Consider the following 144,179-nt stretch of genomic DNA (forward strand, 5'->3'; position numbering starts at 1 on the left):
ACTCCTGCCATTAAGATTAGATATGGGTCTCCCCTCTATTGCTGAGGAGCTTGTGTCAAAGCCAGTGTAGTTTTGGCACAGGCTTTGGTCCACAAACGAATTACATCATTATAGGCAGGACCTTATCCATGTCATGAGCCTGAATCGAAGTAATAAAATCCCCTGGCTTGTTTTCGTAAAAAATGAACTGCTCACCATGAACTTATCTGAACTATGGGAAGATCCCGTGCAAGGCTGCTGGTTTTTTTCAGTGAATTTCTAAGGTTTTTTAAATGCTAATTCCTAACTTTAACGTGGCTGAAACCTATGGTTTTTTCAGTGAAAAAATAAAAATATATATGTATATATTCACAAAAAAATCTATAGATTTCAGGGATGTTATAGTTAGAATTTAGCATTTAAAAAACCCTAGATATTCACTGAACATAACCACAGGTTTCAGGGACATTATATTTAATTGGACATTTCACTCATACAAAATGAGAAAAATTCGGCAGTTATAGTTGGTAGAGATAACTATAACTTGGGTCCCTGCAATGCACTGCTGATGATGTCACATATTACATCACTCATGACATGGTCAGTGACATCGCTGATGACATCACTGATGACAGCTCAAATGACATCACTGATCTGCCTCCTCCCTGGACCACTCTGCTAACATGCTCCATTGTGCTTTGTAAGTTGGGGGAATAAGTCCCCTTGAATCCTAAGGGTCCCTGGGGGCCAACTATCCTGGTAGCGGGGTTTTACCATCCTTTAATAGTTCATCGTTCATTCTGAATGACATCTCCATATTTAAAAATGCATAGATGTGGTGATGACTGGTCCAGGCAGAGGTAGGCATCTGGAGCCTATTCTGGCTGATGGCTTTCGATATGAAGTGACTTGAGGGGAGTTTGTACAGGGTTCCCTTTACTGGTGTGCAGCTGATTGCTGGTGTATGTGCCTCACTGTGTGGGTGAGTGGTTTTAAGACTGGAAACCTACAGACATGGAGAAAACGTACATCCTGGCCTTCATGCGGTAAACCAATACGGGTGTAGGAAGATGGCATGGTAGTCTGACCTTACCTGCAAAGGCCAACACTCTTTCCTGCTGGGTATCCTTGGGCTTTGTCAAGGAGATGGGAAGCACTGTTTTATATTAAGTGGAGGTGTGCATGGTGAATAATCATAAAACATAAAGGACTTCATGTTCAAATCAAATATATGTAAAAAGAAAAAGATTAAATAAACATCCTGGAGCACAACCAATCAAATACATTGAATCATTATCCAAATCACAACCCAAATGAAGTCGACTCCACAACCAGGGCACTGAAGAAGAGAAGGCCTATAAGTGAAGAGCAAGGGAAGCTGATGCAAGACTGAAATCAGCCACAGATTACATTGACCCGAGTTGAACTGAATCCAAGTGTTGAAGTGCTTGTAGAGCAGGCATGCCCTTAGGGGCTGTGGATGTGAACTTGGGCACGTCCCACCAGAAGGACACCGGGTAGTCTTCTGCAGTCAGTATTGTCTTAACCCTCATAAGTAACTCACAAGACATCATGAGCAATAAGGTTGAACAGGTCTGGTGATAATTTGATGCCCAGGCCTTATTGAGTAGTGAAGAAATCTCCGTCTGTGATACCATTCATACACACATTTTTCCAGTATTCTTCGGATAAGTCAGTGGGAGACCCTAGTCTTGAAGGTGGACTGAATGTACCATCAACAGCACTGTAGCATGGTGCAAGAGACAATTGTGACAATAGTTTCCTTTTAGTTCTCAGAGGGTGATTGGACTGCAATAAAATGTAGTGATCAAATGATAGAAATCCCTTTTGTTTGGACCTGTGGCAATGAAATCACCTTTACAATGCACCACATTCTGGAAACCCCTACACAATTGACATCCTCTTCATAGCCGGCCTTAGTACTGAGATTGCCCAACAGATGGCCACATTACTAAAGTTGCCTTTACAGTGGCACGCATTCCTGAAATCACCTTCGTACTGGACCACGTCACTGAAATCACCCTTAAAATGTATGTCTTCATTGCAGTGGCCTTGTAAAGGTGCCATGGGCCTGGTGTAGATAAGGTGGGTATTCCCTAACACTCCAGCCTTCAGGGGGTAGTAAAGTACAGCCATGATAGGGGCGAGGTTGTGTGTCCCTCGCATACCAGGGCCCCTGTGTCACTGGACCTGGCACACTAGTGGTAGCTGCGCCACTGAAAAATCCATACTATGAAATCAGTCTTACAAACGCACACTCACTCAAATCGCTTTCACAGTGGGGTGTATCACCTACGATGGGCTACATCATTAAAATCGCCTTCATAGTGAACCACGCCCCTGAGATCATGCTCGCATTGAGCCACATCACTGAATCACCATCATATTGAGCAAAGTGCCGCATCAGTGATATCACTTTCACAGTGAGCCACGTCACTTTCTAGTGAGACACAGCCCTGAAATCTACATCACGGGGCCACGTCATTAAAACAGCCTTCACAATGAAAACATCACTGAAGTCTTGCTCACCGTGAGCCACATCATTGAAATCACAATCATAGTGGACTACTTCACTTTAATTGGCTTTAAAGTGTGCAGCATCAGTGATATCACCTTCACAGTGGGCCAGGTCACTGTTTCTAGTGAGACACAGTGCAAAATCTCCATCACAGATGGCTATGTCATTAAAACCGCCTTCACAGTGAACAGGTCACAGAAATCATGCTCACAGTGAGCCACATTACTGAAACAAAACTCACTGTGGGTCACGTCCTGAAATCACCTTCGAAGCGAATCACATGACTCGAATTACTTTCACCACAAGTCACATCACTCAAATCAAGTTCATATTGAGCTATGTGACTATGTCACTTGCCTTTATGAAATCACTTTTACAACCTTTTACAAATGCTTGGGAAGCCATGTAGGGGGCCCGGGTGCTATCTCAAGGAGATTGTTTTCATTTCTCCTTGTTTTTTACTCTTTCCATGTGTGCTGCATTCTTCAGCACACATAGAGAGAGGAAACCCCCTCTCAGGATTATTTTTGTGCTGGAAGATGCCCCTTCCTGCACAAAAACTATCCTGCCAATGTTGGCGCTAGGCAGCAATTTGTGCGCCAATGCATAGGGAAAGGACAGGAATTCCTGCCCTTTCATATTGGCGTAGGGCAGTGCAGGAAGAGGACTAGCAGCACTGCCCTACGCAAATGCACATAAATAAGGCACGATGTTTAAGCCACAACTTTGACAATCCCCTCACCCTCACTGACCTTTGATTTGCTAAACATTGTTTAAGTTATTTCCCCAAAGTAAAAGTATTTGCTGTGGGAATTGGGGGCATTAATGGTTGTCGATATTTGCAGCAGCGCTTGCTCGGGTAAGCACGGTGGAAGGGGGAAGTTGACAGAATAGGTGTAATTAAATAAATATTACCTATACCGTCGGCTTCAGTATGTGCAACACCCTACCCCACCTCACTGCGCTTACTTGAACCAGCCGCCGCTGGATAATTGGCAATGATGAGGAGGAGCAAGTTCTATAAATTTTTGTCAGGAGGGAGTCCTTATGCCTAAAATTTTTGACAGGGGGTTCTCGCCATCAAAACGTTTGAAGACCTCTGCTGTAGCCTTTGTTTTTTTCAGTGAAATTCCAAGGTTTTTGTTATTCTGTTTCCTAACCATCATTTCCTTATAAAAGTTGCTTTTCTTTGTGAATTTCTACAGTTTATTTTTTAACTATAATGTCTGTGACGTGTTTTTTGTAGTGATTTTCTAGTTTTTAAGTTCTATTTTGGCACTTTTCACATTCCTACAACCTTTCATGTTTTCAGTAAACATCCTAAGATTTTTTAAGGTTAATGTCCCAATATTCCTTTGTTTTCTCAGTGACAAAATACTATTATGCTGCTGATGTACTCAAGGATATATCTCTTGGTACCAGCAATTAGTGAGGAGTACCAATCTGTGGATATAAGGTCATCATTGTAATAGACCTTTATGTTCTAGAATATGAACCCCTTCTCCAGATCCCCACTAATTTCATGTATTAATTACTATTTAAAATAGTTGTAGGGTCTATGTTGGTACATATGAAATTTTCTTCCATTTGCTATTCCTCTGTTTCTCTCCTACAGAAACCCAAGAACAGTAAGATTACTATACGATTTAAATGCCTACGAAGGAGACGAAGAAGGACATTCCTTTCACTTACCCTTACCCTCTTTGTTTGATTTTAGTCAGTCACAGATGGTTTATAGTTTTATTTCAAATTACAGCTTTATAATTATAAGTCCATGTTCACAATGGCACCGGTCAACACAATGACGTAGTTGTCTACGAATACGCTGGTAAGCGTAAACATCATATGACTTGGAAATGAAGAGATCTGATTGGAGTAGTCAGTTTTCATTAAAATTGAAAGGAAGTTCCTACCTCATTCTTCCTTCTTGAGTTCTCATATGCTTGAATTGGAACACTTTTAGAGCTCCCGTGAGTATATTGGAAAAAAGAGTATTTTTTTATCTTTACTAAAGTAAGATGCCATCAGGGTGAACTGCATCTGCCCAGCCAATCATAAAAGCAAGAGGTACCAGCAGGAGAGATAGGTCCTGATGAAGTAGAGCCACCAACCAAGATACAGAGTGTGTCTTGGGATTTTTTACAGTCCCTTCGGGTGAGAGCAAGATTTGCAAAATTAGTAAAATGCAAGAAAACTCTTTCAAGTGGTATTGCCAAAAACTACTCTTGAAGTACTAACTCAATGATATACAACTTAAGAATAAACCACAAATGACAACTGAAACTGGCACAAAAGGAGAGAAAGACAAGCAACGCCCATCTATAGCAGCAGTACTGGCAACAGTAACTAGAGTGCCATCTATGGTGCAGACATGCCAGCCTGATATCTCTCTTCAATTACGCCGTGTGGGTACATACTGTTTGGATAGCAATGCCACCCTAACTGCTGGAGAGCAGTCTGGTGACATCATTTTGGACATTGCCGAGAAACACAGATGTGATTTTTTTATTATTTTCACTAGATTTTTAACCGCTGTTCTGTTTTTTTTCCCCTTGCTGCTATTTTTTAAAACCAAAAATAAAAATACAATATGTTTAAAAATAATACAAAATATTTAAAACAGAGTTCCAAAAAGAAAGGAATTAGGCTTATTTTAGAGCTGCCTTTCTAGGATAAAAAAGATAAATTGTATGTATGTGTGCATTTAATGCATAAGAGGTGCATGGGTGATTGATTGATTGCATAAGTTGTGAATGGATGAATGAATAAGTGCATAAATGGTGAGAGGTGCATGGATTAGTGCATGAGTGGTATATAGATGATATAGTGAGTGCATCAGTGTTGATTGAATATTAGATTGAGTGCAGGAGTGGTGTTTGGGTGTTACTATGAGTGCATGCCATGTGTGTGGATTATTGCATGATTGTGTGAGTGGTGTATGGATGATTGAATGAGTACATGAGTGGTACGGGGATGTTTTAATGAATGCAAGAGTTGTAAATAGGTCATTGAATTTAGGTCATTGAATCAAGCATGATTTGTGCATGGATGTTTGAGAGAGTGCATGGGTAGTACATGGATGATAGAATGAGTGTATCATTGGGGTATGGATGATTGAAAGAGTGCATTAATGGGGCATGGATGACTGAATGAGTGTATGAGTGGGGCATGGATGACTGAATAGGAGCATGAGTGGGGCCTGGATAATTAAATGATTGCATGAGTGGTGTATGGATGATTGAATGAGTACATGAGAAGTACATGGATGATTAAATGAGTGCCTCAGTAGGATATGGATGATTGAATGAGTGCATGAGAGGGACATTGATGATTGAATATGGGGATGAGTGGTTAATGGATAATTAAATGAGTACATCTGTGGTGTATAGATGTTTGAATAAAAGCATGAGTGCTGCATGGATGATTGAATGAGTGTTTGAGTGAATAAGTAGTGCATGGATTATTGAATGCATGCATGAGTGGGGTATGATTAATTGAATGAGTATATGAGTGGGGCATGGATATTTGAATTAGTGCATGAGTGGGGCATGGGTGATTCAAAGAGTGCATGAGTGGGCCATGGATGATTGAAGGAGTTGTTGAGTGGTTCATGGTTGATTGAATGAGTGGTATATGAATAATTGAATCTGTGAATGAATGCTGCATGGATGATTGAATGAGTGGTGCATGCATAATTGAATGATTGGATGAGTGAGGCATGGGTATTAGTATGAGTACATGAGTGCTACATGAATGTGTGAATGAGTGCATGAGTAGTACATGCATCTTTGAAGGAGAGCATAGGTGCTGCATGAAAGATTGAATACATGCATGAGTGGTGGATGCATGTTTGAGAGAGTGCATGATTGATGCATTGATGTTAGAAATAATTCATAAGTGGTGCATGGGTGATTGAATGAGTGCTTGAGTGGTGAATGGATGAGTGCATGATTGTATAAGTGGTATATGGCTGATTGAATGAGTATATGAGTGGTGAATGGATGATTTATCACATGCATGAGGGGTGTATAGATGAGTGAATGAGTGCATGAGTAGTGAAGGGGTGAATTAATGTGTACACAAGAGGCACATAGATGATTGAACGAGTGACTGAGTGGAGCATGGATGATTAAATGACTGTATAAGTGGTACACAGATGATTGAATCAGTGCATGAGTGGTGCATGGATGATTGAAATAGTGCATTATTGAATGAATGAGTTCATCAGTGGGGTATGGATGATTTGAATGAGTGCATGAGTGGGACCTGGATGATTGAATGAGTGCATGAGTGGGGCATGGATGATTGAATGAGTTGGACATGAACGATTGAAGGAGTGGATGAGTGGTTCATCGATAATCAAATGAGTGCATGAGTGGTATATGGATAATTGAAAGAGTGTATGAGTGCTGCATAGTTGATTGAATGACTGCATGAGTGGTACAAGGATGATCAGGATATGTATGTTAATATGAGTGCATGAGCGGTGCTTGGGCATTACTATGAATGCATGATAAGTGAATGGATAATTACATGACTGTGTGAGTGGTGTATAGATGATTGCATGAGTGGTGCATGGCTGTTTGAATGAATGTATGCATTGTAAATGGGTGATTAAATGAGTGCATGAGGAATGCATGGATGATTGAATCAGTGCATGAGTGGTACATGGATGATTGAGAGAGTGTATGAGTGGGATATGTAGAATTGAATGAGTGAATGAGTGCTGCATGGATGATTGAATGAGTGCATGAATATTACCAGGATGACTGAATAAGTGTATGATTGCAGCATGTATGTTAGTATGAGTGCTGCATGGATGCTTGAATGAATGCATGAGTGCTGCATGGATCCTTGAAAGAGAATGAGCGCATGAATGCTGCATGGATGATGGAATGAGTGTTTGAGTGAATACGTAGTGCATGGATTATTGAATGCATGCATGAGTGGGGTATGATTAATTGAATGAGTATATGAGTGGGGCATGGATATTTGAATTAGTGCATGAGTGGGGCATGGGTGATTCAAAGAGTGCATGAGTGGGCCATGGGTGATTGAAGGAGTTGATGAGTGGTTCATGGCTGATTGAATGAGTGGTATATGAATAATTGAATGTGTGAATGAATGCTGCATGGATGATTGAATGAGTGGTGCATGGATAATTGAATTATTGGATGAGTGGGGCATGGATGTTAGTATGAGTACATGAGTAGTTCATGGATAATCAAATGAGTGCATGAGTGGTATATGGATAATTGAATGTGTATGAGTGCTGCATAGTTGATTGAATGACTGCATGAGTGGTACAAGGATGATCAGGATATGTATGTTAATATGAGTGCATGAGCGGTGCTTGGGCATTACTATGAATGCATAATAAGTGCATGGATAATTACATGACTGTGTGAGTTGTGTATAGATGATTGCATGAGTGGTGCATGGCTGTTTGAATAAATGCATGCATTGTAAATGATTCAAAGAGTGCATGAGTAGGGTATTGATGATTGAATAAGGGGATGAGTAGTGCATGGATGTTACTATAAGTGTATGAGTGCTACAGGGATTCTTGAATGAGTGCGTTAGTAGTGCATGATCCTTGAAAGATAGCATGGGTGTTGCACAGAAGATTAAATGAGTATATGAGTGATGGATGGATGATTGAAAAAATGCTTTAGTGATGCATGGATATTAGAATTAATTCAAAAGAAATGCATTGATCATTGAATATGTGCTTGAATGGTGCATGGATGATTGTATGACTGTATAAATGGATGAATAAACACATGCATGATTGGTGAATGGATTATTGAAGGACTGCATGAGAGGTGCATGGGTGATTGAATGAGTGCATGAGTGGGGCATGGATGTTAAAATGTGTACATGGGTGGTACGTGGATGTTTGAATGAATCCATGAGTTGTAAATGGGTGATTGAATGGGTACATGAGTGGTGCATGGATGATAGAATTGGTACATGAGTGATGCATTGATGACTGAATGAGTGCATGAGAAGGGGCTTGTATTATTGAATGATTACATGAGTAGGGAATGAATGAATGAGTGAGTACATGAGTGGTGCATGGATGTTAGAATGAGTTTCTTTGGATGACTTCATGTGTGCATGAGTGGGGTTTGGGTGATTGGATGAGTACATGAGTGGCATATGGATGATTGAATGTATGCATGAGTGGTGCATAGATGACTGAATGAGTGCATGATTGGAGCATTAATAATTGTATGACTGTATATGTGGTATATGGATCATTGAATGAGTGCAAGAGTTGTGGTGATGTTAGAATAATTTTGCAAGTGATGTATGGACGATTGAATGAGTTCATGAGTGGTGAATGAATGATTGAATGAGTGCACAAGAGCTGCAGAGATAACTGAATTAGTGCATGGATAATTGTATGACTGTATAAGTGGTATATGAATCATTGAATGAGTGCTTGAGGTGTGTATGGGTATTAGAATGAGTGCATTAATATGGCATAGATGATTAAAGGAGTTTGTGTTTAGGGCTTGGAAGAAGTAGATGAGTGGATCATGGATGATTGAGTGAGTAGTATATGGATGATTGAATGACAGTATGAGTGCTGAATGAATGATTGAATGAGTGCATGAGTGGTGCATGAATGATTGAATGATTGCATGAGTGGTGTATGGATGTGTTAGAACCGGGGTCTCTAGTTGGCGGGGTACGTACCCTAGTCCAAGACGGGAACACTGCTTCCGACAGGGTAGCCTGGCGCAGAGCGGGAAGGGTTGACTTCAGAGGCAATGTGTTAAGTGTTTGTGCAACACTCAGCAGCAGTGACACCACACCAATTTTATATAAAAATAAGAATCTATTTATCTAAAAATCATGCAGGATTCAAAAGCAGGTAAATCCAGCTCCAGGCAAAATCGATAATGGAAAGGCATCCAGTTTCCAGGCAAGATCAATACTACAATTAGTCCAGTTTCAAAACAAGACCCACAATCAGGCAAATCCAGTGACGTATAAATAGAATAAAGTTATCCTCATCTAGAAATTGTGCAGGGTTCAAAACTAATAAGACTCTCCATGTAGAAAATCCCAGGTATCAGTCAAATGTCTTGGGGACGGCTGTCCCTCAGGTGTAAAACATTAGGGCCAGAACAAGTCCCCCGGCACAGGTGGTGACGTGCCCAAATGAAGGGTAAAGAGTGCCAGTCCCTTCCACCCTGATCGTCCCGATGGTCGGATGCGTTGGACTATGGGGGGCAAAAGGATGTGCCGTTAGGGGGCATACCGGCATGTCCCCAGGAGCGGTGCTCACAGTCACCAGAATGTCCCTTTTGTTCGCTTGCAGAAGGGCACAATTAATCCCCTTATCGGTTTGCCCAGTCTCCGGCTCACAGAGAGGTTGTTACTGTTCAGCCACTACCGGCGGTACTTTTAAAATGCCCCCAAAGCCAGTCACATTTGCCTGCGAGTCTCACCTCCACGGCGGGGATCCGCTTGCAAGACGATCCTCTCGGCCGATGCTCCCTGTTGCTGGACAACTGCTCGGCTCTCCCGGTGATGCTGCAGACTCTGGGCGGCTGGGACCAATCGCAGCGCGACCCCCCTATGAAGCTGAGGGAATCCCTGGGAGCCGGAGCCAATCCCAGCCCGCCACGGCAGTGACGTCAGCGGCCTTGGCGGCGGTGATCCCGGGGGTCAGTTTCAAAGGCAACCAGCGGGAAGAAGCAGGCAACAGCTTTCTGAGGCGGGGGATTCAGAAGTGATTCTGGTGCACGTTCCCTCAGGCCCACGGCGGTGAAGTGGGGGCCACCTTTTTAAGGCACGATTCACACCAGTCCCAGCGTCTTCTCTTCACCGCGCTCGGGTTAGGGGCACACAGCGCTTCTTGACTGCAGCGCTTCTCAGGGCAGTCCTGTCCCGGGCGGCGGCGGCAGTTTCACACAGCACTCCTTTTGGCATAGAGCGCCACAGTGCCTTCATGTCACAGGATGGACACAGTCCCATGCACCCCACGCAGTAAAGTTGTTAATCCTCAAGTCCTTCTTTGGCCAAGCAGGCCTTTAAGGGAGGCGCAGTTCCAGGCGGTCAGTAATGCAGAAGCAGTCCTGGAGGCACGTGGTTGTTTCAGTGCCACAGGGGTAGTTTTAACAGCTCTGTATTCCCGATGAGGCAGTATAAAAGCGCAGGGGCAGTTTGACGGATGTTGGTGTCCCCAAAGAAAAAGGCTGTTTTCATGTATGTTGTGGAGACACTCTGAAGGTGTTTCTTCAGTCTCCTCTTGCATGGCAGGATCAACAGGCAGTGAGACAGCTCAGTAGATGGGGCAGCTGTTCCTTGGAGCAGTCAGCCTCCTTCAGTCTGGCAATCCTTCCTGGCCCAGCAGTCCTTACTCCCGCAGGGATTCTTCTTAGTCCAGGGTGTAACAAGAATGTGAGGCCAGGACCCTCCCATATATATTCTACAGTCCAGGGGCCTAGAAAGTGGTGGAAGTCTCTGGAAGGGTCTGGGGGCAGGGGCTTCTGGAAGAGTCCAGGGAGTGCTGGTATGTTCCCTGCCTTCCCTGACCTAGCGGTCACAGTGACGAGAGACAGGCCGTTAAGGCTACAGTGGGCAGCCCATCACAGCTCATCCCAGGGAAGAAGTGTAAATCACCACTCCCACCTCCCAACCCAGGCAATCTATCGGTATGCAGAGGGGAGGGGGGAGTCTGCAGAGCCTAATCTAAGTGTAGGCAGGAAAAGGTCCACTTTATAAAAGTGGGATCCCTAGCGTAGTAATACCCAAACCCTATATATCATTGGAAAGGGTTCCCCGCCCCGAGTCCAACAAGACCAAACATGACAGACTTATTAGGTCCCTGTCAGAAGTTATCCCATAATGGTAACCAGGTGAAGCTCTGGGAACCTGACCAGATACTGAGCCTCTCCTTGATTAACTGTAGATCGTTGAGAAAGCACAGAATAGATATCCACAACCATCTGTTAGACGGTAAAGTAGATGTACTCTTCCTCCCAGAGACGTGGCTAAATGAGGGCTTAGCCCTGGAAATCCTTGAAGCCCTCCCAAATGGCTACGGTATCACTAGGATAGACAGACACACTGGGAGGGGAGGAGGGAGTGCAATAATTTATAAACACACCATTCAATGTACTCTTGAGTCGATGGATATCATGGACAGTGAAGCTGGTTTCTTTTCTATTCATACTTCTAATAAATATATTATTAAGGGGCTCTTGGTGTATAGACCCCCAGGATCCCCCACTAGGTTCGCCCCTAGTTTCATTGAAGGTCTCATCCAGCCAGCACTCAGGTATGAGAAATTGCTGTTACTAGGGGACTTGAATCTCCAGTTTGAAGATGCTTCCAACACCGGGGCTCAGGAGATTTGCCTAGAATTGGCAGCACTAAAGTTGACACTAAAATCGCAGCTCCCCACTCATCAGATGGGCCATTTATTGGACCCAATTGTTATTGGGAAACACTTGAAATAGAGACTCCACTCCAGGTCGTATGGTCAGACCACTTTCTGATTCCTTTTAAAATTAGAATTCCTCTAAAGAAAGAACAGAAATTGGTTTTGAATAAAGAGAAGCGTAGGAGGTGGGCGGGTTTCTCGTCAGAGAATTTCAACACGGCCCTTACACAGGGTGGACCCCCGGGCGGGCAGGATGTTGAGTCTGCATGTGGCGCATTAGATAATCGCTTTACAGAGGCTCTTGACAGTAATGCACCCTTGTCCTCTAAGGGGCTAGGGAGTCAAACGAAATCTGCCCCCTGCTTTGGGGCTAAACTAAGAAGGGAGAAGGCAGCGTGCAAGCGCCTCAAAAGATGCTGGAGAAAACACTTCTTGACCATGGACAGGAGTGAATATAAAGCCAGTCTAAAGGGATATCATGCCCTAATTAGAAAGCCACAGGTTCTATATTATATATATTATAAGGAGAGAATAGAGACAGACGAGTACTCAGTCAAGGAGTTATTCAACAGCTTTAAAGAGATATCATCTCTGTTAATATCGCTGCACCTGTGGTGGGCTCAGTGGAATCTTGTAATCGAGTGGCTGACTTTTTCGCAGAAATGGTGGAAAAGATATACTCCACCTTCCCAGCCTCGGCTCGAGACGGGAGTATGGATACTAACATGCCAAGTAACATACTGGGATCAGAATGCCTGGACATTTTTACAGTTTCAGCCCAGGACACCCTAAATAGGTTAGCCACTAACATTAGATCTGGCTCACCCAAAGATCCTGCATCACCTAAGGTGTTGAGAGGGAGTATTGAGACATTAGAGGCCTATATTAGACATCTTTTAGAGCTCTCTTTTAGCTCAGGCAGTGTCCCACAGAAATGGAAGGAGCCTGTGGTTATACCTCTAAAGAAGAAACCTAATGTCAGCAAGGACGAATTGGATAATTTGCGTCATATATCGCTACTGCCCTATTTTGGAAAAATTGCAGAGAAGGTAGTAAATATCCAATTGACGGCACATATTAGCAAACACAATCTTCTCCACCGACTCAATCAGGCTTTCGAGCATCCTACTGGACTGAATCTGCACTTCTCCTGTCAACTGAGACAATCCGACAACATGTGGATGAGGGACATACTGCGGCCTAGATTCTTTTAGATTTGAGTGCCACATTCGACACTGTGGCCCATCACACACTGCTGCAGTGTCTCAGAAAGGGAGAAGTGGTAGGTAAAGCCTGGGAGTGGATGGAATCTTCTCTGCAAGATTGTAGTTTCCAGGTAGCAATAGGACCCCGCCGGTCAAAAGACATTAAGTTGGAACAGGGGGTCCCACAGGGGTTCACCCTGAGTATGACCTTATTTAATCTGTATGTCACACCGGTGGCTGAGATCTCCGAAACATTTGGGGTGAAAATCATGTCTTATGCTGATGACTAGCAACTGGTTGTATCACTTACACAGCCAGATGAGAAGGCAGCCAGCATTTTTAACTTATGTCTCCAGGAATTGGCATCATGGATGGCTAGCAACTGCCTCAAGTTGAACGGAAACAAAACAGAGGTGCTGATCATAGGCAGAGTACCTTCGGAGTGGACATCGTCATGGTGGCCACCGACACTGGGCCCTATACTGTCGCCCAGTGAACAGGTCAAGAATTTAGGGATGTGGCTCGACACCAAGTTCTCTTTTGAACATCACAGAAGACGGGTAGCAGGCACCTGTTTTGGAGTCCTGCGAGGAATCAGGAAGACCTTGGACCTGCTTCCAACAACTTCTAGGAAAACCGTGGTCCATGCCTTGGTGACTTCGAGGCTGGACTATGGGAATGTCCTTTACCTGGGTGTGAATGCCAAATGCATCCAGAGGCTGCAAGGCTTCCAGAATGTGGCAGCACGTCTGGTTCTGATGCTACCCAAGAGAGCCCCTTCCAAGAAGGCTCTGGCCACCCTGCATTGGCTCCCAGTTAAGGAACGAATTCTGTTCAAAGTGCTCCTTACATACCCACCCTTCAGATGAGATTCTGCGGGAAAGGGCGAGTCAGTATACCTATCATCAGGAGAGCAAGGATGGGAGGTCGCTCCTTCCATTTTGTAGCGGCACAACAATGGAACAAACTCCCGTGGGGGCTCAGGACAGAGGTGTCAGAGAGGACCTTCCATAAGGAGCTGAAATCCCACCTTTTACCCTTAGAGTAGATCTGTGGGAGTCTCACTTGAACTAGACTCATTCCTACCGGAAAACAATGATCATGTAGACACACTAGCCTAGTGTAACCAGGCACTTTACAAATTAGCTTATAATAGTGTATGGATGTTAGAATGTGTGCATGAGTGATGTATGGATGATTGTGAGAGCATGGATGGTGCATGGATGTTAGAATGAGTACGTGAGTGATACGTAGATTATTGTATGAGTGCATGTTTGGTGTGTGGATGTTTAAAAGAGTGTTTGCGTAGGAAATGGATAATAGTAGGAGTGATTGAGTGGGGCATGGAATATTGAATGAGTCCATGGTTAGGACATGGATGATTGAATGAGTGTATGAGAGGTGCATCAAAGTTAGAATAAGTGCATGTGTTTATCATAGATGATTAAATGAGTGCATGATTGAATCATGGATGATTGAATGAGACCATGAGTGGGGAATGGATCATTGAATGAGTGCATGAGTGGTAGATAGATGATTGAATGAGTGCACAAGTTGAGTATTGATGATTGAATAAGTGATGAGTTGCTTGGATGATTGAGTAAGTGTATAGCTGGTGCATGGATGATATTTTGAGTGTATGATTGGTCGTGGATATTACAATGATTGCATGAGCGGTGTATGAATGATTCAGTGATTATAAATTAGAAAGAAATATGTCTGAAGTAGAAGAAGTTTTAAAGGTACCTAATGATATTGAATTGCAGCCACTATTGAAAAAGAAAAAAGAAGATAAAGATATGCTAGTACTTAATCTTCAAAATTACACATGCACATTAATACACATTGCTTATTGTGTAAGACTTTATCACAATATAATACATATTCAATTTTCCCTTTTTTACTGTTCCCGGCTTTCATACTTCTTCACCCTAAGTAATGATTTATATAAAGCATCGGTCTCAAAAAATGGGGGAAAAACAATTAATGGATTGTCAACAAAAAACAAAGCTGCACAGTAAATCACTTCATATAAGTGATACTATACATTTCACTCACTACAAGTCATGAATGAGTGGCTTTTACTACATTTACTATAGTAATATGACAAAACATATCTTATAGTTTTTTTCTCATATTATCATATCTGGTACAATATCAAAATTAAATGTGAAGTAGTCTTTTCTTTTGGAGATCCTCTTGAAGATATAACCCCTTGTATGCCAAATGATACATAAACCAGTAATGTCGACAAAATCCCATGCAGTAGTTTTTTGCTGCAAATAGGACATTCAAATAAGATTAGAGAAGCAAAAGAGTACAATGTTTTACTTTTGAAGGCAGTATTTGATTTCGTCTGAAGTCTACAGTACCAGCAGTATGTTCATCCACTTTTAGATTTTAAATACAGTGTTGAGTTCAGTTTTTATATATACTATAGTCTCCAATAATAAAAGACTACTGATTATTGAAGATGTTTTTGAAAATATTACCCGCAGTAGCCAGAATAATCCCACATAGTAGTATGTAGAAGTTGTTGTTTGGAAAGAAAAAAGGGTAATTTTTTAATATTCATAAAAACCTGTTTCATTTGAACCCTCCGTTGAAGGAAAAATACATTTTACATTTAGAACATCTTTTTGAACACATTACCTCCAAAATGTCTAATAAACTCCTAGGCAGTGTTGGTTTGAATTTTAGATTAATGTTATTACATTCCGTCCATTCAGACTGGAATCTTAAATAGACAGTGTATTTTCCTGACTTTGTAATAACTTCTTTATGAAAGATGATAGCTAAAGTAGGATAAGTCCTACCTCAAATTAATATTTGTCCAGCTACAAAGTTTGTAAATTCAGTCTCTAATTTTGAGCCATCTGTTCTGCATGGTTGTAACATTAATATAATATATTTCATGCTTGCCTATAGGAACAATGCAGACATGACATCTGATCTGCAGTTTGGGCATCTCATATTTTGGTTGGCCTTTTTCAACAATTTGTCAAAACGTACAGTATGTTTTACTATTTGGTATTGCCAAGTAGAGGAGTTGGTTAGAATTCATTACAGTGCTGGACAAGAATCCATACTCTTCGCACTCTGGTGATGAAATGTTGTAGTCCGGAGTTCCAAACCAGCGAGTCTGGTGTTGCGTGCTTATCTAGGTTCCTGATCGATACTGTGACCTTATGCCCCTATTCGGCTATAAATTCATTTATTCCCTATATTGGCATAACCGTTCAAGTGCGATTTTCTGAAAAGTCATCTCTGGCCTCACACGAACAGAGCCACATTCCAGCATGACTCTCTGCTACTTCCTTTGCGACCAATTAGTGCAATGACAGAGCAGCAGTCACTATCTGATATTCCTAGATAACACTCCGAGTTCTTCAACAAGATAAAAACTTAGCAAACCTGGAAATCCCCGCTTGCTATGTTTTGATTAGTAATGGAACTCTAATGAGCAACTGATAACTGTCACTTCCTAGTGACATCTTTAATTGAGGTCTTATGTCCAGCAAACTTGCGTCAAACCCGGCACCTGTCAGGTATAAATATTACCAACGTTGCCTTAAGCAATGTGAGATACGAGCTGTGAGTTCGTTGCCTGTTGCTGATGCCAGCTGCCTGCATGACCCTGTGTTGGTAAAAACTAGCACTCTGTCGCTGCAGCCTGCTATCCTGTGGTGGTGAAGCTGTTGATTACCATTATCGCCGCTACAGCGTGAACTATGGTACAGTACGCTTGAGGAGCCGAGCAGCCGTCCTCTGCGAAGACATACAGCCGATTCCAGCTGCCCGCGGACGCTGTCACCCCTCCTTCCTCGACGCGCTGAGAGAAGCCGCTGCCTTTCTCGTGCAGAGAAATCCAGTCCCGGCGCTTCCGGTTTACCCTCGCGGGTGACTGGGATATCGAGAGAGACCCCTGAAGGAGATACCAATCCTCCATCATTCTATTCAGAGGTATGGTGTTGACTAAACCCTTAGACGAGAATTCTTGAAACAAACCTTGGCAAAACCAACTTAACTTAAGCTACTTACTTACTCCCCTTTCACGTGTTAGGCTTAGGTCAGGCACACTGGGGTAGGCTTAGTTAGAAGCACCAGTTGAGTATGTTAGCCTAATGTATATATGACTGTATATATGTTTTATTACTTTTAAACCATTGTATGGCTAAGAAACCATATCAATGCTTTTACAGTTCTATTTCGCAATACTTATCTTACTGTACGTACTTTTTACAATAACAGTTATTGCAATTGTGGCAATACATTTCTCTTGTACGAGAAGAAAGACTGTTCAATAAATGTTAACCTTTATTGATACACGCCCGTCTCTCTATTCTCTACATCTCGTGAAAGTAAACTGCACTAGACTGACTGAGTGAAATCTGTGTCTATTGTTTCACACAACCCTAGAGATTGACTCTTGATCTGAGGAGCAAAGTTGTCATGTTGCACGGTTGTTGGAAAACTGAATCCCTTCTTGTCTGTGCCAAGGAAGCTGATCACTTCCTATGCAGAGAAGAAAGTTTCCAGTGACCTCTGAGCTAGTTGGTAACACAACCCAATTAAGTTTAGCATAGTCAGTGGAGGCCTGGAATATCCGCAGTTCCACGTCGATACTACTGTTTATGTTATTCCAATGCGCAGGGCCTAGTGGGAAACTAGGAACTACACTACACTGGGTAAAGTCAGCAAACACGGAAGTCTTTCCAGGGGCCGCGCTGGTAGTACAAGTAAGCATCGTGGCTATTTATGTATTTTAATGTCATGCAAACAGTGTCTGTTTCTTGAATCAGGAAGAATCCAAGTTACACAAGCACCCTCTAAGAAGTCAATTGCCAGGGAAATTTCCGTAGAGCATTAGTTTTTTCAAGGTTTTTACACCAATATCAACCATGAGTTCATTTGGAGTTAAGGAGCTTCAAAGTATGGATCCAAAACAGTTGTTGTACTTCAAAATCTTTATTTTCAAACACATTAAAAGTTTTCCAGCTTTGCACTGCCGACACGTGTTTCGCCCACTCAGAGGCTTTTTCAAGGCAATCTTGGTCAATCTTGACAGGTCTGGCGGTCGGGAAGATCTTATGAGTCAAAAGATGCAAGTATAATGTGTCAATATTGGGAATCCTATTAGTTATGGTGATCACGGCGAGCTGTTCAAGGTGTTGGTTCCACCTTTATAGATTCAAGATATTGAGCCCCACGTTGAGTTTGGTTATAATAAGGACCCCTGGTTAGTGCCCAGCAGTGGAGATCCGGCCCCTATGCAAACGACTAGAAGACTTATCAAGGTCCTCAGGACTCTAGACTATATGAATAAAAGACTTATCTCCATGCAGCGACTCGTGCTACCCGATTAAGACATACTTCCATGACTGTCCTTATTATAAAACTTTTAATGTGTTTTAAAATAAAGATTTTGAAGTACAACAACTGTTTTGGATCCATACTTTGAAGCTCCTTAACTCCAAATGAACTCATGGTTGATATTGGTGTAAAAACCTTGAAAAAACTAATGCTCTACGGAAATTTCCCTGACAATTGACTTCTTAGAGGGTGCTTGTGTAACTTGGTTTCTTCCTGATTCTTGATACTAGCATTAAGTTGCTTTGTTTAACACCCCTGGTGGTGGGTGTCTTATCAGGTTCCCAGTGCACCTCTTTTTGATACTTCACGTACAACTTGCCCAGTGAGAATAGTCATTAACAGAAGGTGCGGACGTTTTCCCTCCCTGAGAAACACTACCACCAATATTGCTGTGTAATAGTGTCTGTTTCTTGGTGGGTGAGTGCGCTAAGCCGGTTGGAAGCTGGCGATGTTGTGAATTCGGCCGCTTGTGTATAACGTGAAGAAGGAACCGTTATAAATGTAGTGGTTTCTAATTCTTCCTGTTTAGACCCAACGGACGACGGTACAAATAAAGTTTGGTGTCTTCAGATACTATGGTGTTTTCAAATGAAGCGTGTTTTATTGTTACACGCTCTTAACGGCTGACGGAACTAATAAAGTTTGGTGGCTTCAGATATTATGGTGGTTTCAAATGAAGTGTGTTTAATTGTTACACGCTGTTGCACCAATTAGGTGCTAGTACTGGGAACAGGAAACACCTGGCTCAAACCAAAAGGTTCAGAGATAAAAGCGCGCCGCCTAGACCTGTCTTTGTCTCCCCCTTGATTCAGTAAACGCCGGAGGTAACGACAGACAGGTAGGCTTTGCGTGACCTGCAAAGTTTTGTGAAAGGTTTCAGCCTTAGTGGGGGGGACGCTATAAGTTTGGAGGTCCATATCTGTGCTTTTATAGCATGATCCCAGGTTCTAGCGGCACTCTTAATATATTTTGTTACCTGAACTTGTCATATATTAAGTTGCAGAAGGAAGTTTTTAGAGAATATGGGCTTTTTTAGAGAATGTGGGCACTTCAAGATTGAAAGAGAGAGGGGTTGAGAAGCAGACCACTCTTGTCCCCGTTGTACTATCAAACTTCATACAATTTAGATGTCATCTACAGATAGTCCTCACATGAGGATGTATCTTTATTTATGTTTCTTACCAATAACATTTTAGAAATGCTAGTGAGCAAAGTTGATGTGAGGTGATCTCTTTGCAAGGCTTTTTTGAGTATTTCAGTATTATTTCAAGCCAGAAAAGAATTATGATATAGGTGTTGGGTTTAAGGTGGGAGTGTACAAACTATGAGTGTTTTACATTATTCCCCTTTTCACCTTGTCGTTTTCTTTTCTAGAGCGGACCTCTTAATCCTGAGCTACGTCCAGGTGAGGTGAGGTAGAGTACCCGGTCAAGACGGGTGAGGCATTCATGTTTGCACTATTCATTGAGATGATGCATACTACGCTATTTACGGCTTTTTGTAGCACACTATGGAGTTTCATTGTAAGAGTGAACTAACTAGGAATGTGTTTATTATGTTTTTTAAAGATGCCATCTGCATCCCTTGAAGCAGAGGATATGTTGAAGAAGGTTGTATTAATTCCAACCTTTTATGTTATTTTCTATTTCACCTTTTTCACTTTATTTTGAGAGTGATTGAAGCAGTTGCAATTGTTCAGAATAGAGATCCGGACGAAAGCCTAGGGCACTCTTACCCTATTGGCTGAAACATGTTGGCCATGATAATCTGGCAGTTGTTTGTTAATACTGTTCCTTGCACTGTTCTGTTTTTAGACTAGAGGGTGAGGTGATAACTCTAATACGTGCTGTACTTTCTCCTCCCAACTCTATTTTAACATCACATACTTTTGTGTTGGTTTGCACTGCTTTTTGATTTCCAAGTGGTCACAGACTGAAAATCCTGCATAGTCTGTTTCACTTTTCTCTGGGGTCCCTATTCCGATTCCATTGAGTGAATCCCTTTGTTGGAAGTCTGTCTCCATGATCAGGAGACATATCATCCATATGGGTGGATAACCGGATGATAAGATTGATCACTCCGATAATTGATGGGAATCCAAGCTCTGCTAAAATGATTTCTGGTTCCTTTAACATTCCTGTTATCTTCACTTTTCTAATTCTGTTTGTATCAACCTAAAGCACTTGGCGGCTTGATATGTATTAGACCGCCAGTTCAGTTGGTTAGTGTTATTGTGTAAATTGGGGATTGCAACTGTGGTTGGTCGGTAAAATATCCCTTTGACCCTAAATTTCCCTGTTGTATTTTTTGTGGTCATGGATATTACAATGAGTGCATGAGTGGTGTAGGAATGATTCAGTAACTATATATTAGTAAGAAATATGTCTGAAGTAGAAGAACTTTTTTAAGGAATATAATGATGTTGAATTGCAGCCACTATTTAAAAAGAAAAAGAAGATAAAAATATGCTAGTACTTAATCTTCAAAATTACACATGCATATTAATACACATTGCTTATTGTGTAAGACTATATCACAATATAATACAAATTCAATTGTGTATTTTTTACTGTTCCCGGCTTTCATACTTCTTCACCCTGAGCAATGATTTATATGAAGCATCAGTCTCAAAAAGTGGGGAAAAAACAATCAATGGATTGCCAACAAAAACCAAAGCTGCACAGTAAATCACTTCATATAATTGATACTATGCATTTCACTCACTACAAGTCATGAATTAGTGGCTTTTACTACATTTACTATAGTAATGTGACAAAACATATCTTATAATTATTTCTCATATTATCATAACTGGTACAATATCAAAATTAAAAGTGAAGTAGTCTTTTCTTTTGGAGATCCTCTTGAAGACATAACCCCTGGTATGTCAATTGATACATAAACCAGTAATGATCCATGTCGACAAAATCCCATGCAGTAGTTATGTGCTGCAAATAGGACATCCAAATAAGATTAGAGAAGCAAAAGAGTACAATATTTTACTTTTGAATGCAGTATTTGGTATCATCTGAGGTCTGCAGTACCTGCAGTATGTCCATCCACTTTTAGATGTTTAATACAGTGTTGAGTTTAGTTGTTATAATTACTCTGTTCTCCAAAAATAAAAGACTGCTGATTATTAAAGATGTTTTTTGAAAATATTACCCTCAGTAGCCTGAATAATCCCACACAGTAGTATGTAGAAGTTGGTATTTGGAGGGAAAAGGGGTAATTTTTTAAAATTTAAAAAACCTGTTTAGTTTGAACCCAGGGTTGCAGTAATTCTGAAGTAAAATCTGTTTTTAACTGTAATTAGAGAATGTAGTTTTTAGATGTTATATAAAATGCTTTGTTGAAGGTAAAATAAATCTTGCATTTAGAACATCTTTTTGAACATATTACCTCCAAAATGTCTAATAAACTCCTAGGTAGTGTTGGTTTGAATGTTAGATTAATGTTATTGCATTCTGTCCACTCAGACTGGAATCTTAAATAGACAGTGTTGTTTCCAGACGTTGTAGCAACTTCTTTGTGAAAGATGATAGCTAAAGTAGGAAAAGTCCTACCTCAAATTGATATTTGTCCAGCTACACCGTTTGTAATTTCAGTCTCTAATTTTGAGTCATCTGCTTTGCATGGTTGTAACATTAATATAATATATTTCACGCTTGCTTGTAGGAACAATGCGGACATGACATTGGATCTTCAATTTGGGCAGCTAATATTTTGGTTAGCAGTTTTCAACAATTTGTCAAAACTTACAGTATGTTTTACTATCTGGTAATGCCAAGTAGAGGAATTGTTTAGAATTCATTACAGTGCTGGACGTGAATCCATACTGTTCACAGTCATGATTCCATTTATAACTCAATCCATGTAATTAATTAACATTTACTGCTTCTTCCTCTAATATTCCCAGCATTATCACAATGTATTTTATTGCATCGTGTTGAATATTTAGAGAACACACCTTTGATCCAGTGGAAAATCTATAAGATCTTGCATTCCTGAAATGAAATGTATTACTGTTCTGTTAGTCAATAAACTTTGGAGCAAACTATAAAGTGCGGAACATATTCTCATAACTCTTTTGTGTTCAATTTGGTTTACTACATGTGGCACAAGGAACAATACATTCGGAACAATATTGCATAGCAGTTGACTTCTTTAATGAGAAACTACAACTTGTCCATCATTTAGAAGTGTTCTCTTCTTTGATGCTTGAGGATTCTCTAGCTTTCCTTCCTTTTCTTGAGCATCTACACACTGTTTTGTAATCTTCCGCTTGGGACAGATTAACCATTTCTTTTAAACAGGATACTAGCCAAAATTAGGAGCATATACACTTCTTAACCTATTATATTTCCTTAACAGCTTGCACCAGAACTAACTTTCATCGCATCGAGGTCAATGATAAACAAACTGGACAATATTCAAATTCACGACAATGCCACTTGTAAAATTCTTTCTCTGAATACAGTACTTCCAAAAGGAAAAAATGCTGTATCCACACTTAAACCTTTAGATTTGTGGATGAATACAGCACATGCTACAGACAGTGGAAACTGGTTTTGCTGGACATATAAATCTTTCATAAGCAAAAAATGTTCAACACATCAACCAATCTGCTTGACACGATCAGCCTCACCACATTTTATGACCAATTATTACACCTCATCTCTTGTTGGGTGATTAATGAAATGTATAAATGTACCCAGTTTTTGTCTCACACTCTAATAATTCATGACTGCTACATTGAAATTTTCCTCCTGGTCATGTCTGATCATAACCCTCTAGTTTTAGTAATCAAGAAGGGTGGGCCCCATAAAAGGGCAGTCAATGGAGTTTCAATCTGGCAATACTGGTAAACAATTAATATCTAACCCACATGAGGATTTGGATAGCAACATTCCTTAGAGAAAACCTTGGTAGCACTACCCTGGAAATTGTCTGGGATATATTGAAAATAGGGATTTTGGAGGAAACCCTGCAGTTTATGCTATCTAGGTTAAGGAAGAAAAAGCAACAAATGTGGGAGCTATATGCCACACTAGCTCTGGAAGAAAAGAAATTAATAAATGTTACACAACAGGGGGTGATAGTCAAGAGGCACAGGTGGGGTTTATGATTGCTAAAGGAGCTATACATTACAGCACAATAGCAAAGACAGCAGCCACAGTCTTAGTTTGTAGGGAACAAGCCTAGGAATATGGAGAACAAGTTGGTCATACACTTGTTATAAGGACTAGACATAAGAGTAGCCAGAATGAAGTTAGGGAGATAAGGGATCCATTTCAGGGCCTGATCTCTGATCCAGCAGGTATATCGTCAGCGTTTAAAAGATTCTATTAGACACTGTATCTGGAAACCAGAAAGGGACAGCATGATGATATGCACAACTTTCTAGATCTAACTGTAATTCCTAAATTTGATGAAGAAGAACAGGCAGGTTTGGGAAGAGGTCGTAAGAGCTATCTTATCTTTGACAACATGGAAGGCTGCTGGTGAAGATGGTAAAGACGGCATTCCGTCTGAATTTTATAGAACATTTGCCCTGGAACTTAAAGACTGCCTAATAAGATTATTTGTGCATGTATTTAAAGGTAACAGACCTCCACCTTCAAGGTCGCAAGCAAAGATCGAGGTTTTCCCTTAAAAGAACATACCCATAACGGAGCTTGGGTCCAATTACGCTAATTAATGGGGACTCTAAAATATATTCTAATCTCTTAGCTTCCTGTCTGTCCCCTATCATCAGTAAGGTAGTAACTAGGCGGCGACATGAGTGTATACCTGGGAAAGGCACCGCACACCATATCAGATGGGTAATCACATTGTTCGATGCTGCCCAGGTAGCAGTAGACCCTATGGTTTTGATTCTGCTAGATGCCGAGTAGGCTTTAAGAGGATCTCCTGGGACTACCTGTGGAATGTGCTTGAAAAGGCAAACATAGGTCCCAAATTCTGGCAAGCACTTAAGGCATTATACGTTAAACCAGTGGTGGCTGGGGTGTTTGTTGCAGGGGTACTCTCTGAGTCATTTACAATCTTAAGAGGTACCAGGCAGGGTTGTCACTGCTCCCCACTACTGTTTTCACTATATATTGACCCTTTTATTCGTAGGCTAGAGTCTATTGTGAAGATTTCCCCTATGGTATATAACGGCTGAGATATCAAAAAGCTGCCTACGCTGATGACATCGCCTCAGTCACACCCGAACCTTCTATAGCAATTGCTGAGATCGAGAAAGAAGCAGCGGAATTCAGATGTATTTTGGACTATTCTCTAAATAGGGATAAAACTGTAATGCTAGTAAATATTAAGCTATCTTTTCAAGATTGACAGGTAGCCACAAGTGCAACATACTTGGGAGTTGCTATCACTCCCCAGTTGGATTGTATATGGCTGAGATACCCGCCACCCCCTCTCAACACAATCCCCAAAAGGAGGGAAACCGGAAACAGTTCTTGAAGTTTTTGGAAGTGGGAGGGAGTGACCCTCCCGCGGCCGTATTTATTAAAACAAAAAACATTAAACGTTTCATGTTATGTACAATTTCATTACCACATTGCGATGTTTGGCTAACCTTAACATATTCTCTAATACAGAGGTTCTCCTAGCCGAACTAGCATCCTACAAGACATTCTCTAGAAATACTGAAATTGTACATCCTAACGTTTAAGGGCCAACGGCAAGGTCATAACCGGTGTCAAGATCCCTAACCAGACTTACCCCTCCCACTTGGGAGGGGCGACAGCACAGAGGCTTACCTCAAGTGCAACTACTAACAATTTCCCTTGACTTGACGGGGGCACTTAAGACTCGACGCCGTTTAAAGGTCGTTCGAAGACTCGTGTGAGGTATCTAGAAGGTATCGTGGACCTCCCCCCACCCCACACAACTTACAGCATCTGCCGTCGCAGATGACACTGGCCCCGGGAAATTCACCAGGAGGGGGCTGTAACCCCTCCTACAAAGGAAGGGGCCTTGACCGCCTTTCCTTTACTTCCGGCGACCCATCCTTTGACGGGACCGCCTCCCCATTGAGGGGCCAATGGCCACCTCTCCCGAGCGCTCCCATCCGTGTTGGGTGACGCCCACTCATAGGGATCTTCCAATTAGTGCTCACCGATCATGACCTTACCGCCTACCAAAATAAATACGACAATTCTACTCAAACCTATGAAAAACATTGGTCGCTACGACCGAAAGAGCATGCTTTTTAAAAAATGCAACACTGTATCAATCACTTTAATCGTAAAACCTAGACAACAGACATCATTCTTTATTGTGATCAACATCAAACTGATACCATCTCAACCAGTAAACGAACGGAAAACATATTTATAAATCCACTTTATTATAAAACAACTGGCTATCCTCAGGGGCTGGTGGGTGGGTCAAAATTGGCTCTTCGTTCTGTCCCGAGCTCACGTGTAGCGAGGAGGTGCAGCTTCGGAGCACAAGAACAAGAGGACGTCTTCTGGTCTTGCGTCCCTTTTTATCCGTCTTCCGGGCGGGCGTAAACCCGCCCCTGCCTGCCCCGAGGGCGTGGCTGGCTACGTCGGTGTCTAGGCCAGCCCACTCTAGGGCGGGAAAAAGCGCGCCCCGGCTACGCCGCTTCGGGCATACCAGCCGAGACGCGCCTCCCGCCCAAAAATGGCTTCCCGGGGGGATCGAGGCACTCCGCCATACGTGCGGGGGGACCGAGTGGTCGCCCCTTTCCATATGGCTGAGATACCCGCCACCCCCTCTCAACACAATCCCCAAAAGGAGGGAAACCGGAAACAGTTCTTGAAGTTTTTGGAAGTGGGAGGGAGTGACCCTCCCGCGGCCGTATTTATTAAAACAAAAAACATTAAACGTTTCATGTTATGTACAATTTCATTACCACATTGCGATGTTTGGCTAACCTTAACATATTCTCTAATACAGAGGTTCTCCTAGCCAAACTAGCATCCTACAAGACATTCTCTAGAAATACTGAAATTGTACATCCTAACGTTTAAGGGCCAACGGCAAGGTCATAACCGGTGTCAAGATCCCTAACCAGACTTACCCCTCCCACTTGGGAGGGGCGACAGCACAGAGGCTTACCTCAAGTGCAACTACTAACAATTTCCCTTGACTTGACGGGGGCACTTAAGACTCGACGCCGTTTAAAGGTCGTTCGAAGACTCGTGTGAGGTATCTAGAAGGTATCGTGGACCTCCCCCCACCCCACACAACTTACAGCATCTGCCGTCGCAGATGACACTGGCCCCGGGAAATTCACCAGGAGGGGGCTGTAACCCCTCCTACAAAGGAAGGGGCCTTGACCGCCTTTCCTTTACTTCCGGCGACCCATCCTTAGACGGGACCGCCTCCCCATTGAGGGGCCAATGGCCACCTCTCCCGAGCGCTCCCATCCGTGTTGGGTGACGCCCACTCATAGGGATCTTCCAATTAGTGCTCACCGATCATGACCTTACCGCCACAGGTCCGGATAGTTGACCGGCTATCCGGACCCCCCACAAAACTCCTACCTAAAGGTCATGTTTTAACGTTTTTAACCAAGCCAAGAAGTCTCCTATGAGTAACTCATTCCCCACCTTCGACAAATGCACACCATCCCCCAAATACATACTGTCGTCGTTAATACACCTATGCGAGATAGAATGCAATGTTTTGGAACGGAACAACCTACTCACTTTGTTATTCAGTTTTCTAACAGAATGATTCAAAGCAGGGATAAGGAAAAAATGCTGTATCCACACTTAAACCTTTAGATTTGTGGATGAATACAGCACATGCTACAGACAGTGGAAACTGGTTTTGCTGGACATATAAATCTTTCATAAGCAAAAAATGTTCAACACATCAACCAATCTGCTTGACACGATCAGCCTCACCACATTTTATGACCAATTATTACACCTCATCTCTTGTTGGGTGATTAATGAAATGTATAAATGTACCCAGTTTTTGTCTCACACTCTAATAATTCATAACTGCTACATTGAAATTTTCCTCCTGGTCATGTCTGATCATAACCCTCTAGTTTTAGTAATCAAGAAGGGTGGGCCCCATAAAAGGGCAGTCAATGGAGTTTCAATCTGGCAATACTGGTAAACAATTAATATCTAACCCACATGAGGATTTGGATAGCAACATTCCTTAGAGAAAACCTTGGTAGCACTACCCTGGAAATTGTCTGGGATATATTGAAAATAGGGATTTTGGAGGAAACCCTGCAGTTTATGCTATCTAGGTTAAGGAAGAAAAAGCAACAAATGTGGGAGCTATATGCCACACTAGCTCTGGAAGAAAAGAAATTAATAAATGTTACACAACAGGGGGTGATAGTCAAGAGGCACAGGTGGGGTTTATGATTGCTAAAGGAGCTATACATTACAGCACAATAGCAAAGACAGCAGCCACAGTCTTAGTTTGTAGGGAACAAGCCTAGGAATATGGAGAACAAGTTGGTCATACACTTGTTATAAGGACTAGACATAAGAGTAGCCAGAATGAAGTTAGGGAGATAAGGGATCCATTTCAGGGCCTGATCTCTGATCCAGCAGGTATATCGTCAGCGTTTAAAAGATTCTATTAGACACTGTATCTGGAAACCAGAAAGGGACAGCATGATGATATGCACAACTTTCTAGATCTAACTGTAATTCCTAAATTTGATGAAGAAGAACAGGCAGGTTTGGGAAGAGGTCGTAAGAGCTATCTTATCTTTGACAACATGGAAGGCTGCTGGTGAAGATGGTAAAGACGGCATTCCGTCTGAATTTTATAGAACATTTGCCCTGGAACTTAAAGACTGCCTAATAAGATTATTTGTGCATGTATTTAAAGGTAACAGACCTCCACCTTCAAGGTCGCAAGCAAAGATCGAGGTTTTCCCTTAAAAGAACATACCCATAACGGAGCTTGGGTCCAATTACGCTAATTAATGGGGACTCTAAAATATATTCTAATCTCTTAGCTTCCTGTCTGTCCCCTATCATCAGTAAGGTAGTAACTAGGCGGCGACATGAGTGTATACCTGGGAAAGGCACCGCACACCATATCAGATGGGTAATCACATTGTTCGATGCTGCCCAGGTAGCAGTAGACCCTATGGTTTTGATTCTGCTAGATGCCGAGTAGGCTTTAAGAGGATCTCCTGGGACTACCTGTGGAATGTGCTTGAAAAGGCAAACATAGGTCCCAAATTCTGGCAAGCACTTAAGGCATTATACGTTAAACCAGTGGTGGCTAGGGTGTTTGTTGCAGGGGTACTCTCTGAGTCATTTACAATCTTAAGAGGTACCAGGCAGGGTTGTCACTGCTCCCCACTACTGTTTTCACTATATATTGACCCTTTTATTCGTAGGCTAGAGTCTATTGTGAAGATTTCCCCTATGGTATATAACGGCTGAGATATCAAAAAGCTGCCTACGCTGATGACATCGCCTCAGTCACACCCGAACCTTCTATAGCAATTGCTGAGATCGAGAAAGAAGCAGCGGAATTCAGATGTATTTTGGACTATTCTCTAAATAGGGATAAAACTGTAATGCTAGTAAATATTAAGCTATCTTTTCAAGATTGACAGGTAGCCACAAGTGCAACATACTTGGGAGTTGCTATCACTCCCCAGTTGGATTGTATTATTGGGGATAATCTTGAGCCTTTGCTTGAAAAATCCAAGAAAGTCCTGCAAAGGCTGAAAAATCTGCACCTATCACTGGTAGGTCGATGCAATGTTATAAAAATTATTTTTTTCCCCAAAAGTTCTTCCTTTGTGGATAGGGAATTTTTGCTTTAAAAAACTAGACGAAATGATTTCTCGATCTGTGTGGTCCTATGCAAAACCAAGATGAGCCCTGAAATTTCTGACCCTCCCTAAACACCATGGAGGGTGGGGACTCCAACATTTAAAATTGTACTGGGCTACTATTTTACAGAATTTTGGGCCCCTATTACAAGAAAAAACACCCCTGCAGAGAGGAGCTAATTATTTCCCTCCCTGATATGAATTACTGGCAGGTGAAGGGGTATAGGGGAAACTATGGAAGCAAATTGCGCTAAACTACTTCAAGCGTGTTTGCTTTAAGACCTTACTGAACTCCTTTGAAATTTGGTCTACAGTCCATACATTAATGGGTCTTGGTCGACTTAATTTATATACTCCTTTAAATGATAACATATACCTCCCAGGAATCTTTTGGGACCAACATATTCTACGCTGGGTCAAAACTAGCTTAAACAAGGTGGGCCTTTCCTTTTCCACCATAGGCTTAAAATCATTTCAAGAGATCAGGGGTGTATTAGATCTTAGCCATAAGTATTTCTTTAAGTTTTTACAAGTTAGGGACTTTCTTTTTCGCAAGGCCGGATAGGCGATTGGATTCCAACAGTGGGATTTGGTTGACAGCCTGTTAGCTGGACACAAACCCTCAATTGGTTTTATCTACTCCCTCCTTAACAAACACATGAAGGATGACATTGACAAACATTCTGTGAGATGGCAAGAACAACTGGACATCTCAGATGCCTGCTTTCGGGAATCCTTCTCGCTGACTCAGTCGTCATTTATATCTTCTAAATTAAACTTACAATATTACGAAACGTGTGTTCATTTATACTATACTCATAGTAAGAATATTAAATGGGGGGACGGTAAAGGCACTCAATGCCTTAGATGTCAACTGAGGGGGGCTGATATAGTATATATTTTTGCCATTTGTCCATCCTTATCTCTCATTAAGACTCAGATACAGATTTCTTTTCTACAAAATTAAATATTCAGGTATCCCTATCGCCTGCTGTGAATCTCCAGGGAGTATATGAAATTGAGAGATCGGCAAGAGGAAGAGGGTTGGTCTTTATTGCCATGACCATTAACTGTTTTTGTCTTGCCATGGCTTGGCTAGACAGTAATCCACCAGGGTTCCAACAATGGCTAGCTAGGGTGCTGGAAACTTGTAATTCAGAAAAGGCAATCTTCCTAAGAAAGGGGACTCGCAGTAAAAGGAAGGACCTGAGTAGATGGGGTCCGCTATTGGACTGGATGGATAGAATTAAGGAGTTGTTGCTGCTAGATAGGATGCATTTTAATCTGGTGTATATAAAGGACCCATGCATTTTGTTTGTCCCTAATGGACTTGCTTACATTTTGTTTTTTGTCTCTTTTTGTATTAACCTGTATGGACCCAAATGAATTTGTCATGAAATAGGCACCTTACAAATGATTGAAATTCTGTTATTTAACTGTTTAGATGAGGTGGGTGGGGTGCACATTTTTTATTGGGGTAAAATGATGGTCTTTACTTTAGATCACGTATTATGTGTTTGCCATTGACAATAAACATATATATATAGTGCCAAATGGTTGCGACAGATCGAGGGGACCCGAGGGGGGAACACTTTGTGACATTGGATTCAGCACGAGTGAGCCCGTTTGAAGTCTAATTTTCGCTCCATTAATTGACAATTTCTTATCTCCGTCATCACCAACCAGAATGTGTATTCCACAGCATTCTGGGAGTTGTAGGAAATATTGGACTGCAGCTAATTAACAGGTGTTGGATTTTCCAGCGAGGAAGGAGCGACACACCTCTTTTTAACCTGTGAAGGTGAGCGGGGCTGACATTCATTCTAGCTGTGAAGGGCGCTGATGAGGGCACATTCATTCGCCCAAAATGCATACGCCGCCACTGTTTCTTGCTGTGCCCGTGAAATAAAGCTTACCTTTGGATTCCCCTCTGGGCCCCTGCCTGCTTCTTTGGGAGTAGGGTGTTCTGCGATGGATTTTGCGCTGGCCAGTAGCGCAATGCTGGGTGCCACTGCCGCACAAGAGGCCCGGATTTTGCTGGCTTTGCTTCGCGGCAATTTCACGAGTCGAGGGATCGACTACTCCGGTGTCCAACACGACGCTTTGGAGGGACCGACTAGGTCCAAGGTAATCACCCCGGGAGGCTCGCGTGCATTGCACAAATGGCCCCTGTCAAGTTTTCTCCAGTGCCAAATGGTTGCGATAGACCGAGGGGACCCGAGGAAACACTTTGTGACATTGGATTCAGCACGAGTAAGCCCGTTTGAAGTCTAATTTTCGCTCCATCAATTGACAATTTCTTATCTCCGTCATCACCAAACAGAATGTGTATTCCACAGCATTCTGGGAGTTGTAGGGAATATTGGACTGCAGCTAATTAACAGGTGTTGGATATTCCGGCGGGGAAAGAGCGACACACCTCTTTTTAACCTGTGAAGGGGAGCGGGGCAGACAAGCATTCTAGCTGTGAAGGGCGCTGATGAGGGCACATTCATTTGCCTGAAATGCATATGCCGCCACTGTTTCTTGCTGTGCCTGTGAAATAAAGCTTACCTTTGGATTCCCCTCTCGGCCCCTGCCTGCTTCTTTGGGAGTAGGGTGTTCTGCGATGGATTTTGCGCTGGCCAGTAGCGCAATGCTGGGTGCCTCTGCCGCACAAGAGGCCCGGATTTTGCTGGCTTTGCTTTGCGGCAATTTCACGAGTCAAGGGACCGACTACTCCGGTTTCCACCACAACGCTTTGTAGGGACTGACTAGGTCGGAGGTCTTCACCCCGGGAGGCTCGCGTGCATTGTACAAATGGCCCCTGTCAAGTTTTCTCCAGTGCCAAATGGTTGCGACAGACCGAGGGGACCTGAGGGAATACTTTGTGACATTGGATTCAGAACGAGTGAGCCCGTTTGAAGTCTAATTTTCGCTCCATTAATTGACAATTTCTTATCTCCGTCATCACCAACCAGAATGTGTATTCCATAGCATTCTGGGAGTTGTAGGAAATATTGGACTGCAGCTAATTAACAGGTGTTGGATATTCCGGTGGGGAAGGAGTGACACACCTCTTTTTAACTTGTGAAGGGGAGCGGGGCTGACAAGCATTCTAGCTGTGAAGGGCGCTGATGAGGGCACATTCATTCGCCCGAAATGCATACGCCGCCACTGTTTCTTGCTGTGCCTGTGAGATAAAGCTTACCTTTGCATTCCCATCTGGGCCCCTGCCTGCTTCTTTGGGAGTAGGGTGCTCTGCGATATATGTATATATATATATATATATATATATATATATATATATATATATATATATATATATATATTCACTGAAAAAACCATAGGTTTCACACCAGTTATAGTTAGCTGGAAATTGTACTGACATAAAACCAATGAAATTCCACGTTATTGTTAGTTGGACTCACTATAACTTGCGCGTGTAATGCACTGCTGATGACATCACATATTACATCACTCATGACATGGTCAGTGACATCACTCATGACATCACTGATGACACCATCCTTGTGACAGAGTGACAGACCTCCTTTCACTGTAAAGTAACCCTTGAAACACATATTCAAAAATAGAAACTAACATTTTCAAAAAGTGGATATACCCTACCAGTTACAACAACCAATTCAGTAATTCCACCATCTATGTACACATTCACATATTCACCAACAGTTTTATATAGTCACTCATACATATACTCACTCATCATATGTAGTGATACCCCTATACATCCTGTTACACACCGACAGTCATCAAAAAGTTACTCACACACACACTCACACATGCAAATAAACTAATAAACATCCATTTATTTGCATATACACATATACACACACTACCACCTTACTTCTAAGGAAACTTACACATATTTACTCTCTTAAACAATCACTTATAGAAACACATACTTATTTAAACAGGAACTCTTACAATCTCTCACTCTCACATATACTGACTTATATACAGCAATACTCACATATACTAGATTAAAATATGTCTTGTTACTGATTAAGACACTAGTGAGACAGGCATTCAATCACTAATACACACATATACACATTCATCCACTCATACAGTCCTGCACATATGCTGTTTTCAAAACACATACAAACAGTGAGTCAGTCATTGATGCATCTATGTGCTAAGTAATACCCTCACCAAACCATACAGACACTCTGAGACTAAATAAAACATATATTAACCCATATACACACACATGTAGCTACTCACCAACCCATGCGGCCACTTATACACAAAGTGAAACACTGATACATATATTTAAATATTTAAACATTTAAACATTACTCGCTAATGTATGTATTCACTAAGATACACTTAATAAGCCAGTTAACCAATCAATTTTTTTTAAAAAAAACATCCATTTACACACTTATTTAAACATTTATTCTTCCATCGACCTTTACATATACATATATAAAACATATTTATTTTTCAGAAGGACACACATTCACTGGATGGTGTCATCAGTGATGTCATGAGTGATGTCACTGACCATGTCCTGGGTGATGTAATATGTGATGTCATCAGCAGTGCATTACACGCGCAAGTTATAGTGAGTCCAACTAACTATAACGTGGGAATTTCAATGGTTTTATGTCAGTAAAATTTCCAGGTAACTATAACTGGTGTGAAACCTATGGTTTTTTCAGTAAATTTCATAGGTTTTTTAAATGCTAATTCCTAACTATAACCGGTGTGAAACCTATGGTTTTTTCAGTGAATTTCATAGGTTTTTTAAATGCTAATTCCTAACTATAACTGGTGTGAAACCTATGGTTTTTTCAGTGAATTTCATAGGTTTTGTTAATGCTAATTCCTAACTATAAGTTTCACTTTATAAATAAGACTGTTAGCACTCTAGTTGTTCTTTTTAACACTCTGGTACATTCTGTCATTGGGCTACAGTTGGGCTACATCTAGTTGAAATTTGGGCTACATTTACAATTTTTGGTCTCTGGTGGCCATCTTTGGGCTACATTGGGCTACTTTGGGCTACATTTGGGCTACATTTTGGCTCTAACATATATTAAGCCCAATGTAGCACAATACATATTTTTATAAAGTTAATTTTTTTACAAACCACTTCAGAATAGGGCTATCTGTCCCTACAATTTTCCCATTTTTTTTTTTTAATTTTTGGGGGGAGCGCTCCCAGAGCGCGCCCCGAAAAGCGTATTTCTGAAAAGCGCCCCCTGGCGCGCTCCGGGGAGCGTCCCGTGAGCGCCAATATAGCAAACGAAAACATGATTGTGACGTTCGCGTAGCCGCGACCGCGTGATACGCACGGCGTAAGCGCACCCGGAAGTACTCGCGCGAATACGATCGTGCAACGTAGGCGTCTGACACGCTTACGCAGCGCGCCTCTGGCCGCGCCCCGCGGCGCGTCGCGTAAGCGCGTCGGGTCATGTGACCAGAAAATAACACTTTTCATTGGTTCATAACAGTTTTGGTTTCATAATGATGAAGCCCATGGTCATGTGACCTGTAAATAACACTTTTCATTGGTTCAATAATTATTTTTTTCTAAATTTAGAGAAACCCACCCATTTCTCTCACTATTGATTTTCACTTGGAGAGAGCAAGAGGTGTTTTGTGAATTCTCTACTCATTAATTTTCCTGATCTACAGCAATGGCTGCAAGGGAGTCCTCCAGCAGTGATTCAGATGGATTTGTGCAAGAGGACCCTCCTAACCAGAAAACAAAGAACCACTTCATCTGGAAATTTTATGACATCCCTGAAGGACAAAAAAAAGTTAATGCAAGTAAAGTAACTTGTAAAATATGTGGAAGTATTTTATCCAGAGGCAATCCTCTAAAAAAATACAGCTTTGGAAATGCCAATTTAATTAGGCATGTCAAAAGAAGACACCCCAACAATTACTCCAGGGAGAGTGTCAGGGAGCTGGCAGAGAAGGCACGAAGAGATGGCAGCAGCACCTCCACTGGTGGAGCAACACCTTCAGGTTCAACACGTGCAAGAATGGTCCCTAACATCCAGCCGGTATTTGCAGGAATAAAATGTTTATGCACGAACTGTGACGAACTACTCTGTTACGGGGAGCAGAGCGTTGAACTCATTGCAATAAAGAAACAGGAACACCAATGCTCTCCCCGTCCCTAAAGTTTCTCATTTTTTTGCTCCTGTTGAGCATTTTCTGAATCCCTGTTTTTGTTTTTCCCCTGAAAAAAAACCAAAAAAAATATAAAATCGTTTCAAAAAGTATAAAAAAATATAAAACAACAAAAACAAAAAAAAAGTTCTTTTCAGAACTACCTCCAATTTATAAAAAAATGCTATTTTTTTTTTTTTAAAAGTGCCATTCTTTTTCTCAATCGTACGCTCACCGGTGCGCGTACCAGGCGCTCCCTCGGCGCAAATTAATATAAAAAAATTTTTGGGGGCCCCGTACGGCTTTTTTATGACCCCCACATCAAACCAAGGGGGTCAGGGGGGGTGTACCCTGCCCCCTTTTGCTCATTTCCCCCTTTGATTTTTATCACCTCAATCCTACCGAGGTACAAGATGGCGGCCGCTGCGGACTGTTTCGAATGTTTACAGACACCCGAGAGCCAATCAGCTTTCCATGCGCACCTCGCGTGTCGCGCCTGGAGCGCACTCCGGTGCGCGCACCTGTGCGCTGCTATAGATATATATATTTTTTGGGACCTAAATTACTCAAAATCCACTGGAGCACATATCTTGAGACATAGCAAAGGCACATCGGGCTACCAGTCCCTACAATTTTGCCAAATTTGGTGGAAATACATTCAGCCGTTCGGGCTAAAAGTGACATCGACCGCCCTATGGAAATTAACATGGGGAAAACGCGTTTTGGGACCCCCCTTTTATCTCGGCCCCCGCTTGACGAATCCCCCCCAAACTTTCAGGGAAGGACCGGAAAACCGCGAGGCCATTTTGAGGAAATTTTGAGGCAGATTCGTCAACCGGCGCCAAAGTTATTCCAAATAGAATTTTGAGATTTAACATTGAAAAAAATCCTAACTATAACTACCTACTGGCGACCGCCAGTAGGTAATATATATATATATATATATATATATATATATATATATATATATATATATATATATATATTGTTCCAGAGACTTTCTTTGCAGAAAGAACCAGGTCCACACAGGTCCACAGGAAAAACTTCATTTATTCACAGCAGCTCAGGATCGGCAGACCGGTTTCGGCTAGTGTGCCTTTTTCAATGCCTTTCTCCCTCGCATTAACCTGCTGTCCACTTTTAAAAGCACAGTGCCCTGCTACGATTGGTGTAGGCACTGCGAAGGTAGGGAAAGTCTCCTGAACTCGGTGCTCCCAGCCTCGGTGCTCCAAGTTCTCTCGCTGCAGGTACATTCACGTAAGTACTGCCCCCAGTGGGTCGTGCCTGCAGCTACACTTTTCCTTCCCCGATGTTTTCGTGTTGAAAATGTTAGCTTTTCTGTGTCCTTCATCCAGCCAACAAGTCCCACAAAGCACCTTGGCGCACTTCCTAACCGTAAGTACTTAGAAGCGCTGTTTGTGAAGTCACTGTTTGACAGCATGCGCCAGTTCATGTTATGCTGTCTGCAAGGTTACAGATTAACACAGCTTGTGCCTTGTAGCAAATGGTGGCGGTTCGGCGTTGTTCCCAAGCACATTGAGAGTCATCCACGAAGTTTTGCCACTGAAAACGCCGAACTTACTTCAGGAAGGGGACTTTACGGTGTGCGTGGCCCGCACCTTTATATTGTTCCAGAGACTTTCTTTGCAGAAAGAACCAGGTCCACACAGGTCCACAGGAAAAACTTCATTTATTCACAGCAGCTCAGGATCGGCAGACCGGTTTCGGCTAGTGTGCCTTTTTCAATGCCTTTCTCCCTCGCATTAACCTGCTGTCCACTTTTAAAAGCACAGTGCCCTGCTACGATTGGTGTAGGCACTGCGAAGGTAGGGAAAGTCTCCTGAACTCGGTGCTCCCAGCCTCGGTGCTCCAAGTTCTCTCTGGAAATTAACATGGGGAAAACGCGTTTTGGGACCCCCCTTTTATCTCGGCCCCCGCTTGACGAATCCCCCCCAAACTTTCAGGGAAGGACCGGAACGCCGCGAGGCCATTTTGAGGAAATTTTGAGGCAGATTCGTCAACCGGCGCCAAAGGTATTCCAAATAGAATTTTGAGATTTAACATTGAAAAAAATCCTAACTATAACTACCTACTGGCGACCGCCAGTAGGTAATATATATATATATATATATATATATATATATATATATTACCTACTGGCGATAGCCAGTAGGTATATATAGTTAGGATTTTTTCTCTATGGGACTTTTGAAAATTCTATGCCTAATAACTTTGGCGTTTGTGGACGGAATCGGCTGAAATTTTCAGGAAAATGGCACATTTTGTTTCTGAGCAGCTCCTGGAAATTTGGGGGGGGTTCGTCAAGGGGGGGCTGAGAAAAAAGGGGGGTCCCAAAACGCGATTTTCCCATGTTAATTTCCATAGGGCGGTTGGACTCACTTTTAGCCCGAACGGCTGAATGGATTTACACGAAACTTGGCAAAATTGTAGGGACTGTTAGCCCGATGTGCCTTTGCTAGGTCTCAATATATGTGCTTCAGTGGATTTTGAGAAATTAACGTTTAAATCAAGATATATATCTGTAACAGCGCTCCGGGCAGCGATCCGGTTCGCGAACTTTTCGCGTATCGGAACTTTGCGATGCGAAGCTGATTGGCTCTCCGGTGTCTGTCAACATTCTAAACAGTCCGTAGCGGCCGCCATCTTGTCTCTCGGTAGGATCGAGAGACAAGAGGAGGCCAAAACAAAGGGGGAAATGTAGGAAAGGGGGCAATGTAGACCCCTTCTGACCCCCTAGGATTGATGAGGGGGATATTATAGAGCCACGCGGGGCAAAAAAAAAAAATCCGATTTTTTCGCCGTAAAGACGCGTCTTGGTTCGCGAACCGGGCAGCTAACCGGGCAGCTAACCGGGCAGCTAACCGGCAGCGTAACGTGAGTCGGAGGAGTAGCTGATTGGCTGTCAACATTGTAAACAGTCCGGAGCGGCTGCCATCTTGTCTCTCGAGAGACAAGATGTGGTGAAAAACGAAGGGGGAAATGAAGGAAAGGGGGCAAGGTAGACCCCTCCTGACCCCCTAGGATTGATGAGGGGGATATTATAGAGCCACGCGGGGCAAAAAAAAAAAAATCGATTTTTTTTCGCCGTAGAGACGCGTCTTGGTACGCGAACCGGGCAGCTAACCGGGCAGCTAACCGGGCAGCTAACCGGGCAGCTAACCAGGCAGCTAACCGGCAGCTAAGCTAAAAAAAAAAAAAAAAAAGATTCGATTTTTTCGCCGTAGAGACGCGTCTTGGTACGCGAACCGGGCAGCTAACCGGGCAGCTAACCAGGCAGCTAACCGGCAGCTAACCGGGCAGCTATATCTGTAACAGCGCTCCGGGTAGCGCTCCGGTTCGCGAACTTTTCGCGTATCGGAACTTTGCGAAGCGGAGCTGATTGGCTCTCCGGTGTCTGTCAACATTCTAAACAGTCCAGAGCGGTAGGGATTGTTTGTTTGATGTGCCTTTGCAAGGCCTCAAGATATGTGCATGTGTGGATTTTGTCTAATTAAGGTTAAAAAAATATATATATCTGTAAGCGTGCTCCGGCGCGCTTACGTTACGGGTTTGGTTTGCGCTGCAGAGGCGACGCGTCATGAGGCGTCTCACGTGGCTACGTGATACGTCACGTAATAAAGAGTATATTTTACAGCTACAGATATTAGCTTTTAAAAAACCAATGAAATTCAATGAAAAAACCACAGGTTATAGACTATATATAGTTAGGAATTAGCATTTACAAAACCTTGAAAATTCACTGAAAAAACCATAGGTTATAGACCATATATAGTTAGGAATTAGCATTTACAAAACCTTATTTTACTCGCACAAAACCATTGAAATTCCATATATAGTTAGTTGCACTAACTATATATCGCGCACCCGCAATCCACTGCTGATGATGTCACATATTACATCATTCATGACATGGTCAGTGACATCACTGATGACATCACTGATGACATCTCAAATGACATCACTGATGACATCACTGATGACAACATCCAGTGACTGTATGTTTCTGTAAAGTTAAAATATGTCTTATATTTTGAAGAATGAGTGGATGTATAAGTGTCTGGATGAAGGATTTAGTAGGTGCATGACTGACTGATTGAGTGAGTGATTAAATGTGTCTCACTGAGTGCATGGGTTAGTGACTAAACTGTTTTAATTTGTGCATCATTATATCTGTTGTTCTACAAACTGCTGCATATGTTGATCAGTAGCTATATGAGTAACTGTATGGGTTGATTGGTTGTCCAAGTATTTGTATGGGAAACTGAGTGTGTGTGTATGGGTGGCTGGAAGGTGTGTGACTCTGTACATAGATGTGTGAGTAGTTGATTCACTATATGTATAGATTCAAAAGTGCATGTGCAAACAGCTGTATGGGCGGTTGACTGTGCATGAGTGTATTAGTGAGTGAATGGATATCTCAGTGCTACATGTCAAAATAAGTACATATGTAAAACACAGTACATGTGAGAGTTGACATCTATAAATAACTGTGCATAAGAGCCAGTGAATGTGTGAGTGGCTGTATGGATCATTGTGAACATGTATCAGAGATTGTATAAGAGAGTAAAGTAAATATGTGTTAGTATATGTTTGAATAAGTAAGGTGTGTATAACTGTATAGTTGAGAAAATGGAGGTGTGATTGATTTTTGGCATAACTGACTAGGTGTGTGAGTAACTCCATGGATGAGTGACAGTCTGTGACTGTCTGTTTACACTGATTGTATCTAAGGTTATATTAGAGTCTGAAGAGGTTCATGGTATTATCACATGAATGATATCATCAGTGATGTTATCAGTCATGTCAAATGAGATGTTTTCAGTGATGTCATCAGTGATGTCATTTGAGATGTCATCAGTGATGTCATCAGTGATGTCACTGACCATGTCATGAATGATGTAATATGTGACATCATCAGCAGTGGATTGCGGGTGCGCGATATATAGTTAGTGCAACTAACTATATATGGAATTTCAATGGTTTTGTGCGAGTAAAATAAGGTTTTGTAAATGCTAATTCCTAACTATATATGGTCTATAACCTATGGTTTTTTCAGTGAATATATATATATATATATATATATATATATATATATATATATATATATATATATATATATATATATATATATATATATATATATATATATTCACTGAAAAAACATAGGTTATAGACCATATATAGTTAGGAATTAGCACTTACAAAACCTTAATTTACTCGCACAAAACCATAGAAATTCAAATATATAGTTAGTTGCAATAACTATATATCGCGCACCCGCAATCCACTGCTGATGATGTCACATATTACATCATTCATGACATGGTCAGTGACATCACTGATAACATCACTGATGACATCATCCAGTGACTGTATGTTTCTGTAAAGTTAAAATATGTCTTACATATTGAAGAATGAGTGGATGTATAAGTGTTTGGATGAAGGATTTAGTAGGTGCATGACTGACTGTATGAGAGAATGATTAAATGTGTCTCACTGAGTGCATGGGTTAGTGACTAAACTGTCTTAATTTGTGCATCATTATTTCTGTAGTTCTGCAAACTGCTGCATGTGTTGATCAGTAGCTATATGAGTAACTATATGGGTTATTGATTGGTTGCCCAAATATTTGTATGGGAGAGTGAGTGTGTGTGTGGGGGTGGCTGGGAGGTATGTGACTCTGTACATAGATGTGTGAGCAGTTGATTTAGTAGATGTATGGGTTCAAAAGTGCATGTATAAACAGCTGTATGGGCGGACGACTGTCTGCATGAGTGTATTGGTGAGTGATTGGATTTCTCAGTGCTACATGTCAAAGTAAGTACATATGTAAAACTCAGTACATGTAAGAGTTGACATATATAAATAACTGTGCATAAGAGCAAGTGAATGTGTGAGTGGCTGTATGGATCATTGTGAACTTGTATCAGTGATTGTATAAGAGAGTAAATATGTGTTAGTATATGTTTGATTAAGTAAGGTGTGTATAACTGTATAGTTGAGGAAATGGAGGTGTGATTGATTCTTTGCATGACTGACTAGGTGTGTGAGTAACTCCATGGATGAGTGACAGTCTGTGAGTGTCTGTTTACACTGATTGTATCTAAGGTTATATTAGAGTCTGAAGAGGTTCATCATATTATCACATGAATGATATCATCAGTGATGTGATCAGTAATGTCAAATGAGATGTTATCAGTGATGTCATCAGTGATGTCATTTGAGATGTCATCAGTGATGTCATCAGTGATGTCATTTGAGATGTCATCAGTGATGTCATCAGTGATGTCACTGACCATGTCATGAATGATGTAATATGTGACATCATCAGCAGTGGATTGCGGGTGCGCGATATATAGCTATTGCAACTAACTATATATTCGAATTTCTATGGTTTTGTGCGAGTAAATTAAGGTTTTGTAAATGCTAATTCCTAACTATATATGGTCTATAACCTATGGTTTTTTCAGTGAATTTTCTAGGTTTTGTAAATGCTAATTCCTAACTATATATGGTCTATAACCTATGGTTTTTTCAGTGAATTTCAACGGTTTTTTAATAGCAAATATCAAAAGCTGTCAAATGTCAAGTACGTGATAGGTAAAAACATTTTCGTGTTTATGCACGCTGATGTGCTTTGAACGCTGCCCCCCCCCCGCTTTTCTCTTAGGAGTACTCTCTCTTTGCAGATAGTGAAGGGTAGTTAACGCAGGCCTTTGCCCCCGTTGTAATCCGTCGTGCCTGCTTCTCTCTCCATTTGATTGATTGTTATCCAAGCATTTACTGTTTTAGAATTGGTTCTCTTTGGTTCATTCTCTATTTACAAACAAGCACAGAGTCGCAATACTCTGTTTAGTCTTTGCAGATAGTGAAAAATCGTTTAAAAAAACAAAAGGAATCGAGCAAAATCAGTAGGCCACTAATGGGATCTCTTTTTGACCTCGCTAAAATAGAAACATTAAGAACAACCCCTCATGAGAAATACGAAACTAGTGAGATGAACTGAGCTCCAAACGATGATGGCTGCAAGACAGCTCGGCTCCGCCACCCACCCCACCCAAAATAATGGAAAGGGGCGACCACTCGGTCCCCCCGAACGTATGGCGGAGTACCACGATCCCCCCGGGAAGCCATCTTGGGCGGGAGGCGAGTCTCGGCTGGTATGCCCGAAGCGGCGTAGCCGGGGCGCGCCTTTTCCCGCCCTAGAGTGGGTTGGCCTAGACACTGACGCGGCTGGCCACGCCCTTGGGGCAGGCAGGGGCGGGTTTACGCCCGCCCTGAAGACGGATAAAAGGAGAAGCAAGATCAGAAGGCATCCTCTTGTTCCTGTGCTCTGAAGCTGCACCTCCTCGCTGCACGTGAGCTCGAGACGGAACGAAGAGCCAATTTTGAGCGTTGTAATCGTTCTTGTTTGTTTTTCAGATACTCTGTTGGAGAATGCCGAAGAAGGCGGGAAAGCGCATGACTACTGACCAGATGCTGCGCGTTCTCATGAAAGAGATGACTGAACTAAAGAGGCGAATGGATGAAAACGAGGAAGGGGGACCGAAACGTCCTTTGGCGGGAGCAGCCCCGGGAGGGAAAAACAAGAGGCCCAGGAGAGGAACAGCTGGGGAAGACATCCCGGGTCCCAGTACCCCGCTCGAGGCACCCACTCCCGTGCCGGAGGAGGGGAATCCGATTCCCGTTGTGGTCACCCCCGTGTCCGGGGAAGATATGCCGCCCGAGCTGGCAGCACAATTAGCAGCGTGGTTGAGTAAAGGTAGCGAGGGCGCCACGGCTGTCGACGCACAGGTGCTGATGAAGCAACTGCGTGAGTCACGGGAAGCAGCGAAGGTGTCCACGCCGGCTGCAGCTGTAGAGAAGCCACAGGGGACGGGTTCAGTAGCAGAGGCAGCGTCCGGTTCAGGTAAGCGGCCATTGCCGATTGCGAGGGATGAGTCAGCACCCTCTCGTAGGGAAAAGTTGGGTCAGCATGTTCCTTTGGCTATTAAAGAGAAGATATGGGCAGGGGAGTACGTAAACATCTTCTCGTTGCTTACTGATCACTATGAGATGGAGCATGTTAAGGGCCAGAAGGATCTCATGCATCCGAGTGTTTGGCGCGCAAAAATGGCCGCCTTTAAGGTAAATGAAAACATTGGCAATTGGGGCAAAGCGTGGGGGGTTTTTACATCGATCTTGGGGGAACGAAGGCCCGATCTGTTACCCGAATTGCCGATTTATCAGTCACGAATCATGGGGTACTCGGTATCACACGAGGGTAATCATTGGTTCTGCTATGATAACCTGTTTAGGAAGGCTAAAGAACATGATAAAAACTTAACGTGGGATTGTTATGATTCTGTGTCATGGTCCAAAATGGAGGATACTGGTATGTTAAAATTGCCATTAGTAGGGAGTAACGTTGGCGAATCCTCCCGCCAGTATGCGGGGACGCCCTTTCGATCAGGTGCGGGTACCGACAATTACTCGAGGCCTGCCGGCAATACAGGAAAAAGGGGGGTTTGTTGGAACTTCAACAGGGGTAAATGTACTAGGCCCCAGGGATCGTGCAAATTTAGACACGAATGTAGTGGGTGTGGGCAATCATCCCATCCTGAGTCCACGTGCAGAGCCAAAACGGGTGATAACGGGGGTAGAGGAGGCGCCAAACAGGTCTAACATAGTCCGAGGGGCGCCTTTACCTACCCCGATTGATACCTTGGCAATGATTCCTTGGCTCAGTGAATACCCGGATCGTACTTCTGCTGGGGTGTTGCGGAACGGGTTTTCTTATGGTTTCCGCATCCCAGTGGGGGACTTTCAAGGTGTAGAGAAATGTAAAAATCAGCTATCGGTCTTCCAGCATACGACCGTGGTACAGGATAAGATCAGGAAGGAGGTTACTCGAGGTCGAGTCGCCGGTCCGTTTAGTGTACCACCGGTTCTTAACTTTGTTTGTTCCCCTTTAGGTGTGGTCCCAAAGAAGGACCCGGGTGAGTTTCGGCTGATACATAATTTATTAGCCCCACATGGTCTTTCCGTAAACGAAGCGATAGACCCGGAAGTGTGTTCGGTGCGGTACGCATCCTTCGATGAGGCCGTAGCCATTTTGAATCGCCTGGGGCCCGGGGCGCTGATGGCAAAATCTGATATCGAGTCAGCGTTCCGGTTGCTCCCGGTACATCCAGACGATCAGCGTCTCCTAGGTTTCATGTTTCAGGGTCATTATTACATGGATAGGTGTATGCCGATGGGGTGCTCTATATCTTGTGCCTATTTCGAAAAATTCAGTAGTTTTCTACAATGGGTCTTCACAAGGAAGACGGGTTTCCAACATGTGATGCATTACCTTGATGATTTTTTGTTCCTGGGGGCAGCCGGGGATCCGGAATGTGGGCAGGCTTTGGCGCAGTTTTGTGTCTTGATGAATCAGTTTGGCGTGCCATTGGCACCAGGTAAGACTGTGGGGCCTTCCACTTGCCTCGAGTTTCTGGGGATCGAGTTAGACTCCGGAGAAGGTTGTTTTCGTTTACCAGCTGACAAAGTGTCAAAGTTCAGGACATCCCTGCAAATGTGTATAAGTGGACCTAAGGTTAAGCTGCATCAATTACAGCAGTTAGTTGGCCAGTTGAATTTTGCCCTGAGGGTTATACCAATGGCCCGCCCCTTTTCCCGTTCGATTGCTCAAGCCATGGTCGGCCTGAAGGAGGGCCATCATCGCACAAGGCTCTCGGCAGAGGTCCGCCAGGACATGCGCATTTGGTTGGCATTTCTGGCGGATTTCAATGGTCTAGTCGTCTGGAATAAACCGGCCGTGTCCTCTGAGGAGCTGGGGCTGTGGACAGATTCGGCAGGGAGCATAGGTTTCGGTGCCATCTTAGGCACAAGATGGTCTGCACAAAAGTGGCCGACATGGTGGCATGACAGTGGACTGACAAGTAACATTGCTTTCCTGGAACTTTTTCCCATTTTAGTGGCCCTGAGAACTTGGCCCGAGGGGTTCAAAGATCACTCTGTGGTATTTTGGTCTGACAATATGACCGTGGTCGAGTGTATCAATAGTCAGGCAGCACGATGCAAATGGATTTTGAGACTGCTCAAGGAAATTGTTTTACTGTGTATGCAATTGAATGTGCTATTCAGAGCAAGACATGTCCCAGGGGTAATGAACCAGGCGGCTGATGCACTGTCTCGTTTTCGTATGCAGGCTTTCTGGGGTTTTCTTCCCACAGCGGACCCGGAGCCGGCACCCTTTCCCGAAGCTCTCTGGTCTCTCGGTGCCCCGAACTTCGTAACCTCGTGGGAGAGAGCTTAGCACCCAGGACGAGGAAGGCATATGAAGGGGCGTTCCGGTCCTATTTAGCCTTTTTGGGGACTGATAGAGAGGAGCTTTGGGGCCAGGAGGAGTGGGTGGTAAATTTTCTGATGTCCTTACATTTGGTCGGGAAATCGGTGGCCACGGCTCAGAGGCATCGGGCTGCCATTTCCTTTGTTGCTAGGGCTCATGGTATCCATGACCCGACAGCGTCTTTCGTTGTACAGAAAGCGCTACGGGGGTGGCAACGCCTTGAGGGTCGCACAGTAGACGAGAGGCGCCCGATAGGTTTGGATAGGCTGGCCCAGTTATTATCCAGACTCCCTGCTACGTGTTCATCTCAGTTTGAGACAGTGTTATTCCGAGCCGCTTTTACGCTGGCATTCCATGGGGCTATGCGGGTAAGCGAACTAGTGGCGAGGAACAAGCAGGATGTAACAGGAGGATTGTGCCAGGAGCACGTCCAGATCAGAGGGGGGACAATGACGGTCTCATTTGTCAGGTCCAAGACCGATCAAAGTAGGATGGGTGACTGCGTGATCATACGCAGGATTCCCGGGTCCTCCACGTGCCCGGTAAAGTGTTTAGAAGATTATTTAGCACGAAGGGTGGCATCATGGGGGGGGACCTTGTTGAGACACGCTGACGCCACCCCACTGACAAAATTTCAGTTTCAGCGGGTGCTTGCGATGTCGATTGCCGCTGCGGGCTTGAACCCGGGCGAGTTTGGGACCCATTCCTTTCGGATAGGGGCTGCTACAGAAGCTACAGCCAGGGGTCTGAATGTGGAACAAGTTAAACGGGTGGGGCGTTGGTCCTCCAATTGTTATAAAAGGTATGTGCGGTTGCACATGTTGTGAAGCTGTAACAATGTACTCACGCTTCTTGTTTTTGTTTGGTTTTCAGTTGCGCAAGCCTACGAGGCGGGGCGGACTTTGCAGTCGACCCAACACCGGGCCAGCGGTCAGACATCACCGGCTGTGAAAAAGGAGGTGTGGGTCGTGGGCCACTCATACGTGAGACGTGCCGCAGACGTATTCAAGGCAGGTGACATGATTCACGTAGCTGGGGAATACGGGTACAGTGTGTCCTTCTACGGAAGAGGCGGTCTCTGTATTGACCAGTTTCAATCATTTTTTGAGGGTTTGCTAGGGCGGACGAGGTCACCGCCGTCTGTAGTCATAGTACATCTTGGGGGTAATGATTTGGTCACCACTGGTAGACGACTTCTTCTTGAGGCGATGCTTTCCACTGTAAGTTGGTTAGCGAGGAGAGTTCCAGGGTGCACAATTGCGTGGTCCCATATGATCCCACGAAAAGTGTGGCGGGGGGCTATTTCGGTTCCTGCTTTAAATCATTCTGTTAGAAAGCTTAATAACAAAGTGAGTAGGTTGTTCCGTTCCAAGACACTGCATTCTATTTCGCATGGGTGTATTAATGATGACAGTATGTATTTGGGGGATGGAGTGCATTTGTCTCGGGTGGGGAATGAGTTACTCATAGGAGACTTCTTAGCATGGCTAAAAACGTTATACCATGACCTTTAGGTAGGAGTGTTGTGGGGGGTCCGGATAGCCGGTCAACTATCCGGCCTGTGGCGGTAAGGTCATGATCGGTGAGCACTAATTGGTAGATCCCTATGAGTGGGCGTCACCCAGCACGGATGGGAGCGCTCGGGGGAGGTGGCCATTGGCCCCTCAACGGGGAGGCGGTCCCTTCTAAGGATGGGTCGCCGAAAGAAAAGGAAAGGCGGTCAAGGCCCCTTCCTGGGTAGGAGGGGTTACAGCCCCCTCCTGGGGAATTTCCCGGGGCCAGGACGTCTGCGACGGCAGATGTGGTAAGTTGTGTGGGGTTTGGGGGGGGTCTACGCTACCTTCTAGATACCTCACACGAGTCCTCGTACGACCTCTAAGTGGCGTCGAGTTTTATTGGGGCCCCCGTCAAGTCAAGGGAAATTGGTAATTGCACTTGAGGTACGCCTCTGGGCCGCCCCTCACAAGTGAGGGCGATATTTCTGGGTTAGGGATCTTGACACCGGTTACGACCTTGCCGTTGGCCCTTAAACGTTAGGATGTACAATTTCAAAATTTCAAGTAAATGTTTTGTAGGATGTTAGTTCGGCTAGGAGAACCTTTGTATTAGAGAATCTGTTAAGGTTAGCCAAACATCGCAATGTGGTAATGAAATTGTACATAATATGAAACTGTTTATTTAATGTTTTAATTTTGTTTCATATTTTAATAAATACGGCCGGGAGGGTTACTCCCTCCCGTCTTCCAAAAACTTCAGAACTGTTTCCGGTTTCCCATCCTTGGGGATTGTGTTGAGAGGGGGTGGCGGGTATCTCAGCCATATGGAAAGGGGCGACCACTCGGTCCCCCCGAACGTATGGCGGAGTACCACGATCCCCCCGGGAAGCCATCTTGGGCGGGAGGCGAGTCTCGGCTGGTATGCCCGAAGCGGCGTAGCCGGGGCGCGCCTTTTCCCGCCCTAGAGTGGGTTGGCCTAGACACTGACGCGGCTGGCCACGCCCTTGGGGCAGGCAGGGGCGGGTTTACGCCCGCCCTGAAGACGGATAAAAGGAGAAGCAAGATCAGAAGGCATCCTCTTGTTCCTGTGCTCTGAAGCTGCACCTCCTCGCTGCACGTGAGCTCGAGACGGAACGAAGAGCCAATTTTGACCCACCCACCAGCCCCTGAGGACAGCAAGTGGTTTTTTGAATAAAGTTGATGGATAACTCTGATTTTCGTTTACAGGTTGTGGTATTATCGTGATGATTTTGAGTATGTAATAAAGAATGGTCGATTTGTGTTAAGTTTCGCAAATAAAGAAATTCTGCTTTAGCGTTCCTTGGTAAGCATGCTTTTAATAAAATTGTAGTTGCTACTGTCTTTTTAGTTTAGTCATTTAGTTAGCATTGTCGTATTTATTTTGGTCGGGCGGTAAGGTCATGATCGGTGAGCACTAATTGGTAGATCCCTATGAGTGGGCGTCACCCAGCATGGATGGGAGCGCTCGGGGGAGGTGGCCATTGGCCCCTCAACGGGGAGGCGGTCCCTTCTAAGGATGGGTCGCCGAAAGAAAAGGAAAGGCGGTCAAGGCCCCTTCCTGGGTAGGAGGGGTTACAGCCCCCTCCTGGGGAATTTCCCGGGGCCAGGACGTCTGCGACGGCAGATGTGGTAAGTTGTGTGGGGTTTGGGGGGGTCTACGCTACCTTCTAGATACCTCACACGAGTCCTCGTACGACCTCTAAGTGGCGTCGAGTTTTATTGGGGCCCCCGTCAAGTCAAGGGAAATTGGTAATTGCACTTGAGGTACGCCTCTGGGCCGCCCCTCACAAGTGAGGGCGATATTTCTGGGTTAGGGATCTTGACACCGGTTACGACCTTGCCGTTGGCCCTTAAACGTTAGGATGTACAATTTCAAAATTTCAAGTAAATGTTTTGTAGGATGTTAGTTCGGCTAGGAGAACCTTTGTATTAGAGAATCTGTTAAGGTTAGCCAAACATCGCAATGTGGTAATGAAATTGTACATAATATGAAACTGTTTATTTAATGTTTTAATTTTGTTTCATATTTTAATAAATACGGCCGGGAGGGTTACTCCCTCCCGTCTTCCAAAAACTTCAGAACTGTTTCCGGTTTCCCATCCTTGGGGATTGTGTTGAGAGGGGGTGGCGGGTATCTCAGCCATATGACAAACCCTATGCAAATATTATAAATATATACAACACACCAGCAAAGTAACAGGGTAAAACATTTTATTAAATAACTATTTACATAACTATTTTATACTTTTAGTTGCCCGATCCGGCTAGCTCAATCGATCGAGCATGAGACTCATGCACTCTGATCTCCTTGGCCTCAGTCAAGCATCAATAGTAAGATTTTCATACATGAGTGTACGTTCATGGTTTTGGTCCCTGAGTTGCTTCGATGTCACTGCCTTGCACAAATGGCATAAGTCCTGAATGTTGGGTGCCATAGTTCAGAGTTCTGAGCAGCGCTTGTAACACTGTCTAAAGCTTATTTGCACCTGCTGCAGCTTCACTATTCTCAAAGTAAGTGGGGGCCGTTTGTGGACCTGACTGCATTTGAAAACAATGTGATACGGTACCTCCCTAAACCGCTTGACGGAGGCCCCCGAGGGGCGGTGTGATGGCGCGGACTCGGAGAAGGCGCTTGGCTCCGACCCCCTCCCCAAGTCTTGTTGCCCTGGTGTGGCCTGAGATCGCACCCGACATAGGCGGCCGGCTCCCGGGGTCAAGCGGAACTTTTTGCCTTTTGGTGACTCTTCCATTCTTAACATTGTCCCACAATCCGTTTGACCTGAAACGATTACACAAATAAAACATTTGTGAGTTTTAAATTTCTGGAGAAGTATAATTCACCAATACCTTTCTCTGTAGATCTTTTTCCATTAACAATCCCAGTTCCATCTCCCGCCCAGGATATCACTACTGTTAGTTGTCATTTTTGCTTCTGTTTTAATAAAAAATGTTTTAAGGTGTTTACTGTTTTTGTTGCGATGTATATATTTATAAGTTATTAAAGTGTTATAATCCTACAAATTTTTTATCGATTATTGCTCTTTTAGATATTCCCTGTCTACAAACAGAGAAGAATAGGAATATTCTGTCTCCCTTTGCAGACAGTGAAGGATAGGTAATGCGGACTTTTGTCCCCCGTTGTAATCCGTCATGCCTGTTTTTCTCCCCACTGATTGATTGATTGTCTGGACACTTATTGTTCAAGGAATAGTTCTCTCGAGGTATTCTCTGTTTGCAAATAATGTGGAATAGAAATATTCTGTCTAGTCTTTGCAAGTAGTGAAGGGTGGGTAATGCGGACCTTTGTCCCCCGTTGTAATCTGTCATGCCCATCTACTCCCCACTGATTGAGAAACTAGCTCCACCCGGACCATTTATTAGAGGTACATCATCTGGCTCAACCGGAGAGTACCCCTAATAAAGAAGACATATGTAAAAAACAAAGTAATCACTTTATCCTGTTAAACAGAAACTTTAGCATGAAACACACTTGAAAAGGAAGGGAAAGAAATCAAACAAAATCAGTAGGCCACTGATGAGTTTTTGACTTCGCTATAAATAAGAAACATGAAAGTAGTGAAAGAAGCCAAGCTTGACGTTACGGCAACCACGAGGTAGCTAGGCTCCGCCACCCCCCCACTGCTCCAAGCATGTCTGTCCCACCGCCAGCCACGCCCATTAACGGTAACATGAAATAGATACAAATCAGCAGATACCTACCCCCATTCCGGAAACTCCCGAAGTGCAACAGGGCCACGGTTACGCCCATCCGGAAGATGAGGCCTCGACACGTGCAGGGCGGGGCCCAGCTAACCGCCATCAGCCGTGGCGTGGATGGCCTGAAATGTACTGGTCTCCCGATTCCCTTCTTCTGCCGCCTTGCAGGCCACGGGAGGGGATGTCTTGCCTCTGCCTCCGACCCCCCCCCTTCTTATCGCCTGGTCCGGACATCACGGATATCAACGCCAGGTGTCGGCGTGGGGTGTGCTGGGAGGGAGAGGCGGCGTGAACGAGCCTCTCCCACCCCCCCAGGTGGGGGCCCCTCAGCTGCACCCCCAACGCTCCACTCACCCAACAAAAGGGTTGTCGCGTAAGGTGCACCAGGAGAGGAGCTGAGGCCGACGCTATCTTCTTCTTTCTTCAATAATGGCTGCAACAACACTTGGGGGGATGTCTTGCACATGCCACCGACCCCCCCCCCCCTCTTATCGCCTGGTCCGGACATCACGGATATCAACGCCAGGTGTCGCCGTGGGGTGCGCTGGGAGGGAGAGGCGGCGCGAACGAGCCTCTCCCACCCCCCCAGGTGGGGGCCCCTCAGCTGCACCCCCAACGCTCCACTCACCCATCAAAAGGGTCGTCGCATAAGGTGCACCAGGAGAGGAGCCGAGGCCGACGGGATCTTTGGCTGCGACAACACTGGAGAGGAATGTCTTGCACATGCCACCGACCCCCCCCTCCCCTCGTATCTCCTGGTCTGGCCCCGGCTTGGTAAGAGCTCCCCGTTCGGTCCTGAAGCGGCGCCCTGCAGGCCACCGGGGGGGATGTCTTGCCTCCACCTCCGACCCCCCCCTCTTATCGCCTGGTCCGGACATCACGTATATCAATGCCAGGTGTCGGCGTGGGGTGCGCTGGGAGGGAGAGGCGGTGCGAACCCCCAACGCTCCACTCACCCAACAAAAGGTCTCGTCCACTATTGCGAGGCAATGATGCTCCGCTCACCCAGCATGGGTCTCGTCCACTGTTCCGGTGCAACGACGCTTCTGAGTTCAACTATAAAATGAGTCCTGCGTCCAGAAACGTTCTCCTCAACTTTGAAGATTCTATAAGAGCCACGGGGGCCCCCGACCCCCGCAGACACCCCGAAGGGAAATGACTGCCATGATCACCCACGGAACGACCATGACGTAACCGCGGGACGTAGGCGCGCTCATGCCGGCGCCGGCCTCAGTCTTGAAATGACCAAAATCCTGCAAGACTACCAACTTGATCAGTTCCGGTGGTACACCAGTATGACCCGGTAGGAGAGATTGTTCCCTCCCACCCCACTTTGACAGATGGTTCATGTCAGCAGTCCCCTCTGCTACTCTTCAACGAAAACTTTTGGACTGCCGAAAGAGGTCCCGGTCCAACCACGAGTTGGTGGAGACATTTTGACTATACTTGGACCTTCCTGACCTCACCCAAAATAGCGCCGGTACAAATGAAACTCTCAACTCCTTGTTGTGCCCCGATTGCTCAGCCTTGATATCATGAGATATGTATGCAGTTTTTAGCACATGAATTGATATGGAATAAGACTGATTATATGTTCGGACAATGAATTGATCCAGGATGGGTATTGATTATACGTTCGAACAATGAATTGACATGGGACGGGTACTGATTACACGTTCGAACAATGAATTGATATTAAGTTCTAATGCATCATTAATTACTGTATTTATTATTGAAGGTTCGGATTGTCAACACTTTTGGTACTTGCTCACAATGAATTATCGATATGATTTTGTTGCACTTGTCGCACTTTTTACTATGAAATCAACGACCACTGACTCTCTGTTATGTTTTCCACAAATAAATACCCCCCTCATTTACAGTTCCAGCCTGCTCCGTGGCCGGCCCACGGGGTTGTAGGCCCGTATTTGGGCACCAACATTTTTATTAAAGGTTTTTGAAAAAGCAAACGTAGTTGTAATGCGTAGATTGGTAAGTTTCGAATAAATGGCCACTGTTTCCGATTTTTTTTAATTTTTTTTAAAAAAGCAGGTGAAATGAAGCAGCTCAATTAGTTAAGGGTTAAAAAGTATAGTACGCAGAAACATTGAAAATATGAATGGTCCAGGTTTGTTGTATGTGTTTTTCATTTTTGTACAGCATAAAGCAATCGATAAAGATCCTGGTATTTAGCCTCTACTTTATATGCTACCTGTATCAGGGAAGTTGTTTTAAATGCTCCTAAGCCACCCCGAACGAATGTCACCTGGCCCCCCTAGTACGAACGAAAACGACCCCGTACCCCTGTAGGTTATCTCTCTTCCTCAAAAATGACAAAAATTACTTTCAAGGACGTTTTGGACATTGATGATTTTCATATGATCTATTTATTAAAGTAATACTCATCTCTCCGCATGAAATTAATTTTCCACATGCTACACAAGTCAATCTCATCTGCCTAAAGTTCTTTTACAGATTTGGGACCGTTTCCCTTGCCTCTGACTCACTTATTGCTAAGTCATTGGTGGATGTTTTTGCCGGTCGGGGATTATCCACCAAATCTCGAAGTTGTGCTTTAGAATAATTAAGAGGGTGCCACCTCTCCATGTGCCGATGCATGGTATGATTACCATAGCTATATTTTTTTTCGGTCCCTCTCGAGAGTTTTTATTTTGCAGATGAGGCAGGTAACGAACCTGGCATTAACTTTCTTTTCATGAGAAGGAAAAGAAAAAAATTGCCAGATAAAATTCACTTTCACATGGGACGTTCTTGGCATTTCTTTCAGAAACTTTTACATCACTGTGTCATTTCTTTGTCTATCCTGGTTAAAGCAATGTCATGTAAATAGTTCTTTAAAAAGTTTTTTTTTAACGTGTTTACTTTGTTGGAGCATTGTATATATTTATAAGTTATTAAAGTGTTATAATACTACTACTTTGTTGGAGTGCTATATATTTTTAATGTGACACATAATTGTGAAGACTTTGATGTACAAAAAGGCATCCCTGGAATCTTCCGCTTCAGGCTCGGTCCCACACACCCTTACAGTGAGAATCCCCTCCCCAATCACAATACAGGATCGTTATCAGATAGTAGGAACCCGTGTGGTGTGACGGATCTCATGAGGTGGGGGCCTTGATCTACTGTAACTCCTTTGAACAGGGGTGATTCTTTACAGTTGGGGCCATAAACTACATCCGCAGGGCTAGGTGATAGCCTGGGACCGGCCTGGACAATCTGACACAGAGGAAGAGGAGTGTCAGAGGGTGCGGTAGTGAATAGGGTGAAAGGGTGATATCGGGCGGGCACAGGGTGTGATTCTCAGGGAAGAGCAGCGCAGATGGGGGGAGGTTTATGGCCCATGCATAAGACAGAGAGCGGGGGTGACCAGTGCGTGGGGGACATGCTTGCGAGGGTGGGGAGCCATGCTGAGGATCGGCGGCGTGCAGAGAGTGGGTCTGGTCAAGGCATCTAAAATGGCTGCCGTGCACGACAGAAGTGTGGCATTGGAAAAAAAGCAAGATGGCGCAGACAATGTTTATCAATACGAATTAATTTATAACAATTATTTTTAACAATATATTTACTCGCAGTGTCAAAATGGCGGTCAACACTTCCTGATTTCCTTCGAATCGAACGTTAACAGAAGTCAAGCGGCAAAAAAAAAAAAAACGCTCACGCGCAACCGCCGGAAGACAAGTATCAACATATATGAGCCTCCTCAACCACCCTCAGAAAACATAGGGGGTCAGGATACGTCTCCCATACCCCCTTATACCCAATACTCACATTGCTTTTCCTCCATCTTGTAATTTAATTAAATCGAAACACAAAATGACAAAATTCCCGTTTCGCTACCAGTTTGCGACCCGGTTCGCGAACCGAGAAGCGCTTCTACCGCGAAAAATCTAATTTTTTTTATTTGCCCCACGGGACCCTTTAATAACCCCAACATCATTCCTAGGGGGTCAAGAGGAGTCTACCTTGCCCCCTTTCATTAAATTCCCCCTTTGTTTTTCTCCTCCTCTTGTCTCTCGATCCTACCGAGAGACAAGATGGCGGCCGCACCGGACTGTTTAGAATGTTGACAGACACCGGAGAGCCAATCAGCTTCGCTTCGCAAAGCTCCGTTACACGAAAAGTACGCGATCTGGAGCGCTATCCGGGACGCTGTCACAGATATATCTGTTTTTTTAAACGTTAATTTCTCAAAATCCACTGGAGCACATATATTGAGACCCAGCAAAGGCACATCGGGCTAACAGTCCCTACAATTTTGCCAAGTTTCGTGTAAATCCATTCAGCCGTTCGAGCTAAAAGTGAGGCCAAACGCCCTATGGAAAAATGAATGGGAAAAATGCGTTTTGGGAACCCCCTTTTTTCTCGGCCCCCCCTTGACGAAACCCCCCCAAATTTTAAGGGGCTGATCACAAACAAAATGTGCAATTTTCCTGAAAATTTCAGCCGATTCCGTCCACAAACGCCAAAGGTATTAGACATAGAATTTTCAAAAGTTCCATAGAGAAAAAATCCTAACTATATATACCTACTGGCGACTGCCAGTAGGTAACATACATATATATATATATATATATATATATATATATATATATATATATATATATATATATATATATATATATATATATATATATATATATACATATAAATTCTCACCACTTATTGTTTTTTTTCATTTTTAAAATACATATCAACATTTTGAGTTTGACTTTAGTAGTGAGTGCATCTGCAACAAATGCAAACAAAGCTTGGTATCTCTGAAGAAACACTGTTAAACGTTCTAGTCTCTTCTTTGAAATTATCAACAGCAATACCAGTCTCTTTTTCTGGTACTACTGCAGATGTCAAATCCTCATTTTCCCTACACTGCTCTTCAGGACCAAAGAAACAAAACTCAACATCATCACAAGCTTTTTGTACTTCTGCTACTGTACCATGCAAAATAGTTCAATTCATTTCTCCAAAAGATAATGCAAGACTTCAAACATAATAAAGCCTCCTAACTAGTTTTCACATTTCAGAGTGGTGAACAGCTACAATTCTAAAGTGATGAAAGGATCATTGGCACACTTTCTTTGATAGACATGCTAGCAAATGTCCCTTTAAATTAGTATACTTTCTCACTTTGCATGGATCTAATCTTTGCAACATAGCTAGTTTCAGTTTCAGACTCCTGCAGGGAAACATACAAAGAACATTTCTCAACATTTCAAGAGATTTCTGCGGAACACTACAAACACTTCTACAGTTCAATTTATATACAGGGCCTGTCTAAGCCTTTGATGTGCCCCATTAGCCATGACTTCCTCTACATTCCTAGGTACCATCAGCTCTTTTGCTATGGGACAATCATCTTTTACCTCATAATATCAGCTACATTCATCAACTGCATGCACTTAATTGTTCTCTTGCAAATAGCTTTCTTCATTTAAGAATGGCTCAGTACTGGACGCATGTGACCATTCACCACTAAAAATGTTTGAAAAGTTACTTCTATTGAAATGTATTTTATTTTGGCAATGTCTTCTAATAGACAAAAATAATTTGTCTAGTGTCTTCCTTCTGTTTAGAATCAAAATAAATAGCTTGCGCTTGATAGTAAACATTGTATTGAATACATCCTCAACACGGTCCCTTTGTTTGACTACTTCGTTTCTTCTTCTATACTTCTTGTGAGCCATTAATAAATTGCGAACTACTCCACTTCAGAATATTTTAAGTCTGATTCCTTTAAACAACCTTTATCTTCGGGTTAAAGTTTCTCCTCTGTCGCACAATGTTTTACTCTTCATATGATAGACTTTTTCTCCTTTCTTAGTCGGTTATGAAGTTTGTTTTTTAATTCCTTCATTTTCTACTTTTTCAAGCTGATGACACAGAATTTTAAGGAATGTACTTGTTTTCTTGCCAGCAGCTCTTTTTTCTTTCCCCACTTTTCAGCATTTTGCCCCTTTTGTTTCTACTTTTGAGGAGATAGTGTGTTTGCTGCTGTTTCTTCCGTCTCTGAAATTTTTATTGCATTGCAACTCTCTGTAGTAAAGTAGAAATTAATCTCTGGAGAATAAAAAAGTAGATAACCAAATTAACAGTTTAATTATGTAATATCACATTGTATTTTGCTAAGTATTTAGTTAGTAACATGAACGATTTGTTTAGTATAATATAGTTAACATTATCTCTATCAGATATCTTGATAAGTGTTGGAGTACATATTTGAGGCTATTATTGCATGTGTATATAACTTTCTTAATAAATATCTGCCTCTCTTTGTGTCGTGTATGCTTCTCGAAATGTGTCAGTAAGGGGCTGCATGTACTGCTTTCTGTAAGAGTTAGTAAGTAAAGAGTTATTCATAAAAACTCAGTCTCAGTCAGACTTAAAGTCAAAGGGTTATTAAATTGTATGTAAACTGACTCCATTAGTGCATGCTACATAGCTGTTCTGTCTGTTTGTGTGAGTGAATGTTTAGGTGCTTCTCTTACTATTTTACTGGGTGTTTTACTGTCTCTACTTTTCTAGTTAGTTATGTTAGATTAAAGTCTGGGTAGGTGGTTGTCTTGGTGGCAGGGAGGATATATAATTAGGCACATGGGTCTCTAGAAATGCACAGAGCTCACTGAAACTTCATAGTACATGTTTTACCTTTCAAGCATATAGCTGACTCTACTCTTACCTAGCTACAGCCTACATTAGTGCCTACTTATATGTTACAAGAACAGTTCACACATTGTGTAGCTGTTTAAAGTGAGAAAAGAGCACTTGCAGTAAAGTTCTATTCACAAGCACAACTATAGGAGCCCAGGAAATAACCCAAAGCCAGCTTCTCTGTATTGTAGACTTGAAAGTTTCAGTTCTTTAGCAGATATCTGAATGAGTGCCTCAGTCACTATCTGGGGCTGTGATTGCATGTATGTAAGTTTGCTGCTTAATGACGGCCTCTCTTTTTGTCATGTATGCTTTTCTAAATGTCTCTGTAAGCGGCTTCATGGATTGCCTCCTGGCTATGTTAGTCAGTATTGGGTTATGTAAGTATATGGGCAACTGCCGCATTAGCACATGGTAGATATCAGGTCTGCCTGCCTGTGTGAGTGAATTCTTTTGATGTGGTTCTGCCTTTCTACTTAGGTGTGTCAGATTAAAGTTTGGGCAGCTGGGTGGGTGTATATTTGTGCACATGAGTCTCTAGAATGCATATAGGTCACTGAAGCTTCATAGTACATGGTTTACTTTTTAAGCACATAACACCTTGCCCTATGGTCTAGCTACAGCCTACCGTAGCAGTTAATTTATGTGCTACAAAAGTTGTTGGAAAATGACTGCCTCTCTTTGTGACATGTAGGCTTCTATAAATGGCTCTGTAAGGGGCTCGGTGGCAGGGTGGATATATAATTGGGCGCATTGGTCTCTAGAAGTACATATAGTCCACTGAAACTTCACAGTACATATTTTACCTTTTAAGGAAATATCTCCCTCCACTATGGCCTAGCTACATCCTACCTTAGTTGATATTTATATGCGGTACAAGAGCAGTTTACACCCTGTGTAGGTGGTTTAAGTGAGAAGAGAGTACTAGCAGTAAAACGGCATACACAAGTTCAACTATAGTAGGCCCAAAACATAATCCAAAGGCTACTTCTCTGCATGCTAGACTTGCAAGTGTCAGTTTTTTAGCAGATACCTGAATGAGTTTCAGAGACCCTATCTAGGGCTGTGATTGCAAATGTTTGTAAGTTGTAAATGACTTCTCTTTTTGACATGTACACTTCGCTACATTTCTCTGTAAGGGTCTGCATGGATTTTCTTCTGGGTGTGTTAGTGAGTGTTGGGTCATTTAAGTGTCACTGGGTGTTTTTATGTGTGTCTGCCTTTCTACCTAGGTATGTCGGATTAAAGTCTGGGGCAGGGTGGGTGTATCATTGTGCACATGGGTCTCCATTAGTGCAAAAAGGTCACTGAGGTTTCATAGTACATGGTTTACCTTTTAGGCACATAGCACCTTGCCCTATGGTCTTGCTACAGCCTACCTTAGTGGTTACTTCTATGAGGTACAAGAGCAGTTTACACCTTGTGAAAGAGGTTTAAGTGAGAAAACAGGGCCAACAGTAAAACTCCATATGCAAGCTGAACTAACGAAGGCCCGAGACATAATCCAAGGTATACTTCTCTGCATAGTAGACTGGAAAGTGTCAGTTTCTTTGTAGATAATCGAATGAGTGTGTCAGTTCCTATTTAGGGCTGTGATTCCATGTGTATGCAAGTTTGTTGGTAAATGACTGCCTGTTTTTGTGGCACATATGTTTCTCTAAATGTGTCTGTATGGGTCTGGATTGGTGTTTGAAAACTTCTATTTCACTTACATTTGAGTGCTGTAGCATATGCAGGGGTGGATTTATGATAACTGGCGCATCCCCAGGGATGCGCCAGTTATTTTGCGCCACTGCTCCGCCACCCATGGTGCACCGCATTTACAATGCGGCGCACCATGGGGCAAAAACGGCACAGATGCGTGACGCATCTGTGCCGTAAAGGTGACGCATTGCTGGAGTTGCGTCGCAAGCGCGACGCAGCTCCAGCAAGGCTCGGGGGTGCCCCATCTTTACAATGCTGCGTCAAGACCTATGCCTGCTTCAAGCAGGTGCAGGGTTTTGACGCAGCATTGGCCTGAAAGTGACTGAGTGAAATCCTATAGATTTCACTCATCCACTTTTGCGAGGCGCACCTGCCCCGGAATGCCCGCCCTGCGCCGGAACGCCCACAAGTGGCGCAGGGCTTTTCAACGTGACGCATCTGCCTAGATGCGTCACGTTGTAAATGGGTCGTAGGGATGCTCCACGTTTACGCCGCAGTTGCGTGACGCAAACGTGGCGCATTCCCAACATAAATCTGCCCCGTAGTGCTTTCTATAACACTGTGCGCATCCATAACTAAGAGGGTCATTAGGATGGCAGATGAACAACAGTCCATCCGCCATCTGATTGTACTTGGGACCACCCACTTACAAGGCGGTGGTCCCACAGGACAATTTAGGATGCAACCACCACAGTGGCAGTCTCATTGCCCATGTTTTGTATTGCAATGGCTGCTGCACTCTGCAGCAGCCACTGCAAGACAAAACAAACACCCCACACATATCCATGAACTACATGGCAGGCACCATGTGGTGCCTACCACATGGTGTAGGAATATGTAGGGGCACCATAGGTGGCCCCCGGGACATATTTCCCTGGTCCAGGAGGCAAGGGGGCTTGCTGGGGCCTCCAAATCGGTTTCTGCCTGCCATTTTACTACGGTTTGACTGCCAGAGAACGACCAGCAGAAAGTGATATTGTAATCCTTACGGTGGTGCATGACAGGTAAAAATGCTGAAATGCGTCTGTCATATTAAATTGAAGTTCTGCAAACATAGAGTGCTCTGTGTTGCCTTTTGGGAAAGTTTGGTGAGCTATTTACTTTGTGACAGACACAGTTACAACAGGGTTTTACAAATCTCCTTGAAACTTTCCAAAACGGTGTTATGTTATTACAAGTTTGTGCATGGGAAAGTGTCTGGGTGATCTGTAAAGTGGGGGCTGAGAAAGATGGGTCTACCAAATTGAACAATACCCACGCATTTTTATAGTCTTCTCTTTTGAGAAATTAAGGGTCAAAAAATTGTACATCTGGATGGTTCGGCTGTAGGGACTCTCTCAAGAATCCCTGACACCCAGTATTAAACAAGCATTTGTAATGCAATAGATCTCGCATGTAGAGTTTCAGCTACTGGCACTGTAAAAGACAATGCCTTTTATTTACGTTTTAAAAACCAATCAAAAAATAAAAGGCATTATCAATTATAATGCCAATAGCTCAAACTTGCATAATTTCAGACCTATTGCATTGCAAATGCTTGTATTATAGAATCAACATGCCACATTTCCGCCCATTCAGACCGCCAATAAACATAGCCAGCTTTGTAGTTGGTGCTGAATGTGGCTGATTGTAGCACAACGTACTTAGCTGCCGACTTTGGCACTGGAGACTGCTGTTCGAGTCTCGGTGTCGGCTCTCCACTCCTTGATGTAACAAATCAAATGCTAATTCAAATTAAACAACATCACAAAATAAGAGGAAATGAAACAAAGCCTTATTTGTAAATAGTTGAACTTGCTGAAGCTGAGATACTCGGGTAAACATAAGCTGTTAATGAATGCTAGGTCATGAGGAAGCATAATGATGGGATGGACAATGAAAGGATGGGTTGTCTTTCCGGATGGGAGCCAGGCGGAGGGGCCATCACAAAGTGAAGGAGCATGAGGAGCTGCATGAGGAGTTGAGTTGTAAAATCGCCATGGGACGGGAACAGAGCGAGAATGGAGGGACAAACACCAATGAATGCCACATGAACCAGCCAATGACAACTCATGGATGTGCCACAAACTAACATAAGAGATAACCACAGGTCTTACAGAGAGTGGATTCTCTATCTAGGCTTAAGCCAAGAATAGAACATCCTGATTGGTCCAGAGAGCTTTTTTCCCCTGGGCCATTGCGTACTCTCATTGGCTGCAAGCAACTTGAGAATTTTTTTCGGATAGCCATTACAGTACTCTGGGACTTAGTTTCCTGGCATGTACTGAATACAAAAGGAGGCATAGTAGGGATACCCTGACCTGCTGGACCCCATGGGGGGGGCCTAGAGGGACCCCCAGAGCCAAAATTGAAAAATAGCAAATTTGTAGGATTGAAAACAAAATAAAATGGCAGCCAGTGAAACCTTCTCTAATTGAGAGTAAGGGGGCTGTGCGCCCCCTCCCTGTACAAACTCCCTGCTTAGGAGGATGGGGTGCCAAGATCCTAATAAGGCTCTGGGAGGGGTAAACACGACCCCTCCCCTTTAAAAAATATATGGCCCAGTTGTGGGGTACCTTGGGCCTAATGAGAACGGGTATGGGGCAACATGGTCCCCTTCCCACTAATATAGAAATGGACCAAGGGATGTAGTCCCCAAGGCCTAAAGGGCTTAGGGAGGATGGCTGTATGCCCCCCTCCCCTTTAACCCTTTGGATGGTCATGACAGTTCTCCTGTGCTCATGGCGGAACCATTCCGTCATGAGTAGAGGCAAAGAAGCAGACAGCAGAGGGAATTTCCATATTTTTTTTTGCCTGAGGAGGTGGGGAAGAGCTTTCCCAACCTCCCGAGGCCTGTTAGCAATTTTCATTGCAATGACAATTGTGTGCATGAAGCGCTGTTGGTTGTCATTAAAAGGAAACTATAACTTATTTTCAGTTTCTCAGTTTCTGTGCTTGTGGGGCTATCTCGGCCCCCCAAGCACTGAAACACATGGGAGGGGTATCATTGGAAAGGGGAGAATCTCCCTTTTCCAACGGTACCCTTCCCTAGAGAAATATTTCAAAACTAGACATGCAGGGGAATCCAGGATGGGGTGACTTGTCTGGCTCTCACCAGGGTCTGCTACCCAGAATCCCCTGCAAACCTGAAACTTTGTAAAAAAAAAAAAACCTTTTCCTCAGATTTATGCGGTGGAAAGTTCTGGAATCTGCTTAGATCAACAAAAATCCTAACGCCCAGCGTTCCCCCAGGTATCTTGATAAAAATGGTACCTCAATCACATTGGTGGTTCAGGTACCCTCGACAAGCAACGGCCCAAAACATATTAAGGAGAAATCATAATTACCTATCTCAAAATAAACTGGTTTTGCAAAGGTGGTACCCTGGGTTTTTGGTCCTGGGATCGTCCGCCATCCTGGGAAACCTACTAAAACCACACATTTCTGAAAACATAACACCTTTGGGAGTTCAGCAAGGTATGGCTTCCATGGACCCACCAACATTTTCCTACCCAGAATCCCCTGTAAACCTCAGATTTAGCTGAAAAATATTTATTTTCTCACATTTCAGTGTGGGACAGTTTTAGAATCCGCATGGATCTACACATTTCCTACCACTCAGCAAGCTCCAATGTCTCCTGATGAAAATGGTACCTCACTTGTGTGGGTGGGTCAAGTACCCGTGACAGGCAACGGCCCAAAACATATTGAGGAGACACCAAATTACCTATCACAAAACAACCTGGTTTTGCAAGGGTGTCACCTGGGTTTTGATCCCCTGGCTCGGCGACCATTTTGGAAAACTACCAAACCAACACATTTTTAAAAACTAGAAACCTGGTGGAGTCCATAGAGATATGACTTGCGTGGATCCCCCAAAGCTTTCCTACCTAGAACCCCCTGCAAACCCCAAATTTAGCTGAAAAAAATAAGTTCTCCACATATCTTTGTGTGGAATCACCGTGCCGGCACAAATGTCCAACCCCACATGTTCCCCTCAGTCTCCCGAGAAAAATTATACCTCACTTGTGTGGGTGTCCAATGCAGAAATGGCTATAAATATAATCTCTTTTTAAATGTGGCGCTTAGAATTCTTGGTGCTATACCCTTAATCCCTATGTTTTTGGCTCTTCCCAGTCACAGGCCCTTGCCCCACCCACACAAGTGAGGTATCATTTTACTCAGGAGACTGAGGGGAACACTGTCAGGTAGGACATTTGTGTTGGCACAGTGATTCCACAGAATAATATGTGGACAATATATATTTTTCAGCTAAATTTGAGGTTTTCAGGGGAATCTGGTAAGGAAAACGTTGGGGTATCCATGTAAACCAAACTTTGATCAGACTCGCCCGGGTGTTTAGTTTTAAGAAGTATGTGGGTTTTGTAGATTCACAATATGGCCGCCGAGCCAGGGGTCAAATACCCAGGTGAGCCCCCTTGCAAAACTAGGTTTTTTTGTGATAGGTAATTTTGATGTCTTGCCTGTCACAGGTACTTGACCCATCCATGCAAGTGAGGTATCATTTTTATTGGAAGACCTGGGGATCACTGGGTGGTAGGACCTTTGTGGATGTATGCAGGTTCCAAGACTTTCCCAAACATAGATCTAAAAAAATTAGATTCTTTTCAGCTAAATTTGAGGATTGCAGGGTGATTCTGGGTAGGAAAATGATGGGGAATCCACGCAAGCCATACTTGCTGGACACCCTTCGTTGTCTAGTTTTCAGAAATGTGTGGGTTTGGTAGGTTTCCCTAGATCTTGGTGATAGCCAGGCGAGTCACCACATCCTGAATTCCCCTGGGTGTCTCGTTTTCAGAAATGTATAGGTTGCTAGGTTTCCTTAGGTGCTGGCAGAGCTACTGTTCAAAATCTACAGCTAGTCATTTTGCAAAAAAATCAGTTTTCACAGTGAAAATATGGAGTATCCACATTGCATTTTTGGCCATTTCCTGCCACAGGCACTAGCCCTACCCAAACAAGTGAGGTAGAAATTTTCGCAGACGACTATGAGGATTGCGGGTTGTGTGAAATTTTGTGGATTCATGTAAATTACAGAACTTTACTCCACAGAAATTTTAGGATAATGTGCGTTTTTTTGACAATGTTTGAGGTTTGCAAGGGATTTTGGGTAACATTAGCTGGTGAGAGCCAAACAAGTCACCGCATTCTGGATTCCCCTGGGTGTCTAATTTTCAAAAATGTATGGGTTTAGAGCAAGGGGTCACAATCTACAGCTAGGCACTTTGCAAAACAAGGGTCAGTTTTTTCACTGTAAAAATGAAGTGTGTTCACGTTGCGTTTTGAGACTTTTCGGTTGCATACACCAGGCCTACCCACACAAGCGAGGTTTATGGGTATTAGAACCTTGTGAGAGCCAGACAAGTCACCCCATCCTGAATTCCCCTGGGTGTATAGTTTTAAAAAATGTATAGGTTTGCTAGGTTTCCCTAGGTGCTGGCAGAGCTACTGTTCAAAACTACAGCTAGGCATTTTGCAAAAAAAGAGTCCGTTTTCACAGTGAAAATGTGATGTGTCCATGTTGCGTTTTGGGCCGTTTCCTGTCATGGGGACTAGGCCTACCCACAAAGTAAGGTACCATTTTTCTCAAGAGACTGGGGAATATGGAGAGAGTGAAAATTTGTGGCTCCACGCAGACTCCAGAACGTACCACCAAAGAAATATGAGGAAAATGTTTTTTTACAAAGTTTGAGGTTTGCAAGGAATTCTGGGTAACAGAACCTGGTGAGAGCCAGACAAGTCACCCCATCCCAGATTCCCCTGCCTTTCTAGTTTGAAAAAAAGTATAGGTTTGCTAGGTTTCCCTATGTCCCGGCATAGCTACAGTTCAAAATCTACAGCTAGGCACTTTGCAAAAAAAGGGTCCAATTTCACTGTGAAAATGTACTGTGTCCATGTTGCGTTTTGGGCCATTTCTTACCGTGGGCACTAGACCTACCAACACAAGTGAGGTACTATTTTTCTAGGAAGACTTTGTGGAATGTAGGGTGAGTGGAATTGTGTGGATTCCAAGCAGATTCCATAACTTTCCACCACAGAAATGTGGGGGATTTTGTTTTGTTTTACAAAGTTTGATATTTGCAAGGGATTCTGGGTAACAGTACCTGGTGAGAGCCAGCCAAGTTACCCCATCCGGATTTTCCCTGAGTGTCTAGTTTTAAATAATGTATTGGTTTGCCAGATTTCCCTAGGTGCCGGCAGAGCTAGGGTTCAAAATCCAAAAAAAGAGTCACGGTTATCACTGTAAAAATGAAGAGTGTGCATGTTGCGTTTTGGGCCGGTTCCTATCATGGGCACTTGGCCTACCCACACAAGTGAGGGACCATTTTTCTCAGGAGACTCTAGGGAATGCAGAGAGGGTGATATTTTGTGGATCCACGCAGATTCCAGAACTTTCCACCACAGAAATATGAGGAAAATGTTTTTTTTTTACAAAGTTTGAGGTTTGCAAAGGATTCTGAGTAAAAAAACCTGGTGAGAGCCACACAAGTCACCCATCCTGGATTCTCCAGCATGTCTAGTTTTAAAAAATGTATAGATTTGCTAGGTTTCCCTAATGTGTCGGCACAGCTACATTTCAAAATTTACAGCTAGGCACTTTGCAAAAAAAGGGTCATTTTTCACTGTGAAAATGTGCTGTGTCCATGTTGCGTTTTTTATGCTGTTTCCTGGCGCAGGCACTAGGCCTACTCATAGTGAGGTACCATTTCTCTCGGAAGACTTTGTGGAATGTGGGGTGGGTGGAATTTTGTGGGTCCACGCAGATTCCAGAACTTTTCACCACAGAAATATGAAACAAATGTGTTTTATTTACATAGTTTGAGGGTTGCAAGGGATTATGCTGAACAGAACCTGGTGTGAGCCAGTAAAGTCACCCCATCCTGGATTCCCCTTGGTGTCTAGTTTTAATAGATGTATAGGTTTACTAGGTTTCCCTAGGTGCCGGAAGAGCTAGAGTTCAAATCTACAGCTAGGCACTTTGCAAAAAAAGAGTCAGTTTTCACTGTGAAAATAAGATGTGTCCATTTTGGGTTTTGGGCCATTTCCTGTCATGGGCACTAGGCCTACCAACACTAGTGAGGTACCATTTCTCTAAGGAGATTCTGGGGAATCGGGAGAGTGTGGAATTTTGTGAATTCACACAGATTCCAGAAATTTCTAGCACAGCAATGTGAGGAAAATGTTTCTTTTTTACAAAGTTTGAGGTTTGCAAGGGATTCTGGGTAACATAACCTGGTGAGAGCCAGACAAGTCACCCCATCCTGGTTTCCCCTGGGTGTATAGTTTAAAAAAATGTATAGGTTTACTAGGTTTCTCCAGGTGTCGGAAGAGCTAGGGTTCTGCAAAAAATGGGTCAGTTTTCACTGTGAAAATGTGATCTGTCCACGTTGAGTTTTAGGACGATTCTATGGAAGTGCCACAAAGTAACATTAGAGATAACAACAGGTCTAACAGACAGTGCATGCCCTGTCTAGGCTGAACCTGAGAATAGAGCATTCTGATTGGTCCAGAGAGCTTTTTTCCCTTGGGCCATCGCACTCTCACCGTAGTCAGAATTGTGTTGGAGCAAATTATCTCATTTGCTGCCAGCAACTTGAGAAAAAATGTTGTGATAGCCATTACAGTACTCTGGGACTTAGATCCCTTGCATGAATTGAATACAAAAGGAGGCATAGTGGGGATACCCTGACCCGCTAGGCCCCAGGGGGGTCCCAAATTGACCCCCAGTTCCAAAATTAAAAAATAGCAAATTTGTAGGATTGAAAAAAAAATGGCAGCCAGGGCCACCTTCTTTAATTGAGAGTAAGGGGGCTGTGTGCCCCCTCCCTGTACAAACTCCCTGTTTAGGAGGATGGGGTCCCAAGATCCTAATAAGGCTCTTGGAGGGGGGATACACAACCCCTCCCCTTTAAAAAATATATTTCCCCGGTGGTGGGGTCCCTTGGGCCTAATGAGAATGGGTATGGGGCAACATGGCCCCCCTTCCCACTAATATAGAAATGGACCAAGGGATGGAGTCCCCAAGGCCTAAAGGGCTCAGAGAGGGTGGCTGTATGGCCCCTTCCCCTTTAACCCTTTGGATGCTCATGACAGAATGGTTCTGTCATAAGCACCAGTTCTCCTGTGCTCATGGAGGAACCATTCCCTCATGAGTACAGGCAAGGAAGCATTAGCATAAGAATGGGACCCCCTCTAATGTTACTTCAATGGTCAGGGAAAGAGGGGAAGAGTAAAGCACTAACAGTAAATATGTTCCCCCTTGACCTCTAAAACTGTAACGGTATATATCCAACACTTTAATTCTACTATTTTAATACATAAGGGCAAACAACAGGAAAGGTTTTTTTTATAACTTTATCATTTTATTATTTTTTCTTTTTGGTTGTATTTCTTAGTACAAAAATAATTTTTCCATTTATCGATTTATCACATCAGCTAATATATTTTATCAAAAGACACATAGTGTAAAACATCATCAGTAAAAAAACTACTAAATGCAGGGAAAACAATATGCAAAACAATCTACACTCTCACAAGTACATACATCCCTTATTCATCATACATACTGCATTCATTCTTAGATTCTGCGTCTGAGGGATCGCAGATGGACGTGCAATTGATACGCAAGGTCGACGCGTTTCGGCAGAGAGACCGCCTTCCTCAGGACCTGTCTTGCAGAATACTCAGACACAAACAATATTTTTATGGCCCCTGCATAGTTGGATATCTTTTATTCTGGAAAAGGATTCCTGTCAGGCTTACAGCACTGGTTACAAGGTTTATTTTTGTTGTTGTAGTCCTTCCTATTTTGTCAGAAATTATCTTTTTTCGTTTTTCTAATTGTTGGTGCAAAGGCTTGTTTTTTATGGATCCAGCGTGGAGCTTATTATCACAATAACTTGGAGCATAAGGTAACTCTTTTCGTGGATAAAAACGCGAATAACTGCTGTTTTGTAGTTTTGGAATCGATGTAAGTCTTTTATCTAAGTCTGACACGTCTCTCTTGGAAAACGGTCTCTAGCGGCAGAAAGTACAGACGAAATCAGGCGGAGTTCCTCCTTTCGTGGTACAGGGTAACATTAATTTAAATAATTTCGGTTTCTCCTATGTCTGGTCCAAACGTTTTCAGTTGCACTGAACAGGCAAGGAAGCAGACAGCAGAGGGAATTTCCATTATTTTTTTGCCTTAGGAGGTGGGGAAGAGCTTTCCCAACCTCCCAAGTCCTGTTAGTGGTTTTCATTGCAATGTCAATCGTGTGCATGGCGCGCTGTTGGTCGTCACTAAAAGGAAACTATAACTTATTTTCGGTTTCTCAGTGTCAGTGCTTCTGGGGCTATCTCAGCCCCCAAGCACTGAAACACATGGGAGGGGTATCGTTGGAAAGGGGAGAATCTCCCTTTTCCAATTGTATCCTTCCCTAGTGGATTCCTGCTTGGGGATCACCCCAGGACGGCTATCCCCAAGCAGGGATCGTCCCACTACCACCAGGCAGGGGGGGTCTGCCCATTGGGCAATTACCTTTTCCTCCCCCATAGATTTTGTCAGAGACAGTCTTTCTGCCCCCCTGGAGAGCAGAATGGGACAGTAGTCCCCAATCTGCCTCTCGGGGGGAGGGGGCAGAAAGCACCCTAGATGCCAGGGATTCTTTTTTCATTTGCTACGGGTAGGGGCTGCTCAGAATGGGCATCCCAATGCCTCCACCCTACCCCTGCAATGAAGGCAAAAGAGTTTCTGCCCCCCAGGAGGCAGATCGGGCAATAGCCCCTAATCTGCCCCCCCGGGGGTCAAAAAGCAACCAGTCACCAGGGATGTTATGTTCTTTTTGTATGTAGGGGTTGGGGCTGCCCAGAAGGGGCATTCCAATCCCTCCACCCCTTAAAAATGGTACAGTCCTTATGCCCCAGATGGGGGCAGAAAGCCCACTAGGCACAAGGGATTTTTCTTTTTACAAAGTTCAGGATGTGGGCTACCCAGAATGGTCATGCCAATGCACCTACCCCCCCCCCTCCAAACAAATGCCAATTATCCCATTTTCCTCACATTTCTGTGATGGAAAGTTCTGGGATCTACATGGATTCTCAAAATTCCATCCACTGTGCATTCCCCAAAGTCTTCCGATACAATTTTACCTCACTTGTGTGGGTAGGCCTAGTGCCCGGGACAGGAAATGCTCCAAAACGCAAAGTTGCACATCACATTTTTACAGTGAAAACTGACCTTTCTTTTGCAAAGTGCTTAGCTGTAGATTTTGAACCCTTGCTCTGCCAGCACCCAGCGAAACCCAGGAAACGTATAAATATTTAAAAACTAGACATGCAGGGGAATCCAGGATGGGGTGACTTGTCTGGCTCTCACCAGGCTCTGCTACACAGAATCCCCTGCAAACCTGAAACTTTGTAATTAAAAAAACCTTTTCCTCAAATTTACGCGGTGGAAAGTTCTGGAATCTGCTTAGATCGACAAATATCCTAACGCCCAACGTTACCCCAGGTCTCTTGATAAAAATGGTACCTCAATCACATTGGTGGTTCAAGTACCCTCGACAAGCAACGGCCCAAAACGTATTAAGGATACATCATAATTACCTATCTCAAAATAACCTGGTTTTGCAAAGGTGGTACCCTGGGTTTTCGGCCCTGGGTTCGTCCGCCATCCTGGAAAACCTACTAAAACCACACATTTCTGAAAACTTAACATCCTGGGGAGTCCAGTAAGGTATGGCTTGCATGGACCCACCAACATTTACCTACCCAGAATCCCCTGCAAACCTCAGATTTAGCTGAAAAATAATTAAATTCCTACATTTCAGTGTGGGACAGTTTTGGAATCCGCATGGATCTACACATTTCCTACCTCCCAGCAAGCTCCCAGGTCTCCTGATAAAAATGGACCTCACTTGTGTGGGTGGGTCAAGTACCCGTGACAGGCAAGGGCCCAAAGCATATTGAGGAGACACCAAATTACCTAACACAAAACAACCTGGTTTCGCAAGGGTGTCACCTGGGTTTTTATCCCCAGGCTCTGCGACCATTTTGGAAAACTACCAAACCAACACATTTTTAAAAACTAGACACCTGGTGGAGTCCAGCGAGGTATGACTTGCGTGGATCCCCCAAAGCTTTCCTACCCAGAACCCCCTGCAAACTTCAAATTTTGGAAAGGGAAGAATCTCCGCTTTCCAATGGTACCCTTCCCTAGTGGATCCCTGCTTCTGGATCACCCCAGGAAGGCTATCCCCAAGAAGGGATCTACCCACTAGCACCAGGGCAATGGCCTTCTCCTCCCCCCATAGATTTTTGCCAGAGACAGTCTTTCTGTCCCCCCGGAGAGCAGATGAGGACAGTAGCTTCCAATCTGCCTCCCAGGGGGCAGAAGGCACCCTAGAAACCAGGTATTATTTTTTCATTGGCTAGGGGAGGGCCAGCCCAGAATGGGCATCCCAATGCCTCTACCCCACCCTCGCAATGAAGTCAAAAGATGTTCTGCCTCCCGAGGAGGCAGATAAGGGCAATAGCCCCTGATCTGCCCCCTGGGGGGGGGGGCAGAACGCCTACTAGGCACCAGGGATTTGTGTTCTTTTTGTAAGAAGGGGTGGGAGCTGCCCAGGATGTGCATGCCAATCCCTCCACCCATTAAAAATGGTAAGGACTTTATGCCCCACTTAGGGGGCGGATGAGGGCAGAAAGCTCACTAGGCACCAGTGATTTTTCTTTTTTCCAAAGGTCAGGATGGGGGCTTTCCAGAATAGGCATCCCAATGCAAACACTGTACCAAAAAAATTCCACTGTTTTTTTGTCCCCAAGGAGACAGATGAGGGCAGTAGCCCCAGAACTACCCTCCAGGGGTGTCAGAATGCCCACTAGGTGCCAGCGATTATGCTGGCTTTTTTATTTGTGGTGGGGGGCCTCCCAGAATGGGCATACCAATTATCCCACCCCCCAAACAAATAGCCTTAGTCTTTCTGCCCCCCCCCTTGAGGGCATATTAGGCCAAAAGCACCCTAATACCCCCCTAGGGTGGCAGAAAGACCACTAGGCACAGAATATTTAGCAATGTGCCTAACTGTGGATTTTGGGACCTAGAGCAGCCGGCACATAGGGAAACCTAGCAAAACTGTACATTTTTTAAAACTAGACTCCAATGGGAATCCAGGATGCGGTGACTTATGTGCCTATCACTAGGTTCTGTTACCCAGAATCCCTTGCAAACCTCAAACTTAGTTTAAAAAACACATTCCCCTCACATTTCTATGATGGAAAGTTCCGGGTTCTACGTGGATCCACAAAATTCCATCCACCACGCATTTCCCAAAGTCTTCCGATAAAATGGTACCTCACTTGTGTGGGTAGGTCTAGTGCCCGGGCCAGGAAATGGTCAAAAACGCAAAGTGGACACATCATATTGTTACAGTACAAAAAAAGGGTCAGTTTTCATTGTAAAAATGTGGTATTCATGTTTCATTTTGGGCCATTTCCTGTTTCGGGGACTAGGGTTACCCACACAGAAATGTGAGAAAAATGTGTTGTTTTATTTTTACAAAGTTTGAGGTTTGCAAGGTATTCTGTATAATAGAACCTGGTGAGTGCCAGACAAGTCACCCCATCCTGGATTTCCCTGAGTATCTAGTTTTAAAAAACGTATAGGTTTGATAGATTTCCCTATGTGCTGGCACAGCTACAGTTCAAAATCTACAGGTAGGCCCTTTGAAAAAAAAGGGTCAATTTTCACTGTGAAAATGTGCTGTGTGCACTTTGCGTTTTGGGCAGTTTCCAGCCACGAGCGCATGGCCGACCCCCACTGGTGTGGTACAATTTTTCTCGGAAGATTTTTTGAAAAGCGGGTGGGTGGAATTTCGTGGATCCATGCAGATTCCAGAACTTTCCACCTCAGAAATGTGAAACAAATGTGTTCTTTTTACATAGTTTGAGGTTCGCAAGGGATTATTTCATTTCATTTTATTTTCATTTCATTTCATCTCATTTCATTATGGGTAACAACCTTATGAGCGCTAGATAAGTCACCCCATCCTGGACTCCCCTGGTTGTCTAGTTTTAAAAAATTTATAGGTTTGCTAGCTTTTCCTATGTGCCGGCACAGCTACAGTTCAAAATCTACAGTTTGGCACTTTGCACAAAAAGGGTCAGTTTTCACTGTGAAAATGTTCTGTGTCCACGATGTGTTTTGGGTCATTTCCTGCCATGGGCACTAGGCCTACACACGCAAGTGAGGAATTATTTTTCTCAGGAGACTCTGGGGAATGGGAAGAGCATGGATTGTTGTGGATAAATGCAAATTTCAAAACTTTCCACCCCAGAAATGTGAGGAAAATGTTTTCTTTTTTTACAAAGTTTGAGGTTTGCAAGGGACAAGAGAATGTGGGAGCACACCGCTGACCTCTCAGGCAAGGTTCGCCCCTGGCATTCTGGGAAATGCAGTCCACCGTTCTTGTGCTCCAATATTTTCCAGTATTTCGCCAAGGTTGGCGCCGATAGTGCTGATCTCTAGACACATGTTTCTGGTTTGTTAACCATCATCAGTAGAGAATACAGTCTTGTATTTTTTGGTTTGCTGAGTAGGCTGCAAAGCATTATATCAGGTCCGGTACCTCTCACTGACAAGCAGGTGCTTCATTAAAGAGCTCCTCAGCTCAATGACTCACTGAAGTACTTTAAATAGACAACAGGGTGTGGGAGCACACCACTGACCTCTCAGGCAAGGTTCGCCCCTGACTTTCTGGGTAATGCAGTCCCCTGTTCGTGCGCTCCAATATTTTCCAGTATTTCGCCAAGGTTGGCACCGATAGTGCTGATCTCTAGACACATGTTTCTGGTTCTTTAACCATCATCAGTAGAGAATACAGTCTCATATTTTGGGGTTTGCTGAGTAGGCTGCCAAACATTATATCTGGTCCGGAACCTCTCCCTGGAACACAGGTGCTTCATCCATGAGCTTATCAGCTCAATGACTCATGGGAGTACTTTAAATAGACAACAGGATGTGTGAGCACACCGCTGACCTCTCCGCAAGGTTCGCCCCTGGCAATCCGGGAAATGCAGTCCCCTGTTCGCGCTCCAATATTTTCCAGTATTTCGCCAAGTTTGGTGCAGATAGTGCTGATGTCTAGACACGTGTTTCTGATTTGTTAACTGTCATCAGTAGAGAATACAGTCTTATATTTTGGGGTTTGCTGAGTAGGCTGCCAAACATTATATCAGGTCCGGTATCTCTCACTGGCACGCAGGTGCTTCATCCACAAACTCGTCAGCTCAATGACTCATGGGATTACTTTAAATAGACAACAGGATGTGGGAGTACACAGCTGACCTCCTAGGCAAGGTTCGCCACAGGCATTCTGGGAAAGCAGTGTGTGTCATGATCGGTCAAATGGTGCCTACCTGACTACAAATACCAGAATGCAAAGGTAGTGGGAGGATTTCTGGAGATACACCCCAGTGCAACACCAGGGCGCGCTGTATGTGATTACTTTTCCGAACCTTATTTGTTTCCTGTATGGGTTCCTCACAAAGGAACTGTTGTTTGGATTTTTGGGAGAAGGACCGCTTTTCTGGTGGCAAAGCGTTCCTGAGTTAAGGGACGCTACTTGCAAACCTCCAGAAGGAAAATACCTTTGTTCCAGTCCTTCCTGCTTGCGGCTGCAGCGGGAAAGGACTCACACGTTCTCGGCGGAGACGCGTTGCTCTGAGCTCGGTGAAGGCGGAAAGAGCTCTAGTATGTTTTTCCGCACTAGTTCCCTTCCCGCTTGCGGATGCAGCGGGGAAGGGTTTTGCCAGTACGTGTTCTCGGCTGAGACACAGCATACCGTATCCAGGTAATGGCGGACGGATTAATCTGTTGTTCTGCACTCGCTCCATTCCCGCTTGCGGCTGCAGCGGGGAAGGGATTAGTTTGGGATTCAGTGCAGTCACTAACATTGGACCTGGCATCCTGCCTGCAAAGTTTGAGTGCATCTTATTATTGGAAGCAACACGCCGGTAAGCCTCGGAGGAGGTTGGAACATGAACTTTGTTCTACCTATTTTTTAGTGTTCCGTTTAGTTGGGCCCAGCTAGGAATACTTGGTTTGTTTTCTTTTTGTTCTTATCTTGGATCGCCTGTTAGGAGTGACTTGGATTAACAGAAGCCTTGTCCTTCAGTATACTGCAGTAACTTCGATCCTTCCAGTGAAATTTCGGATACTGGGTTACTGGAGAGAGATCTTTATTGTTTCTGGGGCAGCGAGAAAAAGGGTATGTTTGTTTAGGAGTTAATGATATTCAATCCCTGAGTACCTGTGAACTGAAATTATTTCTGGGCTTGTCTTTTAGGAAGCCACCAAAAAGTAGAGAAGTATCTGCTGACTAGAGAGGAAGGGCTTACCTCCTGCTTGATGTGGTAGGTAGAGGTTCATTAGCGAGAATGTATGAGAGTAGTTAGGATTGGATGCTTTAACATTTGTTTTCTTTTGCCGTTTCAGCTATCCCTGCCATTGCTGCCCGTTTCCTTACCCTTTTCCCTCACTTGATTACCTCTACGCTTTGTGTTGTTGCACTAGTCAGAGTGTGGGGAAGTCAGGAGGTGGACCCCTTTCAGCATCACCCTGATCCCGAGGAGAAGACAACTGTGACAGTGTGCTCCCACCCATGTTCCTGTTTAAAAGTACTCCTGTGAGTCATTGAGCTGACAAGCTTGTGAAAGAAGCACCCGCGCATCAGTGAGAGGTACCTGACATGTTATAATATTCTCGCAAACAACATGAGACTGCATTTACCATAAAGCCTGGGGCAAACCTTGCTTGGGGGGTGAAGCGGTGAGCTCTCACCCAGGTTCAGGTTTTCAAGGGATTCAGGATAACAGAATATGGTGAAAACCAGACAAGTCACCTCATCCTGGTTTCACCTGGGTGTCTAGTTTTAAATAATATATAGGTTTGCTAGGTTTCCCTAGGTGCTGGCAGAGCTAATGTTCAAAATCTACAGCTAGGCAGTTTGTGAAAGAAGGGTTAGTTTTCACTGTAAAATTGATGAGGGACTCATTGAGGTTTGGGCCATTTCCTGTTGCGGGCACTAGGCCTACCCACACATATAAGGTTTGCAAGGGATTATCGGTAACAGAACCTGGTGAGAGCCAGACAAGAAACCCCCTCCTGGATTTCCCAGGGTGTCTGGTTTTTAAAAATGTATAGGTTTGCTAGGTTTCCCTAGGTGCTGGAAGAGCTAGGGTTCAAAATCTACAAGTGGTCACTTTGCAAAAAAAGGGTCAGTTTTCACTGTGAAAATGTGATGTTTCCACATTGTGTTTTGGGCCATTTCCTGTCATGGGCAATCGGCCTAGCCACACAAGTGAGGCACCATTTTTCCCTGGAGACTCTGGGGAATGTGGAGAGTGTGACATTTTTTGGGGATCCATGCAGGTTCCAGGGGGCATATTATCAAGCGACAGCACTAATTATTGCTGGCCTCGATTAACACAAATTTTCTTATGGTCGGCTATCGCTTGAATTTATCGCCATGCTAGCACTATATTAACAACGCATAGTGCAATGCCAATAAATATTCCAGCGATAGTGCGGGAAATGGGCCAACATCGCTGTTTTTCAGCGATGTTGCATGTAAAACGGCAATAACCTGTGGATTGTGGCGATACGACCCTGTGGTCGTATCGCCACAATCCACCTCCCATTTAATGCACACATACCTCATGATTTTTGAAGATGTTAGAAAGCAGCGTTAATACCGAGTTAGGGTGAATATGATTATCGCTTCAACGGACGGGGCCTAGTTGTCAATATGACGATGCCCCATTAGCGATATTATTCCATGATGTTTTATGAGGCATGTCTCCTTTGCATCTCATTAACGATGTGGTGAGAGGCGTGCCGTACATGGGCGCTAAAGTCATTGAAACACGCTAGCGTGTCTTTGTAAATAATGCGATAAAATTATCGCCCTTTTTGCCCAAAAACGGATGCTAAAGCGGCAATAATTGTATTGCCAGCCCTTGATATTATGCCCCCAGAACTTACCACCACTGAAATATGAGGAAAATGTTTGAGGTTTGTAAGGGATTCTGGGTAACATAACCTGGTGAGAGCCAAACAAGTCACACCAACCTATTTTCCCCGGGTGTCTAATTGTAAAAATGTATAGGTTTCTAGGTTTTCCTTGGTGCCGGCAGAGTTAGGGTTCAAAATCTACAGCTAGGCACTTTACAAAAAAAGGGTCAGTTTTCACAGTAAAATTGAAGTGTGTCCACATTGCGTTTTGGGCCATTTCCTGTCACGGGCACTAGGCCTCCCCACAGAAGTGAGGAACCAATTTCATTGGGAGACTTAGGGTAACACAGAATTGTAGAGCAACTGTTATATGGCTGAGATACCCGCCACCCCCTCTCACACAATCCCCGAAAGGAGGGAAACCGGAAACAGTTCTTGAAGTTTTTGGAAGTGGGAGGGAGTGACCCTCCCGGCCGTATTTAATAAAACAAAATTAAAACATTAAACGTTTCATGTTATGTACAATTTCATTACCACATTGCGATGTTTGGCTAACTTTAACATATTCTCTAATACAGAGGTCTCCTAGCCGAACTAGCATCCTACAAAACATTTTCTAGAAATATTGAAATTGTACATCCTAACGTTTAAGGGCCAACGGCAAGGTCATAACCGGTGTCAAGATCCCTAACCAGACTTACCCCTCCCACTTGGGAGGGGCGACCGCACGGAGGCTTACCTCAAGTGCAACTACTACCAATTTCCCTTGACTTGACGGGGGCACTTAAGAACTCGACGCCAGTTAAAGGTCGTTCGAATACTCGTGTGAGGTATCTAGAAGGTATCGTAGACCTCCCCCCAACCCCACACAACTTACCGCATCTGCCGTCGCAGATGTCACTGGCCCCGGGAAATTCCACAGGAGGGGGCTGTAACCCCTCCTACACAGGAAGGGGCCTTGACCGCCTTTCCTTTACTTCCGGCGACCCATCCTTAGAAGGGACCGCCTCCCCATTGAGGGGCCAATGGCCACCTCACCCGAGCGCTCCCATCCGTGTTGGGTGACGCCCACTCATAGGGATCTTCTAATTAGTGCTCACCGATCATGACCTTACCGCCTACCAACACAAATACGACAATGCTAATCAAACCTATGAAAACATTGGTCACTACGACCGAAAGAGCATGCTTAAAATTCAACACTAAATCGAATCATTTTTAATCGCAAAAAACCTACACAACATACAGCATTCTTTATTGTAATCAACATCAACATGATACTATCACAACCTGTAAACGAAACAGAAACATAATTATAAATTAACTTTATTACAAAACAACTGGCTGTCCTCAGGGGCTGGTGGGTGGGTCAAAATTGGCTCTTGGTTCTGTCCCGAGCTCACGTGTAGCGAGGAGGTGCAGCTTCAGAGCACAAGAACAAGAGGACGTCTTCTGGTCTTGCGTCCCTTTTATCCGTCTTCAGGGCGGGCGAAAACCCGCCCCTGCCTGCCCCGAGGGCGTGGCTGGCTGCGTCAGTGTCTAGGCCAGCCCACTCTAGGGCGGGAAAAAGCGCGCCCCGGCTACGCCGCTTCGGGCATACCAGCCGAGACGCGCCTCCCGCCCAAAAAATGGCTTCCCGGGGGGATCGAGGTACTCTGCCATACGTTCGGGGGGACCGAGTGGTCGCCCCTTTCCATATGGCTGAGATACCCGCCACCCCCTCTCACACAATCCCCGAAAGGAGGGAAACCGGAAACAGTTCTTGAAGTTTTTGGAAGTGGGAGGGAGTGACCCTCCCGGCCGTATTTATTAAAACAAAATTAAAACATTAAACGTTTCATGTTATGTACAATTTCATTACCACATTGCGATGTTTGGCTAACTTTAACATATTCTCTAATACAGAGGTCTCCTAGCCGAACTAGCATCCTACAAAACATTTTCTAGAAATATTGAAATTGTACATCCTAACGTTTAAGGGCCAACGGCAAGGTCATAACCGGTGTCAAGATCCCTAACCAGACTTACCCCTCCCACTTGGGAGGGGCGACCGCACGGAGGCTTACCTCAAGTGCAACTACTACCAATTTCCCTTGACTTGACGGGGGCACTTAAGAACTCGACGCCAGTTAAAGGTCGTTCGAATACTCGTGTGAGTTATCTAGAAGGTATCGTAGACCTCCCCCCAACCCCACACAACTTACCGCATCTGCCGTCGCAGATGTCACTGGCCCCGGGAAATTCCACAGGAGGGGGCTGTAACCCCTCCTACACAGGAAGGGGCCTTGACCGCCTTTCCTTTACTTCCGGCGACCCATCCTTAGAAGGGACCGCCTCCCCATTGAGGGGCCAATGGCCACCTCACCCGAGCGCTCCCATCCGTGTTGGGTGACGCCCACTCATAGGGATCTTCTAATTAGTGCTCACCGATCATGACCTTACCGCCACAGGTCCGGATAGTTGACCGGCTATCCGGACCCCCCACAAAACTCCTACCTAAAGGTCATGTTTTAACGTTTTTAACCAAGCTAAGAAGTCTCCTATGAGTAACTCATTCCCCACCCGCGACAAATGCACACCATCCCCCAAATACATACTGTCATCGTTAATACAACTATGCGAGATAGAATGCAATGTCTTGGAACGGAACAACCTACTCACTTTGTTATTAAGTTTTCTAACAGAATGATTCAAAGCAGGAATCGAAATAGCCCCCCGCCATACTTTTCGTGGGATCATATGAGACCACGCAATTATGCACCCCGGAACTTTCCTCGCTAACCAACTTACAGTGGAAAGCATTGCCTCTAGGAGAAGTCGTCTACTGGTGGTGACCAAATCATTGCCCCCTAAATGTACTATGACTATAGACGGCGGTGACCTCGTCCGCCCTAACAAACCCTCAAAGAATGCTTGAAACTGGTCAATACAGAGACCGCCTCTTCCGTAGAAGGACACTCTGTACCCGTATTCCCCAGGTACGTGAATCATGTCACCTGCTTCGAATACGTCTGCGGCACGCCTCACGTATGAGTGGCCCACGACCCACACCTCCTTTCTCACAGCCGGTGATGTCTGACCGCTGGCCTGGTGTTGGGTCGACTGCATAGTCCGCCCTGCCTCGTAGGCTTGCGCAACTGAAAACCAAACAAAAGACAAGAAGCGTGAGTACATTATTACAGCCTCACAACATGTGCATTCGCACATATCTCTTATAACAATTGGAGGACCAACGCCCCACTCGTTTTACTTGTTCAACATTAAGACCCCTGGCTGTAGCTTCAGTGGCAGCCCCTATTCGAAAGGAATGGGTCCCGAATTCGCCCGGGTCCAAGCCCGCTGCGGTAATGGACATCGCAAGCACCCGCTGAAACTGAAACTTCGTCAGTGGGGTGGCGTCTGCGTGTCTCAACAATGCCCCCCCCCATGATGCCACCCTTCGTGCTAGGTAATCTTCTAAACACTGTACCGGACACATGGAGGACCCGGGGATCCTGCGAATGATCGTGCAGTCTCCCATCCCATCTTGATCGGTCTTGGACCTGACAAAGGAGACAATCATCGCTTCACCCCTGATCTGAACGTGTTCCCGGCACAAACCCCCCACCACATCCTGTTTATTCCTTGCAACCAGCTCACTTATCCTCATCGCCCCGTGAAATGCCAGCGTGAAAGCAGCTCGGAACAAACACGTCTCGAACTGAGACGAGCATGTGGTAAGGAGTGTGGCCAGCAACTGGGACAATCTATCCAGACCTATCGGGCGCCTTTCATCTACTTTGCGACCCTCAAGGCGTTGCCACCCACGCAGCGCCTTCTGTACCACAAAAGACGCTGTGGGGTCCTGGATATTATGGGCCCTGGCAACGAAGGAAATGGCAGCACGATGCCTCTGGGCCGTCGCCACCGACTTCCCAGCCCTACGCAAGGACATCAGAAAATGTACTACCCATTCCTCCTGACCCCAAAGCCCCTCTCTCTCAAACCCCAAAAAGGCTAAATAGGCCCGGAACGCCCCTTCATATGCCTTCCTCGTCCTTGGCGCTAGACTCTCTCCCACGAGGTGACGAAGTTCGGGGCACCGAGAGACCAGAGAGCTTCGGGGAAGGGTGCCGGCTCTAGGTCGGCAGAGGGAAGGAAACCCCAGAAAGCCTGCATTTGAAAACGAGACAGTGCATCAGCCGCCTGATTCATCACCCCTGGGACATGTTTTGCTCTGAATATTACGTTCAGTTGCATACACAGTAAGACAATTTCTTTGAGCAGCCTTAAAATCAGTTTACAACGTGCTGCCTGACTATTGATGCATTCTACAACGGTCATATTGTCAGACCAAAACACTACAGAATGATCTTTGAACCCTTCGGGCCAGGTTCTGAGGGCCACCAGGATGGGAAACAGTTCAAGGAAAGCAATATTACTCGTCAGCCCCCCTTCATGCCACCATGGGGGCCACCTTTGTGCCGACCATTTTGTGCCGAAGATGGCGCCAAAGCCCATGCTTCCTGCTGAATCTGTCCATAGACCCAGCTCTTCAGAGGACACGGCTGGTTTGTTCCAGACGACTCGACCATTGAAGTCCGCCAAAAATGCCAACCAAATACGCATGTCTTGGCGGACCTCAGCCGATAGTCTCGTGCGATGATGACCCTCCTTCAGGCCAACCATCGCTTGGGCAATTGAACGGGAAAAGGGGCGGGCCATTGGGATCACCCTCAGGGCAAAATTCAACTTCCCCACCAATTGTTGCAATTGATTCAGCGTAACTTTAGATGCATTTATACATACTTGCAGGGCTGCCCTGAATTTAGACACTTTGGCAGCTGGTAAACGAAAACAACCCTCACTAGAGTCCAACTCGATCCCCAGAAACTCGAGACAAGTCGTAGGACCCACAGTTTTACCTGGTGCCAATGGCACGCCAAATTGCCCCATTAACACACAAAATTCAGACAAGGCCTGGCGGCATTCGTGATTTCCGGCGGGCCCAAGGAACAGAAAGTCATCAAGGTAATGCATTACATTTCGGAAACCCGTTTTCTTCGTGAATACCCATTGCAGAAAAGTACTGAATTTCTCGAAATATGCACAGGATATAGAGCATCCCATTGGCATACACCTATCCATGTAATATGATCCCTGAAACATGAATCCCAGAAGACGCTGGTCGTCTGGGTGTACCGGGAGCAACCGGAACGCTGACTCGATATCTGATTTCGCCATCAACGTCCCGGGCCCCAGGCGATTCAAAATGGCCACTGCTTCATCAAATGATGCGTAACGCACCGAACATACCTCTGGATCAATTGCATCGTTCACCGAAAGACCATGTGGAGCTGACAGATTATGAATCAATCGAAACTCACCTGGGTCCTTCTTGGGGACCACCCCTAACGGAGAACAGACAAAATACGGTACCGGGGGTACACTATACGGGCCGGCGACCCGTCCCCGGCTAACCTCTTTCTGAATCTTATCTTGTACTACAGATGTATGCTGCAAGACGGAAAGTTGATTTTTGCACGTCCCGACACCCTGAAAGTCCCCTACCGGGATGTGGAAACCATATGAGAAACCGTTCCGCAGCACCCCAGCAGAAGTACGATCTGGGTATTCACTGAGCCAGGGAATCATCGCCAAGGTATCAATCGGGGTTGGTAAAGGCGCCCCTCGGACTATATTAGACCTGTTTGGCGCCTCCTCTACCCCCATTCTCACCCGTTCTGGCTCTGCACGAGGACTCAGGATGGGACGACCCGCAAGTACTACATTCGTGTTTGAATTTACACGATCCCGGAGGCCTGTTACATTTACCTTTGTTGAAATTGAAGCAGAAACCCCTTTTCCCTGTATTGCCGGTAGGTCTCGAGTAATCGTCGGTGCTCGTACCTGACCGAAAGGATGTCCCCGCATTCTGGCGGGAGTATTCAACAACATTGCTACCCACCAACGGCATTTTTAACATTCCTGACTCTTTCATTTTATCCCATGTCAAAGAATCATAACAGTCCCAAGTTAAATTTTTGTTATGCTCCTTTTCTTTCCTGAAAAGGTTGTCATAACAGAACCAATGGTTACCCTGATACGCTGTCGAGTAACCCATAATTCGTGACTGGTAAATTGGAAACTCAGGAAGCAACTCGGGCCTACGTTCCCCCAAAATAGATGTAAAAATACCCCACGCATTGCCCCAGTTGCCAATATTCTCATTTACCTTAAAGGCGGCCATTTTTGCGCGCCAAACACTCGGATGCATTAGGTCCTTCTGACTCTTAACATGCTCCACTTCATAATGATCGACAAGCAAGGAGAAAATATTCACATACTCCCCCGCCCAAATCTTTTCCTTTACTGCCAAAGGAACATGTTGCCCCAATTTCTCTCTACGAGAGGGTGCTGACTCATCCCTTGCGATCGGCAATGGCCGCTTACCTGAACCGGACGCTGTTTCCGCCACTTGTGGTTTGTCTATCACCGCAGCCGGCGCGGGCACCTTGGCTGCATCTCTTTTTTCCCGCAGCTGTTTCATCAGTGCCTGTGCCTCGGCAGCCGTGGCGCCCTCACTACTATCACCCAACCATGCTGCTAGCTGCGCTGCCAGCTCGGGGGGCATGTCCTCCTTGGATGTCGGTGTGACGACAACGGGGATCGGATTCCCCTCCATCGGTACCGGGGTCGGCGCCTCGAGCGGGGCAGGGGGAACCGGGACGTCTCCTCCGGCTGGAACCCTTCTTGGCCTCTTTGGTCTCCCTCCAGCCGGTGGATGCCCCGATCCCTCCTCCCCGTCTCGCTCCGCCAGCCGCTTCTTAATGTCGGACATCTCTTTAAAGAGTACCCGAACCATCTGATCAGTCGTCATTCTCTTTGCGCCTTTCTTGGGCATCTCTCCGACGAAGTATCTAGAAGACAAAGAAAAACGATCAAAACGCTCAAAATTGGCTCTTGGTTCTGTCCCGAGCTCACGTGTAGCGAGGAGGTGCAGCTTCAGAGCACAAGAACAAGAGGACGTCTTCTGGTCTTGCGTCCCTTTTATCCGTCTTCAGGGCGGGCGAAAACCCGCCCCTGCCTGCCCCGAGGGCGTGGCTGGCTGCGTCAGTGTCTAGGCCAGCCCACTCTAGGGCGGGAAAAAGCGCGCCCCGGCTACGCCGCTTCGGGCATACCAGCCGAGACGCGCCTCCCGCCCAAAAAATGGCTTCCCGGGGGGATCGAGGTACTCTGCCATACGTTCGGGGGGACCGAGTGGTCGCCCCTTTCCATTATCTATTGACTTTTGATGCATTTCTGCCTTCCAAATGAAAGACACTGTTTTCAAAAGAAGTCACTTTGAAAAATGTCCTCTAATTCTGATGCCAGTAAGTCAGAAATACATAGGTGTCTTTGATCCCGATTTTTCACTATATATATTTTCCCAAATTAATTGTTATATACCTGGTACATAATAAAAAACTATTGCAAGACGCTGCTTAGGTATTGGCTCTGGGTTCAAAAGTTGTTGGTGAATCTACAAGTCCTATATATCCGCACAACCAGAAAGGTCCAGCGGATGTAAGGGTGTATTGCTTTCACACATCTGTCATAATTAAAAGAAGTTACAGAGGAAAACGATGGCACAAATGGCTGGTTTTTCAACTCATTTTCAATTTTTCCTTTTTTCAACTGTTAATTTATATAATGAAACCTTAAAGGATGTACACAAATGACGCCTTGCTGAATGCAGAATTGTTTTGTATACTTTTCTGAAATGTATAGTTTTCCAGTATTCATTATTGCTTTCATACCCTTTTCTACCATTAACTGGAAGAAGGTTGAAGGCACAAAAATAGCTGTGTAAAAAATGTCGGTTTTCTGTCAAAAGTCTGCCAGTCACTGAAAGCTGGGAAAATTTCAATTTCAGTCCCACAAACCCTTTGTTGATACCATTTGCAGAAAAAAAAACCAGATGCTTTCATTTGCAGCACGTTTTCCTGTTTTTAAAGTACAAAACAAAACGTAACTGTACTTTGGCTAATTTCTGGGTACCCTCCAGCGGAATCCACAAAACTTGGGTACCTTTAGAATTCCTGTGATATTGGAAGAAAAGGACGCATATTTGGCGTGGATACCTTATGTGGTCAAACAGTTACAGGGGCCTAAGCGCAAACTACCTCAAATAACCAAAAAATGGCTTGGCACAGGGGGAGGCCTAGCAGCAAAGGGGTTACAATATATACAGCCCTGAGGGATGTGGTACCCATGGTCTCATTAGTCTTGGAGAGGGGGTCCAGGTGGCAAACTCTCACCTTTAAAATAAAATCAGGGCTTGGTGGCAGGCCAAGCCCTGTGGCCAACACCCCACTGTGCACAGCCAAAAGCTCCGTGCAGCATGGGGTTGGCTGCCTGTGGCAATTTTGATGCAGGGCCTTGCTGCAAGACAAGCCCAGCGATTAACCCTGTGCCATGCACCTCCAAAGGCCTGCGCAGTGTGGGGTTATCTGCCTCCAGGCAGCTATGTCTGTAGGGAGTTGGGTGCAGGGCCTGGCTAAAAGCCAGGTCATGCAGCAAACCCCATGCCCTTCATGATGAATCCTGTGTGCAGCAAGCAGTTGGCTGCCTGTGGGGATTGCCTACCTCTGGGTGAGATGCCCAATGCTGAATGCTGTGAATTTCACGGGGTTGGCTGCCTACAGGGGATTTTCCACAGGACCAAAAAGCCCTTGCCATTGGTCTGTACCCTCCACCCCTAATGCCTCAGCAGTCTTTTTGCTCTTTGAAGGCTGTATTACAGAAGGTGTCTCGGTAGCACACAAGGTATTTGCATCCTGCTTCTGAATCCCCTGAACACTTGGTATTGTAGAAGTGGCAGCAGAGTCTTGAGCAGCTCCTTCAGCAATATGGATAATGCTGACACCCATTTTATTCCGGTACAATCATGAGTCGGTGTTAACTCCTTTGTATGGGACATGACTCCAATCAAGTTAGGAAACTCAATGACTTTGAGCTTCTACAGTATTACATACATGGGCACAGAACCAAGCAAGAAGAAATCTGGATTTCTAAGGATGTCCTGTTGATATGGGCTAGCAGAGATGGGAAATATTAATATTCTCCATTCATGGGTGTCCAAGACAGGCTAACACCACCCACCACTCCTCTGTTGGACAACCCATTCCTGTTGTCTACTGGACGTTCTGCCCACTGGAAGAGGAAGATAGCATACAAACCCTCCAATCTTCCCCTCGTGGGGGACACAAATATTATACGGTGCTAGCAATTGTGAGCAGTAATCCAAAGGCAGAATGGGCAGACCTTCACTTCATTCTGTTATTTACTTTTTCTCCTGATGATTTGGTGGGCTTTCTCTTCCTTGGGTTGAGCAGTTAAAAAGGGCACACATCCCAATCTGCCAATCCACAGAGCATAAAGCCCACCAGATTACCATGGAGAAAGTGTGAAAATTAATGGGATGGGTTGCATCAATTCCCATCCCTGGGCAATAGACAATTAATCTGCCCACTGGAGGAGGAAGAATAAGGGGTTAACACCTCTCTGTCTGGCCATATGTAAAAACAAGGCACAGCAAATTCTCAATTTCTTCTCATTTGCTGTGGGGTCTAGCTGTAGTCTATGGGCTAAGGTCACTCAGAACCCAGGTATCCTGCCCACTTTGGCATTTCTGCAAATCAGACAGCCAGGGGAATTCAGGCATTGGAGTTTTTCTGGATTGCTTCTTGTTTTCTTTATCCAGAATACCCTACAAACATCAGAACTATGCCTAAAACACCAAATGTCTCTCTTTTCTCTTGGGAATGTCTGTAAAATAAAAGCTTGGGATCACCTGTCACCCAGATAACCCTATCAACAATTTGCAATTCTGAAACCTAGAGATCAATGGAGGTCAATACTGAAGTGCTTTTGTGTGAATGGCAATGTAGGTCAAATAACTCTATTTTTCTCATCTTTATGTGAGAGAAATCCCAGACACTTTTAGCCAATGGGCACAGCCTTAACACCCTGCATTCACAAAACGATATAAACACTATGCATTGTGTTGGTGGACCTAATGCACACCATAGGAACGCACCAAATCTAATTGTGGGAAGATCACTCCAATACTACATTGGCTTCATGTGGCCCAAACCTTGACCACTATTTTACTGGAAATAGGCCAACTCACACAAGTGGAATACTGCTTTTAGCAAGTTAGTGTGTGAATGCTGCATGGCAGGATTTTTGTCAATTTTCCTTGATTCCTTAACTTTGTTGAAGAGAAACAATGGAAGAGATTTTAGTCAAAGTTTGACATTTGCATTTGAGATATGAAACCGTGGTGTGCCACACCACCCGGACTCCACTGGGTACAAAGTTGCAGAAAAGTCTCATCATAGTAGGTTTCCCTGGTTGCTGGCTGACCCTAGGCTAATAAACTGCAACTCCCAGAAAGTTTGAAATTCCATGTAAAAATATTGATGCTTCTATATCACATTTTGGAAGCTTGCCTATCACATGAGAAAGGGCAGCCCACACATGTTTGATATCACTTTTATCAGGAAAAGATAGGGAACACAGAGTAGTAGAAAATTGGTTGTTATATATTAAATGTGGCTCAATTGTTGGCTTCTAAATGTGAATGTGTATGAAAGAACACCTTTTGAAAAAGGCCCTCTGATTCACATAATGTGATGTGTAATCCCAAATTCACAGTGCTAGACATGTCAGACCTTAGGCTGATCACCCCCTCCCCCCCCAACTTTTTGCCTTCTTCCTCTTTTTCTCTGACCTTGTTCACTTTACAACTGCTAACCAGTGCTTACATGCATGTGCTCTCTCCTGTAAACCTGGTAGAATTGTCTCATACCCAATTGGCATATTTAATTCAATTATAAGTCCCTATTAAAGTGCACTACATGTGCCCAAAGCCTGTAATCTAAATGCTGCTCGTGCATCTGCAGTAAGTAGCCCTCTAAACATAACTCTGAAGTGCCATTGCATAGACTGTGTGTGAAGTTTTGAGCTGCTATATTGATCTGGCAAAATAAGCCTTTGTGACAGACTCAAACGTTCCTTTTCAATACATATATCACCACTAGCGTAGGCCCTGGATAACCCAGAGAGCAGGGTGCAATGCATTTGTAAAAACATGACTTATACTTTTAGTTTGTGCATGTCCTGAAAGTGAAAAACCCTGATAGTCATATTTCAGTAATGCAAGGCCTCTATCTCTCATATGATAACATTGGAATTACCTTATTACAGTTTATAAGTGTAATTTCTAAATGGGAAGATATAACAGACTTTAGTTTAGTTTCTCTGGAATCCTAATTTACAATCCTAACATATGGTGAAGTCAGATTTCAAATTACGATCCTGAAAATGCCACTTTTAGAAAGTTGCCATTTCTTGTCTTAGCCATTTGGTGCCTGCAGCATATCTCTGGTCACATGACTCAGTGTGGTTGACAAATGAGCTTTGTGTATTCAACCTGGACAGGCCCTCACAATGAGAGCTTAGGTATGATTTATTGAGTGGGCCATCACTGACAGGATGGGAGGGGGAAGCCGGGCACAGTCTTGCTTAAAGCTGAATAGGCTGTGTCCTGTCCCACACAAAGGGCTGCATACCCCCTTTGGTTAGTCTGTAGAAAAGGAAGGGAAGGCAGGGCATCTGTACACTTCTAAGGCATTCCTCTAGAAACATATCCTGACTTCAAACGCAGAACTGAGTATAAAAGAGGAACCTTAAACACCACACCTCAGTACACTTCCGAACCTTTGGATACTGTGCCAGGAAGAAGAACTGCTGTGCTTCTAAAGTACTTCAACTCTGCTGGACTTCACTCTGCTAGACTCAAAGTTTTCTGTGGTGACCTGCTGCCCCTTTAGCCTAGAAGAGATGGACTGGACCTGCATTTCTTGAACCTAAAGCCCAGAGTGACTACAATGGCTAATTAGATGTCCTCCTGATCTGAAGCCTCAAAGACATAACAGACTTCTAACCATCTTGCACCCACACCTGGACTCTACCATTTGTGAGTCCACCCTGCCAGGTGGTGCCACTCCAGTCCTGGACTTTTGGAAGTAAGCCTAAGGTGCTTGCTAGTGGAACTGATGCATCTTCTTTGCTGAGTGGCACATGCTCTAGCAGAGCTGATGCATCTCCTCATCTGAGTTATTCATTGCTGAGCAGAACCGATGCATCACCATTGCTTCATGTATTGGTTCCATCGCAAACACACGTACCCGCCAGCAGCACAGCGCATCCAGAGCCTAGGTTCTCGCATCTCTCATCTATGGCAGTCCTAACAACTATGTTGGACTCCACATTGCAGCGTCACAGCATTTTGGAAATGATGCACCATGAGCTATGTGCCAAATCCTGACACCAGACTGCACATCACAAGCCCCATTGACAGGGTCCTCTGAGACAATGCAATAGGACCTTGCACCATTACCTTACCACATCCCAGGACGACACATCACTGCTGCTGCTCAGCTAATCTTCGACCCGGATCCATGCAGCTCTCCACAACTAAGATCTACAGTACTCTGTTCAGCAGTCCTAACTGGGTCCCTGTAGCCAGCCTGCACTCCATTGTGTTCGGCCTAAACTTGTGACTTCGTCTCTGTCCGGTCTGACCATATGTTCTCAGTAGCACTTTGGCCCTTTTGGTGCTATTTCTCACTATAAACTTTAAAATTTCAATATCTTCTCTTCTGCTGATTGCATTTTTGTTGTTTTGGTCTTGTTTAATTTAATAAAACATATTATATTACCCTCTTTTGGGCTCCTTGTGGTGTATTTTTACTGTTTTACAGTTTGAGGAGTTGCAAAAATACTTTACATATTGCCTCTAAGTTGAGCCTGACTGCTCTGTGCAATACACCAAGGAGATGAGCACAGGTTAATTAGGGGTTTTCTGCTGCCTTACCGTGACAAGGATTGTAGTTCCTGTTTGACCAGGGATTACATCGCAATAAACCAACAGCCCAATTTCTTACAATTGTGCTCAGTGGTAAGGATTAGACTTGTGTTTTTGCAGGGCCATACACTACCATCCCACATAAATAATGGAAAACCAATTCATTCTTTCATTCACCTTGATTGGCTTCTTTAATTTTTTTAAGATCTACCCTGAGCCCTACTTCTGGACTGTTTGAGACTATACCTGGTTGATGGGGTTTGAGTGGGCCAACAAGGAGTGTAAACAGTTCTGCAAGGGAAGGGGACTAAAGATGGAGAAGGACACCAACAAGTTGGCCCTTCTGAAACCTCAGAGGGCCTAGTCTGAGGTCAACCAGTTAATGGCAGCCACAGATGGGGGAGGAAGATGGGGTTGATATGGAGAATTAGGATCAAGACCAGGGCAACAGGCCTGAAATGCAGTTTTAAGGGGAGGGAGGCGGCACATCCCCTGAAGTGGAACCTCCTGCCGGAGTGGGAAACAGTGTTTCATCACATGGCCTGTCCCCAGAGGAGATGGCAGACACGAAGGCAGAGAGGGAGTTTCAACTTCAAATGGCCAAATTAAAAATGTAGGAGAACAATTTGTCTTTGGCTCATGAGCTGAGTCTTAAGGAGTTGGACCTCAATACCAGGCAGGCAGAGTCCATCAGTGATGATGGTAACAATGCTACAGTGTCTGAAGGAGGCAGAAGAGTTTGCATCCCCAAGGTTTTAGTACCCAGTCATGTGGTGGGAGATAACACTGACAAATCGTTTTCTGCCTCTGAGGTAGCCATGAGGATGCACAAGGTCCCAGAAGAGCACTGGGTTGGTGGTATGTGGAAACACATGCCTACTGTGCAGCAGGACACACGTCTCACATTAGAGGTTGGTGACCAAACAAGGAAACACTCGCATGAAAGTCATCTTGGTTTCTAAGTTTGGACTTACCCATGACAAGTGCCTCAAAAGGATTAAGGTCAGTCAGAAGCTCCCCAACTTGTCCTGGATAGCTGCCCCAGAGCCAACTGGGATAGATATTGCCGCCCTTGGCGACCTACCTGAGCTTGCTCATTGGCAAGTTGAGGATGGGCCCACCAGAGTGGAATTTTGCAAGGCGCAGAAATAGTACTCCACTCTAGAGAGCTTGAGGCAGCAAGCTGAGGCCCAGGCGGTAGGTGACACCTCTGAAGACCACCTTATCTATTGGGAGAATGATCTCCTATATAGTGAGCCAAATCTTCTGAATTCGGGGTTTGGCTCATGACATACCTGGAAGAATATCTAGGGCAAGACAAGACTGTTGCAAGACTTGCTCCCCATTTCAAATGGCCCTAGTAAAGACAGCCTTAGGTGCATTCTGCAGGTCTGGTCCCACCTGCCAGGCCAGTGGGAAGTCAGGGAGAAGGCTCATGACCCTCTAATCCTATTACCTGTTGTTGACATTCCCTTTGAGAGGGTAAGCATCAACCTTTTTGCACCTCTGTACACCAAGACTTCTTTGAGCAACAGGTTTGTACTGTTTTCGGTAGACTATGCCACTTGCTACCCAGAGGCCATACCTCTGAAGTTGGTGTCTGCACCTGAGGTGGCTAGGGTCCTGATAGGGATTTTCTAATTGTGTGGGGTTCCACAAAGAGGTAGTGTCTAACAGAGGCACTACATGTATATAAATATACATGAAGTCCATCTGGGATGAGTGAGGGGGGATATGTTCTCCACACTCTACCACCCCAAACCAACAGTATTGTCGAGAGATTCAACAAGACTTTGAAAGGCATAATGATCGGCCCTAATTGAGCCCCTGAGGCGTAAGAGGGATGCCCTGCTTCCATGCTTTCTCTTTGCCTACAGAGAGATCCAACAGAACGGAGTGGGGTTTTGCCCTTTTGAACTCCTCTATTGCCACCCTGTCAGAGGACCTTTTAGCTTTGAAAAGGAGAGGTGGAAGTAAGCTTCTAGGAAACTCCCATTGGGTGTGATGAGCTTCATGCTTGACCTCTGAAATCAGATGCACTGCTTCTGGAAAAAAGGCAAAAAGCAATCTTGAGGCCAATCAAGAAGTTATGAAACTTTGGTATGACCAGAAGGCCACCCTGGTAAAGTTTCAGTCTGGCCAGAAAGCTATGGAGCCTGTGGAGCCTAGATCCTTCCAGGTAATCCCAATGTTATTCTATGGGAGATACAGGCCTTGCAGCAGTGAAAAACTCCAAGGGCTAGTTGGTCGACCTCCTGATGTGAAGCGTTGAGGACATAACAGGCTTCTAACCATCTTGCATCTGCACCTGGAATCTGCTTTCTGTGAGCCTGTCTTGACAAGTAGTGCCACCCCAGTCCGAGCCCCTTGAAAGTGCGCCTAAGGTGCTTGCCAGAGGAATCGATGCATCCTCTCTGCTAAGTAGCACATACCTGAGCAGAACTGATGCATAGCCACTGCTGCGTGGATTGGGCCTGTCACAAAGACCCGCATCACACACCGCAGCTTCTCAAAACTGCACATCTCTCCAGTGGCGTGGTGCATCCAAACAGCAGGTTCTCACATCTCTCATTGACTCAGCCTCAATGACAATGACAGACTCTACATCGCAACTCCTCGAAACGGAAGCATCACCAGCTGTACACCACATCCTCAAATTGGAGTTCGCATAACAAGCCGCGTCGAGGGGATCCTCGATAATGATTCAACAGGACCTTGCCCCACATCTTGCCCACATACCTGGACCAACGCATTGCTTTAGCTGCGCTGCACGTCTTCGACCAGGATCCACACAATTCTCTGAAACCAGGATTTAGGTACTCTGTTCAGCAGGACTAACTGGGTCCCTGTGGCCTGCCTAAGCTACATTGGGGTCAGCCTGAACTTGTGACTTTGTCCCTGTCCTCCACGACCGGACATCTCCAATAGATTTTTAGCTTGTTGGTGCTATTTCTCACTATAAACTTTAAAATTGAATATCTCAAGTTCCACAAATTGGATTTTTGGCCCTTTGGTCTTGTTTTATTTATTAAAACTTCCTCTATTCTTCTAAACCTGTCCTGGCCTCTTTTTTGTGGTGTGTTTTAAAGTTTTAGTGTTTCAATTGTTGCACAAATACTTTACACGTTGGCTTTAAGTTAAGCCTGACTGTTCTGTGTCAAGCTAAAAAGGGAGTGAGCACAGCTTAATTAGGGGTTTGCTTGTGCCTTACTCTGACAAGGATTGTGGTTGCTGCCTGATCAGGGTTTTCACCCCAGACAACCAACAATCTAATTTGATTTACAGAGTTATAAGAATAACAACTATTCCTAATCTCAGATTTTTAGCACATTTAAAAAATAAATAGCATTGCATTTATACACGTTTTTCAAATAAGAGACTTAACCTTATAAACTGATGCATGTACACAATTAAAATCATTATAATCTACAGGTTCATTGATGGCTCTGGATGTCTCATGTTTTTCAACAATCGAAGAACCTGAATGACAATAAAGTGGCTCAGGGATTACAATGGCTGGAAAAGGCCTTCTGCTCCAACATTCCAATGTTTGTCTTTATGTTTCGCCCTCTTCAATTTATAACTTTCTACCCTCAGTTGGTGGAATGTTCTATTTAGGGGCGGACTGGCCATAGCGGGCACCGGGTATTTCCCTGGTGGGCCGCCATCGTGGGGGGCCGGTTTTGGACCCTTGGAGGGCCGGTTTTGCAGCATAGCTGCAATATCGGCCTCATGTCACAAAAAGCAGCTCCAGTGTTTTCCACTTCCACCCCCAATCTTCCCTGCGGCCGGCCCGACTGAATTGCCAGGGTCGGTTTTCATTTCCAGTCCTGCCTTTCTACCTATCTACTTTAACTGCTTATACCAGTTGTTAAAAGCCCTCTCCCTCGCTATAAGCCCTCGACTGAGGTTCAGGCGCATAACTCAGGTTCAGGGCCTTTAACAACTGGTATAGCCCTCATCAGCATGCTTTAAGGATACATTACTTTTCCAGTTCGCCTGCTGGAACAACACGATACAGAAGAAAATACTGACACCTATTTCTAATTGTTTCTACTTACTTTCATCACTTTTTGAATTAATTAATTACATTCTTTGTGGCACCCATGAGTGATCTACACCAGTGACCCTTGCTGGATTTTGAATTGTGACTATCTTCAAAAACTGTACAGCTGTCAGGCTCGTCCATGGGCGTCACAACCCTTTCACTCACAAACTGCAAGTAAGTAGAACCCGCAATAATAGCACAAATTGATTAACAGTTACTAAATTGCAAAATCTGTGGGGGAACAATAGGATTTGTGTTTTTTTACATCGGTTTATGTTGCTGAAAGCAGGGATGAGGTTGATCTTAGCATAGCAAGCCTTTTGTTGATGCATTTTGTTTAGAAAATGAGACCCCACTTTCTTGCACATCGGTTTTTTCTCACTTTTTCAGTTCTCTGCAGGGGAATACACAATCCCTGTAAATGTGGGAAAAAAGACAGATATCTGTCTCGGAAATCGTTCGTGAAAAAAAGGTGTGAGGACTTGAAAATTTAAGCACAAACTTGCCTAGATATTAAAAAAGCCTCAGTGCTGTGTGAAAAAGCCTAAGCACTTGAGCACTTAAGCAACTTAAGGGGTTAACAATCCACTTTTTAACATTTAATAATCGTGTATAGGAAAATGAGCAGCATGTAAGGTTGGTCCATTTTACGCTACAAATATAGATCTGTAATTAGGAGAGAACCTAAAGTTGGGCAGAATAAATTATATAATAAATATTATTATAACTAAGATGACTTAGCCACAAAATGATTGGCCGGTCCAAAATGAACAAGCATGTTACAAATGTTTATGTGGAGCATCATTGTTAAACGTCTTATTTTTACTGGAAATTACGGACACAATCATTTTCATCGTGAAGGAAATCGCGAGTGAGCATGAATGTATTCTTGGTCCAGGTTAAAGTCTGTCAGCTGCTGCATGCACCTGTCAACCTTTGAGACAATTTATGATGCGATGCATGCCAACCAATCAAGAGCCATTGCAATACATGCAATGCAATCAATATATCCGGCAACTATCCGGCAAAATAGGTGGGGAAAGGATTCATGTCTAGGGAAAGGGTCAAAAGGGAACCTAATTATCATGGACCACTGAAATGTATATTAGTGCACTAAGTCTTCAAATGATATATTCCCTCAGCTTGCTGAGTAGCAAACATCTTTAAATCGAGCTCCACTGGCTATGAGCATATACTGCTAGTTTATCTGGTATATCAGTTGGGCCAGTAAATGTTGAATATACATATTGTAAAGTAGCGATTTAGGAAGTATCAACAGAAATACAGTAAAGCGCCTTTGAAACACAATGATTGTGTTTTCATTATAACCTCTCACAATTAATGAGAAAAAATATGTTTATGTCGTGTACGGTTTGTAATGAACAGAACACAGAGGGGCTAGAGAGAAAGGTAAACGATGATTTGCTCTTAGCAGCTTTTTAATTATGTACAGCGGAGCTTTCCACTTCTAATCCTCGGGGACTTTCGACAAGTCAGGTTTTCAAGAGAGTCCATCTATATGCAAAACAGATCAATTATACGTAAATATGATCTATTCTATGCAAATGACCTGTACATGTCAGGAACTGGTTATCCTAAAATGTTAAAAAGGCCTATGGCAAACACTAGCTTTTGCAGAATGATGTTGCCACAGCCTCCCAAGTCTAGGCAATGTTAGATGACAAAATCCCTTGTAGCTGAAAAGGGGCTGGACAGCGCCATCTTAAAAGAAAGTGAGCTATTCTGCCGAAGTGCCTTTCCCTCCTGTTTGGCCTTCTTTCTCAAATGACCGCCTATGACACATTCATTCGGAAGACCATCTTGGGCACTTTTCTATCCCAAACCTTAGAGAACAGCTTGATAATCGCAAAGGCTTCATATCAGACCATCAGGGCGAATGATGCTTTCGCTGATATCCCGCATGAGATATATTTTTTTCAATACTTACTAACATGGTTTGTTTTAGGATATGCATGTGACTGCAGACTTCACTGTCATAATTTTTTTCGAGATACTGAAATTAGTCAATGTATGCAGTAAAATGCTACATAAACTGAACTAGGACGCAGGATCATATTAATTCTGTTACATTTAGCCGAACGATTCTACCCTTAGTTCTGACTCAACATTCTGTGACCTGAGAAAACACTTATTAATTCTATAGCCAAACAAGAGTGGCTTGAAATATGAAACATATGTGGACTGCCTAAAGGGGCATAACCATAAGGTAAATGGTCTTCTGTGACAAACTCACATTCTGATTTTTTTTGTTTATGAAGACGGAGGGAACCACAGAAAATGCTTTTATTAAATGTCCTCTGGAAGAGGAGAAAGCCGCTGTTCCTATGTTTTCTCAAAGAAGTTGGACAAATGAGCACAAACGTCGTGTGTAGAAGGGAAATCATGAGTTCTATATTTTGAAAATTAGGAATAATATCCAACGTTTTTAAATATAAGCAACTGTCGGAGTTTCACATGTGTATATGTTTGAAGATTTTCTGTACTAGTCATATAAAAGTAGGCATAGTGAGTGTGTTGGTTGAGTGTCAGAATTTTGAGAACAAAAAATCGTCCAGAATAAATATTGTCGTTTAAACATTGTTTCCTTAAATAGTGTGCCTCTGGGGATAGTCCTGCCACTGTTAGACAATATTTATTAAACAACAGCGGTCACACGAATTTTTTGCAGGCTGATATTTAGGCCACAGTAATACTGTGACAATGATTTGGAGTCTGCATAAGAAGCATTAGATCATGGAATGGTCGCATGCAGTTTTAAAGGTGCAATCTTTCGAAAGAAGAGGTTGCAAAAGAAAGACAATCGTATGCCATATACCTGTCACTGGAAAAGAAGCAGTCTGATCAGGCATGTACATTTTGAATAAGTGTTTAAAACGCTTGGGTATTTTTGTTCCATGATGTGATTCTTGGCATACAATGCCCTTGTGGTACATAGTATGCCTTATGGGGACCATGAAGTATCAAAGCATGTGTTTCGAGAAGGCTCTGAGGGAGGGGCTTTGGGAAAACAGGATTTGCATATGTGGTTTCGGGTGCCTGTGAACATGGAAGTTCCAAGATGGAGGAATGAATAGTTATATGGAGATAGGTGTATATGTTTATGAGCGGGCTTTTTGAATCAGTCACTTCCTTCCAGGATGATACATTTAACTCACAGAATCAAGACATTAAAAAAATCCATCTTCCATTTAATAACTACTAACAACCACTGTAAGTCTCTATATTCATATACCTTAGACGCATCACACAAGTTAATCTACCGTGCCACGAGACTGAAAGCCTAAAGTGTCAAGAGCCTGAAAGGCCAGTCTTCATCCTTTGGCCCATAATAGGCTGTCATTTCCCTCAAGCTCTTGTTCTCTTTCTGTGGAATGCATCACAAGCAAACCACATGACAACCATCTCAACTGGGAATCAAAACTACTTGTAGTACATCTCCCTCTCTGTACCTGGACATTTACAAGTTGGCACCTATGAACCAGATGACTGGAGGCTGCCAACTATCAGTGAAGGCAACATTTTATTTGCAAAGCTGTATTCCTAGGGAACTACAGCTGTTTCAATGAGGCATACAATAACACACCAACCTTTTTTTCGTATGCCCTTTACTCATCTGAAAGGGCTGGCAACATATCAAACTGCATTATTGACCAATGTACACATGTCAGAAAATAATAAAGTACATTATTCGCTGAAATCTGACCACTGTCATCAGAAAAGTGGCCAAAATAACCAACAGAGAACAAATAAAAGACAGATTTACCATAACTAGAATGTAGATCCAAGACAGGAGCAGAACTAGGACTTGACCTTGATTGAGTGAGTTATCATAAGTGATTGGGGCGTTACAACCAAATGTATTATTATTGAAAATTCTAAAATGGGGACCTATAATGTTGATGTGCACCAACAAGCTCAAAGGTAGACCTCAATATATGTCTAACTTTCCCTTCAAAAGCAGCTACATGATCTACAAAGAAGCATTGTTTCCACTCCACTTTCACCCTCTGTCAATCAGGCTGACAAACTCACCACTTTGTGTGGCTCTCAACATACTCCGATTCAGCAAATCATTAGACTGGATATGAAAGATCGCAAAACATAAAAAAACAAAGGCAAGAGGCTTTACAGAGTCATGCACTCAGGATCTGAACTACATCCCTGTTTCCATCATGACTGCAGTTAACATACAAGGACGAAAACGCCTCCAACAATAGTTATTTCTGCAGGGAGATTCCTTGCTGCACAAAAACTATTCTGACCATAAAGCAGCCTACCTTGCACTATGGCGCATTGTTGCCTGAGTTGGTGGTTGGCAGCCCGAAGAGCACCAGCACATGGAGAGAGCAGAACTGCATCCTTTCTTTGAAGATATGGTGTAGGTCTGCTCTCTTCATGTGACTGAATGTGCTGTGCTGCAACCCTTCTTTGTAAATATGTCCCTTGGTGACTGGTTTACCATAGAAGTTCTCTTCAAATGGGTGCACATTTACTATTGTTTGAATTGTCAAAGATTGGCTTTAGTAAGCTTGGAAAGCTATGGCAGTCTCAGGTTTCCAGGTATATTTCTGACAATTAAACATCCAAAAGGTGATGGGACGGATGCTTACAAATAGTGTAACCGGTTCAAGTCCCTTGGGTTAGCATTTCATACCATGTTTTTGTGCTCACTGTTCCACTCATAGGCATAGTGTTTCATTTAGGATTTAGCAGATGGAGTAAAGGCAGACAATAGGGAGGAGGAATTTACTGCCATGACTCCACCCAGATATACATGATGGTGACAGACAGAAAAAAAGCAAAAAGCCATCCTACTGTCCACTCTAAATAGGGCAGAAGACAAGATGGATTACTTCTGAAATCACCTATTCCATCCAGCTGTCGTAGGACGTTTTACACATACAGAGTAAAATGTATCTCTGTCGGCATAAAGCTTGTAGTCTGCATGAATTCAAATTTGGGCCTGTGGAAAAAGTACTTCTCGCTGTTGCAACAAAGTACCTTTATACTAAGTTGTAAATCAACCCCTGAGGCCCACCTGAAGCAAATGTCTTCTGACAATTCTCATCATGAGAACAGACCCCCCAAAACTATGGCCACATCACACATTCACCCTGTGGTGCACACACTTTTTTTTAGTTGGGAAATTTGAGGTCCATATCCCCTGAATCTCATGGACTAAGCTACATCCCTGGAGATCCCTACCATGCCACAAATCCGGAACTATTTGACAAACGTGTTACATAATATAGCAGCCATCTTACTATCCTTCCTCTTCCTGCAGTACACATTTTTCAGTGATATATAAAGTGGTTCCTTTTACATTTTTTTCATGTGTATCTTAAAGCCTAAAAATGTAATATTGCTACTCTTTGTATGTCTGGTGACCTGAATTGTGTTGAATTAACATTTTAAGTGATATTTAAAGGCCCCACAACACCATATGAGTGCTTTATGTTGTTTTTGCATAAGGCTACATGCAAAGAGCTTCCATAACAGCCTGGTTATTTTTTTTAATGTTTAATGATGATCAGCGCACAGGGCACACTAACATCATTACAGAAAAGTGAAAGTAAAATGAGTCAATGGGTTCAGTTTACTTTCACCGAATCAGTGCTTGAGGGTATATTTCAGTCCCCCGAGCACTGATTCTTTTGGGAGAGGTATTGTTGGAAATGGAGGAATCTACCCTTTCCAGTGCTACACACATAGGAAAAAAGGGACAGCTTTCAGTGGAAAATGTGATGGCCCATTTCCTGTCAATGGCACTAGGTGCACTCACAGAAGTGAGTGACCATTTTTATTGGAAGACATATGGGAGCATAGAATAGTAGAAAATGTGTTATTACCAAATGGAAGTCGCTGCATTTACACCTATCAAATGTAAGCCCGTTTGTAAGAAAGAAGACATTTTGAAAAATACCCTCTAAATCATAGGGTACTACAGATACCCACAAATTCGGAGATGTACTATTAACCACTACTCATAAACTCTATATTATGTGCAAATTTCAGAAATTATTTGGTTTCACTCATAACCATTTCTTACCCTTCAGATTTCACCATATGAATTGGTCTATACTCTGTGCACAATGAAAAACCATTGTACCGTGCAGCTCAGATGTAGGCTCTGGCTACCATGTGCCATTTAAGAACTTTAAAACTCCAGCAGATTGAATTGCTCATTTTATTGTTGCTCATTTTATTGTTGTTTTAAAAATAATCTGATTGCCGCTTTTTAATTGTTAGCTGATTTTAGCAAGTTAATAATTATTGGCTTTTCTACTCACCGCGCTACCATATCACCACGCTGTCATAGCTGTGTGCCTTGCCGGTGTGACTGCCCTGTTGTTCCCCTGACCACTCCCACCACAGCCGAGTCGGTGCTGCTGGTGGTCCCGCCATCTTGGGTCAGGAGCAGGAGCATGGCGATCCGACTAGTGCTCGCCCCCTCCCGCCCTCCCGACCTCGCAACTACAAAAGCCCTTCTACTCACTCCCTCAATGATTGCTATTGCGTGTGGAGGGTATGATTGATGCGTCCGGAGGCGGAAAGCCGTGACCAGTAAGCAGATTGAATTGCTCATTTTATTGTTGTTTTAAAAATAATCTGATCGCCGCTTTTTAATTGTTAGCTGATTTTAGCAAGTTAATAATTATTAGCTTTTCTACTCACCGCGCTACCTTATCACCACGCTGTCATAATGGTGTGCCTTGCCGGTGTGCCTGCCGTGTTGTTCTCCTGACCACTCCCACCGCAGCCGAGTAGGTGCTGCTGGTGGTCCCGCCATCTTGGGTCAGGAGCAGGAGCAGGGCGAGCAGACTAGTGCTCGGCCCCATCCGCCCTCCCGACCTCGCCACTATAAAATGGAGCCACCACCCCGGAAGCGCAGCGGATGGGCGCAGCAGGCTCGCCGTCAGCGCGCCGAAGGTGCCCAAAAGGCAAGCCCGTCTGCGCCCGTCCGCGACAGGCCGGGACCTTGGACTACAACCCCTGTCCAACTGACTAGCCAACCGTCATCTATGACAACAAATGTCATTACATACTCAAGTAGTGAGCTCAGGAAATTCAATATCCTAGGTACAACACACCCAGCGTCATGTGCACAATTGGAACCCCTGAATACAATGGGGCCAGTTGGTTGTCAGAACTGTAAATGGGAGAGTGATCCCGGGCGTTGCCCTACTAATTCCATCACCCCTGACTTGGTACTGAGGTGTATTTATCTCAATGCAAGATCCCTCCCTAAACATGCAATTGACATCTGGGATATTTTGAACACTGACAAACCGGACCTAGCCTTTATCACTGAGACGTGGCTTGAAAATCACAGCACCCCAGATATTGTCACAGCCCTCCCAGCTGACTATAACATTCTCAACTTGAACAGGGAGAAAAAAAAGGGAGGTGGGGTAGCACTGTTGTTTAAAGACTCCCTCACTTGTAGACAAGAGATGATTACTCAGGCTAGTAGCCATGAAGCCATGGCATTCTCAGTGTCCACTAACACCAATATTGTATTCAATGGGGTTATCATCTATAATCCACCAGGTTGCACGTCCGATTTTAATTATCAGCTGCTAGTGCAAGTTATGCCAGTCTGTCTTCATAAAAAAAATGTATTGCTCCTAGGGGACTTCAATATTCACTATGACGACAGTAAAAACCCCTTACCAAACAGTTAGTAGAGAACATGGAAATCCTACAATTATACCAGAGAATCGACCAACCAACACACAAGGCTGGACATCATTTAGATCTGTTGTTTTCTAATGTAAATCCTATCCTCATCAAAGGGATACAGGAATTGCCATGGACGGATCACTCCATGATCGAGTTTAACATCCGCCTATCTGTTAAAAACACCAGATTCTCATATCCAGCAGCGACTCAAAGGAGGAGCTGTACAAAGTTTAACATAGATATTTTTCGGCAACACTTCACCTACTCCTATGCAGAAAAAACAAGCACTAACGAAGTAACAGATATGCTTCAGAACCATATTATGAAAGCACTGGAACATTGCTCAGTGCTTCATCTTAACACCAAACCCAGGCGCACCATCTCAGAAAAATGGTATGGGCCAGAACTAAAGGCATCAAAAAGAAAATGCACACTGCTCGAACACAAATGGAGATCATCAAAAACTCCAGAGACGAGAATGGCATATAAGAAAGAACTCACACAGTACATCAAAGCCATTAGGAAATCGAAGAAGAATTACTTCTCCCACAGAATAACAGAAAACAAAGACTTGTCCAAAGAGCTTTTTAAAATAGTCAAAGAACTATGCAGCCCTACCAGTCTCTCATCTACTCTGACTCCATCACAAGGAGGATGCGACAAAATGAACGATTTAATCTGTGAGAAAATAGACACAATCTATTCGTTATTTTCCAACCTCAAATCGGATGGCTTGTCATCCTCCAGCCTTAAATCAGATGGTTCGGAGGACTATGACCCACCCCCCTATCAGGACGGCTGTTCTAGCTTTGGCCCATTCTCGGAAGAGGAAGTGGGCAAAGTTATGCTAGAAATTAAATCAGGCTCCCCTCTGGACCCCTGTCCCCACCATATCTTTTCGCAACTCACCCCAATAATTTGCCCAGCAGTAACTCAATTACTGAACCACTCACTGGAAGCCGCGGAAATCCCAATCAGCAGGAAAAACACCACAGTTACCCCTCTTTTAAAAAAAGCAGGCTTAGACATCAATAACCCTGCCAAGTACAGACCTATATCTCAGTTGCCCTATCTATCTAAAGTATTAGAAAAACTGGTCAATAAGCAGCTGATCAGTTTTCTTGAAACAAACAACTTACTAGATATATCACAAACAGGTTTTAGGGCCAAAACAGCACGGAAACTACACTCTTGTCCGTGCTGGACACTATCAGAATGCATGTAGATCAGGGGAAAACAGTTGCCTTGACACTACTAGATCTCTCGGCGGCGTTTGATACCGTACCACACAACCTGCTACTAAAAACTTTAGCAGCTAAAGGTATCAGGGACAGAGCACTGGGGTGGCTGCAATCCTTCCTATCTGATAGAACGCAATGAGTGCACATGGGTAACTTTTCATCCCCGCAACGGAACATCAAATATGGGGTCCCACAGGGGGCCTCACTAAGCCCAACGTTGTTCAACGTGTTTGTGTCTTCCCTGGCAGCAATAGGCAGAAAGTGGGGTGTCAAAATCTGTTCTTATGCAGAAGACACCCAACTAACTGTAATCCTGGATGAGAGGAACGACCCCAAGGTTAGGCTACTAAACTGTCTAGCAGAACTGTCCGACTGGATGCACAACCACTGTCTCAAATTAAATGCAGACAAATCTGAGAAATTGCTGTTCGGCGGACACACCCAATTGTGGAACGACAGCTTGTGGCCAGAATGCCTGGGCACTCCACCAACTCCGACACTAACAGCAAGAAACCTAGGAGTAATGCTGGACACATCCCTATCTATGAAATCTCACGTATCCGCCATATGCGGCAAAGGCTTCGCTGTGCTAAAGATGCTCAAAAGAGGATTCCCTTAGAGTGCAGAAAGATCCTGGTTCAGTCTTTGCTGATGAGCAGGCTGGACTACGGAAACTCCCTGTTCATTGGCATGGCTGGCACAATATCTCTTCACTAAACTTCAAATGATGAGAACGCAGCGGCCAAGGCCGTCTGCATGAAAAGAAAGTTTGACTCAGCCAAGAGCTGTCTACGTCATCTTCATTGGTTGCCAATGAAGCAAAGAGCAACTTTCAAAATGATGTGCATAACACACAGAGCATTGCATAATACTGGCCCACTTATTCTTAGAAACAGGATTCAGTTCTATGCTCCAACCAGAAATCTTCGCTCTCAATTCACGGCTAGAGCAAGAACCTCCGGAGTGAAGAGAGCCAGGATGGGAGAGCGAGCCTTTTCCCACATAGCCGCAACCAAATGGAACGAATTGCCCGTGGTCCTCCGACTCACGGACTGCCACTGGACATTCAGGAAACATCTGAACACCTTCCTCTTCCCCAAACCAGACTGATCTAACACGACCTATTTCAACTCACCACGTTCTATAGCTGTTACAGCGCTGTGATATCCTTTTCTGGATGATTGTTCGAACTTTATAAGAAATAAATATTAATAATAATAATAATAATAATAATAATAATAATAATAATAATAATAATAATAATAATAATAATAATAATACTTGCCTGCAACCAGAAGGGTCTTGCGGATGATAGGATTTATATTTTTTTTGTAAATTGGCTATCGTGACAAAAAATTACAAAGGAAAAGTTCAGAAATGGCTGCTTTTTCAAACTCATTTTTTAAATGTTCTTATTTCAACAGTTAGTTTGTCTGGTCCGAATACTTTGGTTGAAGTGTAAATAGAAATGCTATGTATGTCATTGTACTAAGAACAACGTACAGCTGTATTTGGAAGATTTAAATTGTTTTACTGTGAATCTTTTTATGGCCTGTTGCCGAAATAAAGTATATATTGAAGGAGTAGATTAATTGATCAATGGCATTATGGCACAGCACAGTGTTTTAGGAATGCTGGGGGAGTACCAAGTGTGGTACGGGTAGTAGAAAACAAAAACTATCTCAAGTTGGGGAATTCTTTTCTGGAAGGTTTTGAGTCAGGTTGTTGAACTACAAATCTTTGCCCTGGTGCTAGGTGAACCAAAAGCCCTGCATTGTTGATTGTGGCAAAGACAGCCAAGAGGATGTATGTGTTACATTAGGCCAGGGACTAATGGATCATCCCAGGGAAATGTAAAATATGGTCACTGCTTTGGACACGTTAGAAACGAGCCGTGGCGTTTACAGTTGTGGCCTGGAACATAAATTATGGATTGCCTGTTAAATGTGGGATATTAATTATTAGCAGTGAAACCACTGAGAAGGATGCTACATTCCTGTATTACTGCAAATGTCAGACAATATGGGCCATATTTATGACCCGGTTTGCATCGCTTTTGCACCAAGTAACGGGGTGCCAGAGCAACATAAACCTTAAGTCAGATTTATGATGCCACGCAAAGCCACTTTTCAGCGCAAATCGCTGTGCTGTGTTACTCTGCCCTGAGAAGGCGTGCCATGGGCATTGCGTTGGTATTCTCACTCAACTCCGATGTTTTTTGATGTACTGCCAGATTTACGAGACCGTGTATACCTGGGAATGCTCCAAATGCGGCACACTGCTGGCCTTTCCCAGTGAAACCTAGGAGTAATGCTGGACACATCCCTATCTTGCAGCACTGCAGTGTGCCACTATTTCATAAATATGCCCCTTTGTGGTTAAGTCATGCAAATGGTATATCAGGAATGTAATACACAGTATCATTATAAGTATAGCATAGCCATGGCTGTTATTTTTTTAAACAAAGAAACATATTCATAGGATGTAAAGCTTATAATGATTAACACTGACAGGTCACTGTTAGTTTTCTATCCTGTGTGTTTAAATAGCATTTGTGCTTCCAGTAATTTTAAGAAGCAAATCAGTTTGGTATGTTGTGTTCCTATAGAGGTTTTATACTTCCAGTATTTAAAATAAGCACATAAACGATGTGGACATGAGCATTGCTTAACTTTACCATATGAAAGGTGACATCTGTAAAGTGCGAATATTTTCCATTGTAGCATCCTTATATATAAACTCATAACTAATAATACTTAGTTGCACGAAAGAAAGAAAAACGTTTTTTATTTACCATAGAACAATTTTAAAGCTCTCGAGTAAATTATTTGTTCCATAAATTGAATATATGCCTGTTAGTCTATAGTAAAAGTAGCCTTTGAAAAGCTACAAGCAGCTAAGATACATGAAAGACTAATTTTTTGCATTAGTCGGTCCCAGGTGATGAACGGCCTCTTAGACTACAAGCACTTTGGAGAAGATAAATGCAACTCTGATGGCTATGTGATCAGACATCAAAATCTTTCTGCATGGTTAGTTAGCTTTCTTTTCCAGTACATAAACTCTACTTAGTACTCTTGAACATGCACTGAAAAAATACTTACATATTGCTTCACAATACTGGTTATCTCAACACTTCTTTCATTCGGGAATAATCTCACTTTGTTTAGATAAATATATTTTCGGTCTCGGTAAATTGACGTAAAAAAACAACATCGTAATAAAGGACAACAACTACTTTTCCCAAGTTCCTAAATATGAACAGCAATTTAACCCCTTCCATTTTACACTATTTGCATACAACAAATAAGAACAGAACTGTGAATATGTTCAGCATAAAATCTAAGCATTTAAGAGATTCAGTTGTCAACAACGTAAATTGATATCCGTCCTAGAGAGATAAATTAGACATAACTCGTATCTCTCTTAACTTCTAAATTATTATTAGGCAGGTGTGCAGTGTTCTCTCATGCTTCTTACAGAACTCAAGGAATGTTTCGTTCAAGATTTGGAAGTGATTTTGGTGTCAGAAGGGGTCCCAGCTGTGACTATTGCATGCACCCTGGAACACCAAATACAACCTTTGCAACTTTAGGTTTAAGAAGTGACAATAGCTGTGCCATGAAAAGAATCTAAACAAAACCATGAGTGTCAGTGCTTACATTCTGCAGTTCCCACTGGGACCTTTCACTTTCTGTTTGGGAAAATAAATTCATTCAGCAGTGCAGCACTCTTTCCAATACACAATAACATGTAAAAAAATAGAAATACAACTTTCTTTATTTGTTGCCACGTGTCATTGTTGAAAAACAAGTAAGTGGCAAATAGGTCAGGCATTGGTAGGCTGTTTTATATTTGGAAGGATACGTCATAAAACTAAACATGTAAAAACACAACTTCAAATGTAAAAAGAAAAATAACAACTACATGCAATTTAAATAAAACACCACGGGCACTTTCTAGCAGGCAAATGTACATAGAACAGGTGGAAAACAGATTTTTTTTCTAGAGAGAAAACTTAATGTAGCAGAAATACATAGTTTAAACATACAAGGATGACTAAAAGATAAGAAAGAAATAAACAATGAAAAACAAATGCATTGAAAAAGTCATTATAAGAGGATGACAAAACAGCAAATATAGTCTTTAAGCCACATCTAATATAGGGGTCCATTAGGATGTCGGGGGTGGCACCACCGCGGTGCGGAAAAACGCATTTTACAGCCTGCGAGCAGTGGTAAACATGTCCGCCATATTAGTATTGCTAAACGTAGCTCAATTCCCATCCGCCAATGTGCGACGCGCACCGCCATCCAAGTGCACCCGCCACTGCGGCGGAGTGAGCCAATGGAGGCTCACCGCTGTGTGGAATGACTTCTGCCCGCTCCACAAATTAGAATGCCCCAAACAAGCACACGCACCGCAGCGGAGACACTGCACAAACCGAGACGGCGAAATCATGACAGCGGAGTGCGAAACCAGAGTCCCGGTCCCCTCCACCCGGTCACAACCACCATGGACCCCGCTCTACTCGTGTTCCCGGTGCTGTACCTGCTACATCACTATGAACTCATGGCTGCTGCGGACGCCACCGCAGGTACGCAACTACACAAATACAACACACAACACACAGGCTGACACAGGGTCCAAATCAACAACAGATACCCTGCTGGGGAAGTAACACATCCACAAGGACACCCACACATGACCCACCTGCCACCAATTCACCCCTCTGCATTCTGAACACACATCTTCCGCGATCATGCACCAATGTCCCGGTCACGTCACCACAGTGGTGAATACAAGGGAATACATGCACGCAATGCAGAAGGCAGGGCCAGTCCAAGGCATGGGCAGGGGACCAAGACCTCAGGGACAAACCTCCTCCCACCACACATCAGCACACCCCATGAAGGCACAGGCCATGTGCCCATCCTGTGCACTATAACAAGCCAGCTGAATCCACACCCTGCACCACACAACAAACAACCAGGGAGAAATACACTGCTGGAGTGGCTGCACAGGAACACACAACACACAGCTCAGTGCCAGGGGAACACACACCCCACAACACCACCACACACATGGAAACAAACATGAGTATAAGGACCAAATGAACACCTGCAAGGAACAAACATACACATGGACACACAGCCTGCACAGTCACACATACATACCAAACCGACACACAGACAGCCACAATGACAACAGCAATGGAGCACAACAAATCAGCAAGCCAAAGTAGGATATACACAAATGGAAGGTCATGGAGACACACAACAAGCATGTGCCCATCACATGCACGACAAGGAACACAGAACACCCCCCTCAGACCATCAAACCACACATGGCTGGTACAGTCAGTGAAGTCAAACCACAGGCACCACAGTGCAACAACACAGGGAGACAGCAAGGCATACCAGGTAGAGGCACAAGGGACAAAGGAAGCCAAGGAAGTCATACTGGGAACAGACACATGTGCATACAACCACTTCACAGGAGTACACTACCAGCACAACACAGGGCCCATATACATACACCATTACTGACAAACAACAGGAGGAATGTACACACACCCCCCTCACAACAGCAGCACACAACAACAGTGCCACACACACTGAAGGCTGACAATACTTGCCAGTCCATACACACAAAAACAAACACACACCTTGGGTGTAGCCACAAACATCACACACAGGGATGCCACAGCAAATGTCTGCATAAACACATCACACAAACACATAACTCAAATGAAACACACACAGAACCACAACTAAAACAGACAAATCACACAAGAAGTGCACCATCACAGAACAACACAGCCACATCAAACCAACAACAGATGCACAGGCCAAACAAACTGAACAAACACTGCAGGACATCAGGGGTTGCACATCAGGCAATGTCAAGGCCACATACACACAGCACTGTACGCACAAGAAGCAGTGTGTGCACACCAAGAATACCAGTCACACACAGACATAAGTGACACAACACCAACCCATACAACACAAATCAGCACAGCACAAACACAACAGCACATCCAGGAATTGAAGCAACAACACATCCAACACACATACATCCAACACAACCACAACAGATGTACAGATCTAGGACACAATGGTGGAATCAAATTGAACATTGCACTGCCCAGCACACACAGCTGAACAGCAGATGAGCAACCATGACTGCCAAATAGCACAAGAACACCACAAAGGAACAATCAGGGAAAGAACCTCACAGCACAATGTCACAAATGAAGTGATGAGGAGGCACATACACACACACACACAAAGCAAGGAGACAGCCGACATCCAAGTGAAATGTACTGCACGTCATCAGTGGACATGGCAGGAATGCACAAAACACAATCAGAGGGAGTCCAGGCCCACAAAGAGTACGCACAAGAAGCACACATAGGGGATGAGATTACACCACACACACCATGCCATACAGGAGGAAAAAATGCAGAGAAACACAACCAGAATGGCAGTGTGTAGCAGCAGGTCTGCCCAGTCTACACAAACAGAGTCAAAACACATGGATGATAAAACAAACACAATACTGATGTGCCAGTCACACACTCTACACAAGTGACAAAAACAACAAGTAGGAGTCAGACAGAACAGCATGGACATACCAACACACTGCACACCTCTTGACAACCCAAGAGCACACATCTCATGTAGGCCACGGAACCAGGATGACGGGCCATAACAAGAGGATCATTGACATACACTGCTGGGCACACATTAAGGAATACCACACATACATGATGAACTTGCCAAACCGGCATGCAAACCTGTGCACACTCTGTGCTGGCATTTTCCCCCAACCAGACATGTGAACAATGTAGTAAACAATTGAAAACCTAGAAGATGAGAACTGCAACAAAGGCTAAATTGACACCACAGATGCCAAAATGATCAGTGTCAGAAAGAACTGAAATCCCTGTCACCCCTGTGAAAAAGTGTAGGCAAGCAAAAACCTTGGCAATGTTGAAGTGCCACATAGAGCATGTGGCACAGCCAAAAGTATGCACACACCAAATTACCTTTATTCAGTAAGGACGCTGACAAAACAGACAACAGGAGTAATTGTCCTTATTCATATGCTGCATAGATAGGCACCAACAGTAGAGAAGAGCAAGGCACAAAATGCACAGCATATCCATTAGAGGCTGCACAGGCAAGGGAAAAACAGCAAGGCTAGTGGCCAGTCCAGGGTGCAGAGTGAGTACATGAGAGGCTGCACAGGGAATAGTCCAACACAGCAGAGCAACTGGGCCAGTAGCCAGTTCAGCGTGCATAGCAAGTACATGAGAGGCTGCACAGGGAATAGTCGAACACAGCAGATAAACAGGGCTTGTGGGCATGGCAAAGTACAGAGTAAGTACATGAGAATCTGCACAAGCAAGGGCAAGACAGGAAGGCTAGTGGGTATAACAAAGTGCAGAGCATTTCCATGGGAATCTGTACATGCAAGAGCAGGACAGAAAGGCCAGTTGGCATGGTAAAAGTGCAGAGCATATCCTTGAGAATCTGCACAGGCAAGGGCAGGACAGGAAGGCCAGTGGGCATGGCAAAGTGCAGAGCGACTACATGAGAATCTGCACAGGGATTGTGTGTGACTGTACCCTTCCATGGACAGCAACACAGTCAGGGGGGGGGTAACAATGGGCAGAACAGGTCCACCAGTGAGAGAGACAGGTGTGTGAGGAGGACTAGCACTCACAATTGGCTGTCAGGTGGACTGGGAGCTGGCTGTGTGTCGGGGACATCATGAGAACCCGCTTGGGAAGAGAGCGGCCCAGGTGAGGCACGGCTATCAGTGGCTTGGCAAGCCAGAGGGCTGCTTGGACCAGGTGGTGTAGTGACACGTGAAGGTGGAGTCATGCAGTTCTGAGACACTGTGTGGGTGGGAGAGGTTTGAGGGGTGCCTTTGCACTTCTTCTAGATTCGGAATGGCTTTCCTGTACTGGGGTAATGGGAACTGGTGTTGACACAACAGGCACACACACCAAAGGACCTTATACTGAGCTAACGATGGAGGGAAAATGTGTGCACACTGTGAATGGTTCAATCTATTCCAATGCTTAGCAAATGTCTACGCTCTACTTCCTAAGACCCACAGTTCAAGCCACCGTAAAAATGTAAACCACCTAGTGAAAGGAGCGTACAGGTCAGCACATTAGTAACAATCAATTATTTAGTCCATGAGAAATTGAGATCCAATGCAAGCTTCCTTTGTGGTAAGTCCAGTATTTTATTGTTGTTTGATGATAATTGTTTTTTTCCTTTTTTCCAAATCATTCAAAACATCCAATTCTTCAAGGAAATATTTCTACATTGCAAAAGACACGAGGTACACTACACAGCCTACACGTTTTGTCCCAACCGGGACATCATCAGGACTGTAAAGGAGAGAAAAATACAAAAATCAAGGTTTCGACAATACTGATAACTAATCAATACATGAGACGTACCCACCATTTGTTGGTTTTTAGATGACTACTATCATAAGTGATAAAGATTGTAAAATAGGCAGGAGAATGAGCATCACATGAACTAGATTGTTATATAGGCAGGATTTCAGTAGGGGCTTTTATCAAATCGGATGTAATGGTTTGATTTAGTTGTAATTATGGCACAACACAACATGTATTGATTAGTTATCAGTATTGTGGAAACCTTGATAAGCACCCTTGCGCTAAAAGATCTTTGGGACACAAGCTGCACACATAAATGCTTCAATCGGCTTGTTATCAAAACTGTGAAGTATCAATCCCTGGAAGAAATCAAAGCAGCACTAACTAGTAGGACTCACAGGTGGTTCGTGATTCAGAGCTACACCAGGCCCCAACCACAGGCCTATCTAGGCACTGGTTTCTCAAGGGCGGTGAAAGAATCCTTCTTGCGGTTGAGAATGGGGGTAATACCATCAAAAGAACATCTTCCCCCATGGAAACGCTTAGAATCCAATACAAAGTGCAGACTCTGCGAATATCCAAAAGAGGACGTTTTGCACTTGTATGCAGTTGCAAATTCCTAGACAGTGTACGAAGAAGACAACTAACACAGCAGTGGAACCAAAGATGTTTGCGAACCTGTCGACAGGCATTGTTGGCATGATTTAACGGGGAGGACATTCAATTAGCCTGCAGACTGGTTCGCTTCATGAAATCAGCAAATACTGCACTAAATCCAGCCGTTACTCCATGATCTGGAATAACTATGACCTGCGAAAAACCTTTACATGAAAAGAACTTTCACTGCGAATGTTTGACAGTGTCCTTTTCCCTCTGTTATAGTAAGCAATGAAATCACATACTGATAGCGCCTCACAGGAATCTTGGGTTTTTAAATCCTCTTCACTTAAAGACAGCACAAGACTCTTTTTGCACATATTAATTTACAAATCTATTAACATTGCCAAATCTTGAAATGTTTTTACACGAATGCGATTGTAATGAAATGAATTCCTTTTATCCTTTTCTATTTTTTACGTATCTTTCAAAAGTACTCAAGGCAAGCACCTTTTATACCAATTGCAAAGGTTTTTATTAATCATGCAACAACTATAATAATTGTGTTTTTTTGCGTTGTATGAATATTTGGAATTGGATGTTTTGAATGATTTGGAAAAGAAAAATACAATTATCATCAAACAACAATAAAATACTGGACTTGCAACAAAGGAGCATTGGAATGGATATCAATTTTTCATGGACTTAATAATTAATTGTTACGAATGTGTTGACCTGTACGCTCCTTACACTAGGTGGTTTACATACACCAACAGAGCCGCATCAGGTGCAGACACTGGCACTCCCTCTGGTGATGTGCTGGATCCTGCTGAACGCTTCGTCTGTCTCCGCCTCTGACCCTCCTTCCCCTGTTTGCCAGGTGTACCCCCTACAGTGCCCTCCTTCATCTGCTTCACGGGGCTTGGAATGGGAGTCGATGAAGTGGGGGAATGTGGCTCTGAGCCCTTCCAGGTGTACCCTTGCCATACAACACCTCCTCAGTGGGCACAGAAACTGCATGCCTTAATTTGCGTGAAGTTTTAGGGACAGGAGAGTCCTTAGCTGGGGTTGCCTCTGAGGCATGTGAGCCTAAGGTCTGCTTCTTTGCTTTTTGGGACTTGCTTTTCCCTGATGTGCTCTTGTCTTTGCATTCTGGGGTGGCTTTGCTCTTCTGTGGGGATGGTGTCTGTGGGCGGGCCCACTTGAGTTGTTTCTGCTGGGTGATTCTTGTGCTGTGTCGTGACTGTGACGCGTGGGAATTGTGGTTATTATCATCAGACATGGCCACTAACTGGGGGTGGACAAAGGCACTGGAGCAGGAATGGGAGTATGTGCCTGTTGTAGGGCAGACGTCACTGTAGACGACAAAGCCTGGACAGTATGGTGCAGCCCACCCACTTCAGAGTATATGGCCTCCATGTAGGCAACCACCTGGGCCAATTGTTTTTGTCATGGTCACTAAAGGCATTGAGGAGGGCTGTCTGGCCCACGCAAAGCTGGTGCAGAATCTCAACAGACTCAGCACTGAGGGCAGGAGGGGGACAGGTGCAGGGGCAGAGGTGCCAGGTGTGAATGTAACTTGTTCCCTCTAACTGAGACGGACACAGGCAGCACCCGAGGAAGTGAATGGGAGGGTGGGCACTGGCCGCTCTGTGGTAAAAGATGATGCAGATTCTCCATTCGCTGTGCCCGCCAACATGGATGCATCCCTGCTGGCATCAGATGATGCTGTACTTTGTGTCTCAGGCAGGGATTCTTCCTGCATACTTCGGTCTCCCTCTGATGCGCTGGTGACCTCTCTGTCACTGTGCTCCTGTGCAGCTGTAGTAATGCTCTCACCCCCACTGGTGTCCGGCTCCTGTCCCTCCCTGACCACTGGTGAATCTGCATGAAAAAGAGATGCAGGGTCAGGTTAGTGGCATCAACTTGACAAAGCGATGCAATCAATGCAGTACAAAACATGTCCAAATCTACCTGTTGCACACCACACTCTGCAAACACATTGCAGCAACTCATTACATAGACCACAACAGTGCATGTAACCCTAATCATCTGTCATGACTGAGCCATGTTAAGGCCACATAGCACAACACCCTGACTGTGGCTGAAGTGTACCAGACACACAACTTGGTATGCCCGCACCTATGGACATGATGTGGGCACACCACTTGTTGCCACTGACAGTCCTTGAGGGAACAGGAGGGGACAACACAGACAGCTATTATAACATGTATTATCATGGGGGTGGGGGAGGCAGAGTGAGAATCCTTTCAGTCTCCGTAGATAACTTTATAATCAGAAGGGGGAAAGGATCACTGGTCCTGCTTAAACCTTGGGCTCACAAGTCAAGGACCTGGTTTTTCTCCCAAATTTAAATGACTCTCATACACGTGTATGTTGGTAGTGGTGGTTTCTCGTTTGCGGTATATACTGTATCCCCGCTTTTCTACACGTGCGTGCGTAATCATTGAGTCATTTTTTTGTCTTGTGCACCCTCCACCAGGAGGTTTTGCCTTAGGGTTTAAGGCAGTAGTGATCGTGGAAGTGAGGGGGTAGTGGTGTGGAAATTAAAAAGTCGGAAGGCCAGACAAGTGTTCTTTATTAAGTCTGGGTTCGGACTGTAGTTAAAAAATTACGGATGCACTTTGTGAATAGGTAAGGGATTCTAGTGCATTACAATGGAAATTAAAAAGAGGTCGACATGTTTCAGCCTTTGGTAGTCGGTAGATCTATAGGCTTTCTTCAGGACCAATGGGGATAAGTGAATAGTGAAAATTGTGAGAAGAAAAAAGGAAATTGACCTGATTCTTCGTGACTTTTAAGGTTACGTTGTACCTTATCTTATTTTGGAAATTTCTCCCTCGGGGAATTAAGGCTGATCGAGAGAGGCCTTACTTAGTGCCTTCTTACTCGGTCCTGGCAGCATGTGCTGGCTCTGCCCTTCCTCACCCAGGTAGTTCCGGGTGAGGAAGGGCAGAGCCAGCACATGCTGCCAGGACCGAGTAAGAAGGCACTAAGTAAGGCCTCTCTCGATCAGCCTTAATTCCCCGAGGGAGAAATTTCCAAAATAAGATAAGGTACAACGTAACCTTAAAAGTCACGAGGAATCAGGTCAATTTCCTTTTTTCTTCTCACAATTTTCACTATTCACTTATCCCCATTGGTCCTGAAGAAAGCCTATAGATCTACCGACTACCAAAGGCTGAAACATGTCGACCTCTTTTTAATTTCCATTGTAATGCACTAGAATCCCTTACCTATTCACAAAGTGCATCCGTAATTTTTTAACTACAGTCCGAACCCAGACTTAATAAAGAACACTTGTCTGGCCTTCCGACTTTTTAATTTCCACACCACTACCCCCTCACTTCCACGATCACTACTGCCTTAAACCCTAAGGCAAAACCTCCTGGTGGAGGGTGCACAAGACAAAAAAATGACTCAATGATTACGCACGCACGTGTAGAAAAGCGGGGATACAGTATATACCGCAAACGAGAAACCACCACTACCAACATACACGTGTATGAGAGTCATTTAAATTTGGGAGAAAAACCAGGTCCTTGACTTGTGAGCCCAAGGTTTAAGCAGGACCAGTGATCCTTTCCCCCTTCTGATTATAAAGCTATTATAACATGACAGTTCACAATGGCAAATAGCCCATGCCAAACACCATGTTGTACTCTGAGGCCCAAATACTAGTGCACATTGTTGTCAGAAGTGTAGGCCTCAACATTCATGGTGCATGCAATGGACGCATAGATGTACTCACACTCAGGTCGGGAACACTGCTGTTCTCTCCCAAAGCGATTCCCCAGATTACCCCAATGCTGAATAACCATGAAGAGCATAACACCTACAGCAATGGGAATGCACAGCAGGGAGGATCACCTTTGTAAAAACAGTTTGGGCAAATGCATGACACTGGCACATATCCCAGCAGCCAGTTACATGACACTGCACTGCACCACTCCACATACATCACATAGGCCACTGCTGGCACAGGCCCTGTACACATGCATCCGGTCCCAGCCAAACTCACCCTCCCCAAATACTCACCCCTGCCTTGCTGATGAAGCTCCTTTAGACGTGCATCCAGCTCAGGATGAGTAAATGCCAAGATGCGGCCCATCAGTGGTGTCATGCTGCACCGTGCCAACTGCCCAGTGTGAGGAAGCAGCCCCAAGGTAATCTCTGCCACGTTCTTTACCAGCCGGCTGATGTCGTTCCACCTCTTGTGGCAGTGGGTGTGCCGTTGGTTAGATACCCCGAGAACTTGCACCTTTGCTGTAATGGCCCCTCCACACAGCCTTACATTGGTGTACCTTGAGCTGCAGGCATGGGAAACAAGAGGGGGAAATGATCAGTGATACAGTGTCATGTACCATCATCTATCAATACAGTTGCAAGAACAGACTAATTACCAAATCTAATCTCTTTCCATCCCACCCTGAGGTACATTGCACATGGGCACTCTGAATGGGCAAAGCTGATGTGATTGCATGTATTTATGAGGGCATACAGATTCCCTGCACATCTCACACACATGCAGGATGACAGCACTGAACCCCCTATTTGGCAAGCACACAACTCCAGTCCTATGCATGTCAGGGCACAACATATATCACATACCAAGCTGTGTCTGTGGGTAGACTCACTGTGTGCAAAACTGTGCAGCACTTAATGTGCATGCCCTGTGAAAATATCAGTATGTAATGTGAGTGGCATTGGGGGACATGGATTCACAAACAAAATATAGGACACAGTAAGTGCAGTGTTGTGATCTCGTCTTGGTGGGCGGGCACTGTGCAGAGCATCTAGGCTCACACTGAGTTGGATAACAGGGGCACACATAGCCATTCAGCCAAGCAATCACTGTTCTGGCACCTGCATGGCCAACATAAGGTGTCACTGTCTGACTGACAATGCAATACACTTCACTCTGACCTACAACTGCAGGAGGGAAACCTGTGACATTGTGACACACACTCCTTCCCCCTGGAGACAGCTTGTTTGTCAGTGCATGACACAACCCCACACCGTCAGGCATATACTGCAGCAGTCCAACTACGTGAGTGCCCCCCTGGCCTACACCTCTGTTTTTGATTACTTACCACAACATTTGGGGCACAATACAGCCTTCGATACTGTGCAAGCGCCTTGTCCAACAGGACTTCCAGCTCCTCGCTTGTGAATGGACTGGCACGGATCTTTTCTGTCCTTGCCATCCCTGTGGACATGGAACACCTGTGGTGGAATTGGTTGTGAGTGGTCTCAGGCAGCAGTCCCTTGAGGCAGCAGCAGATGAGGGGTCTAAGGCAGCAGTCCCTGGAGACAGCAGCAGATGAGGGGTCTCTGGCAGCAGTCCCTGGAGGCAGCAGCAGATGAGTGGTCTCAGGCAGCAGTCCCTGGAAGCAGCAGGAGATGAGGGGTCTTTGGCAGCATTCCCTGGAGACAGCAGCAGATGAGGGGTCTCTGGCAGCAGGCTCTGGGAGAAGTGGAACTGTGAGGCTCACTACCACACATATATAGTCCCCTGGGGTCATTTCAAAGGTGCCAAGCTGCAACAATTGGTTGTCCAGATCTGCCTCATTCAAAAGCATCCAATGAGCGCCTCCGTGGTGGCGATGCACGCCTACTGCAATTTTCAAAATTGCATTATGCCACCGCAATCATCGTTCCCTTTGGCTCTAGGGCATGCTCCATGGCGGTGATGCACCGCAGGGGCATGGGGAGCGCTACCACGATGGTGCACATTTCAAAAGCCTCCAATGACCGCCTCGGCGGTGGCAGAGCATTCCTACCGCGATTTTCAAAATTGCATCATGCCACCGCAATCATCGTTCCCATTGGCTCCGCACCGCAGGGGCCTGGGGTGTGCTACAGCGATGGTGCATCTTTCAAAAGCATCCAATGTCCTCCTCCGTGGTGGCAGAGCACGCCTACCGCGATTTTCAAAAATGCATCATGCCACCACAATCATTGATCCCATTGGCTCTAGGGCATGCTTCATGGCGGTGAGACAGCGCTGTGGCTCTGTTGTATATGAATTTAGGACACTAGTGTAATTTTCCCGATTTTGCCCATATATGGGTATAGATCACCCTATCCTTATATAGGCATAGAAATCATAACCATATTTAGACTTAGCCTATGCAGTCCAAATACAGCATGGCTACTTCCACTAGTTCCAAAAATCCACAACAATTTCTTGGAAAAACCCGCCTTCAGCAGTCAGGGACTTCCCCTTGCTTGAATATTGATTTAACCAAGAACTCATGAAGTTTTCAAAAGTGTCAACGTACACGTCCCCTATTCGTTCACAGATGACATGTCACAGTCACATAGCCACACACAGGTGACTTTACATATGTCTGTTTAAACCATTCGCACATAGCCCTTCCATGGTAATGTTGGTAGCTACGTTTAGGGTGAATGGTAGTGAGTGACTGTTGGATCTGTGAGACAGGTTTTTGTGGGTGTGTGGTGCAGGCGTATGGGATTTGTTTGGGTGGTGTGGGTGTTTGGTTGTGCAAGACAGTACATATCAGTGTGTTGGTTAACATTTGTTTGTACTTACCAGCCTCTACTCCCCTGGATACTCCTGTGAGACTCTCTGGATGCAGTATGGAAAGCACCATCTCCTCCCATGGTGTGAATGCTTTTGGTGGGATGGGAGGGTCACTGCCACTCCGGTTAGCCAGCTCCCAGTTCATGCCTCTCCTCTCTTTGACAACCCTCTCGAAGTCATGCCACCACTTCATGATCTCCTTATTGGATTGCGAGGTGGTCCCTACTGCATTGACCCTTTATACTATCCTTTCCCACATTTGAGTCCTTGTGGCTAATGGTGTATGTTGGACCAGGCTACAAAACATTTGTGGGTCCACTCTAACTATCTCATTTACCATGACTGTCAACTTACTCTCTGAGGATTTGGGCATTTTATGTGTGGACATGGTGTGTGTTGTGCAAAGCGTTTGTGGGTGCAGGGGTGTGGGTGGTGGGTGTGGTGTTGGTGTGGGAGGTGTATTATGTGCTGGGGGCTTGTTGGTGCTGGTGTGATGGTGGTGGTGGTGTTGAGTGTGCTGTGTTATTTTGCCTCTCCTCTCAGATCAAGAGGTCGGCTGTCAAGGAAATGCTTAATAGATGCTACACCTTGATTGTGATTAATTGAGGTATATAAGGATTCTACATCTAGAGTGATTAAAAACATGTATTCGTTTCATTCTGAGTCATTAATTTTGAGTAAAAAATCACTTGTGTCCTTGAGGTAGCTGGGCAAATTCTTGACTAAATCTTGAAGGAAAAAGTCAATGTATTGACTGACATGTTCGCTTGCACTATTTATTGCAGAGATAATTGGTCTCCCTGGTGTAGGAATAGCGCACTTATGAATTTAGGGAATAAGGTAAAGAACCGGAAGGATGGGAAATTCATTGTACATAAATTTGTACTCTTCAAAGGAAATCAAACCCTCCCTCCGCCACTGAGACAAAAGTTTCATTAAAACATCTTTCACTTTAACATAATCCCTTTGACCAGATTTTTCATAAAAGTTTATGTCAGACAATTGTCTCTTAGCTTCCATGATGTATTCATTTTTTGGCCAAATTTCAAAATTTCCGCCTTTGTCCGAATTCTTGATCACAATATTTGGATTTTCACTTAATATTTTCATGAGTCTATTGTACTCTTTTTCTTTGTTTCCTTTTTTTGAGTGCTTTTTTCTGGAATTTTTGTATAATTTCTTGATGTCGTTGGTAATGCAATCATGAAAGGTGTCAACCGCATCCTTTGCCATTAAAGGAACAAAAGTAGATTTTTATTTAGTCTTATCGAATGGTGTTTGCACAACAATTACTTCTTGTTTGGAAATGATCTTTTCAAATAACTCAGAGGGGTGGCTATGGGATCCTGTTTCTCCCCCAGCTACGGGTGTTTAAACATTGGCTGGTGGGAGGAACAGGTCCTAAAGAAACAACATCTAGTATGAGTAAATGAGAAGATAGTTAAATATCTTCGATACATTGATGATGTTTTAATTTTATGGCAGGGTGATGAGACTGAGGCTTCTTTGTTTGTACAAGACATCAACAATAACAACCTCAATCTCAACTTTACGTCACATGTAAATTAAAGTATACATCAGGAATGCCAAAATAGAAACCACCTTATTCAGGAAACCCACGGCAGGGAATACCACTCTCCATGCCACTAGTCTATACCCCCAACATACCATCAATAGCATTCCATATGGGGAAGCATTGAGACTGAGAAGAATTTGCAGCACCAATGTCGATTTTAATCTTTGTATTGGTGAGATGAAGGAAAGATTGAAAAAGAGAGGTTATCTGGATAGCACTTTGAATCAAGCTATAGCGAAAGCTAATTCCCAAACGAGAGTCTGTTATTTCCAAAATCCACTGATGTTGAATTAACTAAGCATGGGTGAATTTTGCGAATTCGCGACCTGCGAATTTGCAATCCGCAAAATTCGCGACTTCTTGCAAATTTGCAGATTTTTATATTTTTTGCGTGTTCCCGGGTGTTCGCCGGGCTCTTTGCGTGTTCGCGGGTGTTCGCCGGGCTCTTTGCGTGTTCGTGGGTGTTCGTGGGGCGCTTTGCGTGTTCACAGGTTTTTTTTTTGCCTGGTTAATAACTGCCACTCTCTCGTTTTTTATGCTCTTCTGAAGGACTGGGTTTTTCTAAGACCCAGCGGTGTCAGGGATAACACCTAAAACCTTCGTGGGTAACCTGTTCCTGCGAACAAATGACAGAGACACGGGACACTTCCTTCGGCGTCAAAGATTCGAGGTTTATTACTGCAGGGAACACAGAAGTCACAGGAAGTACAACATGTGTAGGTTCGAGGAGACTGCTTCAAATTGTATCTGTGGATCGCTCTTCTTATACAGTTTTTGAGCATAGGATAACATGGTTCACAAAGGATTACAACCTGGTTCCCATCATAAAGATCATAGGGGGTCGCTTTCATGTATTCAGAACCCGGAACATAATTACAGTAACGTTCGGCAGTTCCCAACTGTAAAAGTACATCTTCCCACCATTCGTACATTCCATTCAACAGTAAACGAATCGAGGAAAGGACAGAAACAGGTGCAGAGGAAGACGAGGACAGTGAACAGAACAAAAAGGGTGTAAAAGGGGTGGTACCAGGAAATACGAGTTGCAGGCATCAAAGGGGACGTGCCTAATGAATGCACAACTGAGACAATAGACCGGCACGGCAAGATGAGCCTCGAGCGGGGCCTTCTGCCTTACAGTGTCATCCCCCTCATCATAAAGACACCTTCAAAGGAAACGTGTCTTCCGCAAGAGCTTGGGAACCCCAGGGTCGCGAAGCGGACAACGTCCGTTCGCTGGCTACTTGAGGGCAAGAAACAAAATGGATGCCGTATCTAAGATGGAACCCGTGGGTTCAGATGAAGAAACCCACGAAACAAAAGACCGGTTTAGGTTAGCACAGCGAAAACGCGTACACCCACTAAACTCGTCATTTGCGGTTCATAGATACCAGACTCGACCATATTCGTGCGAGTCAAAAACACCACTTACGATTGTCACGGAACCTCAGACGCTCCTTTTGCCCTCATGTAGGCAAGCACTAGTCGGAATCATAGTCGATCTCGATATTCATCAGACCATCTAGATGATGATGCAACATAATTCTATCCATCAGAGTTCCCTTGGTAACAGGCGGCTGCCTTATACACGTCGTAGCACAGAGGCCACATAAGGCAGGACCACACTGCACACAAAGGCAACACGTGAACAGGAATGCTACAACTACCCCAATGATCATCAGAATCTTCCAACCCCAAGTCGACATTAGGCCCCAAAACCACCCGAGAAGCGTCCAATCCCCTACGTCCATGTGTATGGACTCAGAGATCTTGTGCAACTTCGAGATGGCTTGGTAGACAGTCGGAGCATTGTCTGGAATGAAAATACAACAACTCGAATGGATCACCTTACATACTCCACCTCGATCTGCTAAGACAACGTCTAAAGCCATCCGATTTTGCAACGTCATCAGCCTATCCGCCTGAAGCTCTGCTGTAATATTGCCAAGGGCACTGGCAGTGATATTAGCAGTCGATTCCACCACTCGAGTCAACTGTCTCAGGTTCCTACTATTGACCATAGGTCCCCAAAACGGAAAGAAACCCTTGAAAAAGTCTCCTGCCTCTTGACCGGCAGTGTCCTCTTTGCTAATCACGCCCCTCACAACTCTAGTCTTGTGGTAATCTGAGGCAACCGTAAAAGTCGGTGGCAACAAGTTTGCAATATAACAGGTGCCCGCGAAGTCCAGGGGCAACCACGTATATGCACGGTCGTAACAGACAAAGTACGTACCCTTGGCAGTCAGGAGAACAGGGGAAGAGAGCATTGGTAAGACATACGTCTCAGAGCAAGCACTCTCCCCAAGATGAGCTCTCGGGCTTCGGCCACGGCCTTTCAGACAGAAATTACCAAGGTGGGGTACGATCCATATTGGAGACGAGCTTCTAAGCTGTCTTTCGCCCACGAGCGCACTATACTCAATCTCACTCAGATCCCTATAGGCCCGCAACTCTTCCTCTGGGATGAGCGATGGCTCATAGATATCCCTATCTAAATCAGCAATCGCTATCGCCAAAGACTTATGGTACGGACCGGGACCATAGTGGGGAGGACGTGGCTCTGGATTGGGGTAAGAATCTAGTGCGCTTCGAAACATTGTTTGGAATGCTCGAGCTGAACCCTGGGAACTATAAGGAAGGACCAGGTACGGAATTTCCTTATCGGTGGTATGTGGCATTAACCCACACACCCAACAATTGGTAGTGTTCATCACCAACTGATGCTGATGAAGGAGCTGAACGAAGGAATTGTTCATGAATTCCGCACGTCGAACCTGCTCGTGTTGGGGTAAGATGTGGAAGGAATGAGGAGAAACAGTGGAGATAAGTTTAGGTTCAGAAGAAGGGGTAGGTGAGGCAGTAGGCAACAATGCCTGTATCATGTAATACACCCCACCCACCAATAGCGAGGAAACAGTTAAGAACAGAAGGAACACCTGAAACATGAAGCATTTTGTATGCGCAATTCTGCGCAACTCGAATCTGTGGGCCTGAGCCTTTTCCAATTCCGACAGCTTTGAGAAAGCCATCCTCTAAAACTGTCCGCAACGTTCTTGACGCACTTCGTTCAGTGTAGCAGTAGTCAATCCCCAGGAGTTCCTAGGAATCGACGGTCTTTGACCTAGTGTCAAGACCTACTAACCAGAAGGAAGTACCCGTGCGGCCCTACCGTCCACCCGGATGTAAGGTATTTTAATCAACAATATATACAAAATCTTCTAGCTGTGGAAACAAAAACACATATGTGGAAAAGACTCAAAATTACAAAAATCACAATTATAGAAGTGTGTTCAAACTGGACAGTGATAATGGGGTAACGTGGATGTTCGGGGAGAGAGCAAAAATATCTTTATTAGTCTCTAGTACTGGATCGAAAAAATATTGGCTTCTCCCAGGACGTGTCTGTTCGTCAAACAATTGATCCGAAGATGACACAGAGTTCTGTTGACCAGTCAATTGTTCAGATCTTGAGTTCTGTGATGACAAATGTTCAACAATATCGTTCTGCTGCACTGAGGTATCTCCGACAGGCTGAACGTCGCTAAAAGGAACGAAGGTCGGCACAGTTTCGACTTCAGACGAGGCGATGCCCTTCCTCACCCACGAGTCTGCTGGTAAAGGTATAGGTACCTTTTTGGTTTGGGTGGCATGCACCCAGTTCTTACGCCCTTCCAAACGAACAGCAGTCCTCGTGGCAAGGAGCACTTGGTAGGGTCCGGTGAAACGAGGCTCAAGGTTGCGCTTTTGGCCAAAATTCCTCGTCACCACCCAGTCTCCGGGCTGGAGCTGGTGGCCTGGACCCTCCGTCTACGTCGGCAGTGCTTCAAAGACCTGTTGGTGAATTAACCTCAGTTTAGCAGTCAGATCATGAAGATAATCGATCAACATTGGGTACTCAAGATCAGAGAACACACTGGGTCTAGGGACCCCCCAAACATTGGCAGGGCGGCCAAACACAATCTCATAGGGGCTGAGCCCTACTCGGGAGTGTACAGTCGCCCTTGTTGACAGAAGAGCTAAAGGCAAAGCGTCAGGCCACGAGAGACCAGTCGTAGCCTGAATCTTTGCTAGTTTCAACTTAAGGGTGCCATTATACCCTTCAACCAAACCTGCTGACTGGGGATGATTGGCGCTGTGGAATTTCTGGGTAATTCCAAGGCCCTTACACACATTCTTCATCACACTCCCTACAAACTCACTTCCGTTATCAGACCATACAATCCGTGGCATTCGATACCGAGGAAAGTATTCCTTCAGTAGGATTTTTGCAGTGGACAGAGCAGTGTTGTCTTTGAGAGGGTAGGCTTCGATCCATCGGGAGAATGCGCAAACCACAACTAAAACGTACTTCAGGTTATTGCATCGCTCCATATGGATGAAGTCCAGCTGAATAACCTCAAAGGTACATGAAGGGGGAGCAAAATGGCCAGGGGGTGTAGGGGTTCCCTTACCAGGATTGTACATCATACATATCATACAATTCCTCACCAATCTCTCAGCACACTTAGTAATACCATCATTCTTCCATACAGGGGACAACAACCTGCAGATATCTTTCGCACTAATATGTGCCAAACCATGTGCCATTGTCACGACAGCTAGCACATACGCATCCGGCAACATCCACCTCTTATGTTCCGACAAATCAATCCAGCAGCCATTTGCATCCAACTTTCCCGTGCTCTCTTTCCACTTTGTCTTTTCAGTCTCGGTGGCCTCCTTCTGAATCGCTTTCACGCTCTCGATAGTGTCTTCACACATACCCGTTTCTGTAGGCCACCTTACCAAATTTGTCACATACATTCTAGTGCTAAGGTTCTTGGCAGTCTCCTTAGCAACTTCATCCGCAAACGCATTGCCATGACCAACATCATCCGTCACCTTACGGTGTGCACTACATTTAATAATCGCCACCTGCTCGGGCAATGTAAGTGCATCCAAAAGATCATTCACAAGCTGTCCATGCTGAATCTTTGTACCATGCGATGTCATAAAACCTCTCTCTCTCCACAATCGTCCGAAGCTATGAGCAACACCAAATGCATACTGGCTGTCCGTAAACACATTCACCCGTTTCCCTTTCGACAACACACACGCTCTAGTCAAGGCAATCAGCTCTGCCGCCTGTGCAGAATTCTGATTCAATCTCGCAGTCTCTACAATCGTACTCAACGACACCACAGCATACGCAGTCGTTACATCACCATTCGGCAAATTAAAATACGACCCATCCACATACAGGGTCCCATCGGGGCCTTCCAATGGAGTTTTTTTCAGGTCCACACGACCTTTTGTTTCCTCCTCAGTTCGTAAGTAGCAGTCGTGAGGTGCTACTTCGTCGGATTCCATACTAATTGGCAACAAAGTCGCCGGGTTTAGGACATTACAGCGTTTTATTTGAATGTGACTTGCCAGAAGCGTCAACTCATACCCAGACAACCTTGCACTCGTCAGGTGTTGGGTTTTCGTACGATTCAAGAGAGTGTCAACTGCATGCGGAACCATCACCGTAAGCATATTATCCATGACCAGTCCTGCAGATTGTCGGATGGACACCGCAGCTGCCGCTGTTGCTCTCAAACAACTTGGCAATGCTCTAGCTACTGGGTCCAAGGTCGAGGAAAAATATGCACATGGACGCTGCTTACCACCGAATTGTTGCGTCAAGACACTCAACGCACAACCTTCCCTCTCGTGAACGTATAGTGTAAATGGCTTACTGTAGTCAGGGGTACCTAACACAGGGGCCGAACACAACGCGTCACGTAGTTCAGAAAAACTTGTCTGACATTCTTCCATCCATGGCAAAGGAGTTGGAACATCTTTGCACGTAAGGGCTACCAATGGTTTTGCTAGCGATGAAAAATTTGGAATCAATTGTCTGCAGTATGACGTGATACCTAAAAAGGCACGCACATCTCTCTGAGTTGTTGGCACAGTCATTCGAGCAATCGCTGCAATTCTCTCTGGGGTCAACCTTCTTCCCTCCTTTGACAATAAGTGACCTAGATAGGTTGCTTCTTGACAACAATATTGCAGTTTAGAAGGTGACACCTTGTGATGTAAGTCACAGAGATGCTGCAACAACGACACCGTAGCTATTTTGCAAATGTCCTGAGTATCTGCCGCCACCAATAAGTCGTCGACGTATTGGATCAAGGCCGCACCGGCCGGCAACGCAAACGCATCAAGTTGACTCTTCAAGGCTTGACTGTATATCGATGGACTCTCACAGTAGCCCTAAGGAGCACGTTTAAACCTAAAGCTGCGGCCACCTAGAGAGAAACCGAAAAGGTCTCTACTCTCCTCAGCAATCGGAATGCTGAAGAAAGCATTCTTCAGATCGATCACTGAGAACCAAGATGCAGAGGCTGGAATCAGAGTCAGTAGAGCCGTAATGTCAGGCACCACAGGGAACTGAGGAACCACAATTTTATTCACCTCCCGTAAATCGATGACAAAACGATAAACAGGGGGCTTTGATGGATCAGTGCGCTTCAGAATGGGTAGCACAGGACTATTGCACACGTTTCCCCGAGTCTCCTTGATAACATCTTTCTCAATCAAATTGTAGATGATTGCTAACAGCGCTTGTTCACCATCAAGGGAGATACAATACTGGGGAATACGTGGCAAACGCACATTAGATTTCAAGTGAACAACATAAGGGGAGATATCAAGCAGGCCCACATCATTGGGACCTGTTGCCCACAAAGATGCAGGAAGAGAACTCAATTCCGGTGGTAGCTTATCGAGAGACAAGTACATAGGAGAGATAACTCTCTCACCCAAAGTAAGCTTCACTCCCGCAGGAGAACAATACAAAGTCGCATATAGACGTTTCAACAAATCCAAGCCCAAAAGATTTTCGCCACAACCAGTCGTCAAAATCAAAGGAGCCTTCAGTTCACGAGGCCCAATCATAAGGGGCAATGGGCGTGAAACCGGATTGCTAACAGGGGCGCCAGAGAATCCAACGGAAACATTTGTTAAGCCAGACAAAGGTGCGCCAGGGAGTTTCGAATGCATGATGGAACTTTTCGCTGCACCAGTGTCCAACAGAAAAGGCTCAACGACGCCCGAGGTGGCAACTGCGATGTAAGGCCCTCTCTGATCAACCGGAACTGATACTACTCCCTCTCCTTGTCTATGGCTGTCCTAGTAATTACTGTCGTCAGTGCCCTGATCGACGTAATAATCGTCCACATTGTACTGTGCAGATCTTCCTTGCGATGATCCACGTTGATCAAAACAATTATTAGAATCAGAAGAATCATTAGAACGATCATTTTGAGCACCGCGACCTCTACCACGTGATGTCTGTTGCGGACCACTGCGACCTCCTCTAGACGAATTACCACTATTGCGATCACGCAAAACTGGACAATCGAATTTCAAATGACCCTCTCCCCTACAATAGGCACACTGATTGTACCCCAACGAAGATCTCTGCGAAGAGGAGTCATTTCGTGATTGCGACCTATTCGACTGAGACTGCGATCGATTCCGCTGTTGCGAATCATTCTGATTCGAACGTGGAGGATACGCTTGTTGCAACAATACTTTAGTTTTGAGCTCTTTCGTCTTTTTATCGGCACGATCATTTTCCTCTTTCTCCCTATTCTCATAATATTGGGCCGTAGCCAATATTTGAGCAGAGGTGGAAACAGCCCACACACTCTCAGAATTCCTTAACTTGTTGCTTAAGTCCGGCAAAACAAATTAGACACAAATTTGTCCACGAACAATCTCTGGTCTCCCTCAGTGCCCATATCTTGACCACTGTGATCGATAAATGCCTCCTCAAATCTCGTAAAGAAATCAGAGACACTTTCATCCTTCTTTTGCTTGCAAGCGGACAACTTGTCCCAATTCACCTTCATAGCTGGCATAAACGTCTTCATGAGAGTAATTATTCTCTGAGGGAGATTAGCAATCAACTGTTCGGGCTTAGCCCCACCAACTTGCAAGGCATCCGCAGCAAGAAGTGCAGCCCAGTCACCACCTAATTCTGCTGCATGGTCTTGCTGACGAATCTTTGCCCATACCGGTTGCGGTACGACATTGCCAAATAGCATATCGATGTCTGCGAGATTCATTATCGTAGCATCCACGAGCTGCGACAATTCTTTATAGTACCCTGCAGGATTCTTGCGAGGGTCAGGCAAAGATTGCTTTACCTGCAAAACTTCTGACCGTTTCCACGGAAGATGTATCCACACTCTCTGAAAGTGTGGCGGGATCGGCGATTTACAGCGCCATCACCTGGCATCCATACTGGGGGAACCTCGCGCATAGGATACTGACCAGGCGCTGCTGGCGGTCCCTCAATGTCTTCTAAAAACAATACCCGAGGCATTATAGAAGGACAAAAAGATAGCAACTGCTCGACAGCACGTCGAACATTGCTACCTACCATTATACCACTCGCAAACTGGAGCTGAAGATTAGATAGAGCAGTCAATACATCATCAGATGCATCAGCCGATATTTGATCACGTAAAAGCTTGCACATTTCCTCAAACACGAACCTCTGTGTCGGTTCATTGAATTGAGAAAACGTATCAAGTACTACACGTGGAGGATTCCTAAGGGGGTATCTAATCCAACCCATCGCCATATTATATAGCGAATCACGTTCCCTACTATCAGGAAGCTGACTTCGTCTTTGGGGACCATCAGAACCAGCGGACTCAAGAATTGGTCCGAGAGAAGTGAAGAAGTAAGCAGCAACAGAGGGAACAGGACGTCGAGAAGATGGGGAAGAAGAGTAACTCAACGGGGTAACAAGAGAAGTGTCAGGAACAGAAGAGACAGCAGGAGTAACCAGGACAGTAGGAGCAGCGGGAGCAGGAGTATGAGGAAGTACAAGCGGGGGAGCAGTAGGGACGGGAGCGGGTAAGGGAGCAGGAACAGGTTGAGAAGCGGGAACAGGTTGGGGAACAGGAACAGGAGCAGGTGGAGGAACAGGGACAGGGGGAACCACAGGAACTATGGTACCCTGTGCATACGGAGGTGGTGACTTCAAGAAATAAGACAACAGGGGGTCCTCTACTACGTCCTCCTTCTTATCCGCACCCGTCGGTAAAGCGGGGTAACACTTATCGACAGTCATGTGCTGCAATCTATCAAAAACTTCCTTTTCCTTTTCCTCCTTATCTCACTGAAACTGTTCTGCGTTCCTTACCGTTGTAACGATCCCTTCTCTCTTATTACGTTTAAGCTGCTTGATTTCTTTCTGCTTGGCCTCTTTACGCCACAACCGAAAGGAATCAAACATGGCCGGCCTTGCTTTTCTTCGGAACAATTTAGCTTCAAGATTATCTAAAATCGGTGCCTCAAAACTACCATGAGGCGGCCAGCTAAGGACACCGTCTTTTTTAGTATAACGAACCCAACACTCATTGAATGCAATTGGACCTAAACCGTGTCGCCTGTACAACTCATAAGTTGGAGTTCCAACCGGAGGTATCGGACACGAGTCCTCCAGTCGGAAATCCGTACCACGACCCTTAAAGCAACTGAACAAAGTACTACAGCTAGGCATCATGCACACTAACCGAGTTTCACAAACGTCAAGGGTTATAGGATTACAATGTCCCTGCAAAGAGCAAAAACCCTCGGTTTTTTGCCACTGCAGACGTCAAATATCACAACAAAGAACAAAATACCAAGAACCACAAATGCAATGGAACCATGCAACAACTAAGCACCCAAAACAAAGGACTCTGGGAGCGACCCACAAATACTTAACTCAAAGATCAGTGGCGTCACCAGGAAGGCCCATCAATCGTCTCGCTATACCAAGGTCTATGCCAGGCGCCAAAACAGGTCTACAGTCAGGGCAGCAGTCCGTCGCAGCCGTCAGGAGGCGGGGATCTTCGCGGGAAGAGTCGTCGGGCCACTTGTTTCGACAACAGGATCGATGAAGCAGGGTGCACCTTCCCTCGGAGATTTCACACGAAGTTCCTCACGATCGTCGGGCTTGGACCGGTACCACTGACACAGCCCCACATTGGGCGCCAACTGAAGGACTGGGTTTTTCTAAGACCCAGCGGTGTCAGGGATAACACCTAAAACCTTCGTGGGTAACCTGTTCCGGCGTACAAATGACAGAGACACGGGACACTTCCTTCGGCGTCAAAGATTCGAGGTTTATTACTGCAGGGAACACAGAAGTCACAGGAAGTACAACATGTGTAGGTTCGAGGAGACTGCTTCAAATTGTATCTGTGTATCGCTCTTCTTATACAGTTTTTGAGCATAGGATAACATGGTTCACAAAGGATTACAACCTGGTTCCCATCGTAAAGATCATAGGGGGTCGCTTTCATGTATTCAGAGCCCGGAACATAATTACAGTAACGTTCGGCAGTTCCCAACTGTAAAAGTACATCTTCCCACCATTAGTACATTCCATTCAACAGTAAACGAATCGAGGAAAGGACAGAAACAGGTGCAGAGGAAGACGAGGACAGTGAACAGATCGAAAAGGGTGTAAAAGGGGTGGTACCAGGAAACACGAGTTGCAGGCATCAAAGGGGACGTGCCTAATGAATGCACAACTGAGACAATAGACCGGCACGGCAAGATGAGCCTCGAGCGGGGCCTTCTGCCTTACAGTGTCATCCCCCTCATCATAAAGACACCTTCAAGGGAAACGTGTCTTCCGCAAGAGCTTGGGAACCCCAGGGTCATTTGCGGTTCATAGATACCAGACTCGACCATATTCGTGCGAGTCAAAAACACCACTTACAATTGTCACAGAACCTCACTTCTGCCCTCTGTACCACTCGTTTCTGTGCCCTTCTGCCCTCTGCCCCACTCATTTTTTGTCCCCTTCTGCCCTCTGTCCCACTTTTGTGCCCTTCTGCCCTCAACCCCACTTAGAATGGCGCCTGCAAGCTGCCAGCGCCATTCTAAAATAGCTACAAAGAGCTTCAACAGGAAGCACTAATAGATAAAGTGAAGCAGGTGCTCGAGTTGAAGGTCAAATTTAGTTACACAATCATTAATCACCCCAAGTTTGGGGTGATTAATGATTGTGTAACTGAATTTGAGCTTCAACTCGAGCACCTGCTTTACTTTATCTATTAGAGCTTCCTGTTTAAGCTGACTTTTGTAATTATTTTAGAATGGCTCTGGCAGCTTGCGGGCGCCATTCTAAAACAGTTACAAAAGTCAGCTTGAACTTTTGACCCAATCGGTTCCGCTCGCGGATTTTGCGGGAAATTTGCGAATTTCGCGGATTGCGAATTTACCGAAAATCCGCAAAATCCGCGAGCGGAACGGATTTTCCGCCCATGCTTAGAATGAACTGAAATCAGTGAGGATAGTAACGATCCATCGAAAATTTATTAATGTCGCAGACTAGTTACCACGTTCAGTAAAAAGGAGAAACAAATTAGGAACATTGTCAAGAAAAATTGGCCCATAATTTTGACTGATACTGTGATTGGGCCTAAGCTGCCTAATTCTCCTCTTATCACCTTCAGAAGAGCTAAAAGTATGGGATCACTTTTAGATAAAACTAGTCCTGAGGTGAGCCTGAAATCTATATGGTTACAGCCTACACGTGATTTTTATAAATGTTCCACGTGCAGAGCTTGCAAGACACTATCAAACTCCTTTTAGTGCTCAGGAAATTGCTAAAGCTGGCAACTACAACTGTAAAACTGATCATGCTGTGGACGTCTTAACATGCACCTGTGGCTTGAACTATATTGGAAGTACCAAGCTACAGGTGCATGTCAGGATTTTGCAGCATCTTTGGGCAATTTTATACAGCGATCAATCTTATCCTGTGGCACGCCATTTTAAGAAATTTCATGACAACAATCTGACTTTTTTAAAATACTACGTGGTAGCGCCCATTCCTAAACTACGTAGAGGAGGGAACAGAGAACTCAGATTAAACAATTGGAAACTACTATGATCTTGAAGTTCGATAGTAAATGGCTCAATGGGTTGAATAATGTGGAGGATATGCACAATTTTTTATGATCTACATTTCCCCATGTTCCCATTCATATTGTTGTCTTCAGAAGAATAAGTGCAATAACCTTTGATGTCACAAACCTTTTACTCCATTGTATCCACATTTTTATATCTTGGGATTTCCGTATTTATATATTTGTGTAATTCTTGTGCTTTTATACTATATTTATTAGCAGATTTGCACATGGCATGTTTGCACTATGGCTAGAGTATAGGGGTAAATCTTTTGCACTGATATTTTTTGACTTGCAACTTGCAAGCTTTTGTTTCTGACATATTTTTCAGTGACGGGCACCTTTTCCCAGGTGCCTATCCTTGCTGCTACAGATACTTACAACCCCTCCCCTCCTTTAAAAAGCAGTGGTTCATTGGAATGCATGAAATAGTTTTTTAAGCTTAGAAAAATTAATTGTTGTCGAAGCCTTGTTTCCGTTAATAGTTCCACTTGCTTTTCATTTTTATTTTTATTTATCACTACATGCACTTTTAAGCTGTGTTTGAGGTTACTGAGATATCAGAACAGAATTTTCCAAAAAGAATGTAATCTATATGTTTATAATTATTGGATAAGGTTGATACTCATTGCACAGTTAGCACTTTATAGCACTATGTTACACTAACTTTTCCCACTCGCACTTTTTGCACAGCTTTGCACATTGACCATTATTGCTGCTAGTTCTTTATTAGAGATTGGGAATATATTTACCCTCTAAGAGTAGACATGTCTTACTGTCCATATTTGAAGGGAAGATTGAATTTGATACAACAAAAAATTAATTGAATAATGTATAAGGTTTTTAGGATTTATCCTTTTGTATTTATTGTATTTATACAGTCATACATTTTACCATTTGCATTTATGCTTTTTAAACGTACTTTCCGTTAATGCTGCCAAATTTTAGTTTTTTAATTAAATTGCAGCAACAAGTTGTATTAGTCGTGTTGGACAGTCTGTCTACTATGCCTATTGGTCATGTGACCGGCATTCAGTGGAGGTGAGGATGGTATCTCTTTAAATATCACACTATGGCATTTGGTTGATGCTCTCTGCTTGTGAACGAGGGCTCCCGAGCCCGAAACGCGTCTAAGCTGCCACTTAAAAATTAAAATAAACAATCTTCACCTACCTGAACCTGTGGTCTGTCTTCCTGCTTCGCCGTTCCGAGGACCGGAGGTTGCTGTGGAGTATTACTGCATATATATATATATATATATATATATATATATTACCTACTGGCGTGTCGCCAGTAGGTATATATAGTTAGGATTTTTTGTCTATGGATTTTTTGAAAATTCTATGTCTAATAACTTTGGCGTTTGTGGACGGAATCGGCTGAAATTTTCAGGAAAATGGCACATTTTGTTTCTGAGCAGCCCCTGAAAATTTGGGGGGGTTTCGTCAAGGGGGGGGCAAGAAAAAAGGGGGGTCCCAAAACACGTTTTTCCCATGTTAATTTCCATAGGGCCTTTGGCCTCACTTTTAGCTCGAACGGCTGAATGGATTTGCACGAAACTTGGCAAAATTGTAGGGACTGTTAGCCCGATGTGCCTTTGCTAGGTCTCAATATATGTGCTCCAGTGGATTTTGAGAAATTAATGTTCAAAACAAGATATATATCTGTAACAGCGCTCCGGGCTGCGCTCCGGTCCGCTTACTTTTCGCGAAACGGAACTTTGCGATGCGAAGCTGATTGGCTCCCCGGTGTCTGTCAACATTCTAAACAGTCCGGAGCGGCCGCCATCTTATCTCTCGGTAGGATCGAGAGAGAAGAAGAGGTGAAAAACGAAGGGGGAATTTAATGAAAGGGGGCAAGGTAGACCCCTCTTGACCCCCTAGGAATGTTGTTGGGGTTATTAAAGGGTCCCGTGGGGAAAATAAAAAAAAATAGATTTTTCACGGTAGAAGCGCTTCTCGGGCCGCGAACTGGGCCGCAAACTGGTAGCGAAACGGGAATTCGCCATTTTGTGCTTCGTTTTAATTAAATTACTAGGTAAAAGGGGGTGCGGGAGACGGTGTGTTACCGTTAAAACGCATATTTTACAACGCGTTCCGTTACAACGCGATTTTTACATCGTAAATACCATTACAATGCATGCCATTACAACGCATGGCATTACATAGCAGATGGTATTACAACGCATACCATTACATCGTAAGTATTGGTAAGTATTTAATTTTTTATTTTATTTTATTTTATATGTTATTATTGATTTAATTATTATTAATTATAAAAAAATATTTATTTCGTTTTTAAATATTATAAATTAAATATATTAATTTAAGTATTTTTTAAAATAAGTATGAGTATAGGAGTATATGTTTTGGGGTACTGTTGTATATGTTTTGGGGTGTTTGGGTATTTTTAGGTTTTAGGGCAGTGTTTGGGTTTTAGGGTACAGGGGTGTTTTTAGGTTTTAGGGCAGGGTTTGGGTTTTGGGGTACAGGGGTGTTTTTAGGTTTTAGGGTAGGGTTTGGGTTTTGGGGTACAGGGGTGTTTTTAGGTTTTAGCGTAGGGTTTGGGTTTTGGGGTACAGGGGTGTTTTTAGGTTTTAGGGCAGGGTTTGGGTTTTGGGGTACAGGGGTGTTTTTAGGTTTTAGGCCAGGGTTTGGGTTTTGGGGTACAGGGGTGTTTTTAGGTTTTAGGCCAGGGTTTGGGTTTTGGGGTACAGGGGTGTTTTTAGGTTTTAGGGTAGGGTTTGTGTTTTGGGGTACAGGGGTGTTTTTAGGTTTTAGGGCAGGGTTTGGGTTTTGGGGTACAGGGGTGTTTTGGGTTTTAGGGCAGGGTTTGGGTTTTGGGGTACAGGGGTGTTTTTAGGTTTTAGGGCAGTGTTTGGGTTTTGGGGTACAGGGGTGTTTTTAGGTTTTAGGGCAGTGTATGGGTTTTGGGGTACAGGGGTATTACGACTTTATATAAATTAAATTAATTAAATTAATTTTATTTAATTTTATTAAATTAATAACAATATTTACAATTATTAATTTAATTGTATTAATAAACGATTACAATTAAATTATATTATTTAAAAATGTTTAATTAATTAAATTCTTTTAATTTTATTAAATATAATTATATTATGTATTATTTATAACTTAATTAAATTATAATTATATTTATTGTAATTAATTGCATTATATTATTTTCTATTTATAAATGTTTTATATATCATTTATTATATTATTTTAAATATATTAAATTAATATATTATTAATTTAATTGTATTAATAAACGATTATAATTAAATTATATTATTTAAAAATGTTTAATTAATTAAATACTTTTAATTTTATTAATTATAATTATATTATGTATTATTTATAACTTAATTAAATTATAATTATATTTATTGTAATTAATTACATTATATTATTTTCTATTTATAAATTTTTTATATATCATTAATTATATTATTTTAAATTACTATAATTAAATTAATTACTGTTTTAAAAATGTTATATTATTTTTATTATTTTAAATTAATTTAATTAACTTTATTACATTTTTTTAAAAAAAGATATACTTACCAATACTTACGATGTAATGGTATGCGTTGTAATACCATCTGCAATGTAATGCCATGCGTTGTAATGGCATGCATTGTAATGGTATTTACGATGTAAAAATCGCGTTGTAACGGAACGCGTTGTAAAACATCGCGTTGTACTGACACCAATCCGCGGGAGACGTATCCTAATCCCTTATGTTTTCTGAGGGTGGCTGAGGAGGCTCATATATGTTGATACATGTCTTCCAGCGGCTGTGCGTGAGCTTTTTTTTTTTTGCTGCGTGACGTCTGTTAACGTTCGATTCGATGGAAATCAGGAAGTGTTGACCGCCAATTTGTCAGTGCGATAAAATATTTTGTTATAAATGAATCCTTATTGATAAACATTGTCTGCGCCATCTTGCCTTTTTTCCAATGCCACAATTTTGTCGTGCACGGCAGCCATTTTAGATGCCAGGCCGGTCCCAGGCTATCACCTAGCCCTGCGGATGTAGTTTATGGCCCCAGCTGTAGAGAATCCAGACATGCCAACCCTCCCGATTCAGGCGTGAGACTACTGATTTCAGTGCTAGTCTCCCGCCTCCCGATTTCTGCAAGCAAAAACCCGGGGGCATATTACCAACAACTAGCGATAATTTTTGTCTCTAACTTGTTTAGAGACAAAAATTATCGCCGCACATCGGCGATTTTTATCGCAGATAAACCTTGCTATTAGCAAGGTTTATCGCAAATGCGATAAAAAACGGCCGCAATGCATGAATATCGCTGAAAAGTCAGCGATATTCATGCATTATCGAGCAAATGGTCTTAGCCATGTTATCCACCTTCCATTGGATAACATGGCTAAGAACTGCTCAGGTCAGGTGTTAGCTTTTGGAGATATTCGCGCTTAGCGCGAATATCTCCAAAAGTTGGTAATAGGAGATAGCGATGTTAGGGACTGTTTCCAGTCGCTAACATCTTGGCACGCCCACTTTGCATGTCATTAGTGATAAATATCACTGACATGCAAAGCGGGGCCCAAGATGGTCGCTATCTCCTTTTAGCTGTCACTAACTGGTGTTAGCGACAGCTTGGTAATAGGGAGATAATTTTATCTCCGCTTTCTTGGCTTTTAAAGCCAAAAAAGCGGAGATAAACCCCCTTGATAATATGCCCCACGATTCCTCGGGGGTTTCAGCTGACAAGGCTTGGTATTGTGTTACGTGGTAATTTTTCCAGGAAACGTCAGAGGGTCGATGCAGGGGTTCTAGAAGGGGTGATAAACCATTTAAGCCTCATGAACAAGCGCATGGTCTTTTAAAGATCTGTGAAGTACTCGGGGCGGCGGTGTGTGTGTGTCCTCTTTCAGGAGCGGGCGGGGGGGGGCACTGCCAGCAACTTGCCAGGCCAGGCAGTGTTCAACACTTGCATCACCCTTTCTCTGCCTGCTATTGCGCTCCATGCTTCGGAAAGGTAAGAAAAAGAACGTGCATTTGAGTTTGAAATGTCCGATCCTGTAGCAGTACACTTGCAAAGCCCACACATGACAATAACCCGATTCAAGGCTCCATTCACCCGATTTTTTAAAAATATATAGCACTCCAACAAAGTAGGATTATAAAACTTTATTAACTTTTAAATATAAGGAACGGAACAAAAACTTTAAAAACATTTAAACATTTTTGACAAAAAAAAGCAACAATGGTCAGAAGCTGTCTTTTGTGCGAATAGTCCCAAGGCAGCACAACGTGCTGAGTTCTGGACGGCACCCAGGTGATGTCACCTGGGTGCCGCACTGGTTTTTGGGATGGTGCAGAGGGAGGCCTCGTCAGTAGCGGTCTGTTGTGCGAATAGTCCCAAGGCAGCAGAACGCGCTGAGATGTGGATGGCACCCAGGTGATGTCCAGTAAACTGCCGCACTGGTTTTGGTATCCTACAATGCTGCTCCGAAAATTGGCGTGGGGCGGCCCAGGGGGGGCGTGGGGGAGGCGGCGTGAACGGGCCTCCCCAGGTGGCGGCCATCCAGCTGAGTTGCGCCCGCTCTTGCGGCTACAGCGTCTCGCTCACCATGTTGTTGAGTTGCTCCCACTCTTGCAGTGCAGCGATAGGCGGCTGCCACAGGACTCTTAAAATGGCGGACGGCTCTTCGGTTTTGGGCCTGGTCCACTAAAATGGCCCTGGGACACCTTGGAACTCGGACGCTTGCCTGCTAGGGCTTGGGCTCCATTCTCGAAAGCGTCCCCTCAGCCGTGAAGATTCTACAAAAGTCTTGGGGGCCCTCGACTCCTGCAGGGTTCCGGTGGGGAGCGGCTGCCATGATTGCTCACGGAATGACCACGACGGAGCCACGAGATGGTGGTGCTCTCATGCTGACGCCAGCTTCAGTCTGAATCATCCAGAAACAAGGTGGGGCTTTCATCGTTTGGGAAAAAAAAAATTTCTAAACCAATGAAAAGTGTTATTTTTAGGTCATATGACCAAGCCTTCCATCTTTAGGAAACCAAAAGTAAAATGAACCAATGAAAAGTTTTATAAACAAGTCACATGACCTGTTATGCGGCATAGGGCTACAAAAAGCGTAGAAAATCCATTGGCACGTGAGGCGGCGTCAGTAGCGGACTGATGTGCGAATAGGCCGAAGGCAGCACAACGCGCCGAGATCCGGATGGCACCGAGTTAGTGTCCAGCAAGTTGCTGCACTGGTGTGGCTATCCTACAATGCTGCGCCGAAAGTCGGCGTGGGGCGCCCCATTGGCCTGTGAGGTCGCATCAGTCAGTGGGGGCTGTGCGTCTCCCCCAAGATGGAGGCTCCTCGGCTGCAGTGGAGCGCCCCTTAGCGTTTCACTCGCCGTCCAACTGAGTTGCGTCCGCACTTGCGGCTACAGTAGGCCGAAGGCAGCACAACGCGCCGAGATCCGGATGGCACCGAGGTGGTGTCCAGCAAATTGCTGCACTGGTGTGGCCATCCTACAATGCTGCGCCGAAAGACGGCGTGTCCAGCTGAGTTCCGGTCACTCTTGCGGTACAGTGACTCGAACGCGCCGAGATCCGGATGGCACCGAGGTGGTGTCCAGCAAGTTGCCGCACTGGTGTGGCCATCCTACAATGCTGCGCCGAAAGTCGGCGTGGGGTGCCCCGTTGGCTTATGAGGTGATGTCAGTAGTGGACCGATGTGTGAATAGGTCGGAACCAACACAAGGTGCCAAGATCCGAATGGCAAGTCCTGGATGTTGAGTGCCATAGTTGAGAGTTCTGAGCAGTGCTTGTAAGACTGTCTGAAGCTTATTTGCACCTGCTGCAGCTTCACTATTGCCCTGGTGTGGCCAAAGGTCGCACATGACATAGGCGGCTGGCTCCCGAGGTCCGGCGGAACTTTTTTCCTTTTCCTTTTTGCTTCTTGTCCCACAATCCGTTTCATCTGAAGACACGACCAGGTCCCTGAATGTGTGCAGGGGGACGCTATTGATTGAATGAAAATGGCGGCTTGACACAAAGCTGACTCAAGCGTTGCTGTTGATGCTATACAGACAAAAATTGGTTTTCAGTTTGTACATTCTTCAGGATTTTTTTTTCCATCCAAGGCTGATTGAGAGTTTGTAGAAAAATGGCTTCAGATTTTCCACATATTACTCCTCAACATTCTTCCTAAATGTAACAATGTGAGACTCACTAGGAGAACGGCTGTTTATCCTTCCTTTCAAAATGCTGCCAACAATATTTTCTGAATGGAAGACACCATCTTGTAGCATAAAGGGCCGAAAGGGGTTCTGGTCTGGCCGATGGTTGGTGGAGACATTTTGACTATATCTTGGACCTGCCCGGCCTCGCCCAAAATGGCGCCGGTATAAATGGGACTCGTAACTCCTTGTTGTGTACTGGTTGACCAACCTTGATATCACGAGATATGAATGCAGTTTTGATGCTCATGGCGGGCGGGGACGAGAATTGATTGAATATTTCGACATCCCTATTGATATTAAGTTCTGATGTGTTATTGATTACTGTACTATTGAAAGTTCGAATTAACGTCACCCATGGTACTTGCACGCAAATGTATATCTAGATAACTTTTTTGTAAGTGGCCCTGTCGTATTTTAATTACAAAATGTACGTCCACCGATTCCGCAACTGTTAGACACCTTAGTTCTTGCAACCTAATGGCTCGCTCGTTACGTTCCTCTATAATGTAAATGTCTCCTCATCATATACGATTTCAGTTTGCTCCGTGGCCGGCCCACGTGGTTATAGGCCCGTATTTGTATACTGACATTTTCACAATAAAGGTTTTTAAAACAAAACATGGTAGTAGTATTTACATTGGTAAAGTTTTTACTTTTAGTCACTGTTTTCGAATCAGTTAAAAGGCAAGTGAAATAAAGCAGTCCAATTACATGACGGATAAAAGGTATAATATGTAGGAACGCAGTAAAGATAAATCGTCAAGGGCAGTTGTGTTTTCCACTCCTGCAACATAAAGTGATCGATAAGAATCTGATAATCAGGCGTATCGGCGACTAAGACAGCAGGCCGAGTCTCTTTTACTCAACGGCTCCGTCATGGAACGAAGAAACGCCCTTTTTCTCGAAAAAGGAATATATTTTACTTGCAGGACAGTTGTAAATTTTCCGGGAAAGTACATTAGCCTGGAATATTATAACATATATGTTTTAAAAAAAAAGTTCGAAATCAATAAAAAGCGTATTTTTTAGGTCATATGACCAAGCTTTTCATTATTAAAATAACAAAAGTAAAATGAACCAATAAAAAGTTTTATTAACAAGTCACATGACCTGTTATGCTTACGTTACGCGCTGCGCGCCGCGCACCGGATCACTTCCGGGTGCGCTAACGCGGCGTGTCATATAACGCATTACGCGACAACGTAGGTCAAGAATATAGTCAAAATGTCTCCACCAACCAGCGTTCGGAACACAACCCCTTTCAGCAGTCCAAAAAGTTCTGTTAAATGACAACAGAGGGGACAGGCAACAAGAACCATCAGTCAAAGAGGGGAGGGCAAGTTCTTCTCTACCGGGTCATGTTGGGGCGCTACCGGAACTGATCGAATTGGTAGTCTACAGTGTTTCTGGATGTTTTAGACTAAAGCTGGCGTCAGCATGAGAGCACTACCATCTCGTAACTCCGTCGTGGCCATTCCACGAGCAGACATGGCAGCCGCTCCCCACCAGAAGCCTGCGGGAGTCGGGGGCCCCCAAGACTTTTGTAGAATCTTCACGGCTGAGGGGACGCTTTCGAGAATGGGACCCAAGCCCTATCAGGGAAACGTCCGAGTTCCAAGGTGTCCCAGGGCCATTTTAGTGGACCACGCCCAAATCTGAAGAGCCGGCCGCCATTTTGAGAGTCCTGTGGCAGTCGCCTATCGCTGCACCGCAAGAGTGGGCGCAACTCAACTACATGGTGAGCGAGACGCTGTAGTCGCAAGAGCGGGCGGTAAACAGCTGAATGGCGGAAGAGGCACAGTGTAGCAAAAGCGGGCGGAATGGCAACTAAAACGGTAAAGGGGCGCCCCACTACAGCGTGTCTTCAGGTCAAACGGATTGTGGTACAAAGTCCAGAATAGAAGAGTCATCAAAAGGCAAAAAGTTCCGCCGGACCCCGGGAGTCGGCCGCCTATGTCGGGGGCGATCTCAGGCTACACCAGTGCTATAAGACTTGGGGAGGGGGTCGGAGCCAAGCGTCTTCTCCGAGTCCGTGCCATCACACCGCACCTCGGGGGCCTCTGTCAAGCGGTTTAGGGAGGTACCATATAACATTGTTTTCAAATGCAGTCAGGTCCACAAACGACCCTCACTTACTTTGAGAATAGTGAAGCTGCAGTAGGTGGAAATAAGCTTCAGACAGTGTTACAAGCGCTGCTCAGAACTCTGAACTATGGCACCCAACATCCAGGACTTGCCATCCGGATCTTGGCGCCTTGTGCTGCTTCCGAGCTATTCACACATCGGTCAACTACTGACATCATCTCATAAAGCAACGTAATGTAAATAGTTATTTAATAAAATGTTTTACCCTGTTACTTTGCTGGTGTGTTGTCTATATTTTTAATATTTGCATAGGGTTTGTCGTTATTTTGGGCGGGGTGGGTGACGGAGCCGAGCTGTCTTGCAGCCCTCATGGTGTGGAGCTCAGTTCATCTCACTATTTTCGTATTTCTCATGAAGGGTTGTTCCTAATATTTCTATTTTAGCGAGGTCAAAAAGAGATCCAATTAGTGGCCTACTGATTTTGCTCGATTAATTTTATTCTGTTTTACACGATTTTTCACTATCTGCAAAGACTAAACAGAGTATTGCGACTTTGTGCTTGTTTGTAATTAGAGAATGAACCAAAGAGAATCAATTGTAAAACAGTAAATGCTTGGATAACAATCAATCAAATGGAGAGACAAGCAGGCACGACGGATTACAACGGGGGTAAAGGCCTGCGTTAACTACTCTTCACTATCTGCAAAGAGAGAGTACTACTAAGAGAAAAGAGGGGAGGGGGGCAGCGTTCAAAGCACATCAGCGTGCATAAACACGAAAAAGTTTTTACCTATCACGTACTTGACATTTTACAGCTTTTGATATTTGCTATTAAAAAAACAATGAAATTCACTGAAAAAACCATAGGTTATAGGCCATATATAGTTAGGAATTTGCATTTACAAAACCTTGAAAATTCACTGAAAAAACCATTGGTTATAGACCATATATAGTTAGGGATTAGCCTTTTCAAAACCTTATTTTACTCACACAAAACCATTGAAATTTCATATATAGTTAGTTCCACTAACTATATATCGCGCACCCGCAATCCACTGCTGATGATGTCAAATATTACATCATTCATGACATGGTTAGTGACATCACTGATGACATCACTGATGACATCTCAAATGACATCACTGATGACATCTCAAATGACATCACTGATGACATCTCAAATGACATCACTGATAAAATCACTGATAACATCTCATTTGACATGACTGATCACATCACTGATGATATCATTCATGTGATAATACCATGAACCTCTTCAGACTCTAATATAACCTTAGATACAATCAGTGTAAACAGACAGTCACAGACTGTCACTCATCCATGGAGTTACTCACACACCTAGTCAGTTATGCAAAAAATCAATCACACCTCCATTTTCTCAACTATACAGTTATACACACCTTACTTATTCAAACATATACTAACACATATTTACTTTACTCTCTTATACAATCCCTGATACATGTTCACAATGATCCATACAGCCACTCACACATTCACTGGCTCTTATGCACAGTTATTTATATATGTCAACTCTCACATGTACTGTGTTTTACATATGTACTTACTTTGACATGTAGCACTGAGATATCCATTCACTCACTAATACACTCATGCACAGTCAACCGCCCATACAGCTGTTTCCACATGCACTTTTGAACCCATACATATAGTGAATCAACTACTCACACATCTATGTACAGAGTCACACACCTCCCAGCCACCCATACACACACACTCAGTTTCCCATACAAATACTTGGACAACCAATAAATAACCCATACAGTTACTCATATAGCTACTGATCAACATATGCAGCAGTTTGTAGAACAACAGATATAATGATGCACAAATTAAAACAGTTTAGTCACTAACCCATGCACTCAGTGAGACACATTTAATCACTCACTCATACAGTCAGTCATGCAACTACTAAATCCTTCATCCAGACACTTATACATCCACTCATTCTTCAATATGTAAGACATATTTTAGCTTTACAGAAACATACAGTCACTGGATGTTGTCATCAGTGATGTCATCAGTGATGTCATTTGAGATGTCATCAGTGATGTCATCAGTGATGTCACTAACCATGTCATGAATGATGTAATATGTGACATCATCAGCAGTGGATTGCGGGTGCGCGATATATAGTTAGTGGAACTAACTATATATGAAATTTCAATGGTTTTGTGTGAGTAAAATAAGGTTTTGAAAAGGCTAATCCCTAACTATATATGGTCTATAACCAATGGTTTTTCCAGTGAATATATATATATATATATATATATATATATATATATATATATATATATATATATATATATATATCCAACAATTTTCTCCCCCTCGAGGAAAGAAAGACGGAGTCGCACTTCAAAGCAAAGCCCAGCACCACGCTGCAATTCAGTTTCTTAAAGTGATTTATTAATCCATGGGGTCAATGCAAATAAACCAACGCGTTTCGACAGCGTCCGCTGTCTTGATCACGGTTAGTTCAAATCTATGAAATAGAATGTGCTTTAATTATCCTGAATAACCACAAATGCCTACAGTTTGAAAATAGTAAATTTGAAAAGGTTAACCACTATGAAATGTAAGAAAATGCTTTAATTGTGAAAAAGACCTTAAACACTACAAATCCCACAATGCAATTTTTGACACACCCAAGTGGGCGTGAACAGTGGTTTCAGGAAATGTTTCAAAATATGTGAGCTCACACACGCAAACTAACCGTGATCAAGACAGCGGACGCTGTCGAAACGCGTTGGCTTATTTGCTTTTGACCCCATGGATTAATAAATCACTTTAAGAAACTAAATTGCAGCGTGGTGCTGGGCTTTGCTTTGAAGTGCGACTCCGTCTTTCTTTCCTCGAGGGGGAGAAAATTGTTGGATAAGTAAGCAGTTGGGCTCAACTGCGGGAGTGACGCGACCACATTAGCAGCGCCTACCTGGGAAAGGAGGGAGCCATAAGGTGGATATATATATATATATATATATATATATATATATATATATATATATATATATATATATATATATATATATATATATATATATATATATATATATATATATATTCCTCAAACAGCAGGCACAGCTTCAGCTTGCACATTGAAAGGCACACACAGAGTTTTAAATTAAAGCTTCAAAGAATGCTTTATTCGGTGCTCAACCTTCTCCCCCCTATCGACAGACGCGTTTCGCCTCGCGGCTTTTTCAATGTTGATTACAATCGTGCAAAACAACCATTTTGAACCCTCCACATGTCATCATCACCATGAAAACAAAAGATGGACTTTCCACCAACCTCAATGATGTAGTTTACAAGGCGGCCATCTTGTGATGGGTAAATATAGTACAAAAATATATAATTAAATTCATTTTAACGTGCAAGTGCAAAGTAAAAGAATGCATTAAACAATGATTATGAAATTAGGAAAAATTAATTAA

Source organism: Lissotriton vulgaris, chromosome 1_1 (genome assembly GCF_964263255.1).
Source record: "Lissotriton vulgaris chromosome 1_1, aLisVul1.2, whole genome shotgun sequence".
NCBI classification, from domain to species: domain Eukaryota; kingdom Metazoa; phylum Chordata; class Amphibia; order Caudata; family Salamandridae; genus Lissotriton; species Lissotriton vulgaris.